Genomic DNA, 135949 nt, shown 5'->3' with positions numbered 1-135949 from the left:
CGTACTTATTACTGTACACACTCTACCTTGCGCGTCCCCCATTTTCTCGACTCCCCATATACCTAACCATAAACTATTCTAGGGGCCGTCCATAAATGACGTCACGCACCTAGGGGGGTGGGGTCAGACATTTGTGACGATGTGTGACGAGGAGGGGGGGGTTTGAGAAATGTGACGTCACATCAAAATGCGCAACTTTAAATAAATATACACAACACGTTCTACTTAATTAAATAGACTTTTTTTTACAAATGTCTTCTACAACATCAGAGTGCAGCGGCACATTAAATACGCACTACAATGACAATAGTTTAAAGCTATTTTAAGCATTTTTTATATTTCTTTGGGGGGGGGGCAGAGCTTTGTAACGTAATATTTGAGAGGGGGGGGTCTGACTTTCTGTGACGCCGTGTGACGAGGGGGGGGGGGGTAAAAAATCGTCCAAAATCGCGTGACGTCATTTATGGGCGGCCTCTTACCAGGTAAGGCCCACTGAGCTATATAGCGCTTCTTCAGAAGCGACCTGGCCACAAATGATGGCTCAACGAAGTGGCTTACCATCACGTGGAAATGTATAGCAGTAGCCAATAACTCTAAACGCGTTTTTCTAAACGTGGAGGGGAAACCCGGAGGACCCGGAGAAAAATCCACGCGACCACGGGGAGAGAGAGACACCGCAAACTCCAAATATACAGCAGCAGGCGTCAGGGTCGGGATCGCACCCACGACCTCCTGTATCCCAGGCGAGGTAGTTACACATCTCCTAGCCACCTAATTCTAGATTTGAAACTTTCGTGACTGCAAGAATTCATACTTTTAGTTCTTTCGGTAAAGTCACGTAGGTAAAAAATTTAATTAAAATTAATACAAATAAAACAATAAAAATCACGACGTTTCGGAGGCAACACAAGTCCCACCTGATGACGGAGACTTGTGTTGCCTCCGAAACGTCGTGATTTTTATTGTTTTATTTTTATTAATTTTAATTTCATTTTTTACCTACGTGACTTTACCGAAAGAGCTAAGAGTATGAATCCTAGCCACCTGTCTATTCGTGTCCGCATCTTGTGTCTCCGTAAATTTGTCTCCCCATATCCGCCTGTCCCCAATATAATTTCTCTCCCCCGTCGTCGTCACCATCGGCAGCAGCAGCACCATCGACTAATCGTCGTCCTCGTCATCATCAGTCGTGCTGATTTTCATATTTCGTCATTGCGTTTTGGGGCAATGTGAATGGCGACCTCGTGTGGAGGTCTCCGTCCAGCAGTGGATTGTTCATGGTCGCTGATGGTGACATCTTGCAGCCGCGTGGAACACGTGCACTTTCGCGACCCCCTGGCCGTGAAATTATAAGTACTGTACGTACTGTAATATACACATTTTTTTTACCGGCTACAATTAATCGAACACCGTCTACTGGGGCAGCACCAATTGGCCTGATCACGGTAGTTTTGCTGGTTCGATGGACTGATCCTGCTCATAGGAACGTGGAATTTTCCATTGCTGGCTCTTGGCTCCGGCTCAACACCAAAACCCTATCCCTGCCGCTCGCCACACGCACGACGATGACGATAATACTGTTAGTTCTTTCGGTAAAGTCACGTAGGTAAAAAATTAAATTAAAATTAATAAAAATAAAACAATAAAATCACGACGTTTCGGAGGCAACACAAGTCTCCGTCATCAGGTGGGACCGTCACAGCCAGATTTGCGGCATCACGTGGTACAGCAAATCTCACTTGATGCAGCTAATCTGTCTGTGACGGTCCCACCTGATGACGGAGACTTGTGTTGCCTCCGAAACGTCGTGATTTTATTGTTTAATTTTTATTAATTTTAATTTCATTTTTTTTACCTACGTGACTTTACCGAAAGAACTAAGAGAATGAATCATTGCAGTCACGGAAGCTTCAAATCTAGATGACGATAATGATCATTGATTCATTAAGAGGGGACTCCGCGCCTACTCCGATTTGGCTCATTGAGCTCGTCCCATCCCCATGGCCCAGGTGTTCCGCATCGATTCGCGTCTTCGTTGACATCGGGCGACGACCGTCGTTTCCAGCTCTCCCCCGCTCCCACTGATCCCCCACCCACCGCTTCAGTCGCGAGCATGAGGAGCGTCCAGGACACACCGCTCGCCTGCCTTGCTCCCTGGATCTATGTGCACGCGTTCCGTTGGGGTTTTGGTTAAGGCAATAAGGTGTCCCCCAAACTGCCAGCCCCTGCGACTGGCGATTTGTTTTTATATCGTTTTAAGTTACACCGGTGCCACCATAATATTTACGGAATGGTCACATGGGCAGTGTTTATCACCACAATAATCAGCGTGTACACCGTTCAAACATTTCCTTGAACATCTCACAACATTTCAGGCGGATTTGTTGAGTTTGCAAGCAATCTGAATTGGCTGCTGCCCGCATTCTCCAATATTCGGGCGGTCGACCATTAATCTTGATTTGAAGCTTTCGTGACTGCAGGAATCCATACTCTTTGGTTCTTTGGGTAAAGTCACGTAGGTAGAAATCAAATAAAATAAAACAAATCACGACGTCTCGATCGTAACACAAGCGTCCATCATCAGTCTGATGACGACCGCCTCATGACGACCGCTTGTGTTGCGATCGAAACGTCGTGATTTATTTTATTTCTAACTACGTGACTTTACCGAAGGAACTAAAGAGTAAGTCCTCATTAATGTCAGGCGCTGTCCATGGACAGTCTGCGTGAATTCTGAGCGTTCCCTAAACAGCCATAAAAATAATTTCACGTGATAGTCCTGAATGTGTTTGAGGTAAGGCCCACCAGGTAAGGTCCACTGAGCTATGTAGCTCTTCTTCAGAAGAGACCTGACTATCACAAATGATAGCTCAACGAAGTGGCTATCACGTGTACATCTATATCAGCCAAATGCTCTAAACGCGTGATGTTGATTCTAAATGTGGAGGGGAAACCCGGAGGACCCGGAGAAAAAATCCACGCGACCACTGGGAGAGAGAGACACCGCAAACTCCAAATATACAGCAGCAGGCGTCAGGGTCGGGTTCGAACCCACGACCTCCTGCATTCCCACTTACGGGAATGATTGGTTCAGTAAGAAGGGCGGACACTCGTGGTGCGTGAGGACGGGGGGGAGGGTTTGGGAACGCTTGGTGGCGAGTGCTTGGTCCACCTGGTGGTGGTGATGATGGTGTCGACAAGGGGATACGGCCGACCACTGGCGCAAGCGACGTGCACAGCAGTCACTACTGCGTCCCCTGCACCCGCACGGGAGCCCCCACAGCGGCGGTGGCTACTTCCTCGATAATTGGTCACAATCATTGCAGCAGCGTACGAATGGTGTGTCCCCGCGTAACCGTGTTCGGATGCAACAGGTAAAAGTGTGGCACACAACGCATCGCCAACGCAGTCGATGCATGGTCCACGTGGAAAATCCCAAACGACAATGAAGACATTGTCAGACACACGCAGCTTTCCACCGACGGTGGTGGACATCACGTGGAACCATTGTGGGTATAAATGCACAACTACGGTACGCATGGCACATACACACCAATACCAATGCCACAAAGTGACGTTGACGTCACCACGGGACCTGTGCCAGGCCAGGTGCACGTTGAGGCCACGTGAGGTGTCGAAGGCTCGCTGGCAGGAGGTCACGGGACAGACCCTGCAGGTGCCATGGGTTGGCTGACCGAGATGACTGGCAGACGCACCACCTGTGCCCCTTCTGTGTCAACTTGCTGCATTTCAGCCGCCCGGCGCTCCGCTCGTTGTTGTGATCGCCGCTCCTCTGCATCCAACTGCACACACACACACACGTGTTGACATGAGCCTTTTGGGGCTTTATATGACCAGGTAACGATTTAAAACGAAAAAAGTTCTGCGTTAAATTACACCACTCACGCTTTCGACATGCCCATAAACAAGATGGCACGCGTGGGTGGTAAACGAACACGCGTTGAGTTTCTTTAGTCGCCTCTGAGTTGGATGAACGCGCAAATAGCACTTGCTTTGTATCTATGATCTCGTGTGTGTACTGTGTGTCTACTGTGTGTGTGTGCGCCGTATGTACCGTGTGTGTACCGTGTGTGTGTGCGCCGTGTGTACCGTGTGTGTGTGTGCGTGTGTACCGTGTGTGTGCGTGTGCGCCGTGTGCGTGTGCGCCGTGTGCGTGTGTACTGTGTGTGTGCGCCATGTGTGTGTGCGTGTGTGTGTGTGCGTGTGCGCCGTGTGTGTGTGCGCCGTGTGCGTGTGTACTGTGTGTGTGCGTACTGTGTGTACCGTATGTGTGTGCGTGTGTACCGTGCGTGCGTGACATCTCTGGCTGTAAATGACTCGCATCGTGTGCCCAGCACAGGTGCGCGACGGATCATAAATTAAGAGTTCGGGAGGGAGGGGGGGGGGGGCTATGGGGTCAAGAGCGTCGGGGAGAAAGGGGGGGCAAGCGCGGAAACACCACCATGGATCAGCCCCCACCCTCGCCCCCCCTCCATTACCAACCCCCCCTAGCCCCCACCTCCTTTTCGTACACACCCTGATGCCCCCCGCGTCTCCCTCCCCCATCCCCCGCCCCCAGCCCCCACCCCCCCGACCTGGAGCCATGGACGCGAGCTCAGGTACGGACGGTGGCGAGGGGGTGACCTGAGACCCCCCCCCACGTACCCGGGCTCGATCCCCGCTATCCGCGCTCCCAGTCCCCTCTCCTCGTGGTCGGACCCCGCGAGAGGAGCGCGCACGGAGCGGGGGAAGCCGCTGGGAACCGAGCCGGCTGCGCGTCCCCTTTCCCTTTACGACTCAAATCCGACAACAACAACATCGGGGTGAGAGCCGTGGGCAGAACCGAAGCCGGCGCGAGCCAGGTTCGGGGCTCAACGGGGTTCAGGCCGCCCCTCCCGCCACTGCTCCGAGTTGCGCAACGTGTACGCACGGCAGGTACCGCCCGCCCGATTCGCAGACGCGTCTGCATCTCTCCCCGCAAAGTGAAACAACGGCGAAGAGATTCCCCCACCTCTCCAAATCGGGGACCTTGCCAAGTTCCACGAATCCACCCTCGCCCGCTCGCTCCCTCTGTCCCTCCGCGGGCGCGCGCCCGGCGCACGGGAACGTGCCCCGCGGGGCGCGCCCTCGCGCGCCCCGCGGGTCCCCACGCGTCTTTACGCATTCGCGACGCGTCGAGGAAGATGCGGGCGGCCCCGCACGCAGTCCCCTCGCTCGTGCCGTCCCCGCGGGCTCACGGCGCCCGCGGTCGCGGCCCAACGGGGCACGACGTGGGGCCCGGGTCGGGCGGGCTCCGCGGGACGTCGGGTCGAGTCGGGTCGGGTCGCCCCCTCGTCACGCTCCACTGCGCAAAGAGAGCCCCCGCGGGACGCGCTGCGCGCTGCGCCGTGGCCCGGTACCGGCAGCCGCGGATACCGCGGCGTGGAGACCGCCCAGGGGCTCCCGGCGTCGCGCCCAGCGGCGGCTTCTGGGCGTGAAAACTGCGCGCGACGGCCCGAGGGTTCGCGGCTGCCGGGCAGGCGTGCGGCGACGTGGGGGGGGGGGACTCGTTTAGCGAGGACAAAGCACAAAACTCAGAATCTGTGGAGGAGGCGAGAGAGGAGCGTTACGCGCGGGGGACGCGCCACTGTGCCCAGCGCCGGCGCCCGCGGCTTCGCTGCCTCCCGTGGGTCGCTTTGTCTCGCCGCTCATGGACCCCCGGTTGGCAAAGGACAGCGTCTACCTCCGCGTGTAATAGATCACGCGAAGTTGGCAAGTTTCTCTTTTGTGTTGCGGGGGAAAAAAAGAGACTGTATATTTCATCCGTGTCACCCGCCCGCACCTGTGCTCGGCGCATTCAAGGGACACAAAACACCTTTTATTTTGATTTCTTTTTGCCCTAATTATTCAGAGTCCACGGTGGCCGAGGCTCGACGCGATGTGCCTGGTTTCTCGTTGTGTCTATCTCAATCGGCGGGCGCCGCTCATTGTTTGAGCCCTCGACAAGCCGGTTCCCTTTTAAGAGGGGACTCGCCCCGCGCGCTCCCACTTCAATTGCAACATCTGCTTGATCGCAGGCATCAAAATATGGAGGGACAAAACATATGTAATGCTTGATTTGTTAAATCCTGGTAATGAGTTATTAACAGGGCCAAACAATGGCACATTATGGTGAGGCCCTTATGGTGACTGGAGTCACTTTATATAACGCTTGGCGGGTCCCCCCCCCCACCCCCCGTGATAGATGGAGCGCGGCTTCGCGGCGCCAGGTGATGTTCGGAAAATCAATGTGTTTGGGTCAAACAGAAAGACTTTCTGGATGTGAAAAATCGAGAGACATAAAATTTAATTGGCTGATTACAAAGCAGAAGGTCTGGCTTTAATTGTGCGCGCCGCTCTGCCCCCGTGAGTGCGAGCGTGTGCATGTCGCCGTATTTATGATCGGCCAGACCCCTACAGTAAATTAATTTAATGTGCAAATAAATAAATAATCGCCGTGCCACGCAACGCAAGCTGGGGGGCGGGGGGCGATAATAATGGGCGGCGCGCGGGGGGGGGTTTGAATGGGCGCGCTGGGATGAGCCGGACAGGAGAGTGCTCTGCTCGTGTTTGTCACATTTTAGAGATGTCCCAATCGGTTTGCGTTTGTGAATCACTAGGCGCACAACCCCGGGCACGAGAGGCAATTGGTTTTGGGAGGGATCTCCGATTCGTATCCGCGCTCCGGGTTCAAGGGACACCGTCGCGCGGGTGAATTCGGCCTTTGCGGCTCGTGGGGTTTGGGTCCCACCCCAACCCCAACCCCCCCACTTCCACGAGCTCTGAGGTTCCCCGTGTGTCCGCCTCGTCCCCTCGGGGCTCGGGCGCGGGGTGAGCTGTTGGCTGTCCACGACTCCACACCTGTTGGTCGGCGTCGCGGGAGGCACGGCGCGGGGTGGCGCTGGTGCACAGTGGGGTGTACGTGAAGGTGATGGGAAGGTGGGGGTGGACGGGGAGATGGTGTGTGTGTGGGGGGGGGGGGGGGCTTTGGTGGTGGGAGCCAAGCGGCATCGTGGCTCCCAAAGCTCCATGAGACCCTGGAGAGCTTTTGGCTCCCACGCGGCGTTCGCCTGGACCCCCGGGTGCGTTTCCCTCTCGCTCTGCCACACGGGTCACCTGCAGGAGTCCGCGAGAGACTGAAGGAGAGCCAGATCGAGTGGAGGGGTGGGAGACAGTGGGGGCGAGATATCGGAGAGAAACAGAGAGAGAGGGAGAAACTGAGGCGTGTGGGGGCGTGCATGGGTCTACAGATGGTGGACCCTGCTGGGCATGGGAATTGGCGACGGCTCGGGGCATCGGCCATCGGAACGGCGAGGTGGAGTTGAGAGTCGGATTATCCCAAGCGGCTCCTCACTCCCATGGCAGAGCGTTCAAAGTGGCTTGGAATCGGTGCCCGCTCTTGCCACTGAGCCACGGAGCCACGGAATTCACAATTAGATCCCTGGCCTGGTGAATTGTACAGAATGTTATTACTGCTGAAAAGTAGACATTGGATTGTTAGGGCACCTTCTGTGAGCGTGGGCCGTTGTGTGATGTTGCGAAAATTCAATAATATCTCCTGAAACTTCACGACAATTTTTTAAAAATAATATATATTCACATATGTGAAGCTATAACTGTATCCCAGCTCTCTTCTTAAACTGAAATGATAAATCCCAATTGGTTAAATAAATGGCAGCAACAACGCATTAATCGCCTTAATCTTTCCCATGCGTGCTCGGAGAATGGGCCGGCGGGTGGGTGCGGGGGGGTGCGGGGGGGGGGTGATTTTCTCACATTTTAAAAATGTGACATTAATAAACGTTCACCTGCAAACCAGATTCAACAACCCAAGTTCAACAGTGTCAGTATATCGCCCCGACAGAAGAGCCAGGGGACTCTCACGTGGCGATCGAATAAAGGGCATCGCATTAACGTCGTGTGGACGGGTGAAGCCCCGGCTCCCGCGCACCGCCCACTCGCAACCGGCATGAGAGGGCACCCAGCCAACTCTGCCAAGCTGGCCAGACGCGTCGGATAAAAGAGCTGACAGGCGATGGGCGCTTACCCACGATTTTACCCACCGCCACTGAGCCAACTGGGGCAGAGAGATTTCTAGAGACGGCAAAAATAAAACAGCGTTTGTTCAAATTGGTCCCTAATGATTCGCGTCTTTTTTTTTGTTACCTGCGGCTTGCACGGCTTCCCCGTGAGCAGGAGGGGAGCGTTTAAGATGCCGTCCACCCGACAGTGAGGGAGTGGCACTGAGAGTGGAACACGGGCCCACGAATGAAAAACAACTCGGTCGAGGTCACTTATTCAAAGACCCGCTAGACTTTTAACTTTTAATAAATAAATATCACGAGCAAAACAGTCCACAAATGCCACGCATTTATGGACCACCAATCTGCGTATGCGAGTAATTCTCACAGACGTGTTTTGTTTTCTACATAATAAGAAACAATACGAGTAATAACGACTGAAACACTGAACGTTGGTGATGTTGGTGTACGAAATCGAAATGTGAGTGCTGTTGCCATGTATTCGATAGATGGCCCTCTCGGTCGAGTGTTGTATTTGTCGCAGGCTGTCAATTGAATATCTGAGAGTCTCGCGGAGGCATGTTTAGTGCATTTATGTCACGTAATGCGGCACGTCAGCGCCTAACGAGGCGTTTACGTTCCTGCCACGCGCGTCTCCTCCATTCACAACATCAACCGAGTGAAAATTTGACAATGGGATGGAGATGAGCAGCCGAGATTTTTTTTTGTGGGCCATGGGTCCATGGGATATGAAGAGGACTAACACACACCGATGTCGTGGTCGCAACGGACGCCTCGAACATTGGCGGAGACGGGAATTTTGGGAGCTTTGTAAGTGGAGACGGGCGTGTGGAACGTGATAGAGAAAGTTAAACTGAACTATTTTTTTTATTCTACCACGTAAGGCCTACTGAGCTGTAAAGTCATGGCCACAAATGATAGCCCAATTAATGTACAGCAGCCAAATACTCTAATCCGGTGGTTCTTAACCCTTTACTGCAGCCTTGCACCCCTTTGGTTGTCAATCGTAATTTTTTTTATAATGCTAATAAATACATAAGGTTTGGTAAAAAAAAACAAAGTAAATTTAACTTTCGTGCCCGTGCTTAATTTGTGTTTCGATTTTTTACTTTCTCAAAAAATCTGGCTACGTCTGGCAGCCCCAGAAAGGTCATCTCGCTCCCCCAGCGAGTGCGTGCACCCCGGGTTAAGAACCGCTGCTCTAAACGCAAATGCCCGGAGAAAAATCCACGCGCCCACGGGGAAAGAGACACGCAAACTCCAAATATACAGCCGGCGTCAGGGTCGGGTTCCAACCCACGAAAACCCCTGTATACCAAGTGAGGTAGTTAACATCGCGCCACCGCTGCGATGCAGGAAACGAAAGCCTTGGCTGGAAATTTGGTAGAAAATAATAAACGCGTGACTAAGGAAACGACCTCCGTGGTGTTTGGTGGACACGTGGAAAGGGGACACGTGAGTTGCAAGACGCGATCTCGTGTGCGTACATTTAGGGTCAGCCCCTCCCCCCCAACTCTCCTGCCAACCTCGCCCCCACCCCCCCCCCCCGAATCTGCAGCCATGACTGCAGAAATCGTATCACGGTTCGACTTTAAATCAAGTCAAGGTGTATGGGCAGGTGCAGATGGGCACGTGTAATTATGTGTTTCTATTTATACTATTTAAAATAAATACTCACATTTGTCATTCACTGCAATATTACATAGATGTATATAATAGGCTGACGTTTTGGGCAATAACCCGTCTTCAGAGCTGAGAACAACTGCAGAACAGGTTCGTTCACACCTAGCCAGGTGCTCCCCATCATGTGCAGCTGTAAAGACAACGACCACCCTCCTGTAGCCTGAACAGACTGTTGGGGCAAAGTGCTGTTAGCGAGCAGTACCTATGATGCGCGCAGCTATGAACTCGCTCACCCACGCAAATCTGTGACTCGTTTGCTACAGCACTGTGACCCGCGCTGGTACGACGCATCAGCTCCAATAATGCAGTACTTGAGTCGCATTCAGAGTTTCAATCTTAATAAGTTCCTGGGTATTTTACTGTTGCAGACGTTTGTTTGCTAAGCAACGTTGCACTGCGAAACGGAAAACTGCTGTCGTGTCAATTCAACCTTCGCCTCCCCCCCCCTAACGATCAACGTGGTGAAGTATGGTCAAAACAACCTCCATGGCACGGGTAGGCCTTCAGCCAGCAGTGGATTTTAACGACGACCTGTGAATGACTGTGAACTGCTTTTGTGTGTGTTTGGTTTATTTTTTCCTTCCACAGCACCTCCGATGAGCACGGCTGGCTACATTTGGGTGCGAAAAAAGTGCAACATACATACGTACAATTAGCCAGTTTAACACGTAGGCTTTCGCGACCAATATTATACATAATAGAGGGGGTTTTTTTGGGGGGTTAGATCGCGTAAATATAAATGTGTCGTTAATCTCGCCACCACCCGACACAGCCAATTAGTGAGGTTTGTCACGTAAACAAAACGTACCAATTAGTTACTAGTTCAGCACACCCGTGTATTGGAGAGTAAAACCCAGAGCATTTACAATTCGGGCACCGTGACATTCCGCCGGTGATTACAACCAGCATCATCAGGCGACAGCCAGAGTTGTGGAGAAATCCTCCTCGTGTTTTCGGTCTTCAATTACAAAGAGCCTTTAATGATTGTTTTCATTTGTATAGCGTCTCGGTACGGGCATGGCCTCAAGAGGTCGTACAGAGCCACGTGTCGCTTCGCTCGGTGGCCAATCACCGTGGATGTGTGTGTGTGTGTGTGATGTTGTGTGTTGACCTTGCCCGCTATCTTATCTGAAGGTGGCGGGATCAATACATCAATTAGGGTATCGATCGTTTCGTGTTAGCGAGGGTTTATTGATTCCCGCTCCTCTCCCCCAGCCCCTCTCCCCATTCCGCCCCCCCCCCCCTGCAATTCGGTCAATTGTCGCGAACTAAGTTCGTGCGATTCGATGCAATAACACGCAGCACCGTAAATAAATATATACACAACAAAAAATCGGCGGTGTGGTGAAAATAGCGGCATGTAAGGGGCTGCACGGGCCACGCGTAGCTCTCTGTTGTAATGGAAATGCGTACGAAGCGAACCATATCGATTATTATTATACACCCCACGATGACGTGGATGTCAAGAGTCCTAAATAATCGATACATCGTTACACCCCCCCCCTGCCCCCCCTCCCCCCCAGCGTTTGACGCTTTCCTATTCTGAGGAATCTTCCAACCCCCGTCGGCTTCACAGCACTCTGCATGGTGCATGAACTGACTGTGGCGTGACACTTGTGATGCACAACAATGATAGTCGTACACCAGGACCTATCCACTCTTGCATGGTGGCCTGGTCAACTGGCTACTCCTGTGCAGCAAGTGATGTTTGTTACACAAGGCCGAAGGAAGCTCATCTCTCGCGTGCTTTCGAGAGCCCGGGGGGGGGGGAGGGGGGGCAGGGACCTCTCGCATCTTAGACGTTACGAATTAAAAAGAAAATGCCAAGACCTCGTTGCTGACAAATTTTTTTTTTTAGATTTTAAGCTTTCGTGACTGCAATGATTCATATACTCTTAGGTTTTTTCGGTAAAGTCACGTAGGTAAAAAAATTAATTTATTTTACTTTTTATTAATTGAAAAATTTTTACCTACGTGACTTTACCAAAAAAACCTAAGTGTAAAAAAAAAATCATCTTAAGCCTTTAAATAAAATGTATTCCCACCGCCTAAACCGTGTCTGATTTCACGCGTTTTTGGGTGGGGTGCCTCAGATCGGCCTGAGAAGCGACGTTTTCTTTTCCGGCGCATGGCGAAAAAGTCAGAAGTCGTTGTTATTTTTTTTAGTTTTTAACAGCCTCACCATTGCTGACGAGACCCGAAAAAAACAGAAAGCCTCTGCTTAAAACAACAACAATTTGGGGGTCATTATTTCGATGGACGGATATAAAATGCGATTTTTACGTTAAAATATGGACGTTTTGTCTTGCCTGTGTCCTGTCCCACGCGAGTTTAAAAGCTTCGCGAGAGCGACCAAAAATTTTCGTTTTAAATCCGTCAGGTGGGCTCCAGTGACGTCACAGGACTAAAGTGCCACCGCACTGACGTCACGGCGGCGCGAAATGAATGTGAATTTGAAGTTTCATTTGACTCGCAAGACTTCAACCTTGGTGGGGGGGGGGGGTGAACGTCTTCGTGTTTCGCTCTGCCACAAGAGCGCCGTGTGTGTTGCGTATGCATGTGTGTGTGTCAGTGTGTGTGTGTCTGTGTGTGTCAGTGCGTGCGTCTCTGTGTCTGTGTGTGTCTGTGTGTGTGTCAGTACGTGTGTCTCTGTGTTTGTGTGTTACTGTGTTTGTGTGTTACTGTGTTTGTGTGTTACTGTGTGTATTTGTGTGTGTCTGCGTGTGTGTCTGTGTGTGCGTGCGTCTGTGTGTTACTGTGTGTGTTTGTGTGTCTTGTGTGTTTGTGTGTTACTGTGTTTGTGTGTGTGACTGTGTTTGTGTGTGTCACTATGTTTGTGTGTGTGTTTGTGTGTTACTGTGTGTGTGTGTCTGTGTGACTGTGTCTGTGTCTGTATGTGTCTGTGTGTGTCAGTGCGTGCGTCTGTGTGTTTGTGCGTTACTGTGTTTGTGTGTGTGACTGTGTTTGTGTGTTACTGTGTTTGTGTGTGTCTGTGTGTGTCAGTGCGTGCGTCTGTGTGTTTGTGTGTTACTGTGTTTGTGTGTGTCTGTGTGTGTCAGTGCGTGCGTCTGTGTGTTTGTGCGTTACTGTGTTTGTGTGTGTGACTGTGTTTGTGTGTTACTGTGTTTGTGTATGTCTGTGTGTGTCAGTGCGTGCGTCTGTGTGTTTGTGTGTTACTGTGTTTGTGTGTGTCTGTGTGTGTCAGTGCGTGCGTCTGTGTGTTTGTGCGTTACTGTGTTTGTGTGTGTGACTGTGTTTGTGTGTTACTGTGTTTGTGTATGTCTGTGTGTGTCAGTGCGTGCGTCTGTGTGTTTGTGTGTTACTGTGTTTGTGTGTGTCTGTGTGTGTCAGTGCGTGCGTCTGTGTGTTTGTGTGTTACTGTGTTTGTGTGTGTGACTGTGTTTGTGTGTTACTGTGTTTGTGTGTGTCTGTGTGTGTCAGTGCGTGCGTCTGTGTGTTTGTGTGTTACTGTGTTTGTGTGTGTCTGTGTGTGTGTCTGCGTGTGTGTCTGTGTCTATGTGTGTGTATTTGTGTGTTTTTTGCTGCTGTCTCGCGCTGATAATGTGCCCTTCCTTGGCCACTCCACTGCTGGCTCAAGAGGATCCGCACGCCACACTTCGACTGAGAGCCTTCTTCTGTCTTCACGAGTGTGAGCTGCTGCTCATTGTCAACTTCAATCTTCGCCAAAGCGCTCTTGCAAGCCGCTTTCGTCCACCGGCTTCTATAATTATTATCATGATCACCCACGTCCGCCTTTCATAACGGCCTGGCGTGGCTATACATACACTCTTATGTGCAGATGAGATGTAAAGCGTATGCAAATGTTATGCAAATGTTGCATTTAGCTTAAATGAACTCAAGGGACTGAACGAGCGACACCAAGAACACGAGGCAGCCAACGCAAACGAGACGACGGAATCAGGATATGTGTTTATACCGGAGGAGGAATCCGATGAGTTACAAAGCTTTTTTTCACAGATGTCCAGTCGGGAGGTTAGAACGATACAACAACAACACAATTGCAAAAAAAACACGATCGGAGTGCAAATTATAGACAGGGTAAAAACACATCACATTCAAAATATATACAAATAAAACTTAACTTCATTTTCTCTTACCAGGTAATGCCCACTGGCCCATTTGCTTCTTTTTTCAGAAGCGACCTGGCCACAAATGATAGCTCAACGAAGTGGCCCATCATCGCGTGGAAATCCACAGCAGCAAATTAATCGAAATAATCTAGACGCAAAAAAACACCGATTATTGACTTGAAACGTGACGATGAATCATGACGAATAATCTAATCATGTGGGGAGGAGGGGGAGGAGGAGGGTGTGAATCGCTTCATACCTCGACCAGTTTGCCTTGTTGCTGGGGGGCGAGGGGTGATGTAACTCGGGGGTGAGAGGCGTGTTCATGGTTTTGGTAATGCTCTCCCCGCAATGCACGTGCAGCTTAATGAACTACGATCCTCACTTTCGTGGCGCTGCTCGCTTATCACCGAACGCGCCACGATCTTGTTCGTGTCTGTGAGGCTCAGAAATGTTTGAGCCTGACCGCGTGTGGTGGTGGAACGGGCCGACCGCGTGGCTGTGCTTGGTGGGTGATCAGCAGAGGCAAGAGCAGCAGCATCTGTTGTTGTACTGTGTTCATGTGTTACCACGTTTATGCTCAACGTTTTAACCAACCCGCATTGACCGGCGTGGTGAAGTAGACTAAACTATAAACTTTTATTTTATTTTGACAGGAAAGGCCCACTTAGCCATATAGCTCTCTTTTTCAGAATCGATTTGGCCACAAATGATAGCCACAACGAAGTGGCTTACCACGTGGAAATGTAAAACAGCCAAATATTCTGAACGCGTGATGTTGATTCTAAATGTGGAGGGAAAAACTGGAGAACCCGAAGAAAAATCCACGCGACCACGGGGAGAGAGACACGCAAAGTGCAAATATACAGCAGGCGTCAGGCTTGGGATCGAACCTGCAACCTCCTGTATACCAGGCAAGGTAGTTAACATCTCGACAAAGTAAGTATGCAGTGGTGAATTGAGAAAATTGCTGCACATGTGCGTGATGGAGTCGAGTCAGTTTTAATAACGCGAGACAATACGGTCAATTTCATCACATTTTACAAAGTAATTTATACAGTTCTTGTAATACACAATTGCATTCTAGCAATTTTTGTATAAGTTACTACGGTACTTATAGAATACAGCCAAGACTGAGCGTCTCCCTGTCACTGACGGTCCCTGAGACATTGTTGGACACTCCCCATTTCTATGCCAGGGGCTGGTTCATCCAAAATATAACCATTCCCGATGTCCCACTAAGTTAGTCTCATTTATCCACCCCGTGAGGATGACGATAATTCGACTCGCGACCTGGATTTGAACTCGCGAGGTTCACGTTGTACCACACTACCATTTTAATGGAAAATGCATTCCACTTGGGTTGAATTTTCTCTGAAAGCATTTTTTGTCTAATGGCTTAGTTGCAATTTTTATCATCAAAGTGATTAAACCAAAGTCCTTAAACAGTAGAACCCCTCTTAACGACCACCCCTGCTGTTAACGACTAATCGCTGTTGTAGGTACAGTAATATTACTGAATGCATTGATTAACCATGTTTTATTTTAAATATGTGTTCATAATGTTGTTAGTACCTTTATGTATTCATATCCATTGTTTGCATGTTATAATAAAGCACGTTTTTGGGGTGAAAAGTGTAACTTTCGATGCTATCGCAACGAATGAACCCTTTAACCGTGTATTCCCTATACTTGCTTAACGACCAAATCGCTTACCGTAATGACCGGTTTCTTGGAACCAATTACCATCGTTAAGAGGAGGGCTTCTACCGTAACTAACTTTTAGTGACTTAATTTGCTGCCCGCAGCGGCGGTGGGCCAGTGGTGAAAAATCCACACTTTCAGCAGCGCGGGAACCAGCCTATCCATGGTGCCAGTCCATTCCACAGGGTCACCCGTTTGTCCACCGTGGGTCAGATCCCCGTGTACGCGGTTGGAGGGATGAACGCCGCGCGTGCGGGCAAGGATGCCCGGGGATTCGCACGTGGTGGTGGGGGCGGTCACAGAGGGCCTTCTCTCGGCGCGTCGGCACCCTCCGGGGAGCGGGGATCCTCAGGGGTCCAGACCCGGGCCGTGCGGACCACGTGTCGCTCTCGGCGCTGCCTCTCGTCCGTCCAGGAGAGTGAATGTCCGGCCAGCGGGGTGAGACCCGGCGACAAACCTGGGGGAGAGAGAGCCGCGGACGGTGACGATCAAGAGACAGTGAGCGGGGGTTGAGCGGGAGGCAGAGACGAGGAGAAAGAGGGGGGAGGGATGGAAGGAGCGACAGTGTACTGGACATCTGTGGAAAAGAGTTTATAGGTTATCGGATTCCTCCAGTATGAATATATATTCTGATGCTGTGTGGAGATGAAGGGGGGGGTGGGGGGGGCAGAGTGATGAAGCGAAACAAAGGGTTATGGACGTGTATTTGTCAAAGTCTTGAAGGTATTACTTCTTAATCAAGTTACGTTTATTTTTCTAGCCATGCGATCGTTTATCCCCCCATAATATATCAACAAACGCACAAAATAAATATGTATAGTAAACACTATCTAAATAAATATCACAGAGTAGTCTAATATTCAGAACAAACTTCAAACGCACAACTTATAAAGACGCAGAGTGGCAGAACAGACACAGGTTCTCCGCGAAACCACCATACAGACTAAATTTCGATTTAAAGCTTTCGTGACTGCAGGGATTCATCTTCTTGGTTCTTTCGGTAAAGTCACGTAGAAGGGAAATAATAAAGTAATACAAATAAAACATAATAAAAATAATTCTCACGACGTTTCGGAGGCAACACAAGCTTCCGTCTTCAGGTGGAACCGTCACAGCACGATAGCTGTATCAAGTAAGAGCTTGTGTTGCCTCCGAAACGTCGTGATAATTATTTTATTATGTTTTATTTTTTATTATTTTATTATTTCCCTTCTACGTGACTTTACCGAAAGAACCAAGAAGACGACACCATACAGACTGTTGGGGCAAGTCTTGTTCGTGGCACCTGTTGCGGCCAACACTGAGCATGGAGAGTCGGTGCGGCCAGTACATCGCCCTGCCCGCCAATGTGTCCCGTGTTCATAGCTCTACAACGCACCAGGTCCTCGTTCACGGCTAAATTGACAGAGGGGATGGCGACCCAGGGCTGTTTCAGATGACCCGCCGCTGATAGCCTCGGCAGGGAGTCTAACGCTGGGTCCACCCGCTCCTCACAGACTCACAGAGAGACAGATACATCCACGCAGCCTACGACCAAATCATTGCGAAACTAAGCAGGCTTGAGCCTGTTTTTATTTTTATTTTATTTTACTTTTTAATGTTTTTTACCTACGTGACTTTACCGAAAAAAACCTAAGAATATGAATCATTGCAGTCACGAAAGCTTCAAATCTAGAAATAAACAGGCTTGAGCCTGGTTGGTACTTGGATGTTAGACTGTCTGAGAATAACAGGTACTGTGGGATTATGCCATTGAATCCATCTGTGCGGAACTTTTTGAGTGATATCTCCTGACATGCGTGATGGGTTTTCTCCAGGCACTCCAGTTTCCACCCAAACGATAATGTATTGACCAAACATGGCCATGTACCAGAACCATGGCTTACTGTCATCCGAGTCTCTCCGGCACAACGAGTCGGACAATATTTCCGTCACCGGCACACCACATTCAGTTTAACACGTAGAGGGCTTTCGCGACTAATATCATCCATAATACAGTTTTTTATGGGTTAGATCGCGTAAATATAAATGCGTCGTTAAACCCGCAACCACCCGACACAGCCAATTAGTAAGGTTTGTCGCGTAAAACAGAACGTGCCAATTCGTTACTAGTACAGCACACCGGTGTGTTGGAGAGCAAATCCACATTTACAATATGTGTACAACGAAATATGGCTGCCGCCTGATGATGCCAGTTGTAATTACTGGCGAAACGTCGTACTCAGCTTGTAAATGTTGCGAATTCGCTCTCCAACACACCGGTGTGCTGTACTAGTAATGCATTTGCATGTTTTTTGCCGTGACAACCCTTACTAATTGGCTGCGTCGGGTGGTGGCGGGTTTAACGACACATTTATATTTACGCGATCTAACCCCGAAAAAACTGTATTATGGACACCACCTACAGTAGAGTAGATATATTCGCTACGGTCTGGGCTACTCGGCACGTACCCAATCTGGTCTAACAGCGACACGGAAAATACGCACTCAAGAATTATAGCCCTGAGCAGGTCTTTCCGAAAAATGAGCCTTGAGACTCGTCAATAAAAAGGACACAGCGAGCCACACGAAAAGATGACACGGGCCGAAACACGCGTGCCGCGAGGAGGAAGAAGAGGAGGAGGAGGAGGAGGAAGATCACGAAAACAGACGAGGAGCAGTCAAGTTCACTCACCGGACGCGCGATGGAAGATGATGATCTTTTTTTGCTGGCACAACAGCGGTTGCCCCGCCTGTGCGCGGAGGGGCCTCTCCGAGTGGACCAGCTCGCCCAGGAAGGAGATGTAGCCGATGGCGAGGCGCAGAGTGTCCACCTTGGATAACCGCTTCTCGTACGGCAGCGTGGGGATATGCGCGCGGAGGCCCTCGAAGGCCGCGTTGATTGACTGCATGCGCCTCCTCTCTCGCTGGTTGGCCGCCTGTCGCAGGTGGGACATGTCGCCGTGGACGCGCGATCTGCGCCTCCTGCCCGATGACCTCCGATGCGCCGGAGGAGCGGACCCATCACCACCACCGCCGCCGCCGTCGCCGCCAGGTGTCCCCACGCCACCTTCGAAGCCTTCCCCCGCGAGCAGAAGGGACCCGGGATCTCCACGCTGCTGCTGTCCATGTGAGTGGTGGTGCTGCTGCTGCTGCTGGCGGTCCTCCTCCTCCTCGTCGTCGTCGTCGTCCTCGGGGTAGTAGTCGCTGAGGGAGTGCGCGAGGTAGTCTACGCTGTCGCACATGATGAGGTCCACTTGGTCGCGCGGCGACGAGGAGCCGCCGCCGCCGCCGCCCTCGTCGCTGAAGAAGTCGTCGTCGTCGTCGATGAGGTAGGAGGAGGAGAAGCGCTCCATGTCCACAAATTGCTCCAGCACGGCGTCCATGCTGCGCGCGCGCATGCGTCTCGACGTGTGCACGCGTGGGTCGGTACACGAGGAGTGTGTGTGTGTGCACACGTGTGCGTGCGTGTGGGTGAGTGCACGTGTGGATGTGTGTGCACACGTGCGCGTGCGCGTGTGGGTGAGCGCAACGTGTGGGTGCGAGCGCACGTGTGTGTGTACACGTGTGTGTACACGTGTGGATGTGAGCACACGTGTGAGTGTGAGTATGAGCACACGTGTGGGTGTGAGCACACACGTGTGAGCGTGCTCGTGTGTGTGTCTGCACACGTGTACACGAGCGGTCGTGCGTGTCTGCGCGTTGTGTTCGCCGCGTGTCTCTGTGTACACACGCGTATCTTGCCGTGCGCGTGCTGCACTCCGTACGTGTACGTACTCGACTATGTGCGCTTGCGTCTATATGCACGTGTGTCTATACCAGTGTACATACACACACACACACTGTGTGTGTGCGCGCGCGCGAGTATATGTGCACCTGTGTATGTACCGCTGCGTGGGTATGCACGTGTTTGATAAATATGCGGGTGCTTTAGTACGGCGTGCAGGCGGAGTGGGTTACTGCTGTTGCTACTGCGTCAGGTTTGTGAGCAAAGCCAACAGGTGAACTTAGCGCTCACGTCTCGATGTGTAACGCACGGTTCTAGACGTCGCCTACAAGTGTAATGGTACAGGTGTGAGAATAATGTTGACCGGGTGTAGGAGGTGCGGGGTGTAGGAGGTAGGAGTGGTTCTGTTGGAGGGTGGCCCGTTTCTGAGGGCACGGCGATGCGGGGTCTCGTTAGTAGAGAGTGGTTCGGATCCGGATGGGACGTGGTCCCCCGTTGCAGCACCGGTGCAGGTGCGGTATGAAGCCCCGGGCTGTTGCGCGTGGCCTCTTTATCGGTCCCCGGGTCTCGGGTCGCGCGCGCGCGCGCGCGCGCGCGCACGTGCGATTCACGAGTCACGAGCCAATCGGAGCGCGCGAGCGCAGCGGGGGTTCCTTCTCCCACCTCTTGCCCACCTGCTTCCCCTCCCTGCCCCCTCCCCTCTGTCCCCCCTCCCACCTCTCCGACCCCCCCCCACCACCACCACCCTCATCACCCTCCCACCACGGCTCCTTTTCTCCCCTCCCCGATATCCACGTCCCACCTCTTCCCCCCCCCCCCACCCCCCCGACTCCTTATCCTCAATCCCCCACACGTCGTCCGTGTCTCACCACCTGCCGTCTCAGTCGCAACTTTCCGCCGATTTTGCGGCGGAAATCGACGGGGGACTTGTTCGAACAAGAACTCGCGATTCGTCCAGTCCGGGTCCGATTCAGCCGTGTGATTGAAATCGCATTCATAGCTTGTGATGATTGTGGTGGTGATGATGATGTTCAAATGGGCGCCACGGTGGCGAGATGTTAACTACCTCGCCTCGTATACAGGAGGTCTTGGAGTTCGATCCAGACACTGACGCCTGCTGTGTATTTGGGGTTTGCACGCGCTCCTCGTCGTCGTGTGGATTGTTCTCCCATTTTTATCGCCACATTTAGATACTTTTACGTGCGCTTTGATTATTTGGCTGAAATCAATTTCTGCACGACGAGCCACTTCGTTGGGCTATCATATGTGGCCAAGTCGCTTCTGAAAATAACTATACAGCTCGGTGCGGGGCCCTCTCCGGTAAAATAACAACAAAAAGTTTTAAAAAAAATAGTCCAATCTCCTCTGCTGCCTGCCATAGGCATTCACTCCCCGCTCGCAGCCTCCCGTGCTGCTGGCTCCCTGTCCGTGCTCAAGTCCAGAGTTAATCTCCACGAATGGATTGCGATGGTGAATTAAGCCGCCTCTATTTAAATCGAGGGTGATTTTAAACGACACTGATCTTATCAAGGATATATAGCGCTTTCGTCAAAGCGCTTGACAATAATTAATTATAACATTTTCATTAGTTATTGACTGATGGGGAAAAGTGATGGGGTTTGAGTGTTGGGGAGGGGAAGGGGTGGCAAGGAAGGGTGGTGATAGGGGGAGGTTAGGAAGGGGACTGGGGGAGGATGGTGAAGGTTTTAAGGATGCGGACCGGAAGATTTATAGGGATATGCTCTTGAAAAAAGATGAGTTTTAAGGCTCAACTTTGCGAATGTGATCCCAACCTCGCCCGCGCGCATGAGGCTTCGTGATGAATTAAGCGTTTGAGGTAAAAACCCACCAACCACCACAGCGCGCGTGGGTCTGTTGGTGGAACAAGATCTTCATAACACGTACTCTAAGTAACTCTATGGGTCTCTTTGTGTGTATGCGTCTACAGCATATGTCAGTATAACCCCGTGAGTCCGTATATATTTCGGTGTTAAAACGGAGCATATAAACCGGTAACCGTTTCGTCATTAAATTACCGGTTCCAGTAACCGATCACCGTTTCCAGTGGCATGTTGGATATTCATGGGACGATCACGTGTATTTCTCAAAAGGTCAAAGGTCGCGAGAGGACCCTTGCCTCATCAGGAAACTGCTGGCCAAGGTGGTCCACGAAAAGGAGCCCATGAGGGTATTTTTGGCCTACTCTTCGATGCTGACCAGACGTCTTGGAAGAAACTATTATCTTTTGATTCAAAGCTTTCGTGACTGCAGGGATTCATATTCTTGGTTCTTTCGGTAAAGTCACGTAGAAGAGAAATAATTAAATAATACAAATGTAAAACAGTAACAATTTCACACCTGATGATGATTGCTTGTGTTGCAGTCGAAACGTCGTGAGAATTATTTTATTATTGTTTTATTTTTATTATTTTATTATTTCCCTTCTACGTGACTTTACCGAAGAACCAAGCATATAAACTATTATCTGTTTTACCAGTTAACGCCCAATGAGCCATGTAGCTCTTTTTCAGAAGCGACCTGGGCCACGAATGATAGCTCCACGAAGTGGCTCATCACGTGGAAATGTAGAGCAGCCAAATATTCTAAACGCTTGATGTTGCCAAATATATAAGCGCATGATTCTAAATGTGGAGGGAAAAACCGGAGGACCCGGAGAAAAAAATCCACGCGACCACAGGGAGAGACATGTAAACTCCAAATATACATTTCGATGTAAAGCTTTCGTGACTGCAGGGATTCATCTTCTTGGTTCTTTCGGTAAAGTCACGTAGAAGGGAAGTAATAAAATAATAAAAATATAACATAATAAAATAAAAATAAAACATAATTAAATTTCGATTTAAAGCTTTCGTGACTGCAGGGATTCATCTTCTTGGTTCTTTCGGTAAAGTCACGTAGAAGGGAAGTAATAAAATAATAAAAATATAACATAATGAAATAAAAATAAAACATAATTAAATTTCGATTTAAAGCTTTCGTGACTGCAGGGATTCATCTTCTTGGTTCTTTCGGTAAAGTCACGTAGAAGGGAAGTAATAAAATAATAAAAATATAACATAATGAAATAAAAATAAAACATAATTAAATTTCGATTTAAAGCTTTCGTGACTGCAGGGATTCATCTTCTTGGTTCTTTCGGTAAAGTCACGTAGAAGGGAAGTAATAAAATAATAAAAATATAACATAATGAAATAAAAATAAAACATAATTAAATTTCGATTTAAAGCTTTCGTGACTGCAGGGATTCATCTTCTTGGTTCTTTCGGTAAAGGCACGTAGAAGGGAAGTAATAAAATAATAAAAATATAACATAATAAAATACAAATAAAACATAATACAATTTCGATTTAAAGCTTTCGTGACTGCAGGGATTCATCTTCTTGGTTCTTTCGGTAAAGTAACGTAGAAGGGAAATAATAAAATAATAAAAATAAAACATCATAAAATAACTCTCACGACGTTTCGGCCACAACGCAAGCAGCTGTCCTCCGGTGAAGAACAGGTCTGTCGGGAAGACAGCGTCTGAGGACGGCTGCTTGCGTTGTGGCCGATACGTCGTGAGAATAATTGTATTATGTTTTATTTTTATTATTTTATTATTTCCAAATATACAGCAGCAGGCGTCAGGGTCGATATCTCAACCCACGACCTCCTGTATACCGGGAGAGGTAGTTAACCACCTCGCCACCGTTGGCGCCCACATCTCGCACTGCGTCAAGAGGCCCACGAGGTGGCGATGCTGCTCTACCCAAAAGGGAACCCACGGTGTCGATAGCGCTGCGGCTGTTCGGTGGCCAACGCGGCTTCTGCACAAACCAAAGGGGTTTCCTCGGTTCTTTCGGTAAAGTCACGTAGGTATAAAATAAATTAAACCACGACGTTTCTTGCTGTGGTTGTCCCACCTGATGACGGACGCTTGTGTTGCGCCCGAAACGTCGTGATTTAATTTATTTTATACCCACGTGACTTTACCGAAAGAACCAAAGAGTATGGATCCCTGCAGTCACGAAAAACTTCAAATCTAGATTGGGTTTCCTCGGGTTACGAATGAGGGCGACCGCCCGGGCCCCGCGCTTTGGGGGGTGGGGGTAGCTGTGCTTCATCGTCACGGTTTCAGATGTATATACTTACGGTATAGTTTTAAAGGCGTCGGGGGCCCACACAATGTGGCGAGATGTTATTTCAATCGCCTGGTATGCAGGTGGCTGCGGGTTCGATCCTGATGCCTGTTGTTTATTAGAAGTTTGCGCGTCTCTCTCCTTGTGATCGCGTGGATTTTTCTTGGTGTTCTCCGGGTTTTCCCTTCCACATTTAGAAGTATGCGTTCAGAGTATATGGCGAATAATCCACTTAATTTGGCTATAATTTGTGGCCAGTTAGCTTCTGAAATAGAGCTATATCGTTTAGTAGACCTTACCTGGTAAAATAAAAACGGTTTAAGTTTTTTAAATAGTTTAGTGTGATCTGCCCCATGCCCCGCACCCCGCACCCCCGTATGGACTGCCCTGGTCACGCCGACCACCGATGCTAGCGGGACTCTACATAGCTTCCAGACCGCCTGCAGTACACTGCTTCTAGATTTGACGGAGACTTGTGTTGCCTCCGAAACGTCGTGATTTATTATTTTATTTTATTTCTATCATTACTTTTATTAATTGTAATTTCATTTTTTACCTACGTGACTTTACCGAAAAAAAACCTAAGAGTACTCTACATTGCTGCTCGACATATCCCCGAAGCGCCCTACGCCCCTACACGGCCCACCTGACACGCAACGTTTGCTAAAGTTGACAGGTTTATTTGCGACCTTGAAAATGACCTCGACAGGACAAGCGATCTCCCGCGTACCCAGCTGTCTCTCTGCCTCTCTCTCTCTTGGGGACTTTGCTGCAGCGTTAGCTCACTCGGCTTCCACCGTGCCCCCTGCCTCTATTGTTCGCCGAGAAGAGATCGACACTCGGACGGGGGGTCAGCGTGGGATTAGAGAGACACGCACAGGTAAGATCGGCGTTTGGGCTGGCAAGCGAGGGGGGTGCTCTTACCTCTGTGTTTATATTCTTAGGTTTTTTTCGGTAAAGTCACGTAGGTAAAAAATGAAAATTAATCAAAGTAAAATAAATAAAATAAATACAATAAAATAAATGTGTTTATCTTGATTTGATCTTGATTTGAAGCTTTCGTGACTGCAGAAATCCATACTCTTTGGTTCTTTCTGTCTTTGGTTCTTTCTGTCTTTATCTCCGTCCAACCTGTCCATTGCACCTGAATTAGGGGAGCCGATTCCTTACAACTGGCAGCCTTCCGTGCTACCGGCCACTCACCTGTCTGTTAACGTTCATTCATCACGCATAGCCAGCAAAAGACCATTGCGCAAAAACGCGTGACCTCTTAAGACGACGTTCGCATTAACTTCTGCTGCCATGCACCCGGCGTCTCGAGTGATTTGTTTGATCCACGGATCACGTGGGGGGAGGGGGGCAACCACGGGGATGGTGCAGTTCGTTTCAGGGTCGCAGTCCACTTGGAACATCAACCACAAACTGAAATGCGCCATTTAAACAACAAATTTTTTTAAATTTTATTTTACCAGGTAATGCCCACTGAGCTATACAGCTCTTTTTCAGAAGCGACCTGGCCACACAAATGATAGCTCAATGAAGTCGCCTATCGCCACGTGGAAATGTATATCAGTAGCCAAATACTCTAAACGCGTGATGTTGATTTTAAATGTGGAGGGGAAAAACCGGAGGACCTAGAGAAAAAATCCACACGACCACGGGGAGCACATGCAAACTCCAGATATACAGCAGGCGTCAGGGTGGGGATCGAACCCACGACCTCCTGTATACCAGGCGAGGTAGTTAACATCTCCTAGCCACCGTGGAGCGATGCTGGAGTTTGCGCGTCGAGACGGGCGACGCATCCAGAAGGTGATATCAGTCTCCCTCGCGAACTAAAGCTCTCGATGTCGCTTAGAATTCCCGAACCTCTTTAAAATTCAATCTTGATTTCAAGCTTTCGTGACTGCAGGAATCCATACTCTTTGGTTCTTTCGGTAAAGTCACGTAGGTATAAAATAAAATAAATCACGACGTTTCGGGCGCACACACAAGCGTCCATCATCATCCCACCTGATGATGGACGCTTGTGTTGCGCCCGAAACGTCGTGATTTATTTTGATGATGGACGCTTGTGTTGATTTTTTTTGATGATGGATGCTTGTGTTGCGCCCGAAACGTCGTGATTTATTTTATTTTATACCTACGTGACTCTTTGAATTCGTGGCTTCCTCGCTGTCCCGGGATTGTTGCGTCTCCTTTAATCCATTGCTGGGCTGCCAGGTCCTGAAACTCTCCCCCGTAGTGGGCGCTTGTCCCGACGCGACCTCTCCACTGCATTACACAATCCCCTATGACAGGGGTGGGGAACGTCCGGCCCGCGGGTCGTATGAGGCCCGCGAAATCATTTGAGTCTGGCCCTGTCAAGGCAACCGCAGGCGGGACTCGAAATTCAATAAATCTCGGAGAAACCCTGGAAAAGCAGTTGCGGGTAGCAACATCATCAATACCAGCTAACATCACACGCCTCACCAAAGAGAAGCAGTTCCAGCCATCCCATTAGGGGTGAGTTAATTAAATGTTTGACCAAATATAACAGGCTATTTTTAAAGTTGATAATTTTGTATGGCCAGCGAATTATGTTCTAAATATCCAAATGGCCCTTGGCAGAAAAAAAGTTCCCCACCCCTGCCCTAGGCCAACGGTTCTCAACATTTTTTGGCCACGACTGTATTTTGCTTCTTGAATTTTGTTTTCAACCGAGTAACCCCCCCTTTGGTTCTGATAAATAAATGTAAGAATAACGAACATCAATATTTTTACCAATTGTCCATTTTCCTAGTAACTGCAAGCGGATAAAAACAGATTTTCTATGGACGCCCTGCATGCGTGTGAGGTAAGTTGTTCGCTGGGTACTTTGTTTACTATCAATGAGTTTAGAAAGGTTTGTATTTTTGTCGGCTACAATATAGATTTACAATATATCGTAGTTATTTTATACCAGCAGCTTCATACGCGATTATTCACCAATGACTGCCATGTATTTTATAATTTCACACATTTATAAATCAGTTCACGTCGCCCCTGTGACATTGACATGTAACCTCCAGGCGTCCACTGAGGACACCTTGGGCCGAATCACTGTCCGGGTTGCCTCAGGAGAAAGTCATCAGGTGGGGAGGTCTGACGCCAGGACTGTATTTTAGGCTCCTCTCTCCCCGCGTGGGTCTAGTGGTCTAATGGTGTACGAGGTGTGGGGGGCGTAGGTGCATCTTGTTTATTTGCTGATTGCGTTTTTGAGCCAGCTGTATAAGAAACAACTTGTTTACCAGGTAAGGCCCACTGAGCTATACTCGTTTTCAGAAGTGACCTGGCCACAAATGATAGTCCAACGAAGTGGCTTGTCGTGCCGAAATGTAAGTGTGAAAGTCGCAGATCAGAGGAAGCGTCACCAACCTTTTTGCAGCTTCTACACCCGTCAAGATGGGCTCTGCTTCTGCCACAATGTGACCAGTCTGTTCGAGGTAATCGGAATCGCCTATAACCAGAATGAGTGGCGCCTCTTCATTGACAGCTCATCCAGAAGCCTCAAAGCCGTGCTGCTCCATCATGGTAACAAGTACCCGTCTCTTCCCCTGGCTCACTCGGTGCACCTCGAAGAGGATGACAACAGCATCAAGACCTTGCTGGATGCCTTGAAGAATGATGAGTACACTTGCAAGGTTATCGGAGACTTCAAAATGGTGGCATTCCTGATGGGTCTCCAAGGCGGTTTTACCAAATTTCCCGGCAATCATTAACTTTGGGACAGCAGGGACACCAAGGCACACTACCAAAGGCGGGACTGGCCACAGCGGGACCGAGTTCTCTGTGGGGTGGAACAACGTCAAGTGGGATCCACTGGTGGACCCCCGAAAGGTGCTGATGCCACCACTGCACATCAAATTGGGCCTTGTGAAACAATTTGTCAGCTGTTGAAAAGGAGTCGGCAGCCTTCAAGTACCTTCAAGACTTCTTCATTAAGCTGTCTGAGTCGAAGGTAAAAGCTGGTGATGGACCACAGATAAAGAAGATCCTGGAGTGAAATTAATTCCCCAATAAGCTCACTAGTAAAGAGAAAGCGGCTTGGAACAGCTTTGTCACAGTGGTTCGTGGCTTCCTGGGCAATCACAGGGTCGAAAACTATGTGGAGCTGGTTGAAACTCTGGTGAATAACTACGGCACAATGGGCTGTAAGATGTCCCTCAAAGTCCATATCCGTGATGCTCATCTTGATACATTCAAGGAGAACATGGGAGCGTACTCGGAGGAGCAAGGCGAGCGCTTCCACCAGGATATACTGGACTGGAACGCCACTACCAAGGACAGTATAACGAGGACATGATGGGAGACTGCATTTGGTGGCTGATTCGTGAAAGTGATTTACAGTATAATCGTAAATCTCGAAAAACTACTCACTTCTAAATATTTTGTCGTAATTTTTGTATTACTTTAGTATAAATACATGTTAATTTTGATTCATATGTTTTTGTATAACTTTGTGAACGACAAGACACAAAGTTGCCCGTTTTCTCATTGAAAATATGTACATTTCAAAATATCAATGTCCTGGTCACAAAAGCAAAGTTTTTGAGGAATAATAGCCATGTTCTATACTTTTTAGGCATAAGCAATTAGGAAATAACACTTACTACCGAGGAACAAATATTGTGTTACACTGCTATCATTCCGTTCGCGTTCTACAATACGTTCATTCATGGGCGGGTGACCACTACGCGCAAGAAAGAACAGGTGCTATAGGCTTCGTGGCCTGTAGAGGGTTGTGCCGGGAAAAAAATCAACCACTAAAATTCTCCCGAGGGATCCTTCGAGTGGAGGATCTTTCGCCAACAGTGGCGTGAGCAAGGCCATTTCTGGGTAGCGCCTTTAACGGTTAACAAGAAGAGCCATTTTCTTCGAATTCCGTGAAAAAAAAATAAATATTTCAAGAACCGCAATACATGTGAATACAAGACGACGGTTCTTCACGAATAACGTCAACCCATATTTTTTTCATTACTATTTTAAGAACAGCACACGCGCATGATTTGCGATGCCGCATTACAAATCATTGTTGGGCTTTTAGACGTCCAGCGTTTATAGAAAATAATTAGGAGGGAGAGAGGGGGGGGTACTAATAGGGGGTTTCCCCTTTTTTCCGGCAACAAACCTGATACATTTTGCAAGGAATCATGTTTACATTAACCACAATACTTGCAGTCAAATGCAAACAAAAAACAATACTCTGATAATTTATGCATTGTCTTTGAAACTGATTGGTCCACACCAGAGACAGCTTTCTTTGGAGCCTCGTCTCATATGGTGTTCGACCAATTAAGAATGACGCCAAAAGGCGCACAGTTCCAAGACAACGCACTACCAGAGTAATGAGGGCTCGGGTGAGCAGCTACGTCATGGGACCTCCTTTGCCAGTACCAAAATATACTAATAGGGGTTTTCCCCTTTTTTAAATCCTTTATATTAAGTTCGCTTGCTTGCTTACGACCGTGCAAATCTTTCGGTCGTTTTTTAACCCACTTCCGGTGATCCAATTGAGCTGACATTTTCCACACAGACTCGTTGTGCGTGACAATAAATGTTCGTGATTAAATATAATATTTTTAGGACAAAAATATTATATTTAATTACCAATTGCTTAATGGTGCAATGCAATCATCTGACCCATAGGTGGCAGCCATCTCAAGCCAGAGGACGACAGGACTCTAGCCGCCACGCATATAAAGGATTTATAGTGAAAAACTTTGTTTTTACGGGTTATACTTGTTTCTGGCATATTTGGTACTGGCAAAGGAGGTCCCATGACGAGAGGGAGGGGGTGTTAAATTTCTTATTTCTCGTGTCGGGAGCCCCGTGCCAAGTCAGCGCCGTGGGTTCTGGGGTGGTTGCCTAGGCACACGTGCGCCACTCAGTGGCTGGTGTCACCGTCGGGGATTGTGTTGACTGAATGTCCCCATGTGGAACAAAACAACTCATAAAACGCGTGCTCGTGAAGCGCTCGCACGCTTGGAGATAGACAGAAATAGGAACACGCGGCTTAGAGAACACGCGCACGTTAAAGACATGCATTTAAACTGTTCAAGATAATTCAATACGTAGGCTTTCGCGACCAATAGCATCCACGAAATTGGGTTTTTTGGGTTAGATCGCGTAAATATAAATGTGTCGTTAAAACCGCCACCGCCCGACAGCCGACTAGTAAGATTTGTCACGTAAACAGAACGTGCCAATTCGTTACTAGTACAGCACCACCGGTGTGTTGGACTGACGTGGTTAGTGTTATGGATAGTCGGACAGAGTTTTAATCGCTCGCGCATACACGCAATATGCAGATGCCCGTGTGGCTTGTCAGACTGCCTAGCTCGATAAATCGAATTCACACCCAGGAATCTACACAAAGACCCCCCGTATAGCCTCCACAGACTGTTGGGGCAAGTGCTGTAGGCGATCAGCACCTATGAAGGTGGGCACGGCACAGGAGGGGTTGGGTGGCCAGCACCTTGAACTTCTTTCGCACCGTACGTAGCCAACCGTGATAATGGGAGGTGCACACGGACTCACAGCTTTAACAGTCGTCACAGTGACAACAAGCAACGACTACACGTGTCCAGTGACAAGACAATTCCTCCAATGTGCACCTAGGTGCGTGTATGTGCAGCGATTAGCGCGCTGCACTACGAACCTGAACACCCGGAATCGATTCCCGCTCACGGCCAACACCAGTGACGATTATTATCTGAACCGGTCCTGGGCCTCCCGTAGGTTGACTCAGCATCAAATGAGTACTTGGTGCGGTGTGTAAATATATCCACTCGGAAGACAAAGGCGGTCGGGCGTGGTGTTGGCCACCCACCCCCTCGTGTGCCGTGCCGGCCTGCATAGGTGCTCGCTAACAACACTTGCCCCAAGTCTGTTTAGGATATACGGGGGATCTTTGTCTTTGGCTGCACGTGACACACGGTGGTAATATTGGTGAGGACACTGCGCCACGTGGGTTCGATTCCCGGCCACGGCTAACATCAGCGGCGAATATGTGAACCGGTCCTGCGCCCTACCATAAAATAAGTACCTGATGGTGTTAATTCTAGATTTGAAGCTTTCGTGACTGCAAGGATTCACACTCTTAGGTTTTTTCGGTAAAGTCACGTAGGTAAAAAATAATAATAAAAAATAAAAATTATAGAAATAATAATATAAATAAAAGTATTAAATACAATTATTTATATTATTTTAAAATAAAAATCATAGAAATAATAATAGAAATAAAATTATTTTTATTATTTTCATCATTTATTATTTATTTTTATCTACGTGACTTTACCAAAACAACCTAAGAGTATGAATACCTGATGGTGTATAAACATCACTGGAGAGACAAAGGCGGCCGGGCGTGGTTGTGCCCCGCCCCTCCGGCCTTCTTAGGTACTCGCTGGCTAAAATATAAGTTAATAGCTCAGTGGGTTTTACGTGATAAGATTTAAAAAATATATTGTTCAGTTTTATTTGTGTGTATATATTTTATAATTGATTTGTTTACCTTTCCTATACTTTGAACTCATATCGCGTGTTTTTGTATTGTAAATTCTGACAAGCCCCTACTCGACATGTGTGAAAAAGAGCTTTATAGCTCATCGGATTCCTCCTGCAGTGTAAATACAATATTCTGATTCCAGTTATTGGGGTCTGGGTGGTTCTGCACGGGCTCACAGCGCCACCCGGCGGACCCTGTTGAGGATCTGCACGCAACCATCGCCTGGTTTATGACGTCGTTCCCACATTTGAAATGAAGTCAATTATAGTTAAAATACGGTATAACACCATGTGAGACTAGGCTCTAAGGAAAGCTGTCTCGTGTGTGGACCAATCAATTTCAAGAACAGTGCATACATTATCAGAGTTGTGTTTTTTGTTTGCATTCCGACTGCAGGTATTGTGGTCAATGCAAACATGACTCCTTGTAAAAAAGGTGTCAGTTTTGTTGCCAGATAAAAATGTAAAAAACAATTATCATACGGTATAACAAAACTATGAACTATTTTTTGTATGTTACCAAGTAAGGCCCACTGGCTATCACAAATGATGGCTCGACGAAGTGGGTTGATCGTCATTGCGTGGACATTTATAGCAGCAGCCGAATACTCAGAACGCGTTGATGTTGATTCTAAACGTGGAGGGGAAAGGGGCCGTCCCTAAATGACGTCACGCGATTTTGGACTATTTTGACCCCCCCCCTCGTCACACGGTGTCACAAAGTCAGACCCCCCCCCTCAACTATGACGTCACAAAGCTCTGCCCCCCCCCAAATAAAACATGCTTCAAATCGCTTTAAACTATTGTCATTGTAGTGCGTATTTAATGTGGCGCTGCACTCTGATATTGTAGGAGAGAACATTTATTAAAAAGTCTATTTAATTAAGTAAAACGTCTTGTCGCTATTTATTTAAAGTTGCGCATTTTGATGTGACGTCACATTTCTCAAACCCCCCCCCCTCGTCACACATCGTCACAAATGTCTGACCCCCCCTAGGTGCGTGACGTCATTTATGAACGGCCCCTAAGAGAAAGCGAGAGACGCAGGAGGCATTTCAGTTTCATTCATTTCATTTATTTGGTAGAACCCTGTGAGCTATTCGGCTCTTGAATCGGGTGCAACCGCAACAAACAAAAACATGAACAAGAAAAATATCTTAAAGTGACTTTGTGCAAACAGAAAATCCAAGAAAAGACAGCAAAATATTGCAGAAAAGGCACCGTACACCAACGCTATGTGCAAAAATCCCAGTGGGATGCCAGTCAAACAACAACAACCACAAGACAACTTAGATTAAAGCCATCAGTCTAACGCCGTACTACAACAAACAAACATGCCCAAACCAAAAAACTTTCGAAATCATCAAAATAAAGTCATAAAAGCAATGTAACAGTGATCATAGGAACTGTCACCGAATTTCCACAATAAACGCCATAAACCACATGTACCACCAAAACCCTGTAGCCATAGCTGGCTGCATGAGTCACTCCACAACAGTAGGAGCATCAGTCGGAGTATCAAAAACAAATTCAATGCACCTTTAAGATCAGCACACTAAATCAAAACACAGATCATACTTTGCAGCGGTCATCCGGAGCGAAACATTTTATTGTATTTTAGGCATCAGCGTCGGGATCGAACCCACGACCTCCTGCGGGCCGCCTTGACGTCACACTATTTAAAGCGGCCGCGTCACGTGACGACCGAGACCACCCCCACTCACGATAGCCCCTCCCAACTCCGCGTGATGTCACGAGGGCCGCGCGCGCGCGCTCGCGCGCAGGCTTCGTACCACGTGACTTGACCCCCCACCGCCGCGGCTCCTCCATCTCCCCTCCCTGATACCCCCCCCCCGCTTTAAGCCGGGTGACGTCACGAGGCTTGGGCCACGTGACCCGCGCGCCCTTCGCCGTCGGTAAGAGGCCGCGCGCGCGCGCGCGCACTCGGGGTCGCGTCGGGAGCCCCGCGTTTCCTAGTTCTCCTGCCGCCGGAGGGGTCACCCGGGGTGGCCTGATGACTAGGCCTCACTGACCTCCCCTCCCCTACCCCGCCCATCCGAGCACAACTCCCGCCGCCAACCACGACCACCGTAACCACCGCGCCGTGCGCCGTAGCGATCGCGACACGTAGAGGGATAGCAACAACGACGACGCAGGGCGATGGGAGTGCGGTAAAGGCGAGGGCGAGTTGAACTCCCACCCCCCCCTCCTCCTCAGCCGCCCCCCACGTGCCCGCCTGGCCCAAGAGGCCACCGTCACCATTGTGGGGGCAATGCCGGCGCGGCCTCTCTCCCTGCGTGGCGGCGAGGGTTTAAACTCCACCCGCTCCTCTCTGTCTCTCGGTGTCTCTCTACGTCTGTGTAGGTCGATGATGCGTGTTGTTGTGTACGTGGCTCCCCGAGCGAGACTTGCCCGCGTGTTGCCGCGTTCGTTTCTCGGCGCCGTCCCGATGCGCCGCCACTGCTACTGCTGCCCCTCTTTCGACTTTTTTCTGCGTCTTATTTTCTGCTTCCGTGTTTCCGTGCGTTTCTTTCAACGCGCGTCTGTGTGGCTATACCTCGTGAGTGTGCCCCTGTGTGTGCGCCTCGCTGTCGCGCCGTGTCTCTGTATACCTGCGTGTGTAACTGCTTGTCTCTGCGTTCCGCCGTGTTAATGCCTTTCCTCCGCATTGCCATGTGCGTGTGACGTTGTCAATGTCCAGCCTGTTTTTGTTTTAATCTGCGCGCGCGCGCGTGAGACTGACTGACTGACTGCGTCTGCTGCGTTGACACTATTGTTGTTGTGGTTGTTGTTGTTCTCTGTCTCTTCTCGTGCCTCTTAGCGGTTGGACCGCGTCGGCACGGACGCGGCGGCGGCGGCGGGAGGAGGAGGAGGAGGCGGACACGACAGCTGCGCTGGCGGCGCAGGCTGCGCTGGTGGTGGCGGTGGCGTCTGGACGGGGCCCGCGCTTGGCTTATTGGGCCCGAGCGCGATGAAGGAGATGGTCGGCGGGTGCTGTGTGTGCTCTGACGAGCGAGGCTGGGCTGAGAACCCGCTCGTGTATTGCGATGGACACGGCTGCAGCGTGGCCGTGCATCAAGGTGAGGATGCGATGTCGGTTCCGCGGTTCGCCTGCCCTCATTCCCTTTAATGAGGTCCTCTCGCGTTCTACTGCAGCAGAGGTTTTTCGAACTGGCCACGTGTGGGATGCGTGCTTTCACTGCCACCAGATGTTTTCACTGCTGTGACGTTGGCTTGTGGTTACGGTGCGAGTTAAAGGTTCATTCATGAGAATATTCCATGCTGGCTATTAGAAACTAAACTATTTTGCATTATAAAGGTTTTCTTTGGGGTTTTATCGCGTAAATATGAATGTGTCGTTAAACCCGCCACCACCCGACACTGCCAATTTAGTAAGGTTTGTCACGTAAACAAAACATGCCAATTCGTTACTAGTACAGCCCACCAATGTATTGGGAGAGCAAATCTATAACATTTACAATCTGGCATCAGGCGGCAGCCAGATTTGTGGTGGGTATAACGACACATTTATATTTACGAGATCTAACCCAAAAAAAACTGTATTATGGATGATATTGGTCGTGAAAGCCTTCGTGTTAACTTTTTTTTAAAGGTAAGTCCCACGCAGCTATATAGCTCTTTTTCAGAAGTGACCTGGGCACAAATTATTTCTCATCGAAGTGGCTTATCACGTGGACATTTATAGCGGCTAAATAATATAAATGCATGTTTCTAAATGTGGAGGGAAAAACCGGAGGACCCGGAGAAAAATCCATGCGACCACGGGGAGAACAGGAAAACTCCATATATACAGGCTTCATTACAAACACCAGGCAAAAGTAGATTATGTAATTCATTTGTGTTTGTTGATGAGACCGAGAACATACAACTGGCCCAGTTTTATGCTGCAGAAAAACATTTGTATGAAATGCCCATAGACCAATGGACCGCATCGATTTATGTTCTGTATTTGGCGCGACTTTTATATGTTTATCCCTGTGGGTGGTATAGTCCTCGACTCTTCCAGCTCATATCAGACGAGTTCAAAACCATTATCCTTTAACGCAGGTGTTTCTCGCATGATGTCAGGTGACATGATAGACCTCACCTCTATAAAGGTAGTGTAGAGACCCTGCCGAGAGGCTTGTCCGCTATATATATACGGCTAACAATCATTGGCCAGTAACTTTTGTACATTGAGAGACGTGAGAATCTAAGTGGAACATTCCACTTCCACCTTTTTGTCATTGGCCACCAACTCAAGTGAACTTGAGTGTACTCAAGTTGGCCTGATTTCTCCCAGCACTTGAATGACAACTCAAGTTGTGTTGATAACACGGAGTTTCACAGTTTTTTCCCAAGTTACTCAAGTTGTCACATAAGTTAGTTGGATCACTTACGTAGTATGTAAAATTAAATTTTCATTCTGCCTACAATATTTCTTATTCACATTTGGTAATGTACTCCATTTTGGCCAGAATAGTGACATAGAATTCAGGGCAGCCCCAGAGGAGACATGGGGGGACAGTGCCAGAATTGCCAGCTAACTCGCACTCCCATGGAAATGAGAGGTGGTAGAGGGTGGGGGGCGGCAACTGCCCAAATTGTAGACACGAACACTGGATTATTAACAGTAGCATCTGCCGTAGACTTAATAATGTTTGTCAAAGGACACCTAACCTGTGCCTGCCGAATTGTAGTGAATGTGAGAAGTGCATTCAGTGTTGAGTGCAGAACTGACACTGTGTAAACTATACAACACTGTGGTCAGGACGAATCACCAAATACCACTGTTTCGTACCAGTAGTGTGCTACAACAATCTACGTGGTATAAAATTACCGTGCAGACATACAGTCAAATGCAGTTTGTGTAACATTATCTTCATTCGATGTAGACTAATACCGTTCGACAAATTAACGACTGATGGGCACGACATACTGGCGCACACCACTATGGTCCAGAAATTTAGAGGCAAGGGTCTTTGGCTCATCGATATGTTTATTAAACTCCCAAATCCCCTGGGCTGCAAGAGGACCAAGGAGATAACAGGATGGAAATGTGGCTCAAGAACCCTCTTTGTGGACTTGAATTTTCCATTCTTAAGTATGGAATTTCTCTGGGTATTTTGGTCCTTTCACACAGAAACCTATTTATTACTGTGGCATGCTGGCATTAATGTAGTAGTGAAAATGTATATATATAATTTGCATAATATAGTTTTGTATCAATGGGTTCTCACCTAGTATTAAATAACGCTCATGTGTGTACATTTGCAATACGATTCACTGGCTCAATCTTGCCTGACATCTCTATTGTCAGCCTCCAAGTACATGGAACTTCGTATTTACAGTTCCAGTACTGAGGATGATGCATCTTACGAGGCCGTGGTTGATATTTTTACGATGAACAACAAGACGTGCAACTCATTTGCTCTTTCAAGCTGCTCAAGAGATAATCGGAGATCACCCATAATCCTTGACACCGGCCTTAGTCCTAACACCACTTTACTTGCAAACATAACCCAAGATTATTTCTGTATTGTTTAGAAGTTAACATTATGAAGCATAATAGAGGTTTTTTGGTTAGATCGCATAAATATATAAATGTGTTAAAACCCGCCACCACCCGACACAGCCAACTAGTAAGGGTTGTCATGTAAACAGATCATGCCAATTCATCACTAGTACAACACATCGGTGTGTTGGAAGCAACAACATTTACAAACTGAGTACCAAGACCTGATGAAGAGTTATATATATATATGTTTTTAAACAGGCTGTGGTTCATCCTGCCACTTAAAACATTTGCATAAAAAAACATCAGTCTACATACTTTGTTAATTTAACTGGTGACATGAAGGGTACCTGTCAATATATTTTTTTCACAAGTTCATGTAATTTCTTCCTAAAATAATTTCTCTTTCAATATCACTTTCACAACTTTTATCACAAGTGTTGTTGGAATTTGTTCATAAGTATCAAGTAAAATACACCTTCAGAAGACTTAACACAAAATGTGTATTGGACAGATGTGGAAATTCTATTTATTAATGACTGTGACTTTGTTGTGAGATCCAATGCTTGCTAACACGTTCCTGTCCAACTGCTCAGATTGAACGATTGCCCAATGATATAATCGCAATTAATAGTTAATTCACGACACGTTTAAACTGTGGCGTAAGATATTGATAAGAAATTAAAACGTGTAATTAAATCGGTAAAACTTAATCGATGTTTTAATGCACGCTGTGCACCGTAGTTTTATAACCAGGCAGTGTCGTGTTATCTGGCTGGTGTGCGTATGTGTACTCGCGCATGGCCCTCCCCGTTACATCATGCGCCTGCTGCTGTCGTCCGCAGCTTGTTACGGGATAGTGCATGTCCCCACGGGGCCGTGGTTCTGCCGAAAGTGTGAGTCGCAGGAGCGAGCAGCGCGAGTGGTGAGTATGCAAATGGTCCTGCACACTTTTACACATGCATGCATGCTCACCCTGCACATGTGCATGATCGCTCTACATGCATTCAAGACTGTCCACCTACTTACATTAGTAGTGGCCTAGGACCTCAGAATGCTTCTTAATCTTTTGCGATACTTTAGCATTGCTATCGGCATGTAACGATTCAACACCAACCCCCCTCCCCCATTAAATCATTTCTTATTGTCCCATTTTTCTACTGTATTGTTTGTTTTCTTAGGTATTCTGTGTAATTTGTACAACTTTAAAATATTAGCATGAAAACAACAGCATATGTGCATTTTATTTGCATAGAGATCAATGACTGATTTTTGCATGAACATTTTGGTGTCTATCACGAGTGTGAAAAATAGGTACATTTTAACAAATGAATAGGTAGATATGTTATTTGCTTAGTTAAGTAACTGAGCTGCAATACTTTTGAAGAGGAAAACTATTTAATAGCCACTTGTTATCTTTGCCCAGTCTTGGAAAGGGAAATTAATACCATCCTTCTGAAGGAAGGTGTACTTTGTGCCTAAAAAAAACATTGGAGATTTCAGGAAAGATTTTTCTTCTTTGCCAAAATGGATTTTGAACCGTTGGTTTTTCTTCAGGTCACAATAGCAACTTGCGGCACCGCACTTTTATCTTTGGCTTGCCGTGTAGTGCGCTCTGCATTCTGCGTGCATAAATAGCTACTGAAGACACTATTGTGTCTGTGTGCCCGGCCGCGTGGAGGCGTTTTCAATGGGTGACAGCAGGCGATGACAGCCTCCGACAAGAGCCCCTCCTGCTTAGAATGGGTGCGCGAATCAGATTCTTCCCCACTTGCCACGATTGATGCTAACGCTCCCATGCACTGCTGCATTCCACGTCCCTCCATGCAACTTATTCAAGGGTTTTTTTTTGGTACAGTCTTGAGATGCCCCTTTTATTCGTGATAAAGTTTGTTGGGTTAGTTTGCGTAATTGTGTCGTATACCCACCTCCACCCAACACAGACCATTAGTAAGGTTGACCTGGCATGTATTGCTCCACCACACCGGTGTGATGGAACACACCTACAACATTACCAATTGAGTGACATTTTGCTGGTTCTGTGCATGTGACAACCTTACTATTTTGCTGTGGCTGGTGGAGGTAGGTGTACGACAAATTTACCTTTACGCGATCTAACCGAAAAAACTTCATCATAAATAATATTGGTGGTGAAAGCCTATCTGTTAAAATGCCCCATTCATACTTTGTACATTAAGAGTATTTTTTTTTATTGTAGAGCTAAGTCAGGGCCAGCATTTGGCAGTGCAGAAATATCCACTCTTGTATTTTGCTTACGTGCTCCCATATCACACTCACATTCGCTAACCCGCATTATTGACCAGCATGGTGACCCATATGGCATTGGAGGCCTTCAAAAGGGCTGTATATGTACATTAGTTAAATGTTTTTGTTGCACAGACCTCGGTTCGAATGTTAACGCAGCATAGCGATTTTTTACATTCATATTTGTTCGTTATCTTAATTCCAGTTTGGTTGTCTGTGCCAGGCGTTGTCTAAGAGAAACCACATTTTTGGGTTTTATCATTTTAATAAGAGGCTCAATTTTTTTTGTTGCACGTTCGGGGCGCAAACACAATTGGCACATGCTGAGTGTTGGGTCAACGGTCAGCGGCTTGTCAGATTGCTCCTTAAAAAAAAAAACCCCAGGGTGTGTCCCTTTTTACTCATTATCTTCCTGCAAGGGTCACCATTGTCAATAGTAATTTGTGAACTATTTACATGCACACGTGGGTTTGATTGATCGCATGGCTTCAATGGGAAAGATGCCGACTTGTTCAAGTGTGTGGCAAATGGGCCTGCTTTCAGAATGCGCCTTCGTGTGTTTTTTAAACGTATGTGTCGCGGCAGACGGCGCACTTTGGATGTAGATCCCTGCAGTGCATTCAAACCCTCTGATCCATCGTCACCTGCTGCTCGATGTTAACGCACGCAACGCTGATTGATGTTCCCACAGAGATGTGAGCTTTGTCCACATAAGGATGGAGCATTGAAGAGGACGGATAACGGAGGTAACTGACTGGCCATCAGGGAAAATGGTTACATCCACAGACGGGAAGGGCGAGCTTGTGTGGCATGCTGTTCGGATCGGTGGGCTTCCACCAGAGACGAGCCCACGCTATCCTTCTCACATGCCCACTCGTGAAAGCGGATCTCATGGCCCAATGAGCCTGATGAGATAAAACGTCCAAAAAGGAAGTGGGTAACTTGGCCTTCCTCGTTACAATCAGTTCTGTAATCTGCCGCTGGTTTGCATTGCCACATCGTTGAATGTCTGCGCACGTTTAATGCGTGGTACATTGAATCCAAAAGTCGTCGATTCAATCACCTGTGTGTCTACACTGTTGCATGGTTACTTAACAACTGCAAAGCGGAGACAAAGATGGACGGTCATAGTACAGTACTGGTCACTTGACCCCCTTGTATGGCACGTCAGCCTAATTAAGTATCTCGCTACAAACATTTGTACCTGCTATCCGTAATGTTACGATGCATCTTCATGTATACGCATGTGGGGGGTGGCGACGTAGTCGTTGGCGTGTGCATCGAGCTCGTCTCTTCATAGGTGCACGCTGACGGCAATTTTTCTCTCACCTCGGGCATGCAGGCTGGGCACACGTGGTGTGTGCGCTATATATTCCTGAGGTTCAGTTTGCAAATGTGTCCACCATGGAGCCCATAGTACTCCAGTACGTGCCTCACGATCGCTACAATAAGGTGAGTGCCGCCCGCCTCCCCCGCTGCACTTCCCGTCGGAGCCATCGCCGCCTCTCCCAAGAGGCGCCATTCTTTGCCGAGCCATGTCGCGTCGCACTTTTCCGTTTCGGCCGAGCTGAGGGAGTGCCGCTTCGTTGTCGCCGCGTTGCCGCACGCAGACGTGCTACCTGTGCGAAGAGCAAGGGCGCGAGAGCAAGGCGGCCACGGGCGCCTGCATGACCTGCAACAAGCATGGGTGCCGGCAGGCTTTTCATGTCACATGGTACAATGAGCGCTCATGCCTGCACAGATGCATACACACACAAAACATTATACATTAGTCCCTCGGTTAAACTTTTTTTTTATCCGTTCCACGAAAACTTCTGTTAACCAAAATAAGTTGATTGAATTCACATGTAATAAAAAAGAAAGTCTTAAAAAATCACGTCTGCAAGAGAGCTGTTTCCACTGCCAAAATAGAAATATAATATAAACAAAGCCCATAGTGGTCTAAACGCTCAAATGGGCATCGCTGATTGGCCGAGTGCACGCTCTGCCCGCTTACGAGCGCGCGGATTGGCCGAAGTTGGCGCCATTGTATGCATAACGCAAACAAATCGTTAATCAACATTTTCTTGGTTCTTTCGGTAAAGTCACGTAGAAGGGCAATAATAAAATAATAAAAATGAAACATAATAAAATAATTCTCACGACGTTTCGGCCACAACGCAAGCAGCCGTCTTCAGGTGAAGAACAGGTCTGTCTTCCGTTGTGGCTGAAACATTATCTTATTATTTCCCTTCTACGTGACTTTACCGAAAGAACCAAGAAGATGAATCCCTGCAGTCACGAAAGCTTTAAATCGAAAAAAATCTACATTTTTTTTTTTTAGAAAAGTATTTTATGAACACCGTTAATCAACATTTTAACGTTAGTCGAAACGATGCGGTCCTGTCGGAGGCGAAATGTTAAGCAAAAAAACTTTCAACGATGTCACTGTTAACCGAGGGACGACAGTAGTTTATAATAGTGTTGGTTTATATCAGCAGGGGTGAGGATCCTATGGCCCGAGGCATCATTTCAGATGCTCCACTGCCACTTGAAAATGGCCCAAAAACGAAATCCGTCGTTGCAACGGATTTGGCCTCACTGAGTTGGCATGAAAGGACAATGTTGTACTTTTAATGTTAATGCATTCGGTCATTTCGTTCGCTACAAGGGCATCTTGCGTTAACAGAAGTGTTTCTCAAGTGTGTGTTTATGTGCGGCCCACGAAGGTATTTGAAAGTCTTATACGGAATTTCCCACCCAGAGTTTATACGGTGGTACTCTCCCACATGTGTACGCTAACGGACCTGTTTTAATTGTATGATGGTATAGAGTGACGGAGTTTTTTTCTGGCCAACGAGGACAGTTTATTTAGGTGTATTTTAATAACAATTATTGGTTGAGAGCATACACACAACTCTGGGGGTTGTCATGTGACCTCTGTGATCTGGTTGGAAATTGCCTTTCCAATAGCCCATCAGGGGGGAAGAACCGATGACATTCAGATTTGGGAAACTGCATTTCCTTTACGTTGGAAAACTGCAGCAACTATTACCAGGGTCAGTTGCCAGCAGCGATGGCCATAACATGCCCAGGTGTCGGTATCTGAAGGGGAGTACATATGTGCTTGCTTCAGTGTGGCCGCGCACCTATACATGTGGTGCGGCACGGTGGCGAGATGTTAACTACCTCGCCTGGTATGCAGGAGGTTGTAGGTTCGATCTTGACCCTGATGCCTGCTGTATATTTGCAGTTTGCGTGTCTCTCTCCCCGTGGTCGCGTGGCTTTTTCTTCGGGTTTTCCGGTTTTTCCCTCCACATTTAGAATCAACATCACGCGTTCAGAGTATTTGGCTACTGCTATACATTTCCACGTGGCGATAGGCCACTTCTTCGATCTATCATTTGTGTGGCCAGGTCGCTTCTGAAAAAGAGCTGTATAGCTCCGTGGGCATTACCTGGTAAATAAAAAAAAATTGTGATTATAGTTCAGTGCGATGCCTGCTGCACATAGTGATGCCAGTGTGTGCCTTCACAGCGCGCAGATGGCCGGCCTGCTGTGCGAGGAGGAGGGAGTGGGGGCCGACAATGTCAAGTACTGTGGCTACTGCAAGTACCACTACAGCAAGATGGTAAATGGCACGTGTCGTGGAGTTTGTGACGTTCCTATCTCACTCTTAATTGCAGTTGCTTGCTAAAACAAATCGGATACGCCGCAAGCGGATAATCGAGTCTACTGTATTTGGCTGCTATAAATTTCCACGTGATAAGTCGCAGCGTTTATTTATCATTTGTGGCCAGGTCGCTTCTGAAAGCTACATAGCTCAGTGGACCTTACCTGGTAAAATACAAAATAGTTTAGTTTTATAGTATCAGGACATTGATGCTTACGTAGGTAGTTGGCACTGCTGGTGCAGGCTTGATATTAGCGGCGATGTTGTGATTGTCGCTGCTGCCACTGTAACGCTCACGGTGTTGTCCAACAGAAGGGGCGCCCGGCCGGACGGAGTGCGTTTGATGCCGGGCTCGGCGAGGCTGCGTCGCACTCTCAGGAAAAACACGAGCGCGACAAGAAGGTTCGTTTGTGCCGCTGCACACGCTGTGTCCATGTCCGTGCAAACGGGATGCGCTCAGTCCTAATGAGGCTCGGTCAGTGCTGCTGGGTTCCCAGTCAGTGCAAATGAGTCTCAGTGCTCCTGGGATTCATTGGGTACCAATGAGTCTCAGTCGCATTGGTTTTTTTTATCATTACTCATGAGTCTCAGTGCTACTGAGTATCTGTCAGGACTGATGGGTATTGGGTTAGTTAGTAAAGTTGGAGTCTATTGAGGCCAGTGTTCTTCATTGCAAGGCCTGCGGGCCACTGGTGGCCTTTAATGCGGCCTTTGACGAGCAGCCCCCGACAATACATAAATGTGAAAACACCCCCCATCGTGCTGTCACACCCAATGGTTTCAAATATGTGGTGGCCCTCATACTGACGATGTCTTATCGGCGAAAGTGGCCCCCCTCTGAAAGTTGGTGTAGAACACTGATTTAGGATAATGATCCTCCGTCAGTATTAATACATCCCAGTGAATACTGCTAGATCAGTGTCAGTACTACAGGGATGCAATCTGTACTGCTGTACCAGTCTCTGTACTGATACGTTCCTGTGAATACATGTATGTATCCTTCAATACAACAGTCTGCTTGGTCTCTGTGTGTCTCTGCATGTGTCTTAGTTTCTGTGTATGCCTTCGTATCTGTTTGGAGGGAGTTATGAAGGCGGGGGGTAGGGACTGATGGCTGTCTGCTTTGCCACGACCAATGGAGACAGGAAGGCGGGAGGTGGGCTTTTGGGTGTTTGAGGTTCTTTCCCTTCCTATAATTCCAAAAATACCGCGGCACACCGGCTGCAAAGCTGTGTGTGTGTGTGAATGTTGAACTTCTTTCGCACCGTACGTAGTACTGCCAGACACTGTCTCCCAGTGGCTTAGAGTTCCAGTGGCTTTTGTCGGACACCTGCAGAGAACATCACATTTTTGTGTGAGGTTTGTCCCGGTTGTCCTGACGTGCCCAAACGGGTTTTATGGAATTCCGTTTGTGGGTGTGGCATTGAGTCTTCGTGCGAATTGTTCGGGAAAAATGTGCAAGTTGTGGTAAAGCGCTTGATGTGACACGACTGACAAGTGGTGATGTGCGCACTGTGCAAAAACACAGGGAGGCACGTTGGGTCAATCCGGATCCCAGCCCGGCTCATTACCCGTTCCGTGTTTGCAGAAGAATCGAGAGAAGGAAAAGCAAAAGAGGCATAAACGAGTGGGGGAGCCGAGCCCCCTACTGCCTTCCCTCACCGTCACCACTGAGAAGGTCAGAAGTCATGCCATCGATGTCCTTAATTGTCTTATTTTTCCCAGAGGTCCCTTTTGCTGTGCCATTTTCGGGAGGGTTTGGGTGGCATTAAACACCAAAGGCGGTTTTGTTCCCGTGCACGCTTGACAAGGTGTAGTCCGTTTATTCTTGTTTACTTTCCAAGACAAATTAATTAGATATAATTGACATGTTTTTTGGTAATTTACTTCGGGAGAGGGCTTCTGTGTTTTTTTTGGTGGGGAAAAAAATTAGAACGTAATAGGCGAGGTAAATGTTATCGCGTAAAATGACTCGCATTCGTAGTGCCTAATGGTGGTGTCTCACCACGGTGACCATGTCGTCGTGTGATCGTCGTGAAAGATGGGGGATTAATTGGAGTGACCAAATACGTACTTCTCTGATATTCGCTCGTTATCCATTGCTTTGCGACACGCAGATGGAAGAGGCGGTACATGCCGAGCAGGTAGTTCTCACCGGAACTATTCTCTTCATCAAACATTTTTTTCTCCTGGGTGCGACCCTCTTAAAAATCAAACTTGGTTCTTTGGCAAGGGGGGGGGGCGATCTTTCTCTGGATAATTGGTGTATTTCTCATCCTATGGGACATTCTTTTGCCAGTATCAAAGTATGAAAAATAACAATAGGTTTTTGCCATGTTTGGCAATAAAACAGGTGTTAATATGTTCAAACACCAAATAGATAACTTTTGCAAGGAATCAAGTCTGCATTAAACATACGTACTTGTGGCAAACATGAAAGCATGTTGTTTGCATGCTTACCACACGCATGTGTGGTTAATGCAGACTTGATTCCTTGCAATAGGCGTCTATTTGAAGGTTGAACATCTTAACGCACCTATTTTATTGCCAGAAAGGGTAAAACCTATTATTTCTCATCCTTGTGCTGCATTTGGCTCTCTGGTTATACTTTCGCTCTCTGGAGTGATGTAACAAATATCTCTCGATTAAAATACTACCGTCCGGTCTCCCATTTTCCACCACTGACCAATCGGGGTTAATTTGGCAGCTGCCTACGTGAAGTGGAAAATGTAAATGAGTTTATTTGATGCTCCTCGGTGTCGGTCCGTTATCACCAAGCGTGGTGCGTGTCTGGTGAGTGGCGAGTAGTGAATGTCCGGTGCTTATCAAGAGTGGCAAGTGGTGATGGTCGGCCTTAGGCATGTGTAGTGACGCGAGTAAAGCTAGTCTTTACATAAATTAAGAGCAGGCGATGTCCGTCGGATGCCGCGTGGTACAGACGTACACCAGCCCGAGTGGCGCCTTCCTGAACGCGTCGCTCAAGCGCCTAGACGACCCGACTTCTCGATTCACCCATGCCAACTTCAAGGAGGTGCCGGTGCACTCTGGCACCGGCAGTGAGGGCTCCGAGGGCAAATGTCAGGACGGCAAGAAGAAGAAACTGCCCCATGGCTCGGGGCAGAAGGGAAAGAAAGGTGAGTGTGGGGAGTTTTTTTGTAAAAGTTGCCATTTCATTATCGTCCAGGGCCACACGCCAAAACGCGTGCGGTGTGCATAATGACAAAATGCTGATTTGAAAATGTGTTGTGGTAACAATAGTAATAGGGCATGTAAAGATTCATCGTTTGATACATTAAATACATTAAAATCCATTCTTACATTTTCTGTACTAGTATTGAATAATAACATGTTTGACTTAAATTAGTAAAATTTCGGTATAAAATGTTCATAAGTTAAACATTGAAATTGGTGGCCTTGGTAGTTGAGTCCCTGCACGCGACCATTGATACTTTAGTTTCCACACATGGCCCCTTCCCTTCCCACTTGACTACGACGCAACGTCTCACAATCGTACGTGCACGCCACAGGTGGCAGTGGCGCCGTTAAGTCGGTAAGCCTCGTGCAGTCAGCCCAGGAGCTGCTGGGCTACGTGGACCTCAACACGCACAAGGACGGTTACGCGCCGGCGAGCGGCCTCAAAGGATCCGGCCAGGGCTCCGGCGCCACTCGCGATGGCCCCAAGGCCATGGATGGGGCCTGCCAGGACCCCACGGCGGCCCCGAGCAAGGCCGCGCTCGGCGGCTCGGCCGCTCCGCCTCCACCGCCTCCGCCGCCCCCGTCGTTGTGCGCGCCGGCCCCCACCGCATCGCCACCGAGGCTCTACGAGAAGGCCTACGAGCACTCGTCGCCCCCCAAACTATACGAGAAGGCCTACGAGGAGTACGTCATGAGTGGCTTCAGCACCGTGGCTGGGAAGCGTTCGCACCCCTGCTCGTCCGGAAAAGACGAGTCGGGCCCCGGCTGGGAGAACAAGCGCAAGGCGAGCAAGAAGGCCAAGCCTTCGGTGGGCCTCGCCAGGGCCGCAGCCGCGTCGGTCGGTGGGCCCGGGGGGGCGCCGCCACCCGCCGCCGCCGCCTCGTCGATCGCCGGTGCCGCGACGTGCCCCGGAGGCGGCGCCGTTGGCGGAGGTGCGGCGGGGCCCCCCGCGCTGGACGGGCTGGCGACAGGTGGCGGAGTAGGAGGTGGCGGCGGTGGCGGGGGAGGAAGGGCTGGCGGCGCAGGGCGGCCCGACGCCTTGCCCACGTCCTCGCGCCTATCGAGCTCCTCCAACTCTTCGTCGGCGTCCTCGGTGGCGTCGTCGACGAGCAGCGCTTGCGGTTCGAGCGCCAAGTCGCCGTCGTCGCAGCGCAACGGCAGCTTCCACAGCATGAGGGCAGCGAGCGCCTCCCCGCCCGGCTCGTGTTCGCACAGCCCGCCTCCGCCTGGCCTGCCCGCCTCGGGTACGCCGTGTCACCATCGTCGCCATCGTCATCAACGTTATCTTCCTTGTCGTTGTCATCTTTATCATTCAAGAGATGCGTGATGGTGTATTTTGGTTTATGTGGCAGTGTGTGTTGTGCACGTGGAGCGGGCGTGTAGCGGTCAGCACGATGCGCTACGAACCCGGCAACCAAAGTTCGATTCCCACTCACGGCCAACACGAGTGACGTTTATCTGAACCGGTTCTGGGCCTCCCCTAGGTCGACTTGGCCTCAAATGAGTACCCGGTGCGGTGTGTAAGCATCGCTACTAGCGAGACGGAGGCCGGGCGTGGTGTTGGCCATCCCACCCCCTCTTGTGCCGTGTGCCGGCCTTCATAGGTGCTTGCTAACAGCACTTGCCCCAACAGTCTGTAAAGGCTATACAGGGGATCTTTGTCTTCGTATGCGGTGCTTGTGTGTGGTGAATTCTCTGCGTGCGGTGTGTACGGTCATTGTGGTCCGTATGGTGCTGGTGATGCATGTGGTGCATATTCCCAAGCAGAGCGTGCGATGTGTGCGTGCTGTGCACTTGTGGGCGCGTTCAGGTGGTTTCCTGAGTGGGGACGCGCCACCGTCCCTGCAGAGCTCGGGGGGTCCCTCTCCTCTGTTTCCGTCGGCGCTGGCCCAGCCGCACCTGCCCACGCTGCCCCCATTGCAGTTTTCCTCGCCCGCTTTCCCACCAACGCTCTCCACACAGGTGCGGTTGACCTCCCTACCTCCCTCCCTCCCTACATCCCTACCTCCCTCCCCCGTACGTCTGCGCCTGAATCTTGTGTGCCCCACCCCCTCACCGCCTCCTCTTATTGAAGACGATGCCGTTCCTCGACTCCCGAATGGTACAACCCAGCCCATTGAGCTGCTCAAGTGAGCAGCGGGCAACTTGCATGATCGTGTTCTATTCGAACACGAGAGAGGCTGATTAATTTGGCAACTTGCCACTGATGCTCACCCCGGTGGCAAGCGATATCTCAACCGGACCTTGGTCTCCCCTCGGTCGACTCGGCTTTGAATGAGTACATGGCACGGTGTGTATAGGTCAGCGCTGAAGAGAGGGAGGCAGCCAGGCGTAGTACTAACCACGCCGCACACTTGTGCGCCATGCCAGTCTTCATAGGTGTTCACTAACAGCCTATGTAGGTGTTATGCAAGGTTATTTGCGTGTTTGTGTGTGCACGTGTGCGCAGAGTGGAGGGTGTCTGCGGTCTCCCCATGGTCTGGCACCGGCTCATCTGTACGGGAGTCCCCTCAGTACGGCCACCAGCGTGGCCGCCCTGCCCGCCATTACGCCCGCCGCCGAAACAAGCTCCCTGGACGGTGCGAGTCGGCTCCTGAAACGCAGTCGGTGTCGCCAGCGCAGCCATCGGCAAAACTACTTGCGCCGTCACCACTGTCGTCTTCATATCATCGTTACCATCATCGTCATCGTCTTCATCGCAATAAGTTTTATCACTACTGTCGTCATTTTCTGAACATTTGAAGATGTACACAATCATTATATACGTGCAGTATTCATTTTACATCATCATTCACACTTTTGCAATAAGATTTTTACATAGATTGCTAAGTTTACGATTAACAGTGCGTGTACACGCTGCAGACACCGACATTTTTTGTCAAATTTTTGCGCTAGCAGTTGCATCTCGCTGAGGTTTGCGTGATGGTGCCACGTGCGTTTGTAGACAAGGCAGTGGACAACTCTGACTCGAGGCTACATAAAAAGAGCATCGCGTCGCACAACAGCGCCCCATCTTTGTGAGTATCCACACGAGAACACCTTCCGGCTGGCGTGTGTCTGCCATGCACAATCGTGAGTTGAGGCGATTATCAAGTCGGGGCAATTTTTAAAACAAGTTGGTGCCAGAATTTCTCTCTGTTGCTGGTTGCCACCACCATTCTTCGTGGTAAAAAAACGAGTTATCTCCAAATATTGGATCCACCCCCTCGTTGACAACTGGGATGACAACCTTTAAATCAGAACAGAGATCACATGACAATCCAAGGTTGTGTTCTCTGTCGACCTATTAGCGTTCATCAAATACAGTTTTCAAAAAGTCTGTCTTCATTGGCCAGAAAACAACTGTCACTTTGTAGCAGTTGCCAAAGTTGCTCATAGTAGAGGAGTAAATCACAACTTTGTGGAACGTCAACGCTGTGATCATCCCATGCAGAAGCTGGCCCAGCCATGGGTGGTGTGAGTTCTCAACGGGAATGAGGGCTGCCCCCAGAGCTCCCCCTTGACTTTTGACGAATTGCACCGATTGCAGTGTGAAAAAGAGCTACACAGATCAGTGGGCCTTGGTCAAATAAAAAAAAATTGTTTAGCTTGGTGTGCGCCCACGCGTTATTGCCTATTAACGTGCGACACCATGCCCGGTGCGTGCAGTCTGCAGACGTCCGACATGCAAGTGCGCTTCGACGCCGCTCCGAGCGCTCCCTCCGGGCGCTATGATGTCCCGCAGCCTGGCCTGTCCGTGCGCTACGAGCCGGGCCACCTGGGGCCCGGGATGGGCCGCTTTGACCTGGGCCAGGCAGGCATGGGCATGGGCCCTGGCCCTGCCGGGCTGGAGGCTGCCCAGCAACCAACACCCACCAGCATCGAGCAGCTCTTGGAGCGGCAGCTGAACGAGGGGCAGCACTTCCTGATTGAGCAAGCCGCTCCGCCTGATGGTGCGTTCCAGATTGCCGTCATTCACTAAACTAAAACTATTTTAAACGAAACCTATTTTTTATTTTACCAAGTAAGGCCCACTGAGCTATATAGCTATTTTTCAGAAGCGACCTGGCCACAAATGATAGCCCAATGAAGTGGCTTATGTGGAAATTTATAGCAGCCAAATACTCTAAACGCATGTTTCTAAATGCGGAGGGGAAAACCGGAGGACCCGGATAAAAATCCACACGACCAAGGGGAGAACATAAAAACTCCAAATATATAGGTGTCAAGGTCGGGATCGAACCCACGACCTCCTGTATACCAGGCGAGGTAGTTAACATCTCCCCTCCGCTAAGTGACCCACATATTACGGTCACTCTGACCCACATAACACACTCACGGTGACGCACACGGCGACCCACGTTCAGTACCAAACTCCCCACCCATCCTGTCCGACTGCGCGTGCAGTCATAGGCTACTTGCGGGGCCTGCATCGGCTGCAGACGGAGAACCGTCGTCTCGAGGAGCAGATCCGCATGCTGACGGCACGACGTGAACGCCTCATGCTGCTCAGCAGCCAGCTCGCTCTGCCGCTGGGGCACGCTGGTACGGTGCTGCTAGACGTGGGTGGGCGCTGGCCGGCATTGGTAGGCATGGGCGGGCATTGGTGGTCGCGGGCAAGTACTGGCAGGGACTAGCGGGTGCTGGCAGACACTGGTAAGCACTAAGGGGCATGGGCGGACATAAGCAGGAATTAAAAGGCATTAACAGACACAGACTGGCACTGGCGGGTACCGGTGAGCACTAATCGGTGTGGCGAAAGCGAGGCAGTGTGGCACACACCATGCAGGTTGTAGCACCACTTCATTGATCGTCACAACTGGAGGACGGAACTCGAGTAAAACTGGAGGCCCCATATGGGTGCAGTGTTGAATATATTAGTTGGGCATCGCAATTACTTAACAAATGTAAATTACCCGTGAAAAACAAACCTGTGCTGTCAGTGCGTTCTTACCTGGTTACCTGGCTGTAAATAGAGATAATGTATCTGTAGGCGTCAGCAAATATTGGTATCATATGGGGCAAGCACACACAAGGGATGCATTTGGACAGTGTTAATTGTGTATCATGTAAATAAGATAAATCTACCAAAATATAAAGAAATACCACAAGACTACTTATCCTTACCAGTTGTGACCGCTGAGCAGACTTGGCCTCTGAGTTCCATACAGAAGTGCAAGTCAGAAGTCAGAACTGAGTTTGTGGTGGAGGGAAAGGGAGGTCGTCCAAGTAATGGAAGAAGTGATACTGACCACGATAGAACACGTGCGAACTCGATAAAGTTATTATCAATACCCCAATGGGATCACGAGCTCAAATTTTGACAATTAAATCAGTCATGGGGGACTGAATCATTACGGTCCTAATTGACAGGACAGCATGAGAGCTGGCATTCGTGCAGTATTATATTATCATTCTATTTAGATCAACAGTGTCTTTCTCGCATTACGTGTTTATCCATAAATCTCACGCATAGTTACACTTTTGTAATTGCAGCACAGCCACTGCTCCCTCGCCAACATCGCACACTCCCCTCTTACTTTCACCACCTCCCACCGATCTGATGTGAAACGATGCCTAATTTAAACAAATTCTTGCACTCACGAATCAATCGTTATTTGCAAGTGATGTGGCAATGTTACATTTAGGCTGATAGAGCAATGAAAACGAACCGGAGAGAGAATCAATAAAAAGTGCTTACAAGATGGTCACGTTGAACCGCAGGGTGTTGCCGCCCAGGGGTGGTCACTCTGGGAAAAACAGCCGTCAACTTTTACAAGCACACAAAACAATGTCCCGTGGTGGATTTCCTAACGACTCGGATTTGTTGTTGTTTCTTTTCACTTTGGGATTATAATGCTTCTTGTCAAACCCGCCCCCCCGGGGCCTTGTGTTTATTGCCACAGATCAGCAGTGCAGCAGGAAGACTCCGCCGGGTGGTGCCGGGTTTCACATGGACGGGTCGCTCACCATGTCTGCCGCTGTGAGTCGTCTCCCTCCCCCCCTCACCCCCCCCCCCCCTCACCCCCCCCCTCGTTCTTCTGTATCACTATTCCTCACCGCTCAACCGATTCGGTGGGGGAGCCCTGGTCCGGCCAGCTGAAAATTCGGGGGCTTAGCCGTGATTTAAATAAATATATACATAAAAAAACACGTGTGTATGTGTATTACACACACAAATAAGCTCTGCAGTATATGTAGTACAAATATTAGTGTGTTGGGTATGTGTGTATTCGTGTACATATAAAAAAAATTAAAGTACTTTGTGGTATGTACCTGTTGAACTTCTTTCGCATCGTATGTAGCCAACCGTGCTTATCAAAGGTATTTGTATGTTACAGTGTACTGTAGTTATGTCTGAGGGTATGTTTTTTCTTAAACAAACTAAGCTACTGTGGTGAAGGCCTCACTCTTAAATGGATCGCTGCAGCCACGTGTGTTGGCTGTGCCGTTTGCTGGTAGTTAGGACAGTTTTACAACTCCTCAAGTCTCGTTTTAAAGTTCAAATCCAGCCGCAGACTTAATCGCAATGTTGTGAATGTGGCAGTGAGATGAGCCGCTCAGATTCGTTTGCTTATGGCCCCCCCGTGGTCAACAGGAGTCGGGCTCGGGCACCCCTCTGTCCGTACCAAGCAGCTCCCCTCTCCTCCCGGGCGCCTCCCTCACCCCGGCCGGAGTGGCCAGCGTCCTGCATCAGCAGCAGCAGCAGCACTCACTGCCTGTCGCCTCCGGCATGCTCGGCATGCAGCAACAGCAGCAGAAAGGAGCAGCCATGCCCACCCTGACGCCAGCTCAAGGGGCGGCGTGCATGCCCACGGGAATGCTCGTGCACCCTCAGGGCCCTGGCAGCAGCAACTCCATACCAAGTCTGGTTGTGCAGCAGTCGCCACAGCAGCAGCAGCAGCAGCAACAACAGGGCCTGGGGATGCAGCAGTCGCTCAGCTTGCAGCAGCATAACACCGTTGGGATGCCGTCGATGAGCGTGCAGCAGCAGCAGCATCAGGGCGCCGGACTGACGGGTGTGCAGCAGCAGGTGGCAGCTGGTGTCGGCGCGATGCAAGGCGGCGCCGGCAGGATGTTAAGCGGCCTCCCCGGCAGCCAGATCTCAATCAACGGGCTCGTGGGGGCACTCAACAGCGTCGTGCAGACGCCAGCGGCAGCGCCCATGGGGCAAAACTCGAGCCCCAACCACCCCACGCTGGGCCTCTCGATGCCCAGCAGCCTCGGCAACAGGTGTGGAGATGAACCCACCCGCGCGCTGCCAACGTCCACATGCGCCCGCTCACTTGTTGTTGTTGTTTATTTTGACTTGTCTGGCTTTTGTCTACAATTTTAACCTAATTTTGCTCTGCATCATCACGAAGTTAGAATCTATTGGGGTTTCTCACAGAGCAGTTGCTTCAAACACTGCGAGTTTAAAAATGCGCTGCGCTCAAGGTAAATTCACAGAGCCACCTCTGAAAGCCCATCAAGTGACCTCTCCGTCCACTGAGTCGAGGGCAGCACTTTCCCACCAATTCTGCTTCTGAGAATATAATGTTGAAATTTAGAATTTCTAAGAAGAAAACGTTTTCATCAAATTAAAATCCCAAACCCACTTTAATGTTTTTCCTCTTTTACACTCATTGTTAAACAGGCTGAGACCATCAACTAGTTACACTTGAGAACCTGATGTAATCGCAGGCGGGTGCGTGGATTCAAACCCAGAATCTCAGCAGTGCCGAATGAGGGCGCTTACGGACCCCCCTTCCTCTCGGCCACATCTAATGAAATCCGGGTTTTATTTTATGATCCAAGCTCTCATTTTTTAATAACAAAAATGTGTATTCTAATTATCGTCACCTTTTCATATTCATCTGATATATGACTCTCAGGCCCTTGGCCCATTGTGCAATGCAGCCAGACAGAGAGATTTTTAAAGGATGAAACCCAGATGAAGAGAAACATTCATTTATATAACAGCTGACCACAGTGGTCTGACCAGGTGGTTTGAAGTGGGAATGGCCTCTGAAAAACACGTCATTAATTGGGCCACTTTTACTGTGTGCTTAATCTTCCAGAGTTGTTTGCCGCCGACTTTCATTTGCATCCTCTGGCAAATATTGACACGCTTTTGTGTGGCTTGCTGCTGCAGAATTGCGTCCGCGTGCGTGTTTATCTCCGCCGGTGCATGTCTTTGACTCTCTCGTATGTATGCAGCATCTCTGGGCTCGCCCTGCTGCAAGACCAGCAGCGCCAGATTTTGATGCACCAACAGCAATCCTTCCACCAGCTCCTGGGAGACCAGCTCTTCACACAGGTCAGACTCTTGGGCTGTCAGAGGTGCAAGCACCAGTGAGTTCGCCAATTATGAATTCGCTTGGCGGATGCAACGATTTGTCGATCAATATATAGTTTTTATTGCTCTACATACATTGACATCTTGTAATAATCCATTATTTCAAATCTTAACATTTAAGGGAATTTTCGTACCCAAGTGTATTTTTTATCTGTTTGCATATTTACCCCGTGCCATTTCTGAAGCAGTCGTCAAAGAAAAGTTTAGTCTTTCTACGTGTAATGATTTTACGCAGGGCCCCTCAAGCCCCCCTCCTACACCATGGACTGTTGTGTATTGCAGCGTAATTTTCTTCTTTCGTATGGCTGACGTAGATGCAGAGCAACAACTACAATTTCACATTCAGGTGGTCAAGCCAGATAACCGCATCGGGAGCAGCGGAGTGTATCGATCGCTGTGATGTCTCCTTTGTATTTGTGGATCGGGCATTGCGTCGTTACATGGTTGTACGGCCTCTATTCTGGATGACCAGTCGCACACTACAGGAGAGTTTAAAATGTTCCATTTGTGTATCAGGTCTTCGCATCTGCCATGGTTTGTGCGGATGCGATTTAGAGTGAACCATGAGTGTAATGACTAACGTGTGTGCCGTCAATTGCATCAGAACAATAGGTCAATGCGCACACCTCCTTCATAATTGGAAAATTAAATACAAGCCACAGTGCGATTGAGCCCCTGAAACCCAAATTACGGACCATATAATAAACCACTGGTCTGCGCTCCGTCAACGGAGGAAGAATAGCAAATACGCACTAACTCTCACCTGAAGCCCTGAATATATTGCCATGCGCAAGGTTGGAATGAATCTGTCCAGGTAAAGCCCGTTTGTCAACCGGTTGATAGATAAGGGCCTCCCTACATCATGCGGGACATGGGGGTTATTTGACTATCCTTAACTACGCTGGTCTGTGTCAATTGGTGAAGGTTGCTTGAATAGATAACCAGGAGCATAGAAGTTACAATTACTGATTTGAGTCCCCCATCCTGCATGGCCACTGGACAGGATCCTCAGCAACTGATGTACCACCTCATGCAGCAGCAGCAGCAACAGCACCAGCAGCAGCAACAGCAGCACCAGCAGCACCAGCAGCAGGGCCCCAGCAACGCCGCCTCTCACGAGCAGCACCTGGCGGGGGGCCCATCGTGCACGCTGCCCCCCCTGGGTGGCACCCCCGTGCCCGTCTCTGCTCCTGGCCAGGCAAACCCCTTCCTGAGTCTTCATTCTGACCAGGCTGCTCTGAAGGTGAAGCCGTCTGCACAAGCTGCTGCTGCTGCTTTGCTCTTCTCCTTTGATTTGGGCTGTAAACTAGGTGGCGGCGGTGGCGGGCGTGGTGGCGGCGGTGGCGGCCGTGGTGGCGCACGCCTGCAGACCAAACCACTTTGGTGGCAGGGTTGGTCGATCGAGCTGATTTCATCTTGTGCTCTGAAATGCCAAACCTCCTGGGTTTCAATGTGGCCCAGTGATGGCAGTGTACATTCATTGACATCTTGCTGATATATCTATATATATATAAAATGGAAATTTGTGAATGTGTCTGTTGGAAATGTTTAGCATACTTCCCAACATGCAACAAACTTTAAATTTGGCACGTGGGTAGCTTCCAGACTGGACACAATGCAAAAAGTATAAAAATAGACTTTTGTATTTTTGAGGGGGGGGGGGGCGCAATAATGGATATATTTTGCACGGCAAGTGAGCGGTGACGTCACATCTGTGATGACATTACATCTGTGATGTCACCCGCATGCGGCAGCGTCACGCAGTGTGCCTGCTGACGTCACGCACCCCCACCCTCCGCGTAGGCCGTGTATTAATCCAAGACAAGAATTCAAGTCTCGGGTGAAGCCGGGTAGTATAAAGCTAGTTAGTAATAAGCTGCATTTTTTTCTTCAAAAGTTGTATGCACTAGCAGATGTGGCTTGACTTTGTCTCGATATGGTATACGGTAACAATGTGGACAGTGGTACACTGAGCTAATATTGGGCTGGGTTTGGGTTGAAGATGCAAATATTTAAACTCTTGAAGTTGCTCCTTCACATGTACGATATCACCTGGCTCAAATATAGATTTTTTTCTTTAAATGTTTGTAAAAGCCCGACGATGCATATTTGGCCCATGACCGCCCCCCGACTCCTCTGCGCTCTCCACTTTCTCGTCCACCACAGAAGCGCAGCGAGAGAGGCACCCCCGGCAGCGGCGATGGAAGCTGAAGGGTCGTCTCCGCAGGGCCGGATCTGCGGAGTTTGCGCAGGGCAGCTAGCGTGAGCGGTGCAGGGGGTTGAGGAGAAGAGGAAGAAGACGGGGCAGGGGTGGGGGATGTCGTGCTATGCTGGCATGGAGACGGCGGCGGTGACGGCTTGCCCTCGTCGCACGGCCGTTGAGATCACCGATTACTTGAGCTGAGCCCGGAGAAACTGAACTCATTTGGGGGAGCACACGGAGCGGCATCGACAAGACACCAAAAATGTACCTACCTCCTCTGGCATGGTCTCGGCAACGGCTGCTCTGCACGCCTGCAGCTCCACTTTCTCACCGCTCTTATGGTGCGTGAGGATGAGTGGGAGGCAAGCTTTTGAGTGGTATTATATATTTTTTTTACAATTCCCAGAATGTATAAATATTTAGCGAGTGCCCACTAGGTTTAACTTAATGTGGGAAAATTGCTTGGATTTTCGCAAAAAAAGGATTGTGGATAGTAGGACTAGCAGTCGCCCGTTGTGGCCCAGGATATGGCGGAGCTGACGAGACCACGTTTATAGAAAAAGTAAAGTTTATTTGTTTTTATGAACTTGATAATTTTATTTATGTTTTTCCGTATTGAAATGGACACGTGTGTGCTTAGGGGGGCCCACATTGGGATTTTATTTTGCAAATGGTCTATCCGTCACGAGGGGGGCTACTGTGTTGTAGATCTTAAGTTACAGAAATTCATGGACAAGGACTCAAACCCAGGAAAATCATCCCTGCAAGTGCCCCCACCCCCCCTCCCTATATCCACTGCACAATTCACCAATGAGAGGCCAGCGTATTGTGGCCCCTGATGCACATCGACATCTCCCTTGCACGCATTTTCTTGACCGAGCCGTAGAGGGATATATTCAGTCCTGGCAGCAGACAATTAAATCTGCTACTATGGTAGTTTGTGTGCAGGCACAGGTTTCCTTCACGCCAGGCACAATGCCCCAATTTGCGAGTCCCGGTCACGGCGAGTTTGTGCCGTTGGGGTTCACGCTGCCAGCAGCTGCTGGACTTGGGGGGCAGCATCTGTCCCCAGCAGCATGTGGGTCAAGCCACGAGACGCGGTATTCGTTGAAGCAGAACTGCGCCGTTCCCAAACCTGCGCCGCATTGCCAATTCTGCACCACGCTGAAATTGACGGCCAGGCTGTTCGCATATGGCTCTCTTGGGCAGTGGTTTTTTGCCTGTCGCGAACACCACGACCGAGTTTCCGAGCCGTGCGCATTCGCAGCGAGTGAACTCTTGCTGCCACACGCACGACGGTCGCTCATGAGCAAGCACGAGTCGAGCCCCCATGCACGTTCCCAGGCCTCTCTTTGTCCCTGAGAAGGCTGCTTGCATGCCGTGTAGCATTAACTGAAGTCTGTGCACTGTGCACAAACACTGGATGTGGCCACAGGAGTCGTCACAAGCGAAAAGGTGCGAGGGGAAAGTGGACTCACATGCCTGGCCTTGTTTCTCTCCTCTTCATTTTGTAAAACTCCGACCCGAATGACGTTGCTGCCACCGCCCGTGCCCGTTTTGCGCCTGCGTCGCTGCTCGTCTTGGAAGCCGCTCGCCCCCCGCCCTCGCGCGCGACAGTTTTAGACCGATGGTAGCAAATACCTTTATAGTTGTGCCTCGTGGAAAATCAGGTTTTTAGCACTACTAGATCTTTTATAAAGAAAGCTAAATTATACGTATTAAAAAAATGAGATTATTGCAAACGCAATGGGGGTGTGTGAAGAGAGAAGAGGGGGGTGCTAGCCGACACGCGCCTTAGACCTCGAGGCCCTGCGTTGCGTGCGGTTGCGGTGAAGGCACGAGCGGCCGTTTGGGGATCGAGGGCCCCCTCCCCATGTGCTTTGGGCCTCAACGTTGATCATTGCGGCTGAGGTTTGATGGTGTCGCTTTTTACCCGGCAATGATCTCCCCGAGGTCTCCACAGACAGACGCGTTCATCTTCAGGTATTGTTTCGATGAAATGTTTCCATGTTTACACTATTTTTGTTTTCCTCAAAGTGTAAAGGCGGGGGTGCATTAGATCTTGCCCGTGTCGTGGGGGCCTCGTCAGCTGACCCAGGTGCCTCTCATTCAACCCAAGACGCTGGCTCTTGAACTCTATAAACTCCGTCTGCCATTGATGTTATGGCAGGAGCTCTCGCCCAGCATGGGATCTCAATGCCTAGGATACTTGTTTTTTTTTTATATCCACCTTTTGCTATTCTTGAAAGAACTATTTCACGAGTGATTAATTTGTGGTGCCAGTAATGTATACGTTATTGTATGTATACCTTTTTTCTAATGCACGAAACTACGCGTGATTGCACGTGTAACTACCACCACCTGTTTACAGTATGGACAGGATGTGCAGTCGAAGTTGGCGGTGGGCAGTCTCACAACCCTGGCTTCTCCATCCGCAGATTTTGGCGACGGAGCTAAAATGATTGGCCATTGTTCCAGCTGTCGTCCTGGTGATTACACATCGATCTTTTAACACGTAAATTCAACCCCATCTCTAACTTGAACTGTATGTGGAAAATGCATTTGCAGTTAGTGATCGCCAACATTTGATAGTCGGTGGCATAACATTCATGGAATAGAACTGATTCTTATGCTTGCGGTGCGTGCATCAATTTGTCATTTGAGAATTGGTTATTTACAATTCGTGCAACTTGTATGCAATTAATAGCAAATGTTTCGACCTATGAAATTAACAAACGTGCACAATTGGGAGACAAATGAGTGCTAATGAAGTGGTAAAAATTAAGTTCTTTAAATTTCTGCCTAAAGATCTGACAACCATTATGAATATGTTGGCTCCTGAATATCCTGGAGGAACTCTTTGGTTATTGCTGAAGAAAAATTTGCTTTCTTGTTGCATGCTGAGAATGGTTCTCCATACCTCGTGATGACTTGCGTGTTTCAGACTGAATCAGATTTTTGTTGGAGACTGATTTGCATTTACCATCAAACTGGTGCAACGCAAAAAAACACATATTCCATGATCTTGTATGAACCACTTAAGAAATGTACAACAGCCAGTGTAGTGACAAACACCCATACAGTTATTCAACACATTTTGGTTCAGAAATGAGCAGCAACATAGCTACTTTCAAACGAACTATCCGGATGGGAAATTAGCCTGAGAACATCATGAACCAGCCCATACCCCATTCTCCGACTATCTCCAGGATTTTCACTGCCCAGGTCAGGAAATTATTTCAATCTGTGTTATTGTGTTATCTTTGTACATTTAAATGCACTGGCCACACCTCACCTTAGGGCGCTCTGCAAACTGCCCAACAAAGGCCACGCTCCCCACAGCTTCCTCTGCCCCATAATACAAAAAAGAGCACAGGCCTTTTTTAGCCGCCCTGCACACAAACTTGCATGGGTTTTATCAGAACTGTACTGTGGGAATAATAGTTCTTCGGGGAGGCAGCTCGGTGGCATGTTCCTACGAGCCTCTGAAACGTTCTGCTCAGGGACGCGAGCGAAACGCATGTGGACGTGCCCGTGTCCATACGTGTCTCTGCCATCGGGGCACCGTTTAGCCCGTTGCCTTACCAACACTGAAGCACTACACACGTATGCACTAGCAATGACAAGCATGGCCATCGAACGTGAAACGCGCGCAATGAAAGGGTCGCAACGTGGCGGGCTCCTTGAGATGTCTCCACAACCGATCTTACATTCAGTACTTTTGTGTGGGCTCCTCCAGAAAACTTCGTGATGCCCTCTTCATTTTATTTTGATTAGGGTTTCATTCACGAAGATTCCTCCACGATGCATCTTCCATGCCACTCTTTGGCGAGGGGCCTCCAAAAGGCCGTTGGTGCGACCGCTTCCGGAAGCTCCTCCATTCTCTTCCTCGAGGCTCTTCTTTCTGCAGCGTCTCTGTTCGAAAGGTCGATCATCTCCGTGGCGAACGAGCGAAATGTTAACGTTGTGCACGTGTCATCATGTCGCGGGTAATGGGCATGTTGTGTTGTAGCGCTACGCAGTTGAAAATATTCCTGTAGGGGGTTTGCTGAGCACTGGCCTGGCCCCTGGTCTTAGCCCGTGCATGTCGCGATGGGGAAGGAGTGGGGGGGGCACGATGGTAGCACGCCTGCGTCCTGCTCAACACGCAATGGGGTTCTGCATATTAACTCACATTTTCATTTCATTTTGTACGTTGAAGAGGCCCAGCAGATGTGTTTGTATTTCTAATTTATTTCTACACGTTTTCCTGTGAAACAAGTCTGGTTTGTAGGATGTACAGTGGGTGATTTTTCTTCCCAGTTGCGTAATAATGTGTACAATTTTTGTACAAATTTGTACCTGATACTTCCTAAAGTGTAAATGGGTAATTAAATGTCTTTTGCAGTTTAATATTTTTTTACATATTTTTGTGCTAATCAAATTTTTTGAAGAATTAAATGACATGAAAGTTGTAAAAAAATGACATCAGCTATGAATTCCGGCTTGCGAGGAATGGTGCCCGTCTGAATGAACCTCATGAGGTTTTAAACTCGCCTGGACACTGCACTAAACTGTCTGTGCTTGTGCCTGCAGGATCTAGGTTTGCTCTGTCCAACCATAACTGGCCATTTGCCTGGGACTGTATCAGCTGGTATTGTGAGGATTTACAGGTATCTTGTAATCGCTCAATTTATTTACAATCGGGTAATAGATTGGAGATGTCTTCAACGTCTCGTGGATGGATCATGAGATGTATCCAGGAAAGCCTTGCCAATAAATACTTTTGAGGAAGTTCCTAAAATTGTAAACTAGTGCTTAAACAAACCCCACTTGTATGAGGATAACACAATTGGTTATGAACCTTCCTGCTGTACTGTCATGTGGTTGCATTGCACTCAGAGCTTTGGGAGTTTCGCTAATCTATATGGTTCTTGCCTTAAGGAATGCACCACCACACCACTTAAATTGGGTGGACCGCATTCCTTGTTTACAATGCGAGTCCAAGGCTAACACTTACATTCAGTGTTTCCAGCGACCAGGCTCCACCCCAGTGCATTGTGTGCAAAACTATTTGTCAATGACAATGTGTGAATATGAAGTGTGGATATGCTATCAAGTGGTGACAAGAATTTGAGAACTCACTTAGACATGAATAATTATGAACCGATAACGACTGTCTAGGAAGGGAATGCTTTGGCCAAAACTTCCCACCTCTGGAAAGGCACGCATTAACGCCACTTGCAATAAGTGACTGCACTAAAATGAGCAGTTTTACCAACTTTAAAGTGTTCTCCAGATAGTCCGATCAGTTTGCATAAGATGTCCTGCAGCAACAAATACTGTTTTTGCGCAGTCTTGAAACGATAGGGCTTCAGGTTTCTGCTGGCCAGTCCCCAAACCTGCCTTTGCACAATCTCTCCTGACAACCCAGCTGATGTCTAATAGGGGGGGGGGCAGCTTCACTTGCATTGATTAAACGCAGTGTTGCCAGCAAGGACTGACGTGGACATCAACCCTCCAATGTGACACCAAGCCCTGCATTCCATTCTCTGAATGCAACTTACCCAAGCCGATTCACTGCTCTGCCTTCAAGCCTGCATATGTACAAGCTTGTTTAATTTCACCTGTGAGAAGGTGCTTGCAGTGACACAATTGTCCATTTACAATCGAGATTATCCTGAGAATTCCTGCCGATACGTTTCAAGTTTCGTGCACCATGCTTCAATTTGTTAAAGTTAGGCATGTGGCGATTTGATAAAAAGGTATGGGGAGATTTAAGGGTACCCATATCACTGGCAATTTGATATTTCGTGGTGCAAAATATTGCTTCCCAAATTTGGAAAAAGCCAATTACTTCCCTTCCACTCTAGAACAAGGGTGGGGAGCATTCCTTACTGCAGATCAAACAGGGTTCTGGAATATCTTTGGTCGGCAAAGCACATTACCATATACACACCTTGATCACATCTCTGAACACGAGGCTCTTGCAAGTGACAAGTGATTCGGTGCACTAAAGTTGACGTTTCCAAAAGTATGCTCATCTAGTATTGAATTAGGGATGCAGAAATACCTCCAGTGGATAGTGGTAGGGCTCACGTGGCTGTGGGCTATATGAAATGAAATCAAGACCACGGGTGGTAGCAGGTTCGCCTGTCTTAGAGGGCAAATGGCATTGAAACTTCCAATTAGATCACAAGTTAAATTAGTACCCAAGGTTTAACGGCTTGGTGAGTTATAACTCCACTTCGCCACTGCTGTGCCATATTATCTTTGGTCATGCCTTAATCTCCCAGGTATTTCATGGTCTGTCTTAACACAGCTGTTGCAGACCACTGGTTTTTGCCAGACCCCATGGCGACATGGTACAGCGGTCACATGGGCTCCGTGTTGATTAGTCGTTTAACCAGTGAAAATGCACAACTTGTGTCCATGCATCCCATTATTGTCGCACAGACACTATGCACACTTCCATTGAAGATTTTTTATTTTGTGACTTCTATAAACAACATTCACACAAATCAAGTAAATGATTATTTAACGTGCCAAGACAGGATAAAATAATACCATCACAATGGACAGATGGGTCCAGAGTGAGAACATTTGACTTGACTGAGGTTTAAGTTTTGAGGTGAGCTTGGCGAGTTTTTTCACATTTGCATTAACATAACGATTGTGTCAGAAGTGGCATCTGGTGGACATTGGGTCATGGAAGCCTGCGGGGGTGGGGAAGGGGTATATGCAGTTTATAATCTGAGCAGGAAAGTATCATCGAGGTATTATTACTCTGCTTTTTCAGTAGCACGCCCCAGCCCCCACTGGCTCTAAATGAGGGTCCGCCACTAGGTGTTGTTTGGGCCGTGTCAGCGTCACAGCAGGCGATGGACGACAATGGCATAACCACCAGGTGGCACTTGAGGGCCCTGTTGTCGGCGAGGCTCTTGTGCCCCCTGTGCAGCTGACAGGAGCAGCCTGCGCCACCCAGAAGCCTGCCTCATTGCGAGGGAGGATTCTCGGATGGCGCCGTGCCAATCTTTTTGTGCGCACCGTCACAGAAGGGTGGCTTGCCTGTCTGCTTGCACAGACAGAGCCACGCGACGCCACTCTCGGGCACCTTGAAGAGCACGGGCCACTTCTTGGATTCCCCCTTCCAACGGGCCTTGAAGTGAGAGCCATCGCAGAACGGCTTTGGGATGGGGGAGCAGGGAGAGTCAGAAAATGTGAAAGTTAGACTCGGCGACCAAGAGATTTCCACGCTCGGCACATCACATGCAGTACTCTGTCCTCGCTGTGGCTACTTGTCACGTGATCCCTCCCAGATTTTTTTTTAGCTCCCAATCACCCAGAAAATATTCAGTGAGGAATTAAAACCCTTCCGTGAAAACAAACTTCACTTTGCATCTTGAAACCAGTGATACAAATTACGCAAATTGGCACAAACTAAATCACCAGTGATGTGCAGAAGCCGAGGCATCAGTGGTGACCCCTTGACCATATCGGCTAAGGGATCTACTGATGTAATGCCCCTTACAAATGTAATTGTTTTTTTATAATTCATAAAACTCCGTCTATTCCTCACTGCGTTGAGGTGGGTTGCACACCTACAATGCTTGTTGGTCTTTTACTCCATGCAGAAAGGGTGCAGCAGTGATTATCTTGGAGCCGAGCGACCTAAGTTCAATTTCCAGCTATGGATACCACCGGGGGGTGAGTGATATCTGAACTGGTCCCACTCCACCAACCTGCGTGAAATACGGTCAAATAACGCCGACGATCTGCCCAGTGGTGGGGGGGCCTCATCCAGCAGTAGATTGACAAAAGGGCTGTACATGTAAATACATCACGTAGATATGCATTCAGTTTGACAGGTATAATTAATGTGCATAATGGCGAAAGTCCATGGTTTGCTGCGACTGGTGGTTGACACCTAGAAAACATTAACGGTCTTAGATTTGCGGACCAGAAGGCATTGGCATGACCATTGGAAAGTAACTACAGCAAACGTGAGAACTTGATAAGGCAGATACATGAAGAGAAAAAAGCAAAAGTCATATGCAACAAGAAATGGGTTTGCCGCAAGTCTACGACCCAGGTGTTTATGCCTAAATGTTCACATTTTGACAATCACCAAGATAGACGGTAAATCAACTTAATCAATTGACACGTGAATGGAGAAGATTAATAAACTGCCACTGTGGGGTGCACGATGCCTTTATTTCGTTTGCATATGCCTAGCACCAACACTGATTCATGGGAATGAATACACGTGATGCTATCTTGAATAAAAGAGCAAGGTTTCAAATGCCTATTCCAGCAAAATGTTTTACGCATACCACAATGATGAATGCAGGCGACTGCCATTTGTAAGTGGAATGTGGGAATCTGCGGGACTGCTGTCAAAGGATTAAGGTAATTCTCGACCATCTGTTCCCCAAAAAATCATCATGGGTTTCTAATTTTTCTTCAGCCCAGCCAGTTGCGTTAAGTTCCACAGGGATCAGTATTATCACGTTCAATATTTACATTCCGCCACGGAAGATCTGGTCAGAGGACATGGACTTTCTGTTCACCAGTGTGCTTGATATTGTAAATCTGGGACAAGCAGGACGTTACTACCCTGCCCGCTTGTCTGTTGGATATCGATAGTTGGATGTCTGACAACTGGCTGAAACCCGGATAAAGCAATATTTGCTGGTTGGACAAGAGTCTAAACTTGTTAACGTGCCTCATGACAGGATCTTTAACTGTCAATTGAATGACACCCCAACTAGTATATAGGACTCAAGAGGCTTGGTGTTGGATAACAATCCACTGCTGTTTCTGCTCCACTGAAGGCAAATAAAAAAAGATCAAACCATTCCTCTCGGACTGAGATCGTGCTATCGTTCCGAACATCTCGTCTCAACTGGCAATGCCCTGTGCGTGGGTCTTCTACGGTGTCGAGTTAAGACGACTCCAAGGCATTCAGAACGCCTCTGTGCAACGTTTGACCCATCGTTCTTGTTGGGACCCAACCTCCCAAGCTTTACTGGACCGACACTTGCTTCCAATTGAGCTCTGTGCACGATTCAAATGATCGTTCCTAATTTACAAAGCCATCTTTCAGCAATAGCCTCAACATTTGACCGGTAAACTGCAGCTTTACAACCCTTGTAAGGAGTTTGAGGTCATCACGTACCATGCGCCTCGTCAGCCATGCTTTCGGCAAAAAACGTTCAGGAGCTTGGCCTTTTTCGGCCCTCAGATTTGGAATTCTCTTACATGTAGAACTGCCTCAATTTAACACGTAGGCTTTCGCGACCAATATCCATAAGAGGTTTTGTTTTGGGTTAGATCGCGTTACATCCAGCATTCACTCTTCAACACACCGGTGAGCTAAAGAAGTTAACTGTTTATCTTTTGTCAACGTGACACTTTTACTGATTGGCCGTGTCGGGTGGTGGAGGGTTACGACACATAAATATTATGAATGATTGTGTGATGCATGTTACTACTGCACGGCGCTCTCAAGGCGCTCCCCCCCGTTGGTTGGGTCGCCCGCGCCTTGGACAAACGAAAAAGGATAATCACCTAAATAAACACGTGTCGAAATTTGCACTGCAAACACAATAACCGCTTAAACTCTCGGAGGCGTAGGTGTGTATTGACGAAGTTTATGGAGGTTTTATTTGAAAATCCCAAACTACACAGCCTTTGAGGAGTTGCAATCGGCGAAGAGCAGTGTGGAAACACTGCAGGCGGTGGACTTTTTTCGCACCCTACGTGAATCGTCCGTGCTTGTCGGAGGTGCACGGAGAGTCAGAGGTGTGGACTCGAGTCATGTGACTTGGACTCGAGTCAGACTCGAGTCATGAATTTGATGACTTGCGACTCGACTTGGACTTGCATAACAATGACTTTGTCCCACCTATGAGATGTGGACTCGAGTCATGTGACTTGGACTCGAGTCAGACTCGAGTCATGAATTTGATGACTTGCGACTCGACTTGGACTTGCATAACAATGACTTTGTCCCACCTCTGCGGAGAGTACACGGCAACTGCGGCATTGCACGCTCTCGACTCAAGAAACCACTGTGACCTTGACAAGTCGCCGTACACTTATGTGCAACATGGAACAGCTGCGCTAAAGACCGTAAAAAAATGGACACCTTGTGCTATTCTTCTTCAGGCCAAAAATCCCATTTTTTTATTAACACAAAGCTAAACGTGTGTGTGTTGTATTGTTAGTTGCGAAGCGTCTGGAAGCTGGGGCTTGAGGGCGAAATGTGGCGGAGTTCAAACTCTAAACTTGCCCCGGTCACTGTTCAGGCGATTGCGAAAGTTTCCAAAGCAGTGCCATTATTGTTTTCCCCCCTTCTACGTGACTTTACCGAAAGAACCAAGAAGATGAATCCCTGCAGTCACGAAAGCTTTACATCGAAATTTAATTGTGGGTTTTTTTGGTGTCTAAATGTACCTGAAATAATCCTCTCCCCCCCCTCCCCTTTTATTTGGTTATAAAGCAAAATGTTACACGTTAGTAGGATGTTGGGGAACACATGTTACAGACACACTTGGTGGCTACATTTCCCATCGTCGTTCTCAACTTTACGTACACGCTCATCGACGCGAACACTTGTAAAAAGATGAACATACGATCGAACAAGTTATCGAACTGCTTTTACGCACACACCTTCCAGCATCTATTTCTGACACGATACGAAGATTTGGCACCCTAAGGAGGGCACAATCCCGCACCGTCCCACACCATCTCGGGCCCGGCCACGTTGATCGACCCCTTGCAAAAAAAGTTACCGCCCGTGCGATCCCAGCCCCCGACACAACCCCGCCGTACCTGGTTACGACTGAAGCCACACGCGCACCACAAGTGCCTTTTGCCCGGTTTGCCCTCCAAACGAAACGGCTTGAAGGCGACGGGCGCCCCGGGTGAATCTTCCCCGGCCCCGGCTGCTGCTGCGGCTGCTTTGGCGGTGCCCTCGGCAGCGCCTCCGGCCGCCTCCCCGCCGCTCGCCCAACGCGTCGAGACGACCGGAGACCACCCGGGGGGTCGAGCCCAGCGACCGATTCCTGCCAATAACTGCGCCCGTCCGATCATGACCGCCGCGAGGTATTTTTTGAGCTCACAGATATGATGTTGATGTCTCCCCCGACGAGACAAAGCGTGCTGCTGCGTGCGTGCTGCTGCGTGCGTGGAGCGGCAACTGTCAGGAATTCGTGTGCGGATTTCCTTTTATGGTCGGAGCGCTTTCCGTGACGTCACTCGCGCGGGGGGGGGGGGGGCACGCCGGGAGCCAATCACGGGCGTGCAAATGAGGCCCCCCCCCCCCTCTCTCCCCCGCCCCTCTTGGGAGGCAAAGACCGCGTGCAATTAACGTTGCACGTTCAAGAATGTTGGGGATCATTTTAACAGAACAAAAGCCTCCGGTGTAGCCTTCAATTTAAGTTACAGTATACGTGCGTTTTTTTACTTAGCCAATATGAAAATTCAAACCGGGTTTTTTCAAACGTTTACCCGAATTCTAACTTTAAAAAAGCATTTAACCCATTGAACCGTAAACCTTTTCTAACGGTTTTCGGTGCACCCGGAAACAAATAGTTTCTACTAGGGCTGAACGATGAATCGATTTCAAATCGAAATCGCAATTTGAAACAATGCGATTAGCAAATCACAAAGGCTGCAATTTTTTGATATTTAAAAGTCCTATTACTTTCTTATTCGAATAGTTTTATTTATTATTATTATTATAACTTTATTTAACTTAACAATTTTTCTATGTATGATTGTTCTATTTCATTTAATTTTTTAAATAAATACATGTTGGAAGCAATTAATATATTTTAAGCTATCATCCTTGCATGAGAAAATAAAGAGCAGTTCATATGTTAATGGTATAATATGGTAATGCTCCATCACATGTTTTAAATCTATTACACAGTGAATATTAAACTGAAGCTTGGCTTAAAAATGTTTTAATCGCAATATCTGTCAGAAAAATCGCAATTAGATATTTTCCCCAAATCGTTCAGCCCTAGTTTTAAATTATATCATTGATAGAGGTTCTTCAGAAACCATTGAAAGCATGAGTGTGAGTACCAGTGCTGTTCAGCACGGATGATGTATAATGAAGGTGAAACCATCTCACACTGGTCATGTCTGGTAACTACTGATTACGTATAATAACGATGGAACCACTACACAGAGTTGTCATATGCACAAGGTAGCAGGGCTATAATGTTGATGATGTCTAATACATTTTGAACCACAGGTCATGTTGAGTTGAACATGGCCACGCAACACTGAAGATTCATAATAATGCTGAAATTTGTGCAGTACCCATAGTGTAGAAGTGGTGTGATTCACTGCTCATCCCCAATAAGAGTGAAGCCAATGCACTGCAGTCGTATTCAGGGACACATATGATGAACTGAAAATGCATAATACATAATTATGATTGAGTGCAATTATAATACTGTAATTTACTTATTTATCCAGGAAAGCCACACTGAGTCGTAGGACTATTTTCAGGAGGGTCCTGATCCTACATTGGGGTTTTATGTTTAAAAAAATTCAGCCAATTAACGAACAGTGTTTGTAATACACGTGGACGGTAACTAGAGCACCCGGAGAAAACCCACGTGTTGTGCGAGGGGGCAACACTTTATCCCTGTAGAGATGGACACAGATGGCGATTAGTCCACTCCGCTATACCGCCTCCTCCTGGCTAGCCCGGGTTACGGCAACTCCTTGACGCCCAGGGGTAGAAGGGAGTTTCACACCATCAGTGCGATAATCCATCAACCCTCACTGCTGCCTCCACAGCGCACGATCACGACAGGCAGCAGCCACCACCACTACCCGGCTATTCATAGCAAAACCATTTTACAGTATAGAGCATAGGTGGGACAAAGTCATTGTTATGCAAGTCCAAGTCGAGTCGCAAGTCATCAAATTCATGACTCGAGTCTGACTCGAGTCCAAGTCACATGACTCGAGTCCACATCTCATAGGTGGGACAAAGTCATTGTTATGCAAGTCCAAGTCGAGTCGCAAGTCATCAAATTCATGACTCGAGTCTGACTCGAGTCCAAGTCACATGACTCGAGTCCATATCTCAGAGGTGGGACAAAGTCATTGTTATGCAAGTCCAAGTCGAGTCGCAAGTCATCAAATTCATGACTCGAGTCTGACTCGAGTCCAAGTCACATGACTCGAGTCCACATCTCATAGGTGGGACAAAGTCATTGTTATGCAAGTCCAAGTCGAGTCGCAAGTCATCAAATTCATGACTCGAGTCTGACTCGAGTCCAAGTCACATGACTCGAGTCCACATCTCATAGGTGGGACAAAGTCATTGTTATGCAAGTCCAAGTCGAGTCGCAAGTCATCAAATTCATGACTCGAGTCTGACTCGAGTCCAAGTCACATGACTCGAGTCCACATCTCATAGGTGGGACAAAGTCATTGTTATGCAAGTCCAAGTCGAGTCGCAAGTCATCAAATTCATGACTCGAGTCTGACTCGAGTCCAAGTCACATGACTCGAGTCCACATCTCAGAGGTGGGACAAAGTCATTGTTATGCAAGTCCAAGTCGAGTCGCAAGTCATCAAATTCATGACTCGAGTCTGACTCGAGTCCAAGTCACATGACTCGAGTCCACACCTCTGGTATAGAGGTCATATATAGGAATGCTACCACAGTGGATGCGGTTCAGGGTTCACCATGAGCTTCTCGTGGGAGATCAACAACAACCACCGTCCCCCCCCAGAGACGATCTTCCTTTGATCCCAGGGCCTCTTCCACACCTGCTGCGAGCAGCGACGATTTCGTGTCTCACGCAGCGTTGCGAACACTTCGAACGCCGATTTAAAACGATTGTTTCGTGCACACGTTGTTACACGTTGGCTTTTGCGACCAATATCATCCGTAATATAGGTTTTATTTTTGTTTTGGATTAGGTCGCGTAAATTTAAATGCGTCGTTAAACTCGCCGACACAGCCAATTAGTACGGGTTGGCACGTAAACAGAACGTGGTAATTCGTTACTCGTACAGCACACCGGTGTGTTGGAGAGCAAATCCACTCAGATTGTAAATGTGCATTTGTTCTCCGACACACAACCGGTGTGCTGTACTCGTAACGAATTGGCACGTTCTGTTTTACGCGACAAACCTTACTAATTGGCTGTGTCGGGTTTAACGACGCATTTAAATGTACACGATTCAACCCAAAGTAAAAAAAAACCTCTATTATGAGAGTTGTGTTGTGGGTTTGAAGCTTTCGTGACTGCAGGAATCCATACTCTTTGGTTCTTTTGGCAAAGTCACGTCGGTAGAAAAAAAAATTACTTTATAAAATAATATTTTATACAAGAATAAAAAATAATAATTAAGTAAAATTATTTTCATTATTTTATGAAAATAGTATTTTTTAAAATAATAAAATAAATGTATTTTAATTATTTTATAAATATTATTTATAAAATAATTTCTAAAATAATATTTTATAAAATAATTATATTGTATACCTACGTGACTTTACCGAAATAACCAAAGAGTATGTTTGTGTTGTGAGGTTTTCGCATTAAAAAAGCGTTGTTCGTGACCCCGTCCGGGGGCGGGGCTTAGTGACCTGGAAGCGGAAGCTGCGCGCACGCGCCTTCGCGTTTCCCGCGAAAGTGGCGACCCAAGATTCCCGCCCGCCACCTTCTCGTCCTCCTCCTCCTCCATCGTCGTCGTCGTCTCCCTGGAACCTTATCGCCGTGCCGCTTCAAAACAACAGCAGCAGTAGCAAGCACGCAACCCGCAACGACTGCGACATCAACACCCAGCGGTAACAATCGCGACTGTAGTAGGAGCACTCGGTTCCGTAGCAAGCGATTTAAAATCTCTCGCAGTTCATCTCCGTCGGCCTCCCTTGTTGTTGTTGTTGTTGTCTCTCTCTCTCACGGCCTCCCGTGAGAACCTCCTCGCACACTGTCCCCCCCTCGTGTGGCACGCACGACCCTTCCCGACCTTCTGCCCTCTCTCGTCCCTCCTGTGTCACCCCCTTTCCCCGTCGCTATCTTGCACCCGCGTGTTTTTCTCTCGTCTCGTTAGTTTATCGAGACCCCCTTTTCTCTACACGTCACCTGCCATAAGCCCAAACCAAATGTTTCACTCGTGGGTACCACCTGAAGTGAACGTTAATTGAGCGTTCAGTGTTCTCCATATGCGGCCAAGTCCGCTGAAACATTTAATAACTACTGAAATAATCGGGTCGTCAAGTAATTCAATCTTGTATACATGTCGGTACACGACTAACCTTAGGTGGTGAGATTTGCTACGTCTTGTGTTGCACTTGCAGGAGCTTAATTAGCAGTCAGGCATACAAATACAATCCTTCGTCCAGGCTCCACGGTGGCTAGGAGATGTTAACTATCTCGCCTGGTCTACAGGAGGTCGTGGGTTCGTTCCCTACCCTGACGCCTGCTCCTGTATATTTGGAGTTTGCGTGTCTCTCTCTCTCTTCATCATCACAGTGGCTAGGAGATGTTAACTACCTCGCCTGGTATACAGGAGGTCGTGGGTTCGTTCCCGACCCTGACGCCTGCTGTGTAATTGGAGTCTGCTTGTCTCTTCATCATCATAGTGGCTAGGATATGTTAACTACCTCGCCTGGTATACAGGAGGTCGTGGGTTCGTTTCCGACCCTGACGCCTGCTGTGTTGTGTATTTGGAGTCTGCGTGTCTCTCTCTTCATCATCACAGTGGCTAGGAGATGTTAACTACCTCGCCTGGTATACAGGAGGTCGTGGGTTCGTTCCCGACCCTGACGTCTGCTGTATATTTGGAGTCTGCGTGTCTCTCTCTCTCTTCATCATCACAGTGGCTAGGAGATGTTAACTACCTCGCGTGCTATACAGGAGGTCGTGGGTTCGTTCCCGACCCTGACGCCTGCTGTGTATTTGGAGTCTGCTTGTCTCTCTCTTCATCATTATAGTGGCTAGGATATGTTAACTACCTCGCCTGGTATACAGGAGGTCGTGGGTTCGTTTCCGACCCTGACGCCTGCTGTGTTGTGTATTTGGAGTCTGCGTGTCTCTCTCTTCATCATCACAGTGGCTAGGAGATGTTAACTACCTCGCCTGGTATACAGGAGGTCGTGGGTTCGTTCCCGACCCTGACGTCTGCTGTATATTTGGAGTCTGCGTGTCTCTCTCTCTCTCTTCATCATCACAGTGGCTAGGAGATGTTAACTACCTCGCCTGCTATACAGGAGGTCGTGGGTTCGTTCCCGACCCTGACGCCTGCTGTGTATTTGGAGTCTGCTTGTCTCTCTCTTCATCATCATAGTGGCTAGGATATGTTAACTACCTCGCCTGGTATACAGGAGGTCGTGGGTTCGTTTCCGACCCTGACGCCTGCTGTGTTGTGTATTTGGAGTCTGCGTGTCTCTCTCTTCATCATCACAGTGGCTAGGAGATGTTAACTACCTCGCCTGGTATACAGGAGGTCGTGGGTTCGTTCCCGACCCTGACGCCTGCTGTGTATTTGGAGTCTGCGTGTCTTTCTCCCCGTGGTTGTGTGGATTTTTCTCCGGGTCCTCCGGTTTTTTCCCTCCACGTTTAGAATCAATATCACGCGTATTTGGCTGCTGCTGCAATAAATTTCCACGTGATAAGACAATTCGCTGGACTATCATTAGTGGCCAGGTCACTTCTGGTAAAGAGCTATGTAGCTCAGTGGGGCTTTACTTGGTAAAATAAAAAATAGTTTAGGCAAGTCTCGTTTAGCCTTAATACTCCTATTAGTCATATACACGAGGGTCTTGTATTGGGATGTTTTGCCATTCCATTCAGACGTTATCTATGTAAGGTGTAATTTGCGAATGTAGAGCCACCTCACTCGTGTAAGCTCTCCAACAAACTTGTTTATTCCATTCAGGAATGTTTAGCATGTGGAAGGAAACCGGGGTGACGCTCGGCTTTGCGCAGATAGTTGGAAACTTAATATTGTACTGTATTGTGCAGATTATTTGCTGTCAAGATCGAGTACCACAGGGGGCATCTATGGAAACTTAGATTTATGTATTGAATCATTTAGGTTTACAATGCACTGTGAGACTAGATTTGCGTTTTAAAAATGAATAAATTCACGTGATGTCCAAAGTTGCGTTAAGGCGAATAATGAGAACAAAACTGTGCCCCGAAAACGCTCGCTGGTTACTCTTCAACCCCACATTGTTTACAATTAATGAGTTTAGAAAAGTATTTTATATCATTCTAGGTTACTAAAAGGATTTAAATGTTATCGTAGTTATTTATAGTAGCAGATTCATACATGATTATTCACCAATTACTACATATATGATATAATTTCACGCATTAATCACCTCACGTGCCCCCTGGGACATTGCCACGTACCCCCAGGGGTCCGCATACCCCCGGTTGAGAACCACTGCAATAGATGGACTCAGCCTCATGAGTCTTGAGCAGTGACACTGAGTGGTGTGTTGTCGGTGTGTGCATAGGCGATGCCGCTCCCGGCCGTGGAGGGCCTCCTCCGCACGCTTCAGGATGGTCCCCCGGATGACCAGGTGGATGCGCTGCTCACCCTCTCCAGGTGAAGATGCACTTTAGCTATGTCTGTGGGGCTGCCGAGTTTGCGTTCCTAGTTGCACCTGTCCAGGGGTGGCCAGGGGTGGCCAATGGTGGTCAGGGGTATCTGCTCAGCGAGAATTGAAATGCGGCTGTGGCGCACATATCATCAGTCTGCCTAGGGTCACCTCTTTGCGAATATGTAAGTACAGTCATACCTCGGTATACGACCGCTTTTGGAATACGTCGACGAGAAAAAAATGTCTTGGGATACGACGTCTTGCTTGGGATACGACGCGCTTGCTAGAACTTGTATGGTTCGGAATGAGTCACCGCGTAGACCCCGTTCACGACTGAAACAAAGCGCCGCTCGTCAGTCTGCCTGTATAGTAGATCTCGTTTAAGTGCACAACCCGTGCTATAACTCTCCGTGAATTTTCACGTGTTTTTTGTCATTTTAACGTGAATTTTTAGCGAATTCATTCAACTTCTCTCAGCAAGGTAAAGTGATGTGAAATAGTATTTTTATTTCAATTGATTTTAATTTATTTATGCATTTATTTTAATTTATGTATGCATTTTAGTAAAAAGTAGTGTCTAAATTATTTTATACAACCCCATTAATGTATAATATACCATATAAAATATAATTTCTTATACTCTGGAACGCATTATTTCCTTTCCCTTTATTTATTATGGGAAATATTCGTTTGGTATACGTCATTTTCGGTACAAGTCCTACCTTCTGGAACGAATTAACAACGTATACCGAGGTACCATTGTACTGTTATTTTGGGAGTGACTACCGTCCCTGCCGCTATTGTCCACGCATATTTTCATCCAGTCGTAGAAAATGTTTGGGTTATAGTTGCCCATTGATGGTCCTCTCTACGTGTTCTTTATTTGTCTTTTAGTTAACCAAGTATGAGGGGACGCTGCTTTGTTTAGGGTTAGGGGTTTAGGATTAGGGATCAGAGATTATGAGTTAGGGTTTAGGACTAAAGATGGTGTGTCTAAATTGTCTTTTCTCTAACCTGAATCTGTAGTGCAGTAACCTCGGTCCTTTTCAATGAACAGCAAATAATGGAATTTGTCTTTCAGTCCGTTATACAAGTAGCATAAATTGCAGTGGTAATAATGCGGAGAAATCACTGCACTGTTGCAGCCCAAACCTGGTAATGTAAGTTGTGGTGATGTTTAATTGCACCAATGGTGAAGACAGTTGTAGTATAACTACATTCACCACAAAAGTGACCTACGAGTACATGGTAACTATGTGATAATGAAATGATTATTACACAAGCACTGTGTGCATAATAGTAGCAATGCAGCATTGATTGCGTTTTGTGTATTAATGTCAACTAGCATTGCTCGTGTGGCGAGACGTTAACTACCTCGCCTGGTATACAGGAGGTCGTGGGTTCGATCCCGACCCTAATGCCTGTATATTTGGAGTTTGCATGTTCTCCCCGTGGTCGTGTGGATTTTTCTCCGGGTCCCCCGGTTTTTCCCTCCACATTTAGAAACATGCGTTTAGAGTATTTGGCTACTATAAATTTCGACGTGACGATAAGCCACTTGGTTGCGCTATCATTTGTGGCCAGATCGTTTCTTAAAGAAAGAGCTATATAGCTCAGTGGGTTTACCTGGTAAAATTTAAAATAGTTACATAGGTGAGCGTGTCTGTCTGTGTGTGCAGTAACTTGAGCTCTGAAACAGCTGGTGAGGTGGTTATGGAACTGGTTCCCAAATCGGAACACCTCTTCACACTACTGCAGGTGTGTGCATGTCACTTGTACCTATTCTTAGGTTTTTTCGGTAAAGTCACGTAGGTAAAACATCAAAATTAATGAAAATAAAATAAAACAAAATTTTGATGTTTTACCTACGTGACTTTACCAAAAAAACCTAAGAATATGATTCCTTGCAGTCACGAAAGCTTCAAATCTAGAATCACTTGTACCTATATTCATGCTGAACCCAAACCAGGTTGGTCCAAATGAAAAAATCTCTCCAGTGAGATCTAGCGAGGTTTCAGCAGTACTGCACATGCCCATAATCAATGTCTCCGAACGCCCCCTTGTCTCTTGTTTCCCACTTCCATCCATCTTCTCAGTCACGAGTGGGTAGCTCCCAGCAGGTGCCTCCAGCGGAGGTTCAGCATGCCGCCCTGCGGACACTGGGCTTCTGCCTGGCACAACCCTTGCTCGTTGCTACTCTCTCCGGTAATGATGCAATTCTTGGCATGTCATTGACGTTCTTCTCTGTGGTGTCAGTTGGCAGCACGATCCGATGGTTGGATTTGCAAGTCGAAGATCCCTTGGTTTGAATCCAACCTGGATGAGGTGTCCTGGGGGCTTCTTTGTGAGCCAATTGTGTGGAGCTTGTCTGCTAGGATTGTCTCCTGTTGGCAGAAGAGTACAATGGCCTACAAAGCTATATGCGGAATCTCTTTTTTTTTTTTCTGTCCGCTTGGTCCTCCGCACATGCTTCGTGATCCGTCCACGTGCCTCTGTGCTAACGAGCTTGTGCTTTCATGTCTGCGTGTGCAGATGACACTGCCGATAGCCTGCTGTGCATGCTGCTGGATGTGGCACACGGCTCAGGTGATCTGAACACCTCCACCAGGGTGCTGTGGGCCCTCTCTCAGCAGTTGCTGCCACCCACCTTCATGGAGGCAAAGGTTTGTCTCTGGAACCTTGTAGTGGTTCAGGCACTTTCTCCCATCACTGTCGGCCTAACCGTGGGATTGTGCCACGTTGCATCGTGTTGTATTGTGTTTTGTTGTCATGTGTTTTGTCGCATTGAATTATCTCATGGTTGTGATGTACAAGCAGTGAGGCTTTTGCTATGGCGTAGCTATTGAGTCTGCATGCGCTATGCAGAACAGGGCGCTCCAGCGCCCGTGCCAACCACATTACACCACTGGGCTATTGCCAAACTGCACTCACAAGTGGCCGTAGTGCAGCGTTTATTTCACAGCCAGGTTATTTTAGCTTCCACGGTTTGTATTTAAAATACAGAGGGATTCGCTGCAGAATGAGGTGTGTTGCTCGCAGGACAATTGTGACCTACACAATCCTGTCTTTTAAACAAACCTGAGGTGCGATCTGGAATACTGGAAAGAATGTTATTAATACTTACGAAAATGATTAAAATAAAAAAGGAGAGATGTCATGCCTGAATGGAGCAATCCAGTAAGGATGAAAGGTTTTAATTAATAAAGTCAGGTAGGCATGCAATATGTGATTTATTGTTTACATGTGCTCTTTGTGACAGTGTGTTATGGGTGGTCGACATGACAATGGTGTGTGTGGTTGATTTGTATAAATATGAATGAGATGCATGCGTCCGATGTGTGCCTATGATGGTGTGGTGTGTGTTTGGTTGGCCTTTGCCTATGGCGGTGGAGTTTGTGGTTGACATGTGCCTGTGGTGTGTGTGCTTGATGTATTGTGGTTGAGGCGATTGTGGTTGACATCAACCTGTGCATTGCCGTGGCATCTGCACAGCTTTCTTCGCTGCTGTCACTCCTGGAGAAGCTAATGGCGCCAGGGGAGGCTCACTTTGTGGTGGAGAATGAGGCTCTCAAAGTGTTGAGCAGGTTAGCATCGCACTGGGGACCATCACTTGTCTGAGGCACCCTGCATTGAAATCACAAGGCATCCGTGAAGCAACTACTGTGAAGTTCTGACGCTTGGGTTAACTGTGACAAAATTAATGTATTATAGTCATTTACAACCCTTTCTTAGTCCACTGCTGAATGAAGACCTTACTTCACCATGTCATTCGTAGGGTGTTATTTTACCATTCTTTGCCATGCTGGTTATTGCTGGGGATAAAGTCTGATTCTAAGGTTTGTCAGAGGATTCTCTTTCCTTCACATATTCGACACGGGAAGTGGTCACAGGCTAGTTTGCTCAACGTTACACTTTTAAATAGAGCCGAAGAGAAAAAGTAATTCGTGGACATGTACAATTTCACTCTGAACAGATCTCTGTTGAATTACTGAAAATGTAAAACAATTCAAGGTATTTATTGAAAATGGACCATGGTTAAATTGATGGAATAAAGAGGCTGGCGAGAGCAAGTTGGAGTGCTTTTGGAATAATTAATTATATCATGAATATGAATTTTACCTTATGCCTATAGAATATGTATTAATCACTGTGTATTACCTCAAATCTATTTGATTTGGAAACATGGACGATGTAAAAAACAAAAGCTGATGTCTGAAGGCAAGGAGAGGTGCATGCTTGAAATTGTACTTAAAAAAATAAAATAAAAATAATACATTTATCAGAGAACGCGAATCAGAGACATACTGACTGAAGAAAAGTGAGCTTGGATAGATACTTTTCTCGCAGTGATGATGGCTAGTGGTCGAAACTAACAATGTAGCTAAAGCAGGCAACACGTTTTAGCATCAACCACTATGGATAGAGCAATGAGATCAGCCCTTGTGCAGCATTGCGATCGCTTGTTTCATCAGGAGACCGTAAGGGGTACCACCGGCTTGGATAGACCATCTTCCAGTGGATAGATCGTTGTTGTTGAATATTGACGGTGACATTATTGATGTGATGATGATGATGACAACTGAGTTGACGTGGAAGGATGGCGGCATAAACTGCGCTTGTGCTTCCCGATCGCAGGATGTTGCAGCAGGTTCCGCGTGCGATGACACAGAAGTCCACCTCGTGGCTTGCGCTGCTGCTGCCTATGCTTGCCCACTCCATCGCCAAGGTGCGTGCGCGGGCCCTGTCCGTGTTGGAGGCGGCGATGCCGCTGCTAACCCCCGGCTCGTCGGCGGAGCTCTCAGCCTCCGACTCCGCTGCTATCTCCGTCGTCGTTGAGGCTCAGCTCAAAGGCGTGAGTGAGAGAAATTACGCATGCCCACGAACGTCCGACAGGGTTGGCCCTGTGACATGGCCCCAGCACAAACGCTTTCGCCGTTCGTTGCAAAGGTTCACGGATTGAATACCAAGAAAATACTACGCAGTCTGCTTTACAGTTGACGTTAAATGACTTAATTCGTAAAAGTGGGCCATTGTGTGCCATCGTCATGGCCCAGATTTTACTGCAAATATACATGGCAATCACACCCTTAGGCGAATATTGTGCAAGTTGCTGTTGAAAACAGTCTTGAGGCTCGGTGAGGCTTTCCTGGGTAAATAGGTTTGGTAGAGACAATAATTCCACTCCCGTATGTACACACCAGCTCCCTGGATATCTCATGTCGTTTGTTGCACGCAGTGCTGGAGCAAGAGCGGTGTTTATAGAGTGCGTGCACGTGCGCGACATTGTGCTGCCCTTGTGTGACTGCTTGTACGTGACTTTGTTTGCCTTGCAGAACCTGCTAAAGGAGATGGAGAAGCTTTTCGCTGCCAAGAACGAGGTGCACGTGATGCGCGTGTGGGCTCTGTGCGTCACGCTCTTGTACTCGGTATGTATGTATAACTTCTTTCGCACCGTACGTAGCCAACTGTGTTAAATCGGAGGTGCGGGAGGGTCGATTTGATGCATTGTGCATTCACTGCAGAACTTCCTTGTCCGACACTCCAATGAACATCAAACTGCACTTTTCTATGTTGAACTGCACTGCTTTGCTTAGCCTCGTGTGCCAAGTTTCAAGGATTGTACTACGTTCTGTGTGTCTTATTCTTTGTGTGCCATGCACCTTGTTTTGTGTGCACCGTACTATGCGCCCTGTGTTGTCTGTACTCCATGCTGCCCTGCACAGGTGCTGCGCAAAGGAGGGAAGCTCACCAATGCCGTGCTTCACCTGGCAGAGCTGGGCTTCCGTAGCAGCTCCTCGGAGGTTAAGAGCGCGGCCTATTCCGCGTGGAAGAATCTCATCGACAACTTTACCTCCGAGCCCGGTGAGCAGCAGCAATGAGGATAATGCTAATGTTGACTCACGAAAACACTTATGATTTAACTTCTTTCGCACCTTACGGAGCCAACCGTGCAAATCGGAAGTGCGGGGGAAGGACAACAAACTAAACACAAAAATCAGTTTTAAAGAAATTAGTTTTCAACTTAGATTTTTAAAAGTGCATAGCTTCAGTGGCTTTTTAATATCGGAAGGAAGAGCGTTCCAGATGGCCGCAGAAGCGCATCCGAAAGCGTGCGATGCAGTGCCGTCTTTAATATAATAAGCAAACGATATTTATATTGAAGTTGATAAGCAAACTATATTTCTTCTTCACATGTGATCATGCACATAAAGTACAATTGTTTTAACAGCCCATCGGCCGCACAGCCTTCTGGGAGTGCCAGATTTCAGAAAAATGTTTGCCCCTACGAGAATTGGTTCGAGAATATATTTTGTGCATTGTTCCTCATTTGCTCTTTATTGTAAATTTTGTGAACTCTGCTCGCCCAAATCTAACCAGCATTTATAGGAAAAGCCGCGGTTATCCAGTATCCATGGAGAATGGAGGTTAATCGAATATGCCGGTTATCTGAGTGAAACTTATGGTTCACCAAAATTTGGCTAGAACATACAATTTTTCAAGAAAGAAATGAAGTCTCCATTTTAACGATGATTTGAGAAATAATATGTTCTTTTACAGAGGTGGTCACCAGTCAGTTGTAGAGCATTCTAAGTTAATGTTAAAGAAGCAGTGGGGCAGTTTACCCAGATCACTAAAGTGTCGCACTTATAACATTACACTTATAACATAACTTAAGGGTACGGTACAAGCACAAAGCAATCGCAATGGCGGATGTTTACAATCGAGGCTGCCAATAGCGGCACCACTTGGCCGTGTCTTGAAGCTTCCGTGAGCAGTGGATCTATGAGAAGCGCACGGCAAGATGCCGGATGGCTATCGGAAATTTTCCCACATACGTGAAGAAAGATTTGAATTGCCGTCTGTAGCAGATGTTGGTTAATAGTGCATTCCTGGATGGTAAAGTGCTGGATAACAGAGCTTTTCCTGTAATTCGCTTATCATTTACATAGACCATAAATAATACATTATAACATGCACAATTTAAAGCATGCATAAGTTGTGAGATAATTTATGAATCGATGCAATGTTTCATTCCGACCACTAAACTTTTTATATCACGTTTTTTTACACCCAGGAAAGCCTCACTGAGTGTTTTGACTCGTTTTCAGGAGGTTTCTGCCAATTTTACGAAGTAGGGGGTGAATTGCTGTGTTTTTTCCAATTGAAGATTTTGCGGTGTTTAATTTCAATTTTGGACTAGGTTGCTGGCACGCAATGGGCCCATTCTTGCAAATTATGTTACGAGATCTTTAACATCAATCGTGAAGCAGACCTTGCATTTTATTTTTAGGATTGATACACATGGCAGTATTCACCAGGGTGACTGCTGGATCCATACCATGAACCACACAAGCAGCAAACGCCATACCGTTAAGCCACGTGGATTAAAGTCATGACGACAAGAGTCGCGGTGAAGGCTTAGCCTCGCCTCTTGAGACGGCCTTTGCGTGTGTGTTGCTTGCTCATCGCGCTGTGTGCGACCGGCTGCAGAGCTCCTGAGCAACGGGAAGCGTCTGCGTCTATTGCTGCAGCCACTGTTGGTGACGACGGTGCGGGTCGAGGTGCTGGCCCAGGCAATGCTTCATACGTGGTGGCACCTGGTTGGCCGCCTCAAACAGCAGGTGGCGAGCAGTTTTGAGCAGGTAAGGCTTATTAACCTCAAGGCTTCACCTTCCAGTTGCCTTCAGTCCATTTTCGTTATCGGTCATCACCATCTTTAAAGTAATTGAATAATTATTTGCTTTTGGGTAAAGCACCATAAGTGTCTCAGAGTACTTCCATCTCATCTCAAATATTTTAAAGGTCACCCCCAAGTGGCATCTGTCCCTGTTGATTCAAGTTGACTCGCGGAATGAAGTAATGCTGAAGTGTTGAAGCAACTGCAACATGAATCCTAACATCCACTTTAGTGGAATATTGTTATGTACATTTTTTTCCATGAGGTTTTGCCTTGATTGTATTTAGCCAGTGGAATTAGCAGTGCCAGGATCTTTGCAGAATTGTATAATTGGTCACTTAATCACTGCAATTGACATGTAACCTTGTTTGTTTACATATCAGTACAAGTCACCCTATATCTGTTTATGCTTTTTGTAACTTAATTGTGATTGCATTATAATCGGTATAAGAATAATCTTCTCCAGGGAATGTATAATTTCAAATTGTTTCATATTTGTGCAATATTTTATGCTTCTCTTGTGACAACAGTTGTATTGTGCCGACTTCTCTTTGCTTCATTGCTGTTCTTTTATTTTGTATTTATTTTGGAGGTCTTGGAGACTATCAGCATCTCTCTCAGTTTTCACCTGATTAAACAAATAAAGTTGGCACCACCCTAAGAACGTCATCTGCCAACCTCACCCCTTGTCTGCTCTCCCCGGACGATGCCCAGGTGTGTATTCCACTGCTGCAGTTTGTCCTGGGCTCACCGCTGAACGAGACAACGCTGACCTCCGCTTCCACCCCAACTGGGTCACTGAAGCCCGGTAACGATGTGCATCATACTCGCATTGCAATTGTATTACCACAAGGGGGCAGCACTATCCTGGTCTCGAGTTCTCACCGGGTTAAATAATTCAGCTTCAATTAAGAATGTGGTCATGTGGTTAATTTCAATTATTATTCCTATTACGCTTATTTACCCAGGAAAATTTCATTGGATCATGTTTTTCAGGAGGGTCCTGCCAAGTTTTTGCAGTCGTGGGCGATGATCGCTATGTCGATTCCACTTGAGTAATTTGCGGGGATTTTTTTTACTTGCCAAATTTGGACCACGACACCGGAACATGATGGCCTACTCTTGTGAATGACGTCACAGAGTCTTTTAATGTCGATTGTGCAGCAGATGGTGCGTAGTGTTTTATGGCTATGACACCCACAGTATTAACCAGGGCAGCCACTGGATTTGAACCGTGAACCTCTGCAGCAATCGGAAAACTCGATGCCTCTAGGCCATGTCATGACCTTTCACCCATGTGGTTGATGAGATGATGTTTTGTGCATTTGTCCAGGCTTGCCGGTGACCTTGACGCCCAATTTCCGACTGTCACTGGGTACGGGCTCGGGGTCGGCACGCGTGTCCTCCCGTGCCATGCAGCTACGAGGCTGTGAGCTGATCGGACATCTGCTCCTGGGTCCTGACATTGCAGTGCTTGGCCTCCCGCTGACCTTGGGTACGTACGCCTTAAATGGAAGACATTAACCGGCAGAAAACAATAATTCCTTATCTTCACCTGCAATTGCATTGGAGTTGTATTACATATTAGTGCAACAGTCACCCTATTATATCTCTTGCATCGTTTATGTAACTTAATTGTTATCGTATGATGATGAATAGAAAAGTAATCTGCCAGAGCCAACTTATGCTGCAGGGAATTTGTTATTTGACATCTACTTATATTTATTGAACAATTTAGATTTTCCATATGTTATATTTCTGAGTTCTATTTGCTTAATTGTTAGTTCGTTTCTCAATCCGCTTTTCCTGGTGAGGGTCGCGGCGGTAGCATGTTGAGTAGGACTGTCCAGACCTCCCGTCCCTGGCAACAAGACTCAAGCTCTCCCTGGGGAATTCCCAAGTGTTCCCAGGCCTGCCTAGCTGCTTCATTGTTGCGATTTATTTTCTTTGTTTGGCTTTTGTCGTTTTGGTGACCCGTATCATTCTTGCAAATGAGACCATCCTGGTCCCTTGAGTTCTCACCTGGTTATAGAAAATAAACGTAACTCGTAGGTACGTATCTATGTTGTGACAAAAGTGTGTCCTCGAAGCAGCCATTGTTGCTTCAAGCTGCAGCTTTACAATTGAAACAAAAAATGTGTAAATGCCCCATTACGTTTAGTGATTTGTTGTTATTGTGAATTTTTGTACGCAGGTTTTTGATTTAGGTTTATCAAAAGTTTTGCTTTGATTTTTTGTGCGTGATGTCTTTGTCGATCTCTTTGCAGCGCCGCTGGCTAGCGTGCCGATCACGGCGGGGAGCTCGTTTACGCGCCTGGCCCCCACACTGATTATGGCCACAAACAACGCCCTCAGCATCGCCGGCAGTGACGTGCAAAGTGAGCAGCGCCTGCACGCAACACGCAGCAAACACAACACACATGCACACGCAGCACACACAGCACACACAACACACCCAAACACAGCATACACAGCACACGCAAACGCAGCATATACAGCACACACAACACACGCACACAGCACACACAACATACACAACGCACATGCAACACACGTAACACACAACACATGCAGCACAATATAACACGCAACACACAGCGCACACAACACACACAACGCACACGTAATACACGCAACGCACACACAACATACACGCAACATACATGCTCTCACATATACGCAGTGATTAAAACTAATTTCAATCATAATCGTGGTAATGCACGACTGTAATTAAGTCAGTGATGGAGTTGTAATAGCACGTGCAGAATTAATTCTGTTGGAGGTGTCCAACATACAGGGCTATGATGTGGCCACCAGCAGGTGATGGAATAGCAAGGAGGTAGATGACTTGTCTTCGTGAAAAAAATTCAACACATTCATCAAAAACACTGCCTTAAAAGGAAATATATTTTAGGAGACATTTCAGGCAATGTACCCTCTTCATAACACGTACGTATGGAGGCCATAGATAGATTTGGAGGCTATACCATACACGTTTGGGTCCGATACGAATAAAAAAAAATATATATATATATTAGTAGCTACTGAATAACAGACAAACCCTTTAATAATAATACAAAATATTACTAAATAAACTAATTTGTATCAAAAGTAAAATAATAAAAATATTGCTAGCACATTGCAATTTGGGTATCCCTGTTGCAGTGAGGTTCACAAACCATAATTAGCATAATCCACTTAATAATGCATTCCTTGTCCCAATTATCATTGTCATTTCAATATGGTTGGAGAGGCGTTCACTATTTGTTAGGATCAAAGGGTCTTTCATCTGTTTTAAATTCCTGAACCTTGCAAGCAGGGTAGTGAAATTTATGGGTGACTATTTCTGTCCGTCTGCACATACTTAGACACCTTTCGCTCGACAATGTATCGTCATCATCATTACCACACCTCATTGCTGCAATCCTTGCTGTTGTCATTGCCAGGTTCGCTGGTGTTGCCGGTGTGGCATAAGCTCCTGAGCCACGTGGCAGCAGGCATCGAGTCAGGTAAAGGCAGACATTATTGTTATTATGCTTGTGTACCTAGGAATGCCTGACTGAGTTTCATGACTTTTTCAGCAGGGTCTTGCCAAGTTTTCACAGAAGGGGGGTGGCGATATCTGCTACACATTCCAATGGGGTATTTTTGGTTACTAATTTTTTTTGGCTTATTTGATCCCAAAACACTGGAACGCAATTGGCCTACTCTTACAAATGATGTCACCGGATCTTCAACATCCACTGTGAAGCTGACCGCGTATTTTTACGTACCCGCCAATATTAGTCGTGGTAGACGCTGGATACTAACCGTGAACTCCTGCAACAAGCGGCAAATGTGCTACTGCTCGGATGTGGGGTATGCGTCAGCTACCCTCTCCACCAAAATGCAATTGTGTAATTGTGCTTACTCAGGTGGCTCTTGGTGTGTGAATTCTCCCTGTGTGCGTGTGTGCATCTCTGCACTTGCGTACATGGCTAGCTGGTAATCGCAAAGAGCGGCATGGAACGGACAATTTCGCACTACTGCTGATGAGCCTCCAGCATCTGGTGCGATCGGAGAACCTGCCTGCCTCCCTCTCCATGGTGAGCACAAATAACCCACTTCACCTGTGTATGTTTCCCAATTTATGTGTTCATCTTTCTGTCTCCCATCATTATTACAAGCATAGACACACATCATGGGACCTCCTTTGCCAGTACCAAAATATGAGAATAGGTTTTCCCCTTTTTTCTGGAAACAAAACAGTTGTGTTAAGATGTTTAAACACCAAACTGAAACCTTTTACAAGGAATCATGTCTGCATTAACCATAATACTTGTGGTCAGAATGCAAAAAAACATCCTCTGATAATATATGCATTGTCTTTGAAACTGATTGGTCCACACCAGAGACGCCAAAAGGCGTCCTCTGGTCTAACACCGTTTGAGACTAGGCTCGAAACAAAGTTAGATCTCGTAAATATAAATGTGTCGTTAAACCCGCCACCACCCGACATAGCCAATCAGTAACTTTGTCAAATAAACAAAACATGCCAATTAGTTATGAGTTCAGCACACCGGTGTGTGGGAAAGTAAACCCACAACATTTACAATTCGACTACGACGTTTCGCCGGTAATTACAACCAGCCTCATCAGGCGACAGCCAGAATTGTGTAGAAATCTTCCTATTTCTTAAATAGAGGGGGGTATTTTTATAGCTAATACACCCACAGTATTAACCTGGGTGGCCACTAGATTTGAACCGTGAACCTTGGCAACAAGTGGCAAATGTGTCACCTTGGGCCATGTCACCACCCTGGTCTCGGTCACGTGGTGTCTTACGTTGACATGTCGTAAATGAGTGCCCGTGCACTTGCCTTGCTCCTTTTTGCAGTCCCTACTGGAGGCCACGGTGGCCGGGCTACCCAAGAAGGTTCTGGGCTCTCCAGCGTACCATGTGGCTAGCATGGACGTTATGCAGGTGAGCGCTTTGCCCCGGGATGTGGACAGCTGTGGGCAAGGAGATGACGGGTAGAGATGGATTGGAGACCGGTGGACATAGAGGAGGGTGGAGATAGAGGGGAAGAGGCTAGGCTGGCAGGAGACTGGTGGATGTGTGTGTAGGAGGGTGGATGTGGAGATTGTTGAACTTTTATTAACTCGTGTTAAGCGTTGACTTTGCTCAACGCTTTCTTTATTTTCTTTTGGGGGAAAATATATCCATCAAGTATTTAGCGGAATTAACCAAGATACATCTTGACTTAAAGCTTTCGTGACTGCAGGAATTCATATTATTTGGGTCTTTCGGTAAAGCCTTGTAGATAGAAAAAAAAATATCACGACGTTTCGATCGCAACACGAGCAATCGTCATCAGGTGACTCTAGCATTAGGTTATTTGCTTTGCCCAGGATGCGACCTACAATACCACTGGGCTCCGTTTTAAAAGTTATCTTGGATAATATTCTTTGGGTCTTTCGGTAAAGCCACGTAGATAGAAAAAAAATATCACGACGTTTCGATCGCAACACAAGCAATCGTCATCAGGTGAATTGTTTTTTTTCGCTGTGATTGCTTTGCAGCTGGTGTAGTAGTTTTTGCTGTTCGTTTGTGTGTGTGTGTAGGGCACCTCTGCACTATTCCTCATTCAGATTCTTTTCCATGACAGCCTGCTGCAACTTGACTCAGCAGAGCAACGGTAAACACGCGAACATGCACAAACGCACATGCACTCGCTTACGCTTGGCACATGAGCCTCACATCTTTTACGAGCACACTGAGCTGTCGATTCAAAATATACTAACCTGGTGGCACTGCCTCTCCAGTTTTCCTTACAAATTTTTTGTTGCAATTATAATACTGTAATTTACTTATTTATCCAGGAAAGCCACACTGAGTCGTAGGACTATTTTCAGGAGGGTCCTGATCCTACATTGGGGTTTTATGTTAAAATGTTTCAGCCAATTAACAAAGTGTTTGTGATACACGTGGAAGGTAACTAGAGCACCCGGAGAAAACCCACGTCTTGTGCAAGGGGGCAACACTCTATCCCTGTACAGATGGACACAGATGGCGATTAGTCCACTCCGCTATACCGCCTCCTCCTGGCTAGCCCGAGGTACGGCAACTCCTTGACGCCCAGGGGTAGAAGGGAGTTTCACACCATCAGTGCGATAATCCATCAACCGTCGCTGCTGCCTCCACAGCGCACGATCACGACAGGCAGCAGCCACCACCACTACCCGGCTATTCATAGCAAAACCATTATATAGTATAGAGGTTATATACAGAGTACTGCCTTGATAATCCGAAACGAGTGAATCCAGTACACGATGACGATGCATTATATGTCTAGACTTCACGGCTGATCTCGAATGAAGGTGAAACCAGTAGTGGTCATGTATAAGGGGGGCATGCCTGTGCCTGCACTCATGCTCCCAAGGCACCGTGGTGGCGAGATGTTAACTCCCTTGCCTGTTAGGTAGCTCATAGGTTCGATCCCAACCTGTATATTTTGAGTTTGCATCTTCCCCCCGTGGTTGCGTGGAATTTTTTCTCCGGGTCCTGCGGTTTTTCCCTCCACGTTTACAATCAACATGCGTTTAGAGTATTTGGCTGCTATAAATTTCCACACGATGAGCCACTTCATTGAGCTATCATTTGTGTCCAGGTTGCTTCTAACAAGGAGATATATAGCTCAGTGGGCCTTACCTGGTAAAATACATTTTATTTTTTATAGATTTCAGTGTTAATACAGGAGCAACATAGAGGACTTGCTATACATAGCAATCAGCAGCACCTCCTGCAAAAAATTGGCAGGACCCTCCTGAACAAGAGTCACACTCGTATTAAATCAACACTGCGGAATTTACGCACACTCAGAAAGCCATGGGGCTTTTAGGTTGAGAGACCCATACATGAAGGAGACTTGCCCGCTCATATATGTTGCTTTTCATTGTAACAATGCATTGATTAAAATGTATTCGTACATACGATACGTGCATTGATTCGTGCTTGTAAGAATTGGTTATTTATGATTGATGCAAGGTATACAAAATGTATAATCTCGTGTAACACTTCAGCTAAAGATACAGACAAAGGGGTAGAAACGAGATAGACCAAACAATACAAATTAGATGCATAAGAGAGGTTTTTTTTGGTTAGATCGCGTAAATATGTAAAAGTGTCGTTCGAACCCGCCACCACCCGACACAGCCAACTAGTAAGGGTTGTCACGTAAACAGAACGTGGCCAATTCGTCACTAGTACAGCACACCGGTGTGTTTGAGAGCCAAGCCACAACATTTACAATCGGAGTACGACGTTTCGCCAGTAATCACAACTAGCTTCATCAGGTGACAGCCAGATTTGTGGAGAAGTCCACCTGTTTCGTTCCTTATATAGAGGCGTAGATGTGGTGACCATGCTTCTGCGCTCTTGCGCCAAGTGGGGCGGGGCGGATTACTGAGTCAACTACATTATGCATTATGTGAGCCCTTTGATCTTGTCCTTCCTGTCTATTGTGTATGCAGCACTAAGGCGGTAGCTATCTGAACGGTTAAAATTATTTTTATTTCTTTAAATTTCCATAGATTATCTAATTTGTCTTGGCTCGTAGTCGCTAGTTTTGAGTGTCCTTGTTGACACGTGTGTTCTGCTACTGCTGACCGTTGTATTTGGGAGAAATTCATATTTTTCTGATCTTTTAGTCTCGTGCTGATCATTCGTCCTGTTTGCCCAACATAATATTCACCACACGTGCAGTTAATCCTGTACACACCTTCTGTTGATAGCTTCGGTAATACATATTTGTACCAGATATAAAATTCTGTATTTTATGTACCGTGCCAAATCTGACTCTGATGTTTTGTTTTTCCCAACATCTGGCTAGTTTATCAGTTACTCCCGCAATGTATGGTATTTTGATCGTTTTTATTACTTGGGCAGTTTCAATGCTCGTGTTATTTGATTTGGTTTTGTAATTCAATGCCCTGTTGATTTGTGCATCATTGTAACCATTTATTTGAAGCGCTTCTTTGACATGTTCTATATTTACGCGATCTAACCCAAAAAAGCTCTATGGATGATATTGGTCGCAAAAGCCTACGTGTTAAACTCACATATTAGATAGTCAAAAATATACACTTTTTTTTTTACTGAATTATGTCCCGAAATCATGACACATGATCGTATCGATGGTTGGGGGCAGGAGTGTGTGAATCGTTACATTCCGAGTGCGCCTACACATGTGGGTTGCGGGCGCAGGCTGGAGTCGCTCCTGCACACGCTTGTTGCCTGCGTACTGGACGGGCCGGCGTCCCCCCTGGGCTTCAGTGCAGCGGTGCTGGGGCTGCTTGAGCAAGCCGCGGTGGGCGCCACCCTGCCCTGCCAGCGCCTGTGCACCATTTGGGAGTTGGTGGTGCACCCTCTGACGGCCCGCATTCAGCAGGTGCGTGTGTGTGTGTGGTCTCAGGCTAGGTCGGTCCTTCACAGATGCCATATTTTACGTCCGTCTGCTACAGCAGAGGTGGAGGGAATTCTAGCAGCACCTACATCTGCTTTATTGACCTGGTCAAGACCTATGATACTATCAATAGGCCTGGGCTCTGGCTTGTTCTTCGTACTTACACAATCCCTGACTCTGCTCACATTAATTAAGGAACTACATGATGGTGGGCAGTCACTACAGATGTAATATGGATAGTTACGCATCCAGAATAACATAGTTACGTAGCTTACATGATTTTCAAAACTCGTTTGCATGTTTGCATATGATTACAAGCAAATATGATTGGGAAATATGCTGTAATTAACCTTAATTAATTGTCTTAAGGAGGCGAATGGGCATAAATTATAATAATGGTTGAACAATTATATAATAATTGTATAATTTACCATTAATTTGAATAAATTAGACCAGACTATAAAGTAATTTGTGAAATGTTTATTTTATTAAAATCGACTGGTGTATTCATTTATATGATTAATTAGTCCATGAGAGTACAGGTAAAAAGAGCCTTAAGAGACTGGCTCGATTAATTTGTGTGGTAACTGACTCACTGAACGTTGTCAGCTGCTGCGTAAATGAATACAGTACTGTAGTTATTGTCAAAGAGTTTATTTAATTCGCTTGGTGGTTTTGATTTTAAGTTATTGTTTTAGTGTTTAATATTTTAAATGTGCTAATACTGTTGAATGCCAGTAATGATATTGTTATTCATATGAAAATAGTGGGTAGATAGAAAACCAATATCAGATTCACAGCAGTGATGTTGTCAACCCGTGAGGCAGGGAGAAATGGGCTAAAGTGAAAGTGTTACTTTTTACATACAGGAGATTCGAGCTGAAGTTCCAGATAAAAAAAAACACCTCCAAGAAGTCTCTACATCCATTGTTGTGTGCCCGTTGACACCTGAATTGACACATTTTCTTTATTTTTAAACAATAAACGTGCAGCCACTGAACTAGACATACGCTCTACAATTCGATGTGCTACACATGCAATGTTTGACCAATTTCCTATTGAGTATTTAGGGAACTACTCATTTAAGCTATACAGTTAATGCACCAATGGATAAAATAAATCCGACTTGCTCTACTGTGCTGTACTGGCTTTTGTAAATATCCTTGAAACGTAATTCTGCCTCTTGTAGAGATGCATTGTTTCGCGAGAATCCCATCCACTGCAGTTCGATTGTTTGCCAATCTGTGGTGGGCTTCCTGTTAAGTGAACTCGGTATGTGCAGACGTGCATGTATTAGCACGCTGCGATATGTACCCAGCAACGATTAGATTCCCAGCCATGGCTAACGTGAGTGGCAAGTTATATCATACCTGTCAACCCCTTATCAGCAGTGCCTACCTTATTACAGACCAATTCAGACCTTATTGGTCACCCCGTGCCCTTATAAATCTGAACATTCATCCTGCAAAGTCTCATCACAAGGAAGAAAAACAAATAGACTTTTTTTTGCCAGTATTGAAATGGCTGTATGCCATATGGACTTGAAAACTCAATTTCCCTGTGCAAGAATACTGGTAAAACCACATGGGTTGACAGGTATGTGATATCTTAACTAGGCCTGGGTCTCCCCCTAGGTTAACTTTCCCAAATGTGAATACATGGTGCGCTGTTTAAAACATCAGTGCTAGGGAAACAAGAGGTGACAGGATGTGGTACTGGCCACACCACCCCCCTCGCCAAAAGCATTTGCCCCAACAGACTTTGTCGGCAACATTGGAGATCTTTGTCTTTTGCGTGAACACTCGGATGGTGCTAAGGGTGGCAGGGCAAAGGGGCGGGTATGAAGTGTGTGTTTACTCGTGTGGTTTCGTCTCAGACCAAGGAGGTGAACCAGGGAGATACGTTGGAGCACAACTTCACGGCACTTTACAAGGCCTTGCTTTTGCCCATCCAGTTCATCTTCCCAGAGGCCAGCCTACGTCCGGTACCACACCCACACTTGCATAGGATATTACTGCCAGTCTCCCCCTTAATTATATTAAAGTCTAGATGAAATACATGGCACCCAAAATATATTTCCAGAAGTAGTTAACTCGGAGGTTCAATGCTTGCGTCTACACCTGGCGTCCTGAAAAGGTGTCTTTTAATGTAGCATCTCAACAATTTTATTTAGTGATGCAGAGGAGCGCATTGTTTTTCTCGATGTCTGCGTACGAAGGAAAGTGCTTCAGAGCCGGGCTGGACCAGCGATGGGTTTTTTGTCCGGTAGTTGTTGCTGATCAGAGTGTGTGTGCGTCAGCAGGCCAGCTTGAAGGCGGTGCTCCACAGCTGGAAGCAGCTATACCAGGCCTTCTCGTGCTGTGCCTCCCTCGTGTGCACCGCCGAGGCAAACGTGTGGTGCGAGGAGCTGTGCGCCCTTGCGTTGCCGCACCTGCATGTTGACCAGCTCGCGGTGAGCGTCCCAGTCCACCACGCCGATCGACGTCCAATGTTACTGAGCCCCGTGTTGCCGAGCCTCACTCTGCTGCACTCTATGCTCTGCTGTTCAGGTGGGGAGAGTTAGCGCAGTCGTAAACCAAATAACATGCACGTTGAACTCGGCAACCTTGGGTTAAATTCTAGGCTGCGGCGAACATTGGTGGCGAGTAATATCTGAACTGGTCTTAGCTCCTGACTGTTGCCAACCCACACTGACCAGCGTGGTGAAGTTTGATTCACAATGGGTTTCTTTTGGGATAAATTGTGTAGGTGTAATGTCGATTAGAGCCACCCAACAAAGCCAACCAAAGAAAGTTGTCACGTGGGCAAATGTGCCAACATAATAGTTTTTCAGCAAACCGCAATGTTGAAAAACAAGCACAGCGTAATTAGCATGAGCTCAGATCTTAATTGATAGTGCTTCCTGATCTGGATCCTTAAGTAGATCCCATCATGTCATCAGAACAGCCATACAAGTGAATCGCTTTGAGAATAAATTGATTGCTGATTAATTTCGTTGTAATTTACAAGGTTTAAAAGTGTAAAAAACTGCATTTGTTTAATGATTGATGAAAATAGGCCATACTTAATTATGTTTAGGTGTAGTGTGCTAGTTTTTCTATAATTTAGTATAAATTATACTAAATTATATATAAATTATTCCAAATTATAGTATCATAGCTCCAGCACTTGAAGTTAAAGCAATTTATTATTTGATTACAATAATGTAAAAACTAGCAATATATTGAATTAACCTTACCAAAATATTGTAATTAACAAAATAACTGTCTCACCTGAAACATGGCTTGCACAGTGTTGTTGTAAACTTTGTCCAACAATGTATAGACAAAGGGCTATCAATTATAACTGCACATTACTGCATTACTTTATCGTACTGTTCACTGAATTGCACCACACTGTAACGTGTTGCACTGTATCAAACCCAACTGCACTGCATCGCACACTAGTCTGCATGGCGCTGCACATCGCTTGTTCTGCACTCCGCTGTGATGCACTGCGTTATAATCCCAATAATGCTTCTTTGGTTTTTTTTTTCTTTTTCTTTTTCGGTTAAGTCACGTCTAAAAATAAAATAATAAATTAAAATAACATATTACGACGTTTCGATTGCAAAACAAGCAATCATCATCAGGTATAAAAGAAATAGCAACAAAAATCTAACTAGAAAACTATAGACAGACATGCAAGCAGACAGACATCACAACTGCACACAGAGAGAGGACACAAATCGGCACAAAGAGAGGGGTCGTTTCTGTGACGGTCCCTTAAATATAGAGAGGGGGGGCGGGGACGGAGAGAGGGAGGGGGCAGAGAGAATTAGCATATCAATGAGTGTACGGCAACGTACTGCTGTTGCAAGTAAGATGACAATGTGGAACGGGCACGCAAAATTGAAAACGGGCACGCAAAATTGAAAATTAGGAGACATGCACACGAAAATTAAATAACCTAGCAAAATATCGAAATGTGATGTAATACAACACAGAGAGTCGATTAACACACAATTAACGCATAGCCTGGTTGATTACGTGTTTCAAAATTTGCTAAGTTAGAATTTTAAGTGTGAAAATTCCAAAGAGAGGACACAGGCAGAGAGAACAAAGAGTCAGAAAGAAAAAGGATAAGCTTAAAACTTCCCCGTAGAAGTGGTTCAATCTTAATTTAGGAGCTTTCGTGACTGCAGGAATTATTCTTTGGTTTTTTTCGGTTAAGTCACGTCTAAAAATAAAATAATAAATTAAAATAACATATTACGACGTTTCGATTGCAAAACAAGCAATCATCATCAGGTATAAAAGAAATAGCAACAAAAATCTAACTAGAAAACTATAGACAGACATGCAAGCAGACAGACATCACAACGGCACACAGAGAGAGGACACAAATCGGCACAAAGAGAGGGGTCGTTTCTGTGACGGTCCCTTAAATATATCTCTTTGTGCCGATTTGTGTCCTCTCTCTGTGTGCCGTTGTGATGTCTGTCTGCTTGCATGTCTGTCTATAGTTTTCTAGTTAGATTTTTGTTGCTATTTCTTTTATACCTGATGATGATTGCTTGTTTTGCAATCGAAACGTCGTAATATGTTATTTTAATTTATTATTTTATTTTTAGACGTGACTTAACCGAAAAAAACCAAAGAATAATTCCTGCAGTCACGAAAGCTCCTAAATTATGATTGAACCACTTCTACGGGGAAGTTTTAAGCTTATCCTTTTTCTTTCTGACTATTTGTTCTCTCTGCCTGTGTCCTCTCTTTGGAATTTTCACACTTAAAATTCTAACTTAGCAAATTTTGAAACACGTAATCAACCAGGCTATGCGTTAATTGTGTGTTAACCGACTCTCTGTGTTGTATTACATCACATTTCGATATTTTGCTAGGTTATTTAATTTTCGTGTGCATGTCTCCTAATTTTCAATTTTGCGTGCCCGTTTTCAATTTTGCGTGCCCGTTCCACATTGTCATCTTACTTGCAACAGCAGTACGTTGCCGTACACTCATTGATATGCTAATTCTCTCTGCCCCCTCCCTCTCTCCGTCCCCGCCCCCCCTCTCTATATTTAAGGGACCGTCACAGAAACGACCCCTCTCTTTGTGCCGATTTGTGTCCTCTCTCTGTGTGCAGTTGTGATGTCTGTCTGCTTGCATGTCTGTCTATAGTTTTCTAGTTAGATTTTTGTTGCTATTTCTTTTATACCTGATGATGATTGCTTGTTTTGCAATCGAAACGTCGTAATATGTTATTTTAATTTATTATTTTATTTTTAGACGTGACTTAACCGAAAAAAAAAACCAAAGAATAATTCCTGCAGTCACGAAAGCTCCTAAATTAAGATTAATCCCAATAATGGTTTGTGTACACATGGCCCATGCACCGGAACTCATTGCTCAATTTGGAGCTCCGCTTCAGAGTTTCATGCTACACTCAAAAGGATATATGCCTGGTTGGGTCTTTGGATGAGTGACCACAACGTTTTGAAAGAAAATTGCAAAGAAATTACACCTTCACATTTAGCGTATTGATAATATTTTCACTTTACAAGTATTTTATTTGTCTAGTTTATAATGATGTCATCACCTCATATCCCCTGAGCAGCGTGATCACTCCATTGTGGACTCCGTATCATCACCTTCCTCACCTCTCCCTCCACAGCACTGGCACTCTCTGCGTGCAACGGCTCACCTGGTGAGCGTGATGCTCGCCAACTTCGACTTCTCCGCTCTGGCGCAGAATCGGGCTGCCACGGACAGTTCCAAAGGTGAGCTTGCTACCCTGCCCGTAGGGGTTGCGTGCCCCATCGCCCCCCACGGGTTTCCCCTCAATCGCGTGGAGGCTGGCGCACGGCATGTAATTGTTAATCAATTCTTGGATTAAAATTCATTGCTACACTTGGGTTGAATGTTTAAAATGGTGGGTGTAAGAATGCATTGTTGACGTTATGCAAATGTTAGATTTCTGCCAGGCGGTGTTGGTGGCTAGGTGGCGAGGGGTTTGTGGATGGCACAAATGTTGTGAAACTCCCTTCCCATGAGTGCTGAGGTGCCATACCCTGTCTTGCCTCATAAGGCAGTCTGGCAAATGTGGACCAATCTCCATCTATTGGCTCTCTGCAAGGATAGAGTGTTGTTGCCCTCTCCTATGTGTGGATTTTCTCAGAGTGGTCCTGTTTTCTCCCATATTCATGAAGTTAGCCAAACATCCAAATTTAGGCCCATAGAGCTTGGGAAATTTTTTTGTGCCTATGAATTTACAGAAACTGTGCATTCCAGATATGCAACTTTAACTTTTTTCTGCTTATGAAACAAAACAAGACGGGAAAAATGACACTGAACAGAAGAAACAGACGATTCAAACGTGACAGTATAAGCTGGACACAAAATACATTTCTTAAATTTTAATTGTAGCTCCCAATCAACTGAATGAATTGAATTGTGGCAATAGCGAATCATTGCATGTCCACCGTGTTCCACCCCCCCCCCCCAAACGCCAGGGTGCCTGAGCCCCGTGTGTCCTCGCCGGGTGAGGAAGGACTCCCTGGGAAACCTGAGCTCGCTGATCACTTTGCTCGCAAGGGCCATTGAGGCGTTCGGCAGTACTGCAGCAACGCCGGCGACAGTGGAGACAGCGCAGACCAAGCTTTGGGCGACAGGCGCGAAGTTGGTGGATGCGGCTGCCACGCTGCTACGCCGATTGCAGACGTCGTCTGAGATCCGGGCGGCTATGACCATGATGGTGCCTCCCATTGCCAGCCTTTACGCACAGTGAGCATCTCGAGGATGATCGCAATTACGGGGTATTTGGGGTGATTTTTTTTTGTTCATCCTGTGAGTTGTTGAGTTGCTGTCTTGTGTTAATGCACTCAACTGTGTCCCTTTTCTAGGAGTGGGAGAAAGGGCCATCGTTACAGCCCCCTGCTGATGGGCAAGGTAAGACGTCACACTACGAACACGTGTGCGTGCATGTGTCGGTGCCGGTTTGTGGCTTCAGGTTGAGGAGCCAACAAAGTCTATCATCTTGGGTTTTCCAGTCTAAGATGACACATGCAAAAACTTAAATGGTCTGGCAGTGGCTTCATCAGCACCGCTTTCTTCAACAGGCGGGCATCCATAACCCACGCATGTTCCCAGGAATCGCCACTACCACACGCTGCCTTTGTGTTTAAATGATCAATTAGTTCACCTGCACAGGCATATTATCAGCTGAGACTGGAAAACCCAAACTGGACTTTATTGCCTCCTCCTACTATTTGACCTCTCGGTTTTTCCGAGTGCCTTCACCATCGGCAGTGGCGCTGCAGGGTTCGATATGTCTGGTGGTGGATGGCCTCCAGCGTTGTGGTTTCATGCTAAACGAACCGATGTGCAACATTCAGCCCTCCCAACGCATCATACACCTCGGACTGGTGTGGGATACGAAGTGGAATGCCATTGTTTGTGCGAGAGGAAAAGTGGGAACAGCTGGTGCACGTGATAAGACAACTATGCTCTCACATGGGGGGTCCACCTCCAGGGCTTTCCCCGTGGTGCTGGGACACATGGTGGCAGCTATAAACAAAATTTTTTTTCCTGGTAAGGCCCACTGAGCTATATAGCTGTTTCTAGAAGCAACCTGGCCACAAATTACAGCTCAATGAAGTGGCTTATCATTTGGAAATCTATAGCAACCAAACTCTCTAAACTCAAGTTTGGTTCTTGGACCTTCTGGCTGTGCAGGTAGGGCCAAACGTGGTGCCTACCAAGTCGCCCAGACCTGTTGTTCTAGAGGGGCAATTGGTGCCAGGATCTGCCGGAATTGAATTTGTCAGTATGGCGGTTGAGAGGGCATGCTTTTCGGCTCTAGGGCTTAGCAAGTCAGTGCATGATTTACTCTTGAAATCTCGACATCAGTCAATTTGGCAAGGTTATAACTCCTATTGGTGACAATTCTGACTTTTGGTGTAAGTCACACAGGGTTCACCCGGTGACATGTGGCCTTGACTGGGTAGCCCAGTGCAGGGTAGACCAGTTACAGAAAGGGCTCTGAATTCCCCCACTCAAAAGTGAGAGCTGTGGCGATGACAGATTTTCACGATAAGTATTCGGGGAAATCGGTTGTGGCATCCTAAGTGACATCCGTACTTCTCCGGCCATGCGCCTGGAGTACCTGCCGCACCGATAAATAGTTTCCCGTGGAATCTGCACCTCACACTGAATGTGCTGTGCAACCTCAACCTCTTTTTAAGGGACAGCCATTACTCTAAAGTAAAACTTGTTGTTTGAAAGCTGATCAATTGGATCATAACAGAAGCAACATCATCAGAGTGCATAATCGGCCTATCATCATCATGTAATGCGAGCAAGGATTGAGGGGGGGTGGAGTCTGGGTCACGTGGGGAGTGGGTGGAGTTAGGGTCACGTGGGGGAGAGGATTTAGGGAGAGAACCGGAAGGGGAAAGGGGAGTTGAGACGGAGTGAAATACGAGGAGGCCACGCTGGGCAAGACGGAGAGTGTGGCGCGGTTGCCACGCGGGGGCAGACGTCGACACAGACGGCCATCGGTGTCAGGCGAAGAGAGCTAACGGGGCAGTGAGAGGCTAGCTGAGAGGGGCAGCAGTGACGCTAGATAGCGGGGCAGCGGTGTGGCTGCAAGGATTGCCTGACGGGGCAGCAGTGAGACTGCATATTGGAGCAGCAGGGAGACTGCACAACGGAGCAGCCGAGGCTGTGGAGAGGTCGTCGAGCGGGACGTGGGCCTGAGCGAGACGCCGTGGTACGGAGATTCTACGAACCCAATAAAGGACAACGGAGATCGACATCTGAGAGAGTCCTTTATTACAATCAGAAGCAGTTCCAGCATCATCAGTACCGTAGTGTCATAATATAGCCTCTAGCTCGCTGTGAAGGCAAGTGCTGTTCACGAGCATCAATGACGGCCAACAGGGGAAATGGGGGTGTAACAGCACCATGCCTGACTGTCTTAAAAAAAATATTTGTATTTTACCAGGTAAGGCCCACTGAGCTATGTAGCTCTTTTTCAGAAGTGACCTGGCCACAAATGACCACGGGGAGCCGGGATGAGTATCTGGTACTTGGAGTAAACATCAGAATTTGGAAGACAAAGGCAACCTGGCGTGGTGTTGACCACCCACTTCCTCATGTGATGTGCCGGTCTTCATAGTTGCTCGCTCACAGAACCTTTCCCTAATCGTCACTTAAGGCAATATGGGGGATCTTTGTGTTTACGCCCATACTGCTGGCTCACTAGTCACTGTAGTCAGCCAGTCAAAATATGTATTTGTCCTGTGACCTGCCAAACAAGCCTTTGTGATGGCAACTGACCTCATTCGATTTGATTCAAACTGAAAATTGAAAACTTCTTTGATGAAATAAGCCACAGTTTTGCTGTTTCATTACCAACACCCTCCAAAGCTATCCAGCCAATTTAATTTGAAGCAATGCTCGCGAGCGAGCCCCTCTTCGTTTCCAACAATACAGAAAACGTGATGCAGTGTTAATCGTGGCGAGGAATAAGAAACGCGGAGTTGCTAATTGCGCCGTCTCGTTCGGCCCCACGTGTGTCGAATAGCTGCCTGAGCTGTGGGAAGTTGTGGCAGGCCTCCTGGAGGGCCCGTCGGCGGGACCTCACGACGACTCGCTGCTGCAGCTCCTGTCACCGCTGCTGTGCCACACACTGCCTCACCGGACCCCTGCTGTGCGATCGCGGGCTGCGCAATTTTGGGACGCCACCTTCGGGAGGACGAAAGCGCCTTTGAACTACCCTGAGCAGCTCAGGTGCTGGGAGCGTGTGCGTTCTCGTGCATGTGTTGTGAAACTGGGACACGTGTGGTGTGACGCAGGGGGTGTGTTCGTGTGAGACAAGGGAAGGTGGTGTGACACGGGGGGTACTGTTTGGCTTCTCACTCATACTTTCCAGATGAAAAACCAAAAAAACCTATTAAAACTTTTTATTTTACCAAGTAAGACCCACTCAACTATGTTGCTCTTTTTCAGAAGTGACCTGGCCACAAATGATTGCCCAATGAAGTGGCCCGTCATATGGAAATGTATAGCAGCCTCTTAAACGCATGTTTTTAGATGTGGAGGGGAAAACCCAAGGACCTGGAGAAAAATCCACGTGGCCACAGGGAGAGAGATATGCAAACTCCAAATATACAGGCATCAAGGGTTGGGATCGATCCAATGCCTTCTTGCGTACCAGGCGAGGTAGTTAACATCTCGCCACCATGGAGCCCATTTAATTTCTCCTTTAGGGCAGCGGTCCCCAACCTTTTTGGCACCAGGGACCGGTTTCGTGGAAGACAATTTTTTCACGGGGAGGGGGGGGGGGGGTTCATCATGGAGTCTTTCACCCTTTTGAAAGAAGCTCTCCAGCAACGTTTGTGTTTTACTCATTGTGGCTACTAGGGGTTAGAGCTTGTGGGCTCACCAAAACTGTGATTGAGACGAGTGCGCAGTGCGGGAAAGAGGCGCGGACGGAAGGGGTAAATTAAATAATGGGGGCGGGCCACGCGCGGACTCACCGCTCTCACCTCCTGCTGCTGCTGTGCGGCCCGGTTCCTAACAGGCCACGGACCGGTACCGGTCCACGGCCCGGGGGTTGGGGAGACCCCTACTTTAGGGGACTGTTTGCGTCGGCCAAACGCAAGTTTTTGGTTTGGCATACCTGTTCACCTTTGTCTCGCCAGTGTTGGTAGCAAAGCCACCACATTTCCGTTGCTTCAGTGCACATGCACGAGCTTATTATGAGGGTATAGGCTGTCTGAATGAGGCAGCTTGTCTGTGCCGCTGTCATGCACTTGCAACGTGTTCATGGGAACCCTGCTGTGCACTGTTCTCAAATAGCAGCCGCCGCTTAATCGTGTGACATCTGCGCTCATTATATATTTTGTGTATGTTGTTTATTGCTTGTGTGAACAGCTGCGATTTGTGTGTCTGTGGGTGTGTGCATATCTTGTCTGTACTTGGATGTGCCTTGCTATGAAATATTTCTCCATTTTCTTGCTCATGATTCATTTAAAATAATCATTAGCCACTGTGGAGAATATAAATAACAAAATACATAAGCAGACAATGTCTCCTTCACATATCTATTAAAATAAATTATGCTTTAGACAAACCATTATTTTTAGTTATTTATCATTTGATTTTGCATACAACTAAGACCCATATATTAAAAAGAAGAGTTACTTGCCTATAACATTTGGCAGTTTGCCAGCATTGGTTCAAGCAATCCTGACTGCTGATGAGACTGCGTGTTGAAACTGGTCCAGAGTTTGCTCGTGTTGAATCAATGCTACTGAAATTATGCACTCAAATAAGCCCCGTGTGGCTGATAAATGTGGATATGATAATAGGTTTTTCCCCTTTTTTCTGGCAACAAAACAGTGGTTAAGATGTTAAAACACCAAACTGAAACCTTTTACAAGGAATCATGTCTGCATTAACTACAATGTTTGTGGTCAGAATGCAAAACAAAAACACTGATAATATATGCATTGTCCTTGAAACTGATTGGTCCACACCAGAGACAGCTTTATTTTGAGCCTCGTCTCAAACGGCGTCCTCTGTGTCAAGAAGACTGCGTCCTTAAGAGGAAAAATATGTACTGGGCGAGGTTTCGGGCAATGGTCCTTCTTCGTACCACATTCAGAGAGGCCAAAGAGCCATGGTGAAGAGTAGTTGGAGATTACACGATACACAATGGGGCCTGATAATAATTGCATTTTACAAATATTTTCTGATTTAAGTTTTAAAATGACGTACCTATTACTAGATATTGTGTAACAGAAAAACTCTCCGATAATCAAAAATGTATTCCTACAAACTCATTTGTAGTAATATTAAAACGTGTTGTTGCCACATATTATCGGCAATCCTGTTGCAGTGTCGTCTCTTATTATATATTTATCACATTAATAATTCACGTAATTACATAGACTTGTTGATGCAGGTCATAATTAATAGATGAATCCTTGACGTCTTGATGAGGCTAACGATGTGTGTGCATGCTTGCTGCATATTTGGAGTTTGCATGTTCTCCCCGTGGTCGGGTGGATTTATATTTTCCCGGTCCTCTGGTTTTTCCCTCCACATTTAGAAACATGCATTGAGATTGTTTAGCTGATGTTGCTACTATAAATTTCCGCATGATAAGCCACTTTGTTGAGTGATCATTTGTGGCCAGGTCGTTTCTGAAAAGTAAGTTAATACCTAAGTGGGCTTTGCATGGTAGGCTGGGGATGGTTTAGTTTTATTTGTATGTGTGGTGGTGGTATAGGGGTATGCACACGTATTTTGGTGATTTGTTTGCCTTTCTTGTACTTTCCTGTACTTTGCACGACTATTTTGTTTTTTTATTGTTTGTTGTGGCGTTCTTACCCCGTGCCCCGACTGGACATTCTTTGAAAAAGAGCTTTGTAGTTCATCGGATTCCTCCGTTATAAATATTCTGTTTCTGTGTGCTGACGTGGCTGCTGCGCAGGTTGGTGATGCAGCGCCAGCGATCTCCGCTTGCGTTGCCTGGTGTGGAGGTCACAGACGAGGAGGCATGCTCCGCCCCTCTGCTTGACAACCCGAATGATGACGACGACGACGACAACGACGCCGTTGCTGACAAAGGGGACTCCAATCGCTTCGCTGTCAAGGTGCAGCAGCCAGCGTTAAATGTTGGCCCATGTAGAGACCTTTTTGTCATTCTGCTGTGGAATGGGGGCCCATGCCATAGGGAGACATGGGTGTTCTTAACTGTACTGTCAAGGATGCACCTCTGATTAGCATGTAAAGCTATGTACGGTGTGAAATAATTTCAACATACTTGTATAAACAATTGGAGAAAATTCTCCTTGCAGAAATGCTGCCGAGCCTTACACAAGAGGGAACGGTGTTGTCAGTGCCATGACTGACTACCCTTTGTGTGCTGCACCGGTACACAAGACAAGGCCAAATACCACTTGACACTGATGGGCATGGTTGGGAATCTTGCCAAGCTCACGGGGATTGTCGTGCAATGCACAAATCACTGCTTCACCACTCCGACACACAACCCTTGATAAAGACGAAGACAAAGATCCCCCGTATAGTCTTCACAAACTGTTGGGGCAAGTGCTGTTAGCGAGTAGTACCAATGATGGCTGACACGGCACACGAGGTGCCAATGTTTACACACCACACCAGGTACTCATCTGAGGCTGAGTCGACCTAGGGGAGGCCCAGGACCAGTTCAGATATTCGTCACCGATGTTGGCCGTGAGCGGGAATCGAACCCGGTTCACCGGGTTCGTAGCGCAATGTGCTAATCACTGTGCCACAACTCCCCACACATCACATTACACATACACCCCATGACACACCACATTACACAACCGTGTATTATGACCAATGGTTAGTCAAAGAAAATCTGCCCATTGTGAACCTTTCATAAAATGTCGCTTGAATTGTTCTTTCGGTTTACTTCTGAAGCTGATTTCAAGACATTGGTATCGCATTGCATCATCTCATTTGTACACTCCCGACAGCAGGAAGCCACAGTCCAGGATGGTCGGCATCCCACGGGGACCGGCGTAAAGGAGGCACAAGCGATCCACAAGGAGACACAGCCAACCATTCCCACACCTGTTACCCCAACCCGTAATAAGACCGCCATAGCTACCTGCGCCTCTCCGTGCCTGCCTGTGGAAAAGGCAGCTACACCGAAGGTACACGCTCGTTCACGCACACGTACGTACGTGTGTGTTTGTGTGCAGCTTGGCATTCCCAAGCAGCTTCTGTTATTATGGATAGAGGGCGCTAAACCAGCACGGCACAGGCGAGAGAAGAGATGGGCCGATGTTGTGCAAAAGGATCTGGAGCTCTGGACTTGCTGAAGACTGGTATAAGCAGTGTCAAGATCCGCCTCTGTGTAGAAGGCTTGTGAAGGACGTTACTTGGCAGTTAGAGGCAGTTGCCCTCTTATCAACAGCGGAAGGCAGAGGGGTGACGCTCACAACAATGGTGGGGCAGCTAAAACCTAGCAGGTTGGCACAGTGGTGAACACAGATGGGGGTGCATCTGTCAGTAATCTCAGTCAAACCATGGTACCTGGATCTGTCCTCTGACCTGTCAGCAAGCCGTTGACAGTTCACTTAGCCTCAAAAGTGCACGTAGCCTGGCACAAGCGCTGTGGTGATGTCACCGTCACTTGGAGGCGAATATCAGTTTTTGTTGTTGCAGCCTGGCAAGCGCCCACTTGTTTGCCACTAGGAATTCTTACAAGCCATTTAACAATTAACCTTCACGGCAGTTTGAACTGTCACATTTTGGGGTCACGATTCTGTTCAAAAGTAGGTTATTTTTGTCTTCTTTTTAGTGTCAGTCCTGTTCTGGTTTTGACATTACAAATGTACCACGAAAATGGATAATAGGCAATACGTTAAGATAAAGACTTACGTTAAGAAAAATCTTTTTAACTGCAAGAAACCAGCAATATTTGCATCTGTGCGTCTTTTTGGCAGCATTTGTTTACGTGGGCAAACTCTAACTTTCTAAGCTTCAGCAGAATTTGGTATGTTAAACATTTCCTGCTGGGTATATGCATGTAATGGTATATGCCGGCCCTTCCACAAACATTACAGGAACTGTGCTGTGCAGCAGGAAAAAATGTTACAAAATATAACTTGTCAAGTTGTCGGTTATGATTTACACATGCTGTTTTGAAAATGTCAGTGTTTTTCTGAACAGCGTTGGACTCCATTTGAGCCCGTGAATTTTTGAGGCTCTTTGAAAAAGTGTTAATTGGTAAAAACGGACCGTTGCCGTGCCACGCGCGCTTTGCTGCACAACAGGCAAGCAGCCTGCGGTCAACCAGGACAGTGCGCACACGCCAACGTGTTCAGCTCGAGGAGGAGAGCTCCCAGGACTTTGTGTTCATCCCCCCGCCAGCTACAGCCGCCAGCCGATCCCGTGTGCTCACAGAGCATCAGAAGGAGGTGCTGCGGACCAAGAGGTGCTGACTGACCCGTACCATGCACACAATGTCTATGCATAATGGCCATACATGATGTACATACATTATGTATGTTGATTTTACTGTGAATAACCCAACCAATAATATATATCGATTGTAATTTATATGAATACATTAATCTTCCCCCCCCCTCTTGTCCCCCCGCGGCTGATTGGCTCGCCAGAGACAACATCACATCTATCCCTCTAAAACCAAAACAGGAGGATTTCTTTACAATTCTAGCTGTCGCCTGATGAGGCTGGTTGTAATTACCGGTGAAATGTCATACTCGACTTGTAAATGTTGTGCGATTACTCTCCAACACACCGGTGTGCTGAACTTGTAACCAATTGGCATGTTTTGTTTACGTGACAAACCTTACTAATTGGGTGTGTCGGGTGGTGGCGGGTTTAGCGATTCGCGATCTAATCCAAAAACCTCTATTATGGATAATGCACAGTTTAGCATTCCGTGTGTCATGATACAGGTTCATCATACCATAACCAATCAGTTCTGGGTATCACAACAATTCGATTTAAAATTTCGCTTGGGATATGGGCACAGGTGCATAGTCTTGGGAATGGTAAATGCTTTGGCTTCATACAAGTCGATCTTGTAGATGATTGTGCGCTTTGCCAATTCCTCGCAGACATAACCGGCTATCTGCATGAACGATGCCTAACTGACCACATGTGAACTGGAATGCACTGACTTCAAGGCCACCAGTCCAAGCGTATGGTGTGAGAGTGCGTGGTACGCAATGCATGGCATCACACTCTCTGCCTCCGCATGTCTCTTCTCACCCTTGCCTCTTACTACGTTCCTTCCCCCACCGCCCATGTCCCACCATTGGCGAGCAGGGTGGACATACCGACCATGTACAACACACTGGACGCCTCTCAGGACTCCACCGTGTTTTCTCAGCTGTCCGGCACGCAGGACTCTGAGTGAGTACTCTGCCTCCACGTCCACACGCTCACCGCACGGCCCATCGTCATTATTATGATCATCACCACACATCTTAAACACTCCCTTCTACGTGACTTTACCGAAAGAACCAAGAATATGAAACGGTGGCTGTGTTAGTGAGACATTTAGCGTGTATGTAACTCCGATAGCCCTGTTCTTCACCTGAGGACGGCTGCTTGCGTTGTGGCCGAAACATCGTGATAATTTTATCTTATTATGTTTTATTTTTATAATTTTATTATTTCCCTTCTACGTTACTTTACCGAAAGAACCAAGAATATGAATCCATGCAATCACGAAAGCTTTAAATCGAAAAAAATCTTGTCACCATCTAACTTTTTAACGTGTGGATCTGGCTTCTTCATGGAAAGGAGGTTGAACTTGGAAATCAGGTTATCTTTGCATTTAGTTGACATTGATGCAGCTGAAGAGGCTGTCATGTTATCTACATGGTCCCAATCAGATGCAGACTTTTTTCGTCAATGTTAAGTGTATTTGCAAGAGAGTCTTGTCTAAATTGTCTCGTTCAAATCAGAGCAATAATATTCTCTCTGAGATCAGGGCTAGGCCGGCCCTGAACAAGATCCGTTTAGCATTAGGAGAAGTGACAGCAGCAGATGTTAGATACCCTTTGCAAGGCATCAAGTCTGCATTAACCACATATTCTTGTGGCAAAACATGCATACAAACATGCTCTGATAATATATGCTTAAAAATATTTAATATATATTAACATAATACGTCACCTTTTATGTTTTTCATTTTTGACTTTACTTACTTTTTCAGGAAAGCCACACTGAATTATAGGACTCTTTTTTTTTAGGAGGGTCCTGTTTTGGGTTTATATTTTATTTTAAGATGTTTACAGCCAATTTAATGGTGAGTGTTTATACATGCGAGAGAAAACTGTGGAGCAACCCGGAGAAAACCCACGCATTTGATGGTGCAACACCATCCCATTGCACATGGAAAGAGGGGGAGCGATTATTCCACTTGCTCTACTGCCTTTTTGACAGCCATGGTATGGCACCTCGATGACCACTGGAAGGGAGTTTCACAACATCAGATCGACCAACACTTGAACTAAAACTATTTTTATGTTACCATGCATACTATTTAAACTATAAAATACTATTTTTTTACCAGGTAAGGTCTACTGAGCTACATAGCTTTTTTTCAGAAGCCACCTGGCCACAAATGATAGCTCAACGAAGTGGCTTATCATGTGGAAATGTATACCAGCCAAATACTCGGAGAAAAATCTACATGACCATGGGGAGAACATGCAAACTCCACATATACAGGCGTCAGGGTTGGGATTGAACCTACGATGTCCTGCATACCAGGCGATGTAGGTAACATTTTGGATTACAGGTGTGCGCCATCAGTGCCCAGAATAGACGGTGTTAGTGATGAATGTGAGTTTTTGTGCTTGTGGTACACTGACAACGCAGCATCACCAAATAAATATTTTATTGTTCAGAACCAAAATAAATAGTTACACATGGTACCCAGCTGATGATTCATAAACACTGAAGTCTGTGCTGTGGTTGGGGCTTGAGGACTGGAATTGATAAATGGCTGTCGTAAGCCTGCCTGTAGTTGTTTTGACCTGACGGTAGTAGGTGTCGATTTAAAGCTTTCGTGACTGCAGGGATTCATCTTCGGGGAGATAGCGTCTGAATTCAGACGCTGTCTCCCCGACAGACCTGGTCTTCACCTGAGGATGGCTGCTTGCGTTGTGGCCGAAACGTCGTGAGAATTATTTTATTATGTTTTATTTGTATTATTTTATTATTTTCCTTCTACGTGACTTTACCGAAAGAACCAAGAAGGTAGTAGGTGTGTTTTAACCGGTGGCTGTTGTTGAGTTTGACAAACATTAGCTTTACTTGCGTGTTCCATGACTGGTTCTGCAGGAGCAGTGGGTCCTGCCCTCTCACACACAAGACTCCGATATTCGCCGATCAGATGAATGCGGATGAGACGGCTGTGAAGAGGGTGGTGGAGACGGGAGCCATTGCAGAAATAGAGTCAACGGAGACAACAGTGGATGAAAATAACCGCACTGCACTGGTGTCAAGCGGACACTTGAATGGAAGCGCCGACAACGCTCAAGAGGTGGTGCAGTCAACACCGTGTGGTAAAGACGAGGTCATCAATAGTGCCAGCAGCAAAGAGATTGAAGTAAGTTCCTCGTGCGTGGACGACAAAGCGCAGGCCCCTCCGAGTGGAAACGATGCTCCAGAATGCGACGCTCACAACGGAGAGGCCGAACCGGAGCTGCTGATCTGTAATGGCAGCACAGATAAAGATGGAGCGAACCTGGATTCGGACGGGAAAGCAATGGGGCTTGCAGTCGACACGGAGGAAGCCAGTGAAGATAATGTGGCTGTGGGCCCTGCCAACAGCAGCAATGAGTCGATAGAGATGGTGGCTGGTACCCCGCCAAAGCACACTCCGGGAGAGCGAGCCCTCCCCACTCTTGGCAGCCAATCGAGAAAGACGTTTCAGGAGTTGGAAGTCGATCTTGAAATGGAGGAGCAGCAGGAGCAGGAGGATGCCTCCAGGGAGCTGCCGGTCACGCCGGTGACACAACCGAGAACCCGCCGCAGTAAGAGTCGGGAAAACGCTGCGCGTGAGGGCCCGAACTCAGGGTCGGATGGCAAGTTGACGGCAGAACGGAACGTAATGGTCGACAGCCAGGAGGAACTCCCACCAGAGGGCGCTTTACAGCCTCGACGCGGCCTCAGGCAGCGCCGCATAAAGAGCAGTGATCATGCAGCTCCCATCGTGACCCCAACGAGTAAGTTGGTCACGGAGAGCGACATTCCACAGCCAACACCCGGGACCGATGGTCGGGCAGCTGACCAACGGAGAGCATCTCAAAAGGGGCGGATGTTGAGCGCAAGCAAATCCCGCAGGAAGCTGCTTACTATCGAGGCCGGCATGTACATGGGAGATTCAGAGGTGGAAGTGACGAAAGCAGAATCTAGTTCTGATAAGAGCAGACTTGAATCCCTCTCAGATAGCGCTTCTCTTCAAGAGCATGGTTCTTGCAAGGGCTTAATGGCCGACAGCAGTTTGAAAGGGAATGCTAATTTTGGTGTTGCAGTGGCAGATGCAGCAATCCCAGGATGTAGCATCGACCTCAACACTCCTCGCAGCAAAGCAATCCGGGGGCGACAGCTGAAGCTGTCTCAGATCTCCATGCTAAGCACCAACAACAGCACACCCTCCACTACAGCAGAACAATCTCTTGTGTCTTCCCTCGTGGTTTCAGAACCTGCCACGACCTCTCCTGTAGTGGCACAGTTACCTGTTGCTGCTCCAGTTGAACAATTCCCTATGATTTCTTCTGAAATGGAAGAATCCTCCAAATATTTCTCTGCAGTGGTAAAGTCATCCACTCCTATGATGTCAGAATCCCCCACGATCTCATCTGCGGTTGAAGAGTCCTCATCTCCTTCACCAATAGTTGCACTGACCCTGCTCGAGGCCTTCAATTCCGGTAAACAATCTAGTAGTCAAGCAAAGGACGGCTCCTCCAGCTCAAATGTTGGAGATGGTGTAACAGAAACAAGTGACACTGCAGCGGTGGCAACGGAAGAGGAGATTAATGGCACCAGCGGTGACAGTACTGTGTTCAGCCCACAGGCCAGCCCTAGCAGACCGACTAGTTCTGACGGTCGGATCCAATTAAGTGGAGAGCCAAAGAAGAGGAGGGTGAATTTGGTGAGCATCCCAGGTGGGCAGGTAAACTCTGGGTGGGCAAACGGGAGTGTCCGCATTTCTGTACGCGATGTGGTGCGCACGCCAACGAATGGGGAGAGAGCGCTTACTGCATTCGAGAGTAGTGAGCAGAGTGCAGGTGTGACGAGGGACAATGGAGCAGCCGGAATCTTGGACAGGGAAAACACAGCTGTGGACACCAACCCGCAACCCACGGAGACATCGGCATCTGCAGAAACAAGTGTTTTGTGCTCGGAGCTCGTCCTCTCAGGTAGCTCACATTTAGAGCCCAAGCTCGGCTTGAGCAACTTTCTGAGGAGGTCCCAGAGGAAGAGGAAGAGCTGGGGCTGCGGAAGGTACAGTTGGGAGAATGTCTCCATGAAGAGGAGAAGCTCGATGCCCGAGGCGTCCGCTCCAGAGTCAAACCCAGCAGCTGGCGGAGCCACTGTGAGCGACATAGACGATTGTAAATTGGAGGGCAAAGCCTGCGCCAGGCTTTGTGGAGATGCCATCACCGAGTCAGATTCGCCACTGCAGCCATTTAAGTCACCGTTAGAGAAACTGTCGCATAGAACAGTTGAAGGAGAAAAAGGAAGCGGGAAGGATACAAAGTTGCTAAAGAACGTTGAGGATGAGGTGGAGGAAGGGACTGCCAAGGAGAAGATGGAGGAGGATATGGAGGAGGATGGGGAGGAGGAGTATAATGTGAGTGATCAGGTGGGGCTTGAAGAATCTCCACGGCTCAGCGAAACAAGAAACACCATGGAATGCGCTGCTCAGGAACAATCGATTATAGATTTGAACTGTATCGCCACGTCTGATTTTAAAGCCAAGGAGCAAGACCCCGAAACAGAGTTTGTCAATGCAGGAGATGACGAGGTAAACACGTCTCAAGTTGTAGATAGGGAACAGCCGGGCAATGTGATGCTGCCCCCCTCTCCCTCGCTGCTGGTCTCCAGAGGGAGTGACTGCGCTGCCTCCACCTCTCTCTCATGTGGAGCGGATCCCGACACAATTGATACAATCGCCACCGCATCTCATTCCGTGCCAACCGAAGGCGGATTTGTGGAGGAAGAATTTGGTGTCGTTTCAAGTGAGATGAGCAAGGAGACAGCATCACCAATCTTGACCGCTCAGGAGAACCCAGCAGAAGAGAGCAATCCCAAGGGCCAGGAGGTATTGCCTGGGGAGGATGGCAGCGAGCTGGAGATCATCAACTCCAGCAGGGCCTCGCCAGCAGAGCCCTTGGTCAGTGCCGTATGCGAGGAGGTGATGGTTACGGTGACTGAGGCAGTGGCAGGAGGAGAGCAGAAAGTGTTGGGGGAGGAGAAGATGAACATGGGTGACAGCAAGATGGAGGAGGGGCAACAGGAGGAGGAGGAGGAGGAGAAAAAAAATGACATTGCAGCCCAGACTACGGAAGCTCCAGCCTCGCCAGGGTGCAGCACTCTTCTGCGGTTGAACGGAGACATCGCCCAGAGGGCAAGCAGCCCTCCGCCGGTCGCACCAAGAGGCACGTGGTCCCCAGCTGCATCCCCATCCCCCAGCATCCTCAAGAAGGCAGCGGGCATGAAGTCGGAGGCTGAGCAGCTGCCGTCAGACTCTCCACCAAACAAGGTGAGACCTGCGTCACAAAAACACATCCTGCCAAGTATTACTGGCAGTTAAGAGAGTGGAATATTCAGATCCTGCTAATGCATCGACTCAGTCCATCACTTTTCCATTGGTCATTAAATGTGGGATGCCCAACAGCGGTTGTTATAAGGAGAATTTGGTGCCACCATTTACGTTGAATTTCCGGCATCTCAGAATCGCTAACAGAGATGTGCTTTGCATGACGCTTGTTTCAACAGGGGGACGCTTTGACTTGTTTACTTTAGTTTAAACATGGCAGCATGTCTCTGTGTGTATGTGTACAGACACGACGCGTGTCATTTGCTAACCCCATCCGGCACGAAACGCTGGCAGATGACATCGACCGCCGCAGTCCCAGCCGCAGCCAGTCCCGCACGTTCACACAGGTACGTACGAACACGGATAACAACCGCTGTTCGCCACTCGGTGGCGGTTACGTCACCATGACGCTTGTGCCAGACTAGGTACACTTTGAAGCCACCTGAAGAATGGAAAGCTCATTGGCAGGAGGTCACGGGACAGACCCAGGTGCCATGGGTTGACTGAGATGACTGGCAAATGCACCACCTGTGCCCCCTGACTGTCAACTTTTGTTGTATTTTAGCCGCCCGGTGCTCCACTCATTGTTGTGAGCTGCACTCTTCTGCTTTCCGTTGTTGTTAGAGGGCTACTGCTTGGCGGAGCCAGTGGGGGGGGGGGGTGGGGTTGTACGTGCCCCCCCCCCCAATGATCTGATCGAAATCCCTAATTTCGATCAGATCATTGGGGTTTATTATTAATAAATCGGCATTTGGTGACCCCACTGCCACTGTGTAGCATATTATTACGTGCCAGGGACTTTATGAGATGATAGGACAATAGTCCGAGTCCATAATTGGCAATAAGTAACGGCAAAGCAGTTCTAAGTGACTCGCAGAATTGTGCGCAGTTGCGTATACAGTACACGACTTCCCTGAAGGCATTAACACCTTCAGCGAGCGCGATGCAGATCACATACGGTATGAATTCGACCCTCGATCGATGGCTGCATCATCGCCGCACACGCGTCGAATAAAAAGCAAGGGACAAGTCCTTACTTACTAACAACTATAATTTTTCATTGCTGGAGGGGTTGCCCCCCCCCCCCACCTGAAAATCCTGGCTCCGCATTGCCCACACCAGCACACAGGTGGTTGTGAGCCCCCATCTATGGTGACAGTGGTGCGTGTGTGTGTGTGTTGCACAGCACCTTTTGACTCCGACGCGGACCTCCCCGATGAGCCGGCGGCCTCTTTCTCGTCGTGCTCTCGGAAACACCCCACCCAAGAAGCGGCTGGTGAGTGGAGGAGTGGCAGTGGCAATGGAGAGAGCAAGGGAGTGCCAGGGGCGGTAGTGTGGTGGCAGGGAGTGTTAGGGAATACAGCAGGCGAGTGAGTGTAATAATTATGAATTACATTTATAAAGCGCATTTCGACGGAGTACTAGAGGCATTGTAAATTACACGAAAAAATCGTCGGCCAGTAGGAGTGGCAGATTGTTGTTTACATATTTGTACAATAGTAACGCTATTTCTATTTAACTAGCCATTTGCCCGTCCAAGGCTGGTGTATTGCAGTAAATGTGAAACTTGCAAGCGAAGAGCAGACCGCGACGTGATATTCATTGTATGAATGCGTGTGCAATTTGTAAGGGCGCGGTGACACAGACCTGTTTCATTTTAAGGTTATAATCCTTTGTTCATCATGACGTCCTTTTTACTTTGATGCCTCAACAGCATTACGGAGATCGCGTGACGTGAGGGTTCTGCCTTTGTAGTGAAGGTTGTCAGTTGACGCCGAGGAGGGGGGAGGAGGCGCATCGGCCCCCCACGTGGAGTGACGTCAGCCGCTAATTATTATTAATTGAGGGGGGTAGCCCATTTGGAGGACGTCACCTGTTCATGATTATTGATTATGGGGACTGTTTGATGTGGAGTGATGTCACCTGCTCATTATTAATGAGGGGGGGGTTCTCCATGCAGACTGACATCACCCGCTCATTATTAATGAGAGGTGGGGGGCGTGTCCATTTGGAGGACGTCACTTTCTCATGAATATTAATGAGGGGGGATGGTAGATTTGGAGTGACGTCACGAGCATTAAGGACATTCCTGGGTGATTATAGTAGGTATGTGTCTGTAACTTAATTGTAATTCTTATGATGGTCAGTGATTACAATTTTCTGCCTGAACGAACTTACATTACAGGGAATATTTTATTTAACATTGATTTATGTTTGCAATATTTCCGATTCCCCTGTTGCCGTTATTAAATCCTTTATAGTAAGTTCGCGTGCTTGCTTGCTTGCTTAGGACCGTGCAAATCTTTCGCTAGTTTTTTAACCCACTTCCCGTGATCCAATCGAGCTGACATTTTCCACACAGACTCGTTGTGCCAGACAATTAATGTTCGTGAAAAAAAATTCCCAAAATTTTACACTTTTTAGGCAAAAAAATAATATTTTACATATATTCAAATAGAACTCATTCATCGCTTTGGCTGAACGTCACAGTATAAGAGCCCAGAGCGTAACCCCTCCACAGGCCGTGGCGGAGTAGCGCAGTTGGTAGCGCCCTCGCTTCCCATTCCAAAGGTCGCGGGATCGATCCCCGCGTCCTCCACAGGCGAATATATTTTTAAATCCTTTATATTAAGTTCGCTGCCACGCATATAAAGGATTTATAGTGAAAAACTTTGTTTTTACGGGTTATACTTATTTTTTCCCTGACTTTTTTGTCGTTATCGTGACATAGGCCACTTGCAAAGGAGACTATCATGGTCTCTTGAGTTCTTACCTAGTAAAATAAATAAACTTGACTTGATAACCAAGTGTCCAAATAGTACAGCAAGCAACATTGCTAGTCGCTAGGCATGTAGGGCTTTAATTTACGGTTCATGAAGACGACCTTAGAGATGAGTGCCACGTCCTTGTGCCAAGCTGTGTCAAAAAGCATTTTTGTTTCTCCCTTACTTGCCCCCTACCTTGTTCTGATGTGCCAAGTCTCATCGGGTTTCGAGTTACAGCCAGGCTGGTTGTGCTGCTGCTATGTGCGTTGCGCAGCATGACTTTCCACGCTTTCACTGCTCCGTGCATCCTCAGCAGGAACAGCTGTGCACCATGTTGCCCCAGCCACTGGAAGTGGTTCCCGTGCAGAGCGTGGGCCCCATTTTCCCCGCGCTCATCGGCTGTAAAACTCCAGTGGAGGCCGTGCTGCACCAGCTCACGCCGGCGATATGGTGAGGCCAGTGTTAACTATTGGCACGGCCACATGTACAGCAGTCCTGTTACACATACACAATCGCAGTGCCACAACCATGTGTATCACAGAGCAACGCGGTGGCAAGATGTTAACTACCACGCCTGCTATACAGGAGGCTGTGATGTCGATCCCTACCCTGATGCCTGTATGTTTGGAATTTGCATGTCTCTCCCCGTGGTTGCGTGGGTTTTTCTGCAGATCTTCTGGTTTTCCCCTCCACATTTATAAACATGCCTTTACTAGAGTGTTTGGCCGATGTAAATTTCCATGTGATAATCCACTTTGTTAAGCTATCATTTGTGGCCAGGTCACTTCTGAAAGAGATCTATATAACTCAGTGGGCCTTACCTGGTAAAATTAACATAGTTGATAGGAAAGTTTCTATTTAAGTTAGTTCTGCATTTTGAACAAGTGGGTGTTGTTTTGAAACTTCACGAGACGTGATCTCAGACCAGCGAGGGATTCAGAACTGACTGTGTTTGACCTACTGCTCAGTGGACTGAGGCGGACCAATATTATTTTACAATAAATAATACATGTCTAGCGAAATCCTTTGTTGTACTGTACTATACTCCCGAACACTATGCTTCACGGTTGGACTTTAAAGATTCTGTCATGTCATCTGCAAGGGTAGGCCCATTATATTCCGACATCGTGCTCAAAATGTTCCATATACATTTTTTAAAATCGATTTTATTCATACATGGCAACCATCGCTCCCTACTGCGACATGGCAGGATCCTTCCTGAAACATAGTCGTGAAACTCAATGAGGCTATATAGTTATAGTTTTACCCAACGGTGTGAACAGCTACACACGGGATATTTTTTTGTCTTGACACGTGCGCGTGTGTGTGTGTGTGTTGTGTGCAGGGCCCGTGGGCTAGGCCACTTGGTGCGAGCGCGCTCCATCAGCACCGTGGGCGACCTGGCGGCACTGAACGCCGCAGACCTGCACTCCCTCCCCATCCGCTCACCCAAGCTTCACACGCTGCACAGGGTGCTGAAGATTTTCCATGAGCAGGTGCAACCTTGTTTTTTTCCTTTTATAGGTGGTGGTGGTGATGTTGATGAGACTGGTCTTGCTGCAGCTCATCGACTCGTGGACATTTAGAGGGAGACGAGATGGCCGGTATTTTGGTGACATGGCCCAGCGGTTGCACATCCGCTGATTTGCACAGGTTTGTGGTTGGAACCTAGCCGCAACTCTGATTAATTTTGTGGATGCATTCTGTAAGCTTTCCCAGGAAAGCCTGACCGAGTATCAACACTCTTTTCAGCATAGACCTACCAAGTTTTCTCAGGAGGAGGCAATGATGCCAATTGAGTAATTGTCAGGAAATGTCTAAGCATAGGGCTGTTTGGCCAATACCACTTGCTTGTTTTTTTTCTATTGGAGGAGATTAAAAGATCCAGAATAGAGGGAGAACATACAAATTCCACACAGAAAGGCCCCAAGTCCGGAATCGAACGTCGGATATTCGTGCTTTGAGACAAGTGTTACTGCTGTGCCATCCTTCTGCCCAATGAACCGTAAAATAGCCCCCTCCCCCCGGTCTGTTCCACAATGTATATTAAAGATCCCGTGACATTGGAAGAAAAAGTAGGCCATTTTAGTGCGGGCACCATGGTAAAACGTTGCCAAATGTGAAAAATACACCCCAAATGACTTGCCGGAATTGAATTTCAGTCACCGGGTTCAAAGTGCATTGTGTTAACCACTGCAGAAGCTAACTAGTGAAGGGATAATGATTCGGCTTTACAACGATGGTGTATAGACTACGTGGAGGTAGTCGGTGTCCCATCGCCAATCAAATTACATTTTATTTGTTTAAGCAATTGAGAGGTCAAGAGACCAGGATAGGCCAGTTTGCGAGAGTGATTTGTGTCACCAAAATTACAAAAGCGAGACAAAGTACATCAATGAAGAAAATCGAAAACCCTGCAAAAACAACCTTTTCACACGAGAAATTGTAAATATTGCACAAATGTGCATCGGTGCTAAGTAACAAATTGGCTTAAGCATAAGTTGGCTATGGAAGGTTATGTTTAAGCTAATCATAGTACAATTACAATTAAGGTACAGTAAACAGCCTTATAGTGCCTATTGTACTGATATATAGATAACGTTATATTTCTAATGCACTTATCCTTCTCTCTTGACATAATAGTCACTCTTGGCTTTAAATTGGAAATGCCCAATCACTGCAGGAGTAGTAGTCCTCACAGCATCATCAGCCATGGCGCAATCATACAATACATTAGTTAGTAAAATCTCTTTGAGGGTTGATAATGGGAACATTACTCGAAATGCTATAATTGGCTTCCTTTGTTTTGTTTTCATTGCTTGAATACATTAAAGTGTACGTAAGTGCTAATTGGCACTTGGTTCCCCTGTGCAATATAGATTCAGGGAATTAAGCAAAACGGGTGAAGCAGACAGTGATGTGTGTGTGTGTATGCCATGGTGGCGAGATGTTAACTACCTCTCATGGTATACAGGAGGTTGTGGGTTCAAACCCAACCCTGACGCCTGTATATTTGGAGTTTGCATGTTCTCCCCTTGGTCGCGTGGATTTTTCTCCAGGTCCTCCAGTTTTACCCTCCACGTTTAGAAACATGCTTTTAGAGTATTTGGCTGGTGTTCATTTCCACGTGATAAGCCACTTCGTTGAGCTATTATTTTTGGCCAGGTCGCTTCTGAAAAAGATCTCTATAGCTTAGTGGGCCTTACCTGCTAAAATATAGTTTGTATGGTTTAAATACCATAGGTGGGACAAAGTCATTGTTATGCAAGTCCAAGTCGAGTCGCAAGTCATCAAATTCATGACTCGAGTCTGACTCGAGTCCAAGTCACATGACTCGAGTCCACATCTCATAGGTGGGACAAAGTCATTGTTATGCAAGTCCAAGTCGAGTCGCAAGTCATCAAATTCATGACTCGAGTCTCACTCGAGTCCAAGTCACATGACTCGAGTCCACACCTCTGTTAAATACTATGCATGTGTCGGCGTGAAGGGGCAGACCTGTGGGTGGGTCAGCAACAACACTACCATGGCTCCAGTGGCTGGGCGTCATTTCCCACACAGCGTTAGCAGCAATTGTCAGTGTCTTAATCGGGCTTTAAGCTCCTCAAGGTTAATTATATGTAAAATATAAGTACTTTGGGGAGGGGCGGGGTTTGACTGGTGTTGTTTCCTGCTTTCACTACCACCACCCCGCTGTGCTGACCTTAATAGGAATAAATATATTACAGGCGACGTTTTCGGACTATGGACTCTCTTCATGGAACATAGAGAGGCCAGGGAGACAGTAGATAACTGTTGGAAGCTGCACTTTACACCGTGGGGCATGATGATAATAAAATTAGAATAGAGTTTCTTATTGAACAGTTTTTCTTTTAATTAAGTACCTATTCAAGTTAGCACTTGAATAGGTACTTGAATAGGTGCTTATCAGTAGCTTTTGAGGAACAGGCAAACTCTGCAATGATCAACAATGTGTCACTCAATAAGCTCATTTGGATTCAAAGTAAATGTTTATGTTCCTGGCACATTGCGTTTTGGGTATGCTGTCATAGTGAGGCCATCATTAGCATCATCTGCTTAGTGATGCATTCCTGGGCCAAATGATAAATTCAACCGGATTAGAGAAGTTACTAATAGATATTTCGTGTTTTGTTGTTATTTATGCTCGTGCACGTCTGCAAACGCAGTACAGTCTGTTCTCCTATAACGCGTGTTTTCATCACACTAATTGGATAGAACGCGATGAATATATTCGGGAACACAATCCAGTGAATGGAAATATGTCGGCGAGTAGGAATAAGCTGTTGTACGGCTGCCTCGGTATAGCATCACACAAGGCGGGATGCTGCTGGATGCTTCTAGATGCTACCCACCACACGCCTTAGTCTTTGTTCATCCCTATATTATATATAAAATTATTATAACGCCATTTTTCCCATCAAGTTGTGTTCTTCAGGAACCCAACCTCTTCCTGCCGTTATAGGAGAAACAGGCTGTATCACCGAATGATGTGACTTTAATGTGGGTTCACTTTCAGTGCTTGCTCTCTGCTGCCCAGAGATCCGCATTCTAAACAGGATGATGATGGTGGTGGTTGATGTTATTGTGGTTTGTAGAAGGGGCCAGGGGCCACGGAGCAGGAGATGGCGCTGGTGCTGCCTCCCGACGACCAAGGTGACCTCTCCCTGAAGCCAGTGTTTATCTCCTCTCTCAACCCTGATGAGGGGACAGTCAAAAAAGTCTGGATTGAGACCATATAAGAAAAACGGTAGCAGCCACCGAATGTAAATCGTCTTAATCATTTAAATGTTTCGCCAGTAATTACAACTAGCTCCATCAGAAAACAAATCTGGCTGTCGCCTGATGAAGCTGGTTGTAATTCCTGGCGAAACATCGTACTCCGTTTGTAAATGTTGTGGCTTGGCTCTCCAACACACCGGTGTGCTGTACTAGTGACGAATTGGCACGTTCTGTTTACGTGACAACCCTTACCAGTTGGCTCTGTCGGGTGGTGGCGGGTTTTAATGACTCATTTATATATTTACGCGATCTAACCCAAAAAAAACTCTAAGGATGATATTGGTCGTGAAAGCCTATGTGTTAAAGCATTGCTATCATTTTGTGATATACAGAGCTCTTGTGTTATGCAACGTTTTCTTGTTTCCATTCTCCAAATCCTTTAAATAAATAAGAATAATCAGTTCAAATTCCACTTAGAATTCTCTGCCTAGGAGAACTTGCTGCGATTTTCTCTGATGGAAAGTAAACCTGAGTTTAAGCTGATTAAAAATGAATATTATCCCTGACACAAATCAAAAGCATAAAAGTATTTATAATTATCATGCGTGCCACCAGCGCCATGTCAGTGTTTTTTTTTAAATATATATATAATCCTCACTGAGTTAAACATTGTTTCGACAAATAAGTTGAGTTTTTCGTGAACCACTTTCGGAGCCTGCCCTGAGATGTTTGGCTAGTTCCTGACTGAGAATGTTGGCGTGTCTTTTTCTATGTTGCTTCCAACATAGTAGACTCCAAGGCGCTGGTGAATGGGCTGAGCGAGGAGGCTAGCAGAGCTGAAGCCCCAGGCGCTCCTGTCTCTGCAGGGGGCACGGGGTTCTTGACGGCGGTGTCAGCGCTGACACACCATAATCCTAGCGAAGAGCTGAGGGCCACGCCGCTGCCTCTGCTACTGCAGGCGCACGGTGAGCTTCTCTCCGCACTGGTGCACGTCGCTCAGGCAATGGCGCGGCGATGAGCACCATCTCAGTGAAACGCCCTTGTTTCCTGCAAAACGGCCTTGGCCACCCGCAAACAAACGGCATCACTACCCATGCCCGATGGAGAGAGAATCAAGCAAGATCCTCAACTATCAGCAGCTGTGCTGATGCGATGCAACCACAACGTGGCCACGTCTGGCACACAATGACTTCTCAAACATGACCTGGGTTGGCCAAAGTGTCTGAGTCTTACTTGGTGCAGCCTTGATTTGAAGCTTTCGTGACTGCAGGAATCCCTACTCTTTGGTTATTTCGGTAAAGTCACGTAGGTAGAAAAATAATAGTGATTGTCCCACCTGATGACGATTTCTTGTGTTGCGATCGAAACGTCGTGACCTATTATTTTTCTACCTACGTGGCCTTTACCGAAAGAACCAAAGAGTTTGGTGCAGCCTGTTTTGGTCACATGTGAGAATGAATAAGGTAGTGGCCATCGGTTAGCAGGGCCATGAAGCTTGCCCGTGAGCTTTGCCACTTTCCTGCACAAGCCTTTGTTGAGGGTTTCAGCCTAAATGTAACAGCAGCCGGCACGGAGCACTAGCTTGTCTCTGTGTTAGCCATGCCTGGCAAGGGGAAGTAGCAAGAACCAGCCGGTGCTCACTGAAGTTTTGTATGTGTTGCTTGGAAGAAACATGAACAAGAGAGGCGACAGCAGCACATCTCAGCCTGCGAGGGGAGAGGGCTTGGAGCTCTGCTCTCTTTCTCTAAAGCAGAAATTTTAATTTACCTGATAACTCCCTGTGGTACGTGGAGAAGTCCCAATTCGGAGTTAGCGTTGGACACATTTCACTCGGTTGACGTGTGAAGCTGTCGCACGCATTTACGAAGCATCTGTTCTGTAACCCGGCCACGTCTTATCGCGTAAACCCTCGCTCCGCCCGCAGGCACAATGCAACAGGCACTGCCAACCTTATTTGATTGCCAAGGTTGTCTCTTGTTGCCAGTGCGCCCACCCACTCTTACTTTCCAGCTGAACATTCTGCCCCAGCACACACTCCTCCCTTGACTGCCAGTTGTGGAAGCACATCAGTGTTTGTTTTATCCCGAGGGATGTCAGTTCATTATTTTAATTTTTCAATATAGTTCATTCATTGCTATTCTTGTTTATGCATACCACTTTTGTGAATATGTTGATTGAACAGTTGCTAAATAAAGTTAACAAATATAACACCTCATTCTCTTCTTTGTCATAAGCTTAGTTGTGATTTCATCTGGGAAATTACCACCCAAGTGGTTTTATCACCGGATTCATATTTTTGTTAGAAAATGTCAAGTGGATTAGTCATTAGGTCTGATGTTTGCCTAAAATTTACTGGTTCTGAATTATAAAAATTTCCTTGGTATATTTTTACCTCGGGATGAAGTTGGTTATGACATGGACATAGCGGTAACATGTTTGCCGTTTATTGCAGAGGGTTCACCGTTTGAATCTTAGCAGCCGTTCTGATTAATACTGCAGTAAAGTCATGTAGATAGGTTGAACCTATCTACGTGACTTTACCAAAAGACCCAAAGAATATATGTATATGTGTTGAACTTCTTTCGCACCGTACATAGCCAAGCCACTTTGCCCAGCTATTTTGCAAGGGAGATCTGTGGTGCATGAGCACATTAACAAAAACACACAGACAAAAACGTCAATATTGCAGAGAATGAGTTAATGGATCCTAACAGAATATTGCACAATAACAAACGAGGTATGTAACAGTTGTATACAAAACACCAAATATAAAAACTGCAAGTGTACTACTACTACTATAGAGTCGGTTGATACTACTATTGAGGCTGTAGATACTACTGTAATAAGAGCCATGTAGGGCTCACGTGGTGATTGGCTTGCCGGTCCCGCTTTGTAGTTAATAAGGGGTGAGCCAGGGAGCATGGCCTCGGCGTGATCACGGCATGTTAGCAGGGGTGATTGGCCTGGCCAATCGGGGCCTCAGCTAATGGGAAGCCGGATCAGAGGCGTGGTCCCGGGATTGACGGGGAACCATCTGGAACGGTCAACGCTGACTACAGAGGATTGGCTTAGGGGTACCACGTGACCCAGGGATTAAGAGGAGGGGAGACAGAGGAGTCGGGAGCAGACTTGGGAACGAAAAGAGCAGGGGTCACGTGCATACGGGGCTCCGGGTGCCACGTGCGCGGTGGGGACTTAGCTGGGAGTCTGCCCGCTTTCCGTTGTCTGTCAGCAACGGGGAGTGTGTGTGTGTGTAACTGTGGAAGTTGAAAAATAAAAGGACTGATTCCGGAAGCCGTCTCGAGAAGGTTTATTACACTACTATAGAGTCAGTAGATACTACTGCAGTCATTAGATAGCACTACAGTCAGTAGATACTACTATACAGTCAGTAGTTACTACTACAGTCGGTAAATACTACTGTAGTGTCAGAGGCGTGCATGTGGCGTGCAGCGCACACTATTCAGTCGGAGACGAGGTAGTTGCAGGAGGTACCGTCTCTCTATATTATCTCATTCAACTCCACCAAATCCGGCTTCCTCTCAACCACGCTGCCGTACAGCCCGGCCCAGACACGACCCTGTCCGCGTTGCACCAACGGTGTCGACCGAGACAGCCAACTACTGTCGGGCCGCGCAATGATCGGGCGACGGTGACAGCGACGAAGGCGGCGACGACGAGATGAGTCCACTCCCAGAACCGGCAGCCCAGAGCTCTCGCGCTCCGCTGCTGATATTCCCTTCCGTGCAGCTTGGCTCCGCCCTAGCTGTGCCTCCCTTCTTGAACCCACCACAGGGTTCCAGGAGCCTCCCTATAAGGTCTACCGTAAGCCTTGCCCCAGTTCCTCCGCCCTGCCGGCACACCTGTGTATATGCTCAACGGCGTGTACGCTAAGTGTCCACTGCAGTTGACGCTATGTCACTACATCACCCCCCTTCGTTAAAAAAACAGCCGTCCCGGCTGCCAATACAGCAGCCGCAACCAGTGGACAGGCAGAGCAACCCCCTAATCTCAAGGAACACTCCTAATGTCAACTCAACGAAGAAATAAAAAATTCCCACAATCCTGTTACAACCGCGGTGCCCCCCCCCCCCCCCGCACACTTCGCTACCACACCGGTGCCCCCTGCTAACCAACTTAACACTCAACCCAACGCGACGCCCTAAATCTCGCGAATCTGCAACATCTTACTCAGCACGGCGCGCACTTCCGTGAATCGGCGACATTTTACACAGCACGGCGCCCCCCATCCGTGAATCGGCAACACCTTACACAGCACGGTGCTCCTCCACCCCCGCAATCGGCACACCTTTAATTCCCCTTTCTCTCCCAGGCCCTTAGCCCCAACACCTCCTCTGCCTCGGATCCCCTCCCCTATGCAAGGGAGAGACACCCCATACCGGGAAATACCTCGCGTGATCCGGTTCAATGAGAAAATGTGTGCATTTGTGTCATTCCTTCAAATATAGTCCTGGTCAGAAAAGCAAAGTTTGTGGGGAATAATTGCCATTTTCTATACGTTTTAGGCATACGATATTAAAAAATAACACTTACTACCCAGGGACAAAAATCGTATTGCATAGTGTTATCAGTGACCATCGCAAACGATTTCCAGACTTTCGGAAATCCACACCGACTGCTTGAGAGGCCTTTCTATGATTCCACTATGTAACACAATTTTTGTTCCTGGGTAGTGAGTGTTATTTTGTAATTGCTTATGCCTCAACAGTATATAAATTGGCTATTGTTCCCCTTAAACTTTACTTTTATGACCAGGACAGTGATATTTTGAAATTTACCTATTTTCAATGAGAAAACGGGCGAATTTGTGTCTTTTCGTTCACATAAAGTCAGCAAAAAATAACATGAATCAAAATTCACATGTATTTATACTAAAGTAATACAAAAATGACTACAAAAGATTTAGAAGTGAGTAGTTTTTTGAGATTTACGATTATACTGTAAATCACTTTCACGAATCAGCCCCCAAATGTAGTCTCCCATCATGTTCTCGTCATACTGTCCTTGGTAGCGGCGTTCAAAGTCCAGTATATCCTGGTGGAAGCGCTTGCCTTGCTCCTCCGAGTACGCTCACATGAGCATCAAGGATATGCACTTTGAGGGACATCCTACAGCCCATTGTGCCGTAGTTCTTCACCAGTTTCAACCAGCTCCACAAATATAGATTTAAAGCTTTCGTGACTGCAGGGATTCATCTTCTTGGTTCTTTCGGTAAAGTCACGTAGAAGGGAAGTAATAAAATAATAAAAATAAAAGCAGCCGTCCTCAGGTGAAGAACAGGTCTGTCGGAAAGAAATTTCAGACGCTGTCTTTCCAACAGACCTGTTCTTCACCTGAGGACGGCTGCTTGCGTTGTGGCCGAAACGTCGTGAGAATTGTATTTTATTATGTTTTATTTTTTTGCCCCTCTTGGGCTGGCACCACGCCCAGTAACCGGGCAGCACACAATGACAACACATTACCCGCCGTGGCTTCACAAGCCCAGCACCACGCACTGACATTCACAGTCACTACATATATAGAAAACTAACCAGAATGTATTGTTAAAAACAATGCATTGGCAAATAAAAAATAACGCATTTAAGTAACAGTTGAACAAATATGAAGATTGCACAATTTATCTGCATTGCGCCAGGTTTGCCTTGCAAAAGGGAATTAATTCCTGCACTCCCACCTGGATACACTAAGTACCAAGTGAACCTAACGCATCGCTGCAGAAACTTGATGGCAAAACGATTGCCGTTCGCCGAGGGAGACATTATAGAGATCGAAACAATACAAATGCGAATGTACTTAATTATTTCGTAAGATCATTAGTTTTTATTTATTTTATATTATTAAATATTTTATATCTTGTTTATTAACTCTTGCTGCAGCCGTGTCTGTCTGCCGGACCGAGTCACCCTTCAAAAAAGAGCTGTATAGCTCAATAGGCAAATTACTCGGATAATAAACTTATGATTCTGAGAGATGTTTCGTGATAGCAGCGCATCCACAGTTGGTCTTGACTGGGGGATGTTTTGGAGGCGTATGGAGAGAATGTGGCAGCTTGACGTGCCCTCACGCACACTGTTAACGAATGCCCCCTTTATTGACTAGTGGCTCATCTTCTTGGTTCTTTCGGTAAAGTCACGTAGAAGGGAAGTAACAAAATAATAAAAATATAACATAATAAAATAATTCCCACGACGTTTCGGCCACAACGCAAGCAGCCGTCCTCAGGTGAAGACCAGGTCTGTCGGGGAAACAGCGTTCAGACGTTCAGACGCTGTCTCCCCGACAGACCTGGTCTTCACCTGAGGACGGCTGCTTGCGTTGTGGCCGAAACGTCGTGAGAATTATTTTATTATGTTTTATTTCTATTATTTTATTACTTCCCTTCTACGTGACTTTACCGAAAGAACCAAGAAGATGAATCCCTGCAGTCACGAAAGCATTAAATCGAAATTTGACTAGTGACTGTCTCTAAATTGTCCAGGGCAAGTGGCGTGCTCGGGCAAGCCCTTGGAGAACTCGTGCAGCGATGTCCGGGCAGGTGTGATCAGGGTAGAGATGATTGTGGACACTGACGCTCGGTTAACTAGGCAAACCTCGCCGAGTCTTGTGATGCATTTTCTGGATTTTGCAGTCGGGGCAATGATTGCAATGTGTATCCCAATTGAGTCCATTGCAAGCAGTTTTTTTTATTGGATTATGACATTGGCACACAATGGCCTACTGTTGTGAATAACGTCACAGGCCTACGACGTCCACTGTGAAGCAGACGGCACGTATATTTTTTGGGTTAAAACACCAGCAGTAATAATATAATCAGGGGAACCGCTGAGTTGGAACTGACCCTCATCAACAAGTGGCGAAGACGCTACTGCCAACGCCATGTCACCACCCACATGGTGTTGGTGATGATGGTGGTGAAAATTATTGTTGTGAATATGACGCTGCGGGTAGTGGTGGCAATTACGTGAGTTATCATGATGGAATTGATGATAATAGTAGGTTTTTACCCTTTTAACTGGTACAAAACTGACACCTTTATTCAAGGCATCATGTTTGCAATGACCACAACACAAGTAGTCAAAAAAGCAAACAAAAAGAAGCAACTCTGATAAGGATGATAATATGCACTGTCCTTGAAGTTGATTGGCCCACACCCGAGACGGCTTTCTTTAGAGCCTAGTCCCCATTGGTGTAGGGCCAGATGACACCAGAAGGCGTACAACTCAAAAACAGTGCAATATCAGAGTATTGAGAGCTCGGGGTAAGCATTTACACTATGAGATCTCTTTTACCAGTGGCAAAATATAATAGTAGGTTTTTACCCTTTTAACTGGTACAAAACTGACACCTTTATTCAAGGCATCATGTTTGCAATGACCACAACACAAGTAGTCAAAAAAGCAAACAAAAAGAAGCAACTCTGATAAGGATGATAATATGCACTGTCCTTGAAGTTGATTGGCCCACACCCGAGACGGCTTTCTTTAGAGCCTAGTCCCCATTGGTGTAGGGCCAGATGACACCAGAAGGCGTACATATTATCATCCTTATCAGAGTTGCTTCTTTTTGTTTGCTTTTTTGACTACTTGTGTTGTGGTCATTGCAAACATGATGCCTTGAATAAAGGTGTCAGTTTTGTACCAGTTAAAAGGGTAAAAACCTACTACTATATTTTGCCACTGGTAAAAGAGATCTCATAGTGTAAATGCTTACCCCGAGCTCTCAATACCCTGATATTGCACTGTGTTTGAGTTGTACGCCTTCTGGTGTCATCTGGCCCTACACCAATGGGGACTAGGCTCTAAAGAAAGCCGTCTCGGGTGTGGGCCAATCAACTTCAAGGACAGTGCATATTATTATCCTTATCAGAGTTGCTTCTTTTTGTTTGTTTTTTGACTACTTGTGTTGTGGTCATTGCAAACATGATGCCTTGAATAAAGGTGTCAGTTTTGTACCAGTTAAAAGGGTAAAAACCTACTATTATATTTTGCCACTGGTAAAAGAGATCTCATAGTGGAATTGATGATATTGATAATTATGAAATTGGAAGGCCTCACAGTAATTATGATGTTAGTGTTGATGGTTGCGGCGTGAATGTGGTGTTGACTGTAATAATTATTGATTACGATTAGCATCTTCAGTTTCCAGCAACCAATTAGCAGGGTCGTGCAACACGCATTCCCTGGAGACTGACGCATTGAGTGACATCTGAATAGGCGGAGTTACATACGGTATTCCAAGGAACATAGGATGCATTATACCACCTGAAGTGGTACGATTTTAGTGATTTTTATTAAATGGCAAACAAAAGTGAATTCAAGTCATTTTCATGGTATCATAGGGACCGTCTATAAATGACGTCACGCACCTAGGGGGGGGGGGAGGGGTCAGACATTTGTGACGATGTGTGACGAGGGGGGGAGTGAGAAATGTGACGTCATATCAAAATGCGCAACTTTAAATAAATATAGACAACACGTTCTATTTAATTAAATAGACTTTTTAATAAATGTTTTCTCCTACAACATCAGAGTGCAGCGCCACATTAAATACGCACTACAATGACAATAGTTTAAAGCGATTTGAAGCATGTTTTATTTGGGGGGGGGGCAGAGCTTTGTGACGTCATATTTGAGGGGGGGGTCTGACTTTCTGTGACGCCGTGTGTATCACGCCTGCTATGTATGGCAACGTGATAGTTTTGATCGGAGTTTCAAGTGGCTGTTTCTGTATGGTGGGTGAAACAGCTTGGCGGATGGTGCGGTCAGAGTATCCGTTCATCCTGAGGGCCCGATGTACAAGTCTTAATTCACTGGCCAGGTGGTGTTGGTCAGAAATGCCATGAGCTCTGTGGTATAGCGTTTTAATGAGATAATTCTTTTGAGATGGGTGGTGGTGGGAATCAGGTTTCAAATAGGAATCTGTGTGGGTGGCTTTCCTGTAGACAGAATGTCCCAAGGATCCGTCAGGTCTCCTCTCAAACAGAATATCTAAGAATGGTAGTTTGCCATCTTTCTCCACTTACATTGTGAATCTGATGGATGGGTGTCTGGAATTGATGTGGTCTAAGAAGTGGTTCAATGCTGGGAGGCCATGTGGCCAAATGACGAAAGTGTCATCCACATACCTCTTCCACAGGGAAGGACGTAGGGTGGATGTCTGGATGGCGTCTGATTCTAACTTTTCCATGAACATGTTGGCTATCACTGGTGACAAGGGGGAGCCCATAGGGGTACCCTCATTCTGTTTGTAGAAGGTACCATTTTACCTACGTGACTTTACCGAAAAAACCTAAGAGTACGATAGGGGATTGTGTGGTGGGAACGGCTGAACGAGTTGGAAGGGTTAAGAGATGGAATTTGGAGGGGGGGGGGGTCCTGGCTAGGATCGACCCAATGTGGGTGAAAGGATTCAGCTCACGCGGTGTTCGGCTAAGGTCTCATTATTGACAACCCACAGGTAATGCAACCGGTCATACAGCAGGTAACGGTTCAGCCTTCCGCACTCAGAACTCGCCTTCTGCTCTCTCTCTCTCTCTGTCCTCTCCCCTCCTTGCCAGTTTACCATTGGCAAAGGCTTCTGCCGCAGATCCTGACTAAGAGGCAAGGCGACTCTCTAATCTGCTAGATCTTTGTCCAGGGCTTTCGCCCCAGATGATGATTCATCAATAAGACGCCCCCGTGTCTCCTTCAGGGGTTAACGCCGGCGTCGGGTGGTGCGGGAAGGGGTGGAGGGGCTGTTCCCCCATATTCTGCCACCTCATTCATTCTAGATTTGAAGCTTTCGTGACTGCAAGGAATCATATTCTTAGGTTTTTTCGGTAAAGTCACGTAGGTAAAACATCAAAATTAATGAAAATAAAATAAAATAAAACAAAAATCACGACGTTTCGGAGGCAACACAAGTCTCCGTCATCAGGTGGGACCATCAGCTAATTCGGCTGTTGACGGTCCCACCTGATGACGGAGACTTGTGTTGCCTCCGAAACGTCGTGATTTTTGTTTTATTTTATTTTCATTAATTTTGATGTTTTACCTACGTGACTTTACCGAAAAAAAACCTAAGAATATGCCACCTCATTCTTGCTCAATATTTAGCTGTGCGCGCTCGCGTTTGTATATACTGTTTATTTTTAAACAAATCAGTGCTTGTGTTTATTGTTCTCTCGCCTGGTCATGAGCCTATTATATTTTGGACAGCTGGAATAATAATGATATTGGAAACACAAATTAAGCCAATTAAAATGTTAACGTCTAAATGATGAGTGACCCTTTCAAAACAGAAAAGTTAATGCAGTCTGGAAACTAATTTCACAACACACAAAGGTGTGGCATCCTACGTGCAAAAGCTCACTCCTTTTTTCAGACCGCCAGCTCAAAATAACTGAATTAATTGTTTTTTTTTTCATTTTGGGAAAAGGTGGCAATATTTACAGACAGGAGTAAAACAAAGACGCTACTGTTCGGCCGGTGTTTGTCTTCATCACGACTAATTCGTAGAGTACATTTATTGATGTTCGCTGTTGCCAAATACTTCTGGGAGCCCCGTGTATGGAGAGGGCCTCGATCTACACTGGGGTTGTGGCTTTCTATCGCTGCTGCACGTGTCCATTTTCTCAACTCTTTAAGTTTCTAGTCTAAACTATCAATTGTCCACATTCAGTTATTTGGAGCTTGTGGTATAGATAAGGCTGAACGATATTGTTCATGCAATGCTGGATAGCTTTGCATGTTAAATCTAATCGTTAAAAGTTGAGTAATGTTTTCATTATGAACCCTCTCAGACTCTTCAAGTGAATCTACGAAGTGTGGCATGACTTCGCAAACTAATATTTGGCGGTATTGGTGCAGCGTCTAGTGACAATGTGAGCACTGCTCCCGCAGCCAGTCCCCAGACACCCGAACATTAGCCAGGTTTAAACCTGCTTCGTTTCTGAGATCTATTGAGATTGGGTGCGTTGAGCGTGAAGAGGGGCTTTCACACGACGTACAATGGCACATCCCAGGTGGGTGCCCGTTGTGAACGCCATTCCCAGCTGTGTGAAATATTGAATATCTGTATGCATGCAACCACGCGCGCACTCAAGCCTCCCTCCCAGAAGACGAGGGATCTCGATGGGCCCTCACGCAGTTAAATAGATTAAATGAAATTGGATGTAATTATAATCAGACAGGAATGCATGCAGGACCCCCCCTCCCCTCCCCTCGGTGCGCGGCGAAGATTAATTGAGATCTCGGCCCAATGTTGGGACCACGGACGCAGTTCAGAGCCCCGCGTGGCGCTGGGTGTAGATTGTCGGCAGGGCGCGCTCACTTCCCAGATCTGGCCACTCCGTGTTATTTGTGAGAAGCGCAAGTCGTTCCTGCAGTGATGCTAGACGACTTTACTTCATTTTCATTTATTCGATCAATCCTACGGCTCAAAAGTGTCATAAACTCCATGTATCACAGTACGCTCGGTGACATGGCCAAGTGGGAGCCCGTTCACCGCTTGTGGCAGATGTTTACGGTTCGAATTCAGCAGCCGTCCTGATTAATGCTGCGGGTTGTATTTACCGTAAAAAATGTCTGCGTCGTCTGCTTTAAAGTGGACATTAAAGATCCCCTGATGCCATGCACATGATTAGGCCGTTGTGTGTTGGCGTCATGATCCAAAATTGCCACATTTTAAAAGTTCCCTACAAATGAAAATATTTAAATATGCATAGCAATCGTCACCCGTTAACAAGGAAAACCTGGCAGGACGTTCCTTCAAGAGACCCATGGGACGTAATGACGCTTTCCTGGGTAAACAAAAAATATAAATTTAATGTCTCCGATTTGAAAATGTCATCTTCTTTTAAATGCAAATGATTGTAGGTGGTTATATGCTACACAAGCCCAATGACAGTTCAACACATAACATGTAACTGGTTTTAATCAGCGTTCACTACGTATCATGGAACAAATACATATCCCCCATATAAACAGACAATGCTGTTCGCGAGCACCATTAAGACTGGCATGGCGCAGGATGGGGTGGTGTTGCCAGAACCACGCCTGGCCGCCTTTGTCCTTCCAGTACTTGTACACACTGCACCAGGCATTCATTTAAGGTGGAGTCGCGCTCGGAAGAGGCCCATGACAGGTTCCGATAGTCGCTACTAAAGTCTGATTAAAACTGTGTACCTGCTGCAACAGCTGGTGATGTTGGTGGTGGGTAGTAGTGATGGTGGCGATGTAAATCTTGGTGCTGGTGGTGGTGGCGGCGGCAGTGGCGGTGACTCCCAAAGTGTCCCCATGCCCTCTGCGTGGCCCTGTTCATCTTCACGCTGAAGTAAAATCGATCCGGGCACCGTTACTCAGCCGTGGCTCCCGACACCTAACCTACACGATCTCTCTCACACCCACCTACTACATCATCAATATCAGCAGTGGAAGCCACGATTATTCTACCGCTGGATGAAGGCCTACCCAAGATGTCGCCAAAACTCACGGTCCTTCGATGTAACAATCCATCTCATGCCTGCACACAAACTGATGTATTCATAATCAACGTTTTTGGGTTAGATCGCGTTATTTATAAATGTGTCGTAACCCTCCACCACCCGACACGGCCAATCAGCAAAAAAAGTGTCACGTTGACAAAAGACAAATAGTTCACCGCTTTAGCCCACCGGTGTGTTGAAGCGTGAAACCACAACATTTACAATTTTTGAGTACTGTGACGTTTCGCTGGTAATTGCATCCAGCATCATCGGGCAATTCGCCAGAATGGTGAGGCTATGCTCTTGAATAATATTGGTCGCGAAAGCCTACGTGTTAAACAAAAGAAACTGATGTATGTCAGTCGCTCCATCTCCGCAGTGATTGTACCCAGTTGGCTTTTAACCGAGTACACGCTGCAGACTAAAAAAAAAAATTTGACGGTTATCAAAGTATACGTCCTTAAAATGTATCACATAAAAAAACATTCTAATATGTACGTGTCCTTTAATTGTTTACAGTAAATGCATTTAGGTCGGAGTGGTTGTGGGGCGCCACGGTGGCGAGATGTTAACTCCCTCACCTGGTATACAGGAAGGACGTGGGTTCGATCCTGACCCTGACGCCTGTATATGTGGAGTTTGCATGTTCTCCCCGTGGTCGCGTGGATTTTTATCTGGGTCCTCTGGTTTTCCCTCCACATTTATAAATATGCTTTTTAGAGTATTTCGCTGGTATAAATGTCCCAAGTAATACGCCACTTTGTTGAGCCGGGTCACTTCTGAAAAAGAGTGATATAATCTCAGTGGGGCTTACCTGGTAAAACTAAATATAGTTTAATAATAGTATAACCCAGGGCTGCTGCGCTAGGCAGCAGACAAACCCTCGACGTTGACTTTTCGAATTCGCAATGCGGGCTCCAAGGCATGAGAACCGGAGGGTTACGCGACGATGCCATCTGCAAGTCTGTCATCAGGGTTCGTATTCGAGTTGGAGCTCGCAGAATTTCGCTCAGTGCTTGTTTGGATCGTGAGTTTCCCTGGGTGGAGGTGGGGGCAACGGCCGCGAACGCTTATCCATTGATTCCATTGAGAAAGCGGTTCTCTTACAAAGGGATATCGGATCTGGGCCAGTCGTTGTGCCCACGCTCTGCCTTCCACGAGAGAGCCGCGATCCCTTTTGATCCTCGTCTCGCTTCCGCTGTTCCCCGTTTCATGTCGACTATAAATATCCCTTACTCCCCATCTGCGCCTAATTGCCTCGTTACGTGCTCTGTCATTAAGCGGATGAGGCTGGTAGCTTAATTAATTGGCATCCGTCACGTTTGCACGCGTTGTTGTTTATCCCCGGAGGTCACCGAGTCCCCGTTTAACTCCCACTACCGCGGGTCCCCCTGGAAACTCACGCAACACGCCACCCACCCCTCCTCCCCTACAGCGACACCACAACCAAAACGTCCACCCCCTCCACCACAGCCTCCTTCACCATCGCCACCATCAACATCACTCGTAACTATCCATCACAACCAATAACCACCACCACCACCACACCCTCCCTCCACCTCACCGGCAATCTCCCTTCGAATCATCCATCCTGGCCAACAATGCCTCGCTATCACCACACACCGCTCATTTTCCAAAACAGCAACAACACACTGAATCCTTCATCCCACCAACACCACAATCACTCCAACACACGACGACCCTCGCCACGACTACCACCATTACACTGCACCACATCAAACCACCACCAAATAGTGTGTCATGTCACGCGCAAGTGAAGCTGCGGTTGGAGCCAAGTCAGTAAATCCTTGCTTCGTGACGTTTTTATTATAATCAGTCGAGGGTAATTTTCATAAAAGGCGACTCTGCGCTGTAACATCTCCACGCGATAGCCGAGCCTCGAGGTGTGGCCTCATAATAGCCGTGTTCAGAGACACGAAGCCAGCCCCACTACAGCATTGCTGTGGTGACGCAGGGCTTCAATCGCCCGTGATTAAGCCGGGTTCTCATTGAGTGCAGTGAGTTCATATTCCTGGATGGCAAAGGACTGCCCACAAAACAAGACATTGTCAACGCATTGTATCCTCGTTTAGGATCAGCAGGGCATATCTTTAACAAAACACACCAGCTTCTTGGTTCTTTCGGTAAAGTCGCGTAGAAGGGAAGTAATAAAATAATAAAAATAAAACATAAAAAAATAATTCTCACGACGTTTCGGCCACAACGCAAGCAGCCGTCCTAAGGTGAAGAACAGGTCTGTCGGAAAGACAGCGTCTGAATGGGCACCACCAGGCTTGGCAGCGTATATTTAAGCTGGGTTGGATGGGGGGAAGGGGCGCCTTGACAAAATAAAACACACCAGGGTCAAATGTAGACAAATACACCACCGTTCGCATCACTCACTTCGTCCTCCTCCTTACGGAACAACCCTAAAACATGACTATGAGGACGCAGGGTTTCCCTCGCCCGTGACTGAACCGGGATCTCATCGAATGCAGCGCGTTGCTGGTCTCAGCCTGGCCATTAATGGCTGGCACACAAAAAACAAGTGATGTTAAAATGTATTTTTAAAAATAGAATCTTCGAGCATTTATATGACACTCACCATTTTGACGTGGAGGTGGCGATCAAAATTACAGTTTTTGAAAATGCTTGGACATTAAATATAAGAACGAATGTATAAAAGTCATAACACTGATTTCTTTAGAACTGCTTTTTATGTTTAGTGTGTTGTCCTTCCTCCCCACCTCCAATAAGCATTGTTGGCTATGCACGGTGGGAAACAAGTTCAACATACATACTTTCGGGTACACCTCGAAACGAAGTCAAATAGAATATCCAACACGATTTCAACTTAATTCAATATCAGGTGTCATCACTAGAATTGCTCCCGAATCCCCAAAAAACTAAAATCCAGTTTCTTCCCCTTCTCCGATTACAGATCTCGGAAACAACATCATTGAACAAACAGAGTGCTTCAAATACTTGGGTTCACTGTATGATTCAAAACTTACATTCCAGCCCCATATTGATCACATCTCAAAGAAAACCAAATACAAAATTAGGTTTTTTTTAGACAGAAACAAACATTAGTTTTTCACTCAGTGCACCTGCAAATTGTTGAAGCTATCATTCTACCACATTTTGACTACTGTGGCACTGCTTACAGATCATATACTAATGAGACGCTAAACCCCAACGATCGTTCTGCTCTTCGATTTGCACTGGATGTACCATACAGGACCTACCTCTGCTTAAAATACAATCTAGCATCACTTGATGCAAGGAGAATTTTGCATTGGGCCCAGTTCATCCATAAAATCCTTATTGGCAAATCTACGTTATACTGAGCTAATTCATTAACCCCACTCTCAAACCCAAGACACCTAAGGTGTCCATCTAATTGCCTTTGAACTATACTAAGGGGCCGGCCATAAATGACGTCACGCACCTAGAGGGGGGGGGGGGGTCAGACAATTGTGACGATGTGTGACGAGGGGGGGGAGGGGTTGAGAAATGTGACGTCACATCAAAATGCGCAACTTTAAATAAATATAGACAACACGTTCTACTTAATTAAATATACTTTTTAAGAAATGTTTTCTCCTACAACATCAGAGTGCAGCGCCACATTAAATACGCACTACAATGACAATAGTTTAAAGCGATTTGAAGCATGTTTTATTTTTTTTGGGGGGGAGGGGGGCAGAGTTTTGTGACGTCATATTTGAGGGGGGGGGTCTGGCTTTTTGTGACGTCGTGTGACGAGGGGGGTGGGGGGGGGGTCAAAAATCGTCAAAATCGCGTGACGTCATTTATGGACGGCCCCATATCCAAATACCACGAATGTTTTGTGGACGTTTACAAAGGTTTTGACGCTTCAGACCTGTTCTCCACCTGAGGACGGCTGCTTGCGTTGTGGCCGAAACGTCGTGAGAATTATTTTATTATGTTTTATTTTTATTATTTTTATTTTTTTATTATTTCCATTCTACGTGACTTTACCGAAATAACCAAACATATGAATTCCTGCATCCTCTTAGCGCCACCACCTCGCAGACATACGGACGGAACCTCCACGCTCATTCCTTCACCGATAATTACCCCGCTGCCCCATAATAGGTACCACGTGAGTCATGGCGCTCGCCTCTTCTTAATTGGAACAAAAAAGTCGTTTAACTGGAGCGCGTGGGCCATTAAGGAGCCGCGTTGCAGCACTCCTAATTAAATATGTAAGCGGCCGGGGAAAACCTCTCCGCCTGTCCTTGCCGACCACAGACCACTCCAAATCCCTCCCTCCCCAGCCCCCAGTTCTCCACCTTTCAATCCCCACCGTAACCCCCCGATCTCTGCCAACCCCTTTCCCTCCTGCCCTGCCACTCGCCATCATCAACAACTCATTCCTACTCGAGCACGCAAGAAAACTTGACAACCGCGACGTCTCCGACTCTGACCACCGTCGCAACCCTCTCCTCAAGGTCGTAGCCATGGAGTCAACATCGGGGGGGACCAAATCTTTCAGGGGGTCTGGAGTCCCCCACACCCACCCCCAGAAAAAAAACTAAATTAAAAAATAATTTCCTGCCTAAAATATTTAAAACATTCACTAACACATGGGATGGACCTTTTTTTTTTTACAATAATGTCTAATAGTGTCATGTATTACATTGCTCAGTTTAACACGTGTGAGGCTTTCGCGACCAATGTTATTCATAATCAACGTTTTTGGGTTTAGATCGCGTTATTTATAAATGTGTCGTAACCCTTCACGACCCGACACGGCCAATCAGTAAAAATGTGTCACGTTGACAAAAGACAAATAGTTCACTGCCCGATGATGCTGGAT

The 135949-nt window shown here is 47.1% G+C and overlaps 4 protein-coding genes across 8 annotated transcripts; 2 read left to right on the top strand and 2 right to left on the bottom strand.

Moving 5' to 3' along the window:
* Positions 1-15834: 15834 nt before the first annotated feature.
* Positions 15835-18918, bottom strand: PTF1A (pancreas associated transcription factor 1a). The gene is made up of 2 exons (XM_078856482.1): positions 18213-18918; positions 15835-15995 (listed from the first exon to the last, which is right to left on the bottom strand). Exons 1-2 carry the CDS (start codon positions 18916-18918, stop codon positions 15835-15837), a joined length of 867 nt encoding a protein of 288 aa, XP_078712608.1.
* Positions 18919-32798: 13880 nt separating this feature from the next.
* On the top strand, positions 32799-60876 carry MLLT6 (MLLT6, PHD finger containing). 3 transcript variants are annotated; one of them, XM_078883571.1, is made up of 21 exons: positions 32799-32826; positions 33732-33990; positions 37271-37350; positions 39382-39436; positions 40033-40142; positions 40301-40404; positions 42207-42300; positions 42655-42744; positions 43931-44020; positions 45281-45476; positions 45870-46781; positions 47348-47499; positions 47987-48116; positions 48482-48554; positions 49186-49469; positions 49924-50061; positions 51423-51499; positions 52115-52749; positions 53716-53815; positions 54858-55097; positions 56021-60876. In XM_078883571.1, exons 2-21 carry the CDS (start codon positions 33882-33884, stop codon positions 56063-56065), a joined length of 3714 nt encoding a protein of 1237 aa, XP_078739697.1. In that variant the 5' UTR covers positions 32799-32826; positions 33732-33881; the 3' UTR covers positions 56066-60876. The 3 variants fall into 3 exon arrangements, with proteins under 3 accessions (XP_078739697.1, XP_078739626.1, XP_078739772.1); XM_078883500.1 differs by having other exon boundaries at positions 43871-44020; XM_078883646.1 differs by lacking the exons at positions 32799-32826; positions 33732-33990; positions 37271-37350; positions 39382-39436 and adding an exon at positions 39621-39627 and having other exon boundaries at positions 43871-44020.
* Positions 60877-62515: 1639 nt separating this feature from the next.
* On the bottom strand, positions 62516-67228 carry CISD3 (CDGSH iron sulfur domain 3). The gene is made up of 2 exons (XM_078883963.1): positions 66873-67228; positions 62516-63222 (listed from the first exon to the last, which is right to left on the bottom strand). Exons 1-2 carry the CDS (start codon positions 67131-67133, stop codon positions 63031-63033), a joined length of 453 nt encoding a protein of 150 aa, XP_078740089.1. The 5' UTR covers positions 67134-67228; the 3' UTR covers positions 62516-63030.
* A 3486-nt stretch (positions 67229-70714) lies between these two features.
* RIF1 (replication timing regulatory factor 1) lies at positions 70715-121028 on the top strand. Of its 3 annotated transcripts, none has more exons than XM_078883391.1 (35): positions 70715-70869; positions 73549-73640; positions 75315-75393; positions 75732-75840; positions 76168-76298; positions 77128-77219; positions 78271-78487; positions 78969-79061; positions 79359-79497; positions 81127-81278; positions 82028-82121; positions 82647-82808; positions 83581-83691; positions 84760-84822; positions 85295-85398; positions 86190-86276; positions 86918-86991; positions 89559-89742; positions 91634-91741; positions 92060-92209; positions 95413-95518; positions 96251-96521; positions 96641-96686; positions 99325-99530; positions 102241-102403; positions 103277-103453; positions 104579-104739; positions 105600-105686; positions 107628-111057; positions 111360-111461; positions 112301-112390; positions 114193-114329; positions 115225-115375; positions 118496-118553; positions 119408-121028. In XM_078883391.1, exons 2-35 carry the CDS (start codon positions 73552-73554, stop codon positions 119635-119637), a joined length of 7653 nt encoding a protein of 2550 aa, XP_078739517.1. In that variant the 5' UTR covers positions 70715-70869; positions 73549-73551; the 3' UTR covers positions 119638-121028. The 3 variants fall into 3 exon arrangements, with proteins under 3 accessions (XP_078739517.1, XP_078739446.1, XP_078739378.1); XM_078883320.1 differs by having other exon boundaries at positions 103274-103453; positions 119411-121028; XM_078883252.1 differs by having other exon boundaries at positions 103274-103453.
* Positions 121029-135949: the final 14921 nt, after the last annotated feature.

This window comes from Lampetra fluviatilis, chromosome 1 (genome assembly GCF_964198595.1).
Source record: "Lampetra fluviatilis chromosome 1, kcLamFluv1.1, whole genome shotgun sequence".
NCBI lineage: Eukaryota > Metazoa > Chordata > Hyperoartia > Petromyzontiformes > Petromyzontidae > Lampetra > Lampetra fluviatilis.
This window is presented reverse-complemented; position numbering and strand designations above follow the sequence as displayed.

Bases quoted from the DNA above. Each gene is read 5' to 3' on its own strand.
- PTF1A (XM_078856482.1), bottom strand. From the start codon at position 18,918: ATGCGCGCGCGCAGCATGGACGCCGTGCTGGAGCAATTTGTGGACATG. The intron at 15,996-18,212 runs GTGAGTGAACTT...TCTCTCCCCCAG, and splicing joins CATCTTCCATCGCGCGTCCG to GTTTGTCGCCGGGTCTCACC.
- MLLT6 (XM_078883500.1), top strand. From the start codon at position 33,882: ATGAAGGAGATGGTCGGCGGGTGCTGTGTGTGCTCTGACGAGCGAGGC. The intron at 37,351-39,381 runs GTGAGTATGCAA...ATGTTCCCACAG, and splicing joins AGGAGCGAGCAGCGCGAGTG to AGATGTGAGCTTTGTCCACA. The intron at 52,750-53,715 runs GTGTGGAGATGA...GTATGTATGCAG, and splicing joins CCCAGCAGCCTCGGCAACAG to CATCTCTGGGCTCGCCCTGC.
- CISD3 (XM_078883963.1), bottom strand. From the start codon at position 67,133: ATGATCGGACGGGCGCAGTTATTGGCAGGAATCGGTCGCTGGGCTCGA. The intron at 63,223-66,872 runs GTACGGCGGGGT...CCCATCCCAAAG, and splicing joins GTGGCTTCAGTCGTAACCAG to CCGTTCTGCGATGGCTCTCA.
- RIF1 (XM_078883252.1), top strand. From the start codon at position 73,552: ATGCCGCTCCCGGCCGTGGAGGGCCTCCTCCGCACGCTTCAGGATGGT. The intron at 82,809-83,580 runs GTACGTACGCCT...ATCTCTTTGCAG, and splicing joins TGGCCTCCCGCTGACCTTGG to CGCCGCTGGCTAGCGTGCCG. The intron at 105,687-107,627 runs GTGAGTACTCTG...CTGGTTCTGCAG, and splicing joins TCCGGCACGCAGGACTCTGA to GAGCAGTGGGTCCTGCCCTC.